We start from the raw sequence: 144,179 nt of genomic DNA, 5'->3' as shown, positions 1-144,179 counted from the left end.
CAGGTCTCAACAGGTAATCGATTATGGTAATCCTAGACTACATCAGGCATTTATCACAATGACCTAGTCTCAATGGGGTTGCCATGATTCCCCACAACCATCCATCACACGCACACACTATCAATTGATCAACCAATCAAACACAATCCAACGGACAATTACATCAATTGTCTATGTCTTAACGAGTATTTTGCTTCATATACCTTGACTTCATCAGGCAATTACATCAATTGTCTAAGTCACATCAGGTCACTTTGATTCACTTACTCAGACTTTATCATGTCCAAGCGACCAACTGACATCAACTGTCACGCTTTGACTTGATTGGGGCAATTAAACCGATTGCACCAGATTGTCCAACCAATTTTGATCAATTGTATAGCATCAATCCAAACCCCACACTACATATGCTATGTATCTCTTGCATGACCTCAGGGTACTCGCTGGCTTGTTGTTTCTTCATATTCACTCCATTTTCTCCCATTCTTTCATCATTAGTTCTAATTCCTTCTATTCTACATCCCCTCCACTTTTCATTCTTTTTCGAGAGATCATCCGATTTTTCAAAAAAAAATTCGGCCCATCTCTCGAGGGGGCATACCACCCATTAAATTTACATTTTATGGGGCATTTCTTCACACCTATTTTTCTTTCTTTGAAACGACGCGATAAACTGCACTGTCTCAAAGAGGGGCAAATGTAGTCACATAAATCTGTCCACTTAATTAAATGAATACTTAGTATTTATTTGATTATTTAACCATCAATCAATAATTAATTAAATTAATATATTTAATTAATTCATCTTAACCCTCTTCTCCTATTAATTAAATAAATTATTCAATTTATTTGATTTAATTCACTTAACCAAATTCAGACCATTAATAAAATAAATAAATCATATTTATTTAATTAAATATTCTCTCACATTTAAATAAATTAATATTTATTTAAATCCCCCAAAATCCCACCTCTCACATTTAAATAAATTAACATTTATTTAAATCACCTTTATCCTCTACCCACTTGTATTTTCCTACAAAAGCAAGTTGAACAATTATTTTAAATAAATAATTTATTTAAATCACCTTTATCCTCTACCCACTTGCATTTTCCTACAAATGCAAGTTGCACAATTATTTTATATAAATAATTTATTTAAAATCACCTTTATCCTCCACCCACTTGTATTTTCCTACAAAAGCAAGTTGCACAACTATTTTAACTAAATTATTTATTTAAAATCCTATTTATCCTCACCCACTTGAAACCTTTAATGGTTTCCCTTAAAGTATTCAAACTTGATGGCTTTAAAGTCTTCAAACTTGATGGCTTCCTTCTATAGTCTTCTTAAGACTTTAATGGTTTTCCTTAAAGTCTTCAAGCCTTTAATGGTTTCCCTCAAAGTCTTCAAGCATTTTAATGTTTTATCTTCATTTTTCTCATTTAAATAAATTAATATTTATTTGAATATTTATCCAAATGCAAATTACACCATTTAATTGAAATAAATGATTTTATTTTAATTGAAAATACCAAAATTTCTCCCACTTGCATTTTCCTACAAAATCCACTTGCATGCCTAAACCCCTTCTAGAATTTTCTAATCACTTCTAAATAACCTAACCCCTTCTCTAAACTTTGTCACATTCCTAAGCAAAAGGGAAGTCACTTCTCAAACCCTCAAAGTCTTTGATAACCATTAAAGGCTTTCAACCTTCAACCACTAAATGGCTCAAAGTCTTTGATAACCATTGAAGGCTTTCAACCTTCAACCACTTAATCCCCAAAGTCTCCAATAACCATTAATGGTTACCTCAAACCCTCCCACATGGTTAAAACATTTGTTTTGACTCAACCTCTACCCAACCCAAAGGTCTCATCAGGCCATTAATGCTTTGACCATGATTATCTCTTAAACATTTGCACAAAGGTTTATCCTTGGATTAACTCTTAATCCAATGGGTAATCTTAATTTGGACTTGACCCTTAGCCTCTAGATAACCATGAGGTCTTCTCAGGCCTTTAATGCCTCCAACCTCTTCTCTCAACCCAATCCTATGTTGACACTTGTCACCATTTTATTGGTGCCAATTGTGCACATGGATCCCCAACTTTCAAACTTGGCCCTTGATTAAACCATTCAATCTTAACCCTTCATTTCCCCATTTCTTCTATAAATAGAACCCTTCTCCTCAAGCAAGAGAGAAGCATTAGAGTATTGTTGTTATACTGGCATTAGCATAGAGCTTTCTCATAGCATCACTATCTACACTTGCATAGCATTTGCTTATCATATTCAACTATCTTGAATCTCCATATGGCATCCATGGCTAGTGCTAAAAGCTGAGAGCTACACTCATTTGGGACTTGGAGAGGAGAGGAACAAGGGAGGAGCAACTATGAGCATCTTGATTAGCTATTTTATTCTATGTTTATATGCTTTCTATTTCATGCTTAATATCTCTCTTGATATGCCTGTTTAGGATAATCTTTTGTTGCTAACACTAACGTTTGTTCTTGTGCTCTTGTGTGTGTTGCCATCAAACAGATTTTCTAATCCTTTTTGCAGAGCATCAGTTACTATGGAAGGAGTTCAGAAGAAAAGACAAAAGAGTGAAGACAAAAACTCTCATCCTCTTGTATATTGGAATAATCCACCTAAAGAAAGAGAACCTAGCTACTATTGATGATGAAATTTCTTCAAAGAATAAGAAATTAAAATGTCACTATTGCAATAAGGTAGGGTACTATCAAAAGGACTAGAGTGAGAAAGTAGTAGATTTTGCAAAGAAAACCTCTCAAACCCACACACAAGTGCATCAAATGAAGGATCTAGAGTCTAAGCTATTTGTATCACCGTTGGCCACCCTTGTTAGTGATCAAAACCTTTGGTATATTGATTCAAGACATTTAATCAATATGTCCTGCAACACCATGCAAAGATTTACTTGTGTAATATGAAAACTCTCTGATGAAAATATGAAAACTCTCTGATGAAAATATGAAAAGCACAAATTGAAGCTATTAGATGAAGAAATATCCTTCAACTTGCACGAGATCTTCCTTGTAGTGGTAGGCAACACATCCAGAGACATAAAATGGTGTTTGACTTATCTCACAGCCAACACTCACTTGCAAGAAAAGGCTTATGAAGAGGTGAACAAAGCATCAAGAGGAGGCGAAGGTCAAGCATTATGTTTAGAGGATTTGGGGAAAGGATTCAATATCTCCTCTTGTTATGATTCACTAAATTGTGAATGAGTAAGGTTATGGGCATCACTATACCCATCAATCCTACTAAGACATAGGGCTCAAATACTAGAGTCCATGTTTAATAAGACTTGTTAGGTGAATTTTTGTAAGGGAATATAGACTAAGGTTAGAGGTAAATGAGCTTTATCTATTTTCTAACGTGTCAAGTCCTTTGGCCAACAATATAAATCAAAATTAAAACTATTTGAAGTCACCAAATCATGAAACTAAAGTGTAACAAGAGACATAAAGCATCAAGTTCCTGCCATTAATTTTGTTAGTTTTGAGTTGAGAATAGTAGGGATGAAGATGAGTGGGAGAGGAAGAGAAATATATTGAGCGATAGTTAGAGAGGTAGAGAAGAGATAAATTCAAATGTCATCCCTCTAAATTTGCCCTTTACAAACTTGAAATTAAACTATTAATAGGCTGGAAGATCTATACTTTTTAAACATAAACAATGGAGAGTGATGCACTGCTAAATGGACAAGGTTAGTCTGAGATAAATAACACACACACAAGAAACCGTTAGTGTTAATCAATCAAAAACTAATCTAAATAGGCATATCAAAAGAGATACTAAAAACATGAAAGCATATTTAACTAAAGAAGCAAATATGATGAGGCATCTCCAAATACCTCCTAACATGCTCTTAGCTTCTTCTCCTTTGTTCCTCTCCTCTCCAAGTTCCAAAATAGTGTAGCTCTTTGTCACAACCCTCCTTTATCACTTTTTTTGATTTAAAATACAAAACTCTATTTATACTCTTTGGATGAATTATTGAATGAATATTGTAAGGGAATAAATTAATAAACCACACACACATGGAAAATGCATATATATTTTAAATTAGTTATTTAATTTCCCTCACCCAATTTAAGGCACATGTTGTAGGAGGAATAAGAAGCTTCTAGAGGCTTCTCCACCTCCTTGCATGTAACTCCTCCCACTAAGCCCAATTAATTTGCATGGAGGCCAAATTGGGAGAGAATCTCCTCTTTTTCCAATTAATAATTAGGTAGTGGGAATTTGAAATTTCTTTTATAAAATAGGTACAAGTTTCAAAAGAAAAGGGAGCTATTCCATAAGAAATTCTGCAATTTCTCCTTTGTAGTCCATTTTTCATTGCAGCCAAGGTTTTGTTGGGAGGATTTCTCTTCAAATTGGAGGATCAAGGAAGACTCTACACCATCTTCAAGCATCCAGGTTCCTCCAAATTAGTTCATGCATCTCATTTTTATGGTGGATTAGATTTGATTAGATTAATTATGAGTATGCAATTCATTTGTGTTTGTTAAAGAATTAGTTTTAGATTTTGTAGAAAATGAGAGTCATGGTTTTAAAATTGTGTTTAAATTCTTGATAGGAAATTGGTTTTAGATTTTGTAAAGAATGAGATTTATTGTTAAATAAGATTCATTGTTTAATTCTGATAAGAAATTAGTTTCAGATTTTTAGAAAATAAAATTCATTGTTTAAAATTTCGATAAGGAATTTGTTTCAGATTTTGTAGAATGAAATTCATTGTTTTAAATAAGAAATTTGTTTCAGGAAATTCATTGTTTTAAATTCTTAGTTTCTGATTTGTAGAAAATAAGATTCATTGTTTAGTTTCAGATTTTTAGAAAATAAAATTCATTGTTTAAAATTTTGATAAGGAATTTGTTTCAGATTTTGTAGAATGAAATTCATTGTTTTAAATAAGAAATTTGTTTCATGAAATTCATTGCCTTAAATTCTTAGTTTCTGATTTGTAGAAAATAAGATTCATTGTTTAAATCTGATAAGAAATTAGTTTCAGAGTAAATGGAAATTAGATTCATTATCTTCAGTTTATTTTGATAAAAATTGGACCTCCCTGTGTGTATAAATAAATGAGTTCCTTTCTCTGTGAATGAATTTTTCCTGTGTAGGAAACAAAAGAAATGAAGAAAAGGAATAAATCCTCTCTATCTGTGAATGTATTTCCCTGTAGAAAACAAAGAAATGAAAAAAAATTCCTCTGGTTACTACTTCATCTATCCCTGAAATTAATCTATAAACACTGTTAATTACTCATTATTAACCTGCTCTGAGTAATCTTCAAATGTCTTTAATAGTTATAATATTCCTGTATAAAGTGATAATGATAATACTGTAACAAATATATATATATATATATATATATATATATATATATATATATATATATATATATATTTATATATATATATAAATGAGTAACCAAAAAAAAACGAGAAAGCTTTTCGAACTCAAACCTTCCCCGAGCCCGTAACGCATGGCGTTTTTGCTGATTGGACGTCGGCAACAGTGCATGGGCGGTTACGTAGTAACCGTCGCGGAGTACGGGGCCGCGGGTTCCCTCACCTCTGCGGTCCTGCGCATGCAGGGCCGCAGGGGTGATGGGACCCGTGGTCCCCACCCCGCAACCCCTTTATTACCATAACAAATGCAAGCCTTTCTCCATTAAGTTTAAAATCGATTTTTTTTCGTATTTCGGAATTTGAAGTTTCAAAATTGTTTTTTTTTTTTTTTTTTAAATAAAAATAATAATCTAAGTTAATTACCATGTAGTTAATTTCTTTTTAAGTTGATAATAATGGCAGTTAATGATGATTTTTTTTTATTTTTTAGTGTAAATTTAGGGATATCGACTTTCAATTGAAAATGGGATTAATGTGTAGCAAGATTGTAATTAAACTATCCTAAATAAACTTTAAAATTTTTAAGACACTCGATTGAGATTAACTTACCTTATTACAAGTACTTAGATTTAATCGTTATTTTGGATTCGTTAAGTCATCTTTCATCATAGATTAATTGCTTCCGTTAATGGTTCATAGCATGCGAATTTTTTTTTAGGATAATTATATCTTCCATGCAATTACTATTATGCAAGTTCATTTGCTATGCAAATTACACTTCAAGTAGTTACTTCAATTATTTACGCTTTCATTTTGTCATTCGTAGTTAGAAAATTAAATAAAGGAAGTTGGAAAACCAAAACTAGCAGCGTTCGGTATATATGGTGCCTCTGGGTCACGCTTACGGGTAATGCCGTCGTGTTGAACTACTGCACTTAGCGCCTAATAAAGCTGCATTAACGACGTCTGTGGCATCGTCCCTATAAATCGTCGGGGAGTAATAAGGGTCATTTGGAAGTTAAAAATCCAAGGGGCGGGTAATCCCTCTTGGATCGATAATTAATAAGATAACTTTTAATTGAATTTCACATCCGTTGAGATAAACCATAGTAAACCCCTCTTAGGGATGGTCTAGTTAAGAGCTCTCGTGAAAATGACTTTATTTATCTATTTATTCACCTCGAAGGGATATTGGTGATTTGTAATTGGGTGACGCTCATGTTAAGTATTAGGATCTAGTTATTTTGTTAGGCCACAAGCAATAGGCCATCTTGAGCCTTCGCTTAAGTGCTACCTTCGTGGGTAGCAACCGCAGAGAAACTGTCTGGGACACTGACCCTAGAAAGGGTTGCGTACCCACAAAAATCAGTTTACATCAAACCATAGATTAGAAGATAGAACTACATACTTTACGCCTTGATCCCACGCCGAAGTGGGTATGTAGGCAGTCTTGGGACGGAGTTGTCCCTCGTACTCAGGCGTTCGTGGGTGGGGTCTAGGCTTGGTTGAGTAAGAATCCTAATTGAAAGATAAGATAATCAAACTTAATTCAATGCATACTCGGAAGGAATCCCGTATGGATTCGCTTGACTTCCCGAGGCTTTAAGCCAAATTCCGAGGCGGAATTCAAGCTTGTGTTATTTTTCTTATTACTCCTAAGGACGACGACCTCGGTGCATTCTTGTTAGAAGAATGTAGTACTTAGTGAGTGGCTCAGGACCCGAATGGTCCCGATGAGTCTAAGTCTCTGGCCAGAGCATCTCCTATCCCGTTTGGATAGATGCCTACCCCGTATGGGTAGATGCCTATCCCGTATTGGATAGATGGAATTTACGTCCCGTATGGACAATTGCCTAACCCGTATGGTTAGAAGCTCATCCCGAATGGATGATTGCCCAATCCTATTTGGATGGATGCCCAGAGTATGCAATTGAATAAAACATAATAAAAGAAAAGAAAAAAAAAAATACTCAATTTTTGTTGGATCAATTTTGGTGGGTTATTACATGTGGTATCAGAGCAAAGGTTCAAATCTAGGCCTTGTGCTCACTTCAATTTATTCAACTAAGGGAATGTTTTACAATAATAGAAACTAAATTTTATTCTTCAGAAAGAAACTAACTACATAATTTAACTTCCAGGTAAAACCTCGAATGGCAAGAGGAAGAGGAAGAGGAAGAGGAAGAGGAAGAGGAAGAGGAAGGGGTAATGGAAGACGTACTAGGAGTCAAAGGGAGGAAAACCATGAGGAAAGCCATGAGGAAAACCATGAAGGAAACCACGAGGAAGATCATGAAGAGGATCGACACAACCTAGGTAATAACGGAGATGGGGTCCAAGCTATAATCGACCTTCTAACCGAACAAAGAGATAAAATCAACTTCCTGGAACAATCACTGCAGGACCTTAGGGAAAGGCAGAATGACTATGAGAATAGAAGTGGTACCGAGAATGGAAACCCTGGTAGCAATCAAGGAAATGTGATGGGTAATGGAAAGGAAAATAACATATTAGAACTCTCCAAGGATTTGAAGAAAATCACCCCTCCTAAGTTCGATGGGAGGCAGATTGGTGAAGGGGCTGAGAATTGGCTAAATGAAATGGAGAAATATTTTGAGCTAAGAGATTTCAGCGAAACAACTAAGGCTTTATGGGGCTCCTATCAACTCACAGGGGAGGCGGCTAGTTGGTGGACCAACACCAAGGAACAAAATGGGTATAACAGGGATACAATCACATGGGATCAATTTGTTCACCATTTTCGAGATAGGTGGCTTCCTCAATTGTTCTTTGATGAGAAAGTGACAGAATTCCATAACCTACGTCAAGGGCCCCTATCCGTTCAACAATATTGGGATAAATTCGCCAAGTTGCTTAAGTATGTGCCTATGTACCAAAGGGATGAAGAAGGCCAAGCAAGGAAGTTCATTTTGGGGCTGAATACCAACATAGGGGCAGAGGTTGACATGCATGGACCCAGAAATATGAATGAAGTACTTGAAAAGTCCCTAAGGCAAGAGAGGAAGATTCAGACACTAGCAGGACGAAACTATAATGGGAATCACTCATTCAAAAGGAAGCAAGAATTCAATGGAAACACTAATTTCAACAAGGGTCAAAGGAATAACTCTTCCGAAAGGAGACCACCGCCTAATCAATATCAGAGGAATGGAAATGATAATAACAGGGGCAATAATAACAGGGGCAATGATAACAGAGGCAACTATAACAGGAATGACCAGCAGAACAGGATAACTTATCCACCCAGGGGAAATGAAACAAGGAATGATCCCCCTAGAAATCAAGGTAGGAGAGGTCCTCCAGGCGGATGCTTTATGTGCGGGGAAAATCATTTTGCTAGAGACTGCCCCAGGATGCAAGGACAAATTAGAGCCAATCAACCCCAACAAGGGCCCCAACAAAGGATTCATGCAGCAGTTAGGAACCAAAGAAGAAGATACCAGAATGTTCCCGTGGAAACTACAGGTACACTATTTGAACAACCAATATCAATTCTAATTGACACTGGATCATCTGAATGTTTCATCTCACCTGAATTAGTGAACAAATATGCATTTAAAGTTAATCAAATGGAGTCATCATGGACGGTTCAATATGGGGATAAGGCAACTAGAGAAGTAACTAAGTGTTTACCAAGGGCAAAGGTACAATTCCCTGAGTTCGAAACAAGGGTAGATCTCTATGTGGCACCCTTAGGATTATATGATGTAATTATGGGAATGAGTTGGTTAGCAGACCATCAAGCTAATGTAGATTGTTATAGCAAAATTGTTGAATGTTTGGATGATGGGGGGAAAAGGGTCAAAATCCAAGGAAAGTTTAAACCCATTAATGTAGAAACTATCTCAGCAATGCAATTAAAGAAGGAAAGGAGAAGAGGAGGACAAATCTTTATGGTCGAATTTGATGAAGGGAAGGAGGAAAATACACCAACATTTGAAAATACCCCTTTCTTAAGAGAGTTTAGGGATGTTTTTCCAGAAGAACTACCCGGTTTACCCCCTAAGAGAAAGTTTGACTTTTCTATCGAAGTACTCCCAGGAGCTGAACCAGTATCAAAGGCACCTTACCGGATGAACACAACCGAATTACAAGAGCTCAAAATGCAATTAGAGGAACTCTTAGCTAAGGGATTAATAAGGCCAAGTGTATCACCATGGGGAGCGCCAGTTTTATTTGTTAAGAAGAAGGATGGAACCTTAAGGCTATGCATCGACTATAGGATGTTGAACAAAGTTACCATAAAGAATAGGTATCCCTTACCTCGCATAGAGGACCTTTTTGACCAAATGAAAGGAGCGGCAGTTTTCTCCAAGATAGATCTTCGGTCAGGGTACCATCAACTCAGAATTAAGGAAGAAGACATTCCAAAGACAGCTTTCAGGACGAGATATGGACACTATGAATTCACAGTAGTTCCTTTTGGAGTAACTAATGCCCCAGCTGCATTCATGAACCTGATGAATGGTGTATTCCATGACTACTTGGATAAGTTTGTTTTGGTATTCTTGGATGACATTTTGATTTATTCTAGAAATGAAGAGGAACATTTAGCGCACCTACAGATTGTTTTGCAAAGATTGAGAGAACATAAGTTATATGGAAAATTGTCCAAATGCGCCTTCTTTGAGGAAAAGATTCACTATCTTGGGCATATAATATCGAAGGAAGGAATAGCAGTCGACCCAGATAAAATAAAGGCGATAGTAGAATGGCCAATCCCTAAGAATGTTTCAGAGGTAAGAAGCTTTATGGGGCTAGCAGGTTACTATAGGAGGTTTGTGGAAGGATTCTCTAAGATAGCAAATCCCATCACCTCGTTGCAAAGGAAGGGCAAAAGGTTTGTATGGACCGAGCAAAGTGATAAGGCATTTCAAATCTTGAAGGGAAAACTAACTTCAGCACCCATTCTAAAGGTACCAGACCCAAATGGACACTTCACAGTTGTAACAGATGCTTCTATTGAAGGGTTAGGAGGAGTACTTGTCCAAGATGAAGGGGTAGTGGCTTATGAATCTAGGAAGCTAAAGACTCATGAAGTCAATTATGCACCCCACGACTTAGAGTTGGCAGCAATTGTGCATGCCCTGCAAAAGTGGAGACATTTCTTACTAGGGAAGCCCTTTGAGCTTAAGTCGGACAACCAAGGGCTAAAATACATCTTTACCCAACCTCACTTAAATGCCAGACAAAGAAGGTGGCTAGAGTTCTTAAGCGAATATGACTTTGAGATCGAATATATTAAGGGGAAAGAAAATAGGGTGGCAGATGCCTTAAGTAGGAGAAGACACTTGATGACTATAGCAACCTTCAAAACCTCTTTCAAAAAGCAAGTAATGGATGAACAAGGACATGACCCATGGTATGAGCAAGTCGAATTAACTATAAGACACAACCCGACCGACCCTAAGGTTGAAGGGTACACATTTCATGAAGATGGGCTACTCAGATACAATAACAGAATCTATGTTCCTAATTCAGGGAATTTAAGGGAAGTAGTTTTATCGGAGGCTCACAATGCCCCTTATTCAGGCCACCCAGGAGTTAACAAACTTTATGCAGATCTAAAGAAGTTATACTTTTGGCAAGGGTTGAAGAACGATATTGTCAAGTATGTAGCCAAATGTTTGGAGTGTCAAAGAGTCAAGGCAGAACATAGGCACCCAGCTGGATTGTTACAATCGCACGATGTACCCCAACATAAGTGGCAAGTTATTAGTATGGATTTTGTACAAGGGCTACCCATGTCACCTTCTAGGCATGATGCAATAATGGTGGTAATTGACAAGCTCACTAAGGTGGCACACTTTATACCAGGAAATCTGACAGATGATGCACCCACCTTGGCTAGACGTTTCATTAAGGAGATAGTTAGGTTGCACGGAGTACCAGAGAAAATCATATCAGACAGAGATGCAAGATTCACTTCCAGGTTTTGGACCACACTTCAATCAGCCCTAGGGACTCAACTAAATTTTAGCACCGCATACCACCCGGAAACCGACGGTCAGACAGAAAGGACAAATCAGATTATGGAAGACCTGCTTCGTATGTACTGCATGGACCAACAGAGAAAATGGGAAGAGTACCTACCTTTGGTAGAGTTTGCCTACAATAATACATATCAAACATCTTTGGGAATGGCACCTTTTGAAGCTTTGTATGGTAGACCATGTCGAACACCTTTGAGTTGGGATAGTCTTGAAGATAGAGTGATTATTGGGCCAGATATGTTGAGAGAAATGGAAAGGAAAACTAAGGAAATTAGGCAAAGGTTGAAGGAAGCCTCGGATAGGCAGAAGAGTTATGCAGATAAAAACAGAACACCAAGGGAGTTTGAAGTAGGAGAGAAAGTCTTCCTAAGGGTTAGGCCACACAAGAGTTCCATAAGATTTGGGAAAAAGACTAAGCTTGCACCTCGTTATGTCGGACCCTTTGAAATATTGGGAAGAATTAATCCAGTTGCTTATCGGTTAGCCTTGCCTCCCCAATTGAGCCGAATCCATGATGTCTTCCATGTATCTCTTCTTAAGAAATATGTACCTGATGAGAAACACATTTTGAATTGGGATGCCTTGCAGGTCCAAGAAATGGGGGGAATAATGATAGAGCCATTCAGAATCTTGGAGAGGCGCCAGTGCCAGTTGCGCAACAGAGAGGTTGATCAGTGCAAAGTGCAATGGGACCAGTACGACGAGAAGAATGCCACCTGGGAGGATACTAAGGAGATGCAGCAGCTATTTCCCTTTTTGTTTTGAACATGAACTATAAACTCTTTTGAATACATTTAATAAGTGCATCGGGACGATGCACCGATTAAGGGGGGGAGGATGTCACAACCCTCCTTTATCACTTTTTTTGATTTAAAATACAAAACTCTATTTATACTCTTTGGATGAATTATTGAATGAATATTGTAAGGGAATAAATTAATAAACCACACACACATGGAAAATGCATATATATTTTAAATTAGTTATTTAATTTCCCTCACCCAATTTAAGGCACATGTTGTAGGAGGAATAAGAAGCTTCTAGAGGCTTCTCCACCTCCTTGCATGTAACTCCTCCCACTAAGCCCAATTAATTTGCATGGAGGCCAAATTGGGAGAGAATCTCCTCTTTTTCCAATTAATAATTAGGTAGTGGGAATTTGAAATTTCTTTTATAAAATAGGTACAAGTTTCAAAAGAAAAGGGAGCTATTCCATAAGAAATTCTGCAATTTCTCCTTTGTAGTCCATTTTTCATTGCAGCCAAGGTTTTGTTGGGAGGATTTCTCTTCAAATTGGAGGATCAAGGAAGACTCTACACCATCTTCAAGCATCCAGGTTCCTCCAAATTAGTTCATGCATCTCATTTTTATGGTGGATTAGATTTGATTAGATTAATTATGAGTATGCAATTCATTTGTGTTTGTTAAAGAATTAGTTTTAGATTTTGTAGAAAATGAGAGTCATGGTTTTAAAATTGTGTTTAAATTCTTGATAGGAAATTGGTTTTAGATTTTGTAAAGAATGAGATTTATTGTTAAATAAGATTCATTGTTTAATTCTGATAAGAAATTAGTTTCAGATTTTTAGAAAATAAAATTCATTGTTTAAAATTTCGATAAGGAATTTGTTTCAGATTTTGTAGAATGAAATTCATTGTTTTAAATAAGAAATTTGTTTCAGGAAATTCATTGTTTTAAATTCTTAGTTTCTGATTTGTAGAAAATAAGATTCATTGTTTAGTTTCAGATTTTTAGAAAATAAAATTCATTGTTTAAAATTTTGATAAGGAATTTGTTTCAGATTTTGTAGAATGAAATTCATTGTTTTAAATAAGAAATTTGTTTCATGAAATTCATTGCCTTAAATTCTTAGTTTCTGATTTGTAGAAAATAAGATTCATTGTTTAAATCTGATAAGAAATTAGTTTCAGAGTAAATGGAAATTAGATTCATTATCTTCAGTTTATTTTGATAAAAATTGGACCTCCCTGTGTGTATAAATAAATGAGTTCCTTTCTCTGTGAATGAATTTTTCCTGTGTAGGAAACAAAAGAAATGAAGAAAAGGAATAAATCCTCTCTATCTGTGAATGTATTTCCCTGTAGAAAACAAAGAAATGAAAAAAAATTCCTCTGGTTACTACTTCATCTATCCCTGAAATTAATCTATAAACACTGTTAATTACTCATTATTAACCTGCTCTGAGTAATCTTCAAATGTCTTTAATAGTTATAATATTCCTGTATAAAGTGATAATGATAATACTGTAACAAATATATATATATATATATATATATATATATATATATATATATATATATTTATATATATATATAAATGAGTAACCAAAAAAAAACGAGAAAGCTTTTCGAACTCAAACCTTCCCCGAGCCCGTAACGCATGGCGTTTTTGCTGATTGGACGTCGGCAACAGTGCATGGGCGGTTACGTAGTAACCGTCGCGGAGTACGGGGCCGCGGGTTCCCTCACCTCTGCGGTCCTGCGCATGCAGGGCCGCAGGGGTGATGGGACCCGTGGTCCCCACCCCGCAACCCCTTTATTACCATAACAAATGCAAGCCTTTCTCCATTAAGTTTAAAATCGATTTTTTTTCGTATTTCGGAATTTGAAGTTTCAAAATTGTTTTTTTTTTTTTTTTTTAAATAAAAATAATAATCTAAGTTAATTACCATGTAGTTAATTTCTTTTTAAGTTGATAATAATGGCAGTTAATGATGATTTTTTTTTATTTTTTAGTGTAAATTTAGGGATATCGACTTTCAATTGAAAATGGGATTAATGTGTAGCAAGATTGTAATTAAACTATCCTAAATAAACTTTAAAATTTTTAAGACACTCGATTGAGATTAACTTACCTTATTACAAGTACTTAGATTTAATCGTTATTTTGGATTCGTTAAGTCATCTTTCATCATAGATTAATTGCTTCCGTTAATGGTTCATAGCATGCGAATTTTTTTTTAGGATAATTATATCTTCCATGCAATTACTATTATGCAAGTTCATTTGCTATGCAAATTACACTTCAAGTAGTTACTTCAATTATTTACGCTTTCATTTTGTCATTCGTAGTTAGAAAATTAAATAAAGGAAGTTGGAAAACCAAAACTAGCAGCGTTCGGTATATATGGTGCCTCTGGGTCACGCTTACGGGTAATGCCGTCGTGTTGAACTACTGCACTTAGCGCCTAATAAAGCTGCATTAACGACGTCTGTGGCATCGTCCCTATAAATCGTCGGGGAGTAATAAGGGTCATTTGGAAGTTAAAAATCCAAGGGGCGGGTAATCCCTCTTGGATCGATAATTAATAAGATAACTTTTAATTGAATTTCACATCCGTTGAGATAAACCATAGTAAACCCCTCTTAGGGATGGTCTAGTTAAGAGCTCTCGTGAAAATGACTTTATTTATCTATTTATTCACCTCGAAGGGATATTGGTGATTTGTAATTGGGTGACGCTCATGTTAAGTATTAGGATCTAGTTATTTTGTTAGGCCACAAGCAATAGGCCATCTTGAGCCTTCGCTTAAGTGCTACCTTCGTGGGTAGCAACCGCAGAGAAACTGTCTGGGACACTGACCCTAGAAAGGGTTGCGTACCCACAAAAATCAGTTTACATCAAACCATAGATTAGAAGATAGAACTACATACTTTACGCCTTGATCCCACGCCGAAGTGGGTATGTAGGCAGTCTTGGGACGGAGTTGTCCCTCGTACTCAGGCGTTCGTGGGTGGGGTCTAGGCTTGGTTGAGTAAGAATCCTAATTGAAAGATAAGATAATCAAACTTAATTCAATGCATACTCGGAAGGAATCCCGTATGGATTCGCTTGACTTCCCGAGGCTTTAAGCCAAATTCCGAGGCGGAATTCAAGCTTGTGTTATTTTTCTTATTACTCCTAAGGACGACGACCTCGGTGCATTCTTGTTAGAAGAATGTAGTACTTAGTGAGTGGCTCAGGACCCGAATGGTCCCGATGAGTCTAAGTCTCTGGCCAGAGCATCTCCTATCCCGTTTGGATAGATGCCTACCCCGTATGGGTAGATGCCTATCCCGTATTGGATAGATGGAATTTACGTCCCGTATGGACAATTGCCTAACCCGTATGGTTAGAAGCTCATCCCGAATGGATGATTGCCCAATCCTATTTGGATGGATGCCCAGAGTATGCAATTGAATAAAACATAATAAAAGAAAAGAAAAAAAAAAATACTCAATTTTTGTTGGATCAATTTTGGTGGGTTATTACATGTGGTATCAGAGCAAAGGTTCAAATCTAGGCCTTGTGCTCACTTCAATTTATTCAACTAAGGGAATGTTTTACAATAATAGAAACTAAATTTTATTCTTCAGAAAGAAACTAACTACATAATTTAACTTCCAGGTAAAACCTCGAATGGCAAGAGGAAGAGGAAGAGGAAGAGGAAGAGGAAGAGGAAGAGGAAGGGGTAATGGAAGACGTACTAGGAGTCAAAGGGAGGAAAACCATGAGGAAAGCCATGAGGAAAACCATGAAGGAAACCACGAGGAAGATCATGAAGAGGATCGACACAACCTAGGTAATAACGGAGATGGGGTCCAAGCTATAATCGACCTTCTAACCGAACAAAGAGATAAAATCAACTTCCTGGAACAATCACTGCAGGACCTTAGGGAAAGGCAGAATGACTATGAGAATAGAAGTGGTACCGAGAATGGAAACCCTGGTAGCAATCAAGGAAATGTGATGGGTAATGGAAAGGAAAATAACATATTAGAACTCTCCAAGGATTTGAAGAAAATCACCCCTCCTAAGTTCGATGGGAGGCAGATTGGTGAAGGGGCTGAGAATTGGCTAAATGAAATGGAGAAATATTTTGAGCTAAGAGATTTCAGCGAAACAACTAAGGCTTTATGGGGCTCCTATCAACTCACAGGGGAGGCGGCTAGTTGGTGGACCAACACCAAGGAACAAAATGGGTATAACAGGGATACAATCACATGGGATCAATTTGTTCACCATTTTCGAGATAGGTGGCTTCCTCAATTGTTCTTTGATGAGAAAGTGACAGAATTCCATAACCTACGTCAAGGGCCCCTATCCGTTCAACAATATTGGGATAAATTCGCCAAGTTGCTTAAGTATGTGCCTATGTACCAAAGGGATGAAGAAGGCCAAGCAAGGAAGTTCATTTTGGGGCTGAATACCAACATAGGGGCAGAGGTTGACATGCATGGACCCAGAAATATGAATGAAGTACTTGAAAAGTCCCTAAGGCAAGAGAGGAAGATTCAGACACTAGCAGGACGAAACTATAATGGGAATCACTCATTCAAAAGGAAGCAAGAATTCAATGGAAACACTAATTTCAACAAGGGTCAAAGGAATAACTCTTCCGAAAGGAGACCACCGCCTAATCAATATCAGAGGAATGGAAATGATAATAACAGGGGCAATAATAACAGGGGCAATGATAACAGAGGCAACTATAACAGGAATGACCAGCAGAACAGGATAACTTATCCACCCAGGGGAAATGAAACAAGGAATGATCCCCCTAGAAATCAAGGTAGGAGAGGTCCTCCAGGCGGATGCTTTATGTGCGGGGAAAATCATTTTGCTAGAGACTGCCCCAGGATGCAAGGACAAATTAGAGCCAATCAACCCCAACAAGGGCCCCAACAAAGGATTCATGCAGCAGTTAGGAACCAAAGAAGAAGATACCAGAATGTTCCCGTGGAAACTACAGGTACACTATTTGAACAACCAATATCAATTCTAATTGACACTGGATCATCTGAATGTTTCATCTCACCTGAATTAGTGAACAAATATGCATTTAAAGTTAATCAAATGGAGTCATCATGGACGGTTCAATATGGGGATAAGGCAACTAGAGAAGTAACTAAGTGTTTACCAAGGGCAAAGGTACAATTCCCTGAGTTCGAAACAAGGGTAGATCTCTATGTGGCACCCTTAGGATTATATGATGTAATTATGGGAATGAGTTGGTTAGCAGACCATCAAGCTAATGTAGATTGTTATAGCAAAATTGTTGAATGTTTGGATGATGGGGGGAAAAGGGTCAAAATCCAAGGAAAGTTTAAACCCATTAATGTAGAAACTATCTCAGCAATGCAATTAAAGAAGGAAAGGAGAAGAGGAGGACAAATCTTTATGGTCGAATTTGATGAAGGGAAGGAGGAAAATACACCAACATTTGAAAATACCCCTTTCTTAAGAGAGTTTAGGGATGTTTTTCCAGAAGAACTACCCGGTTTACCCCCTAAGAGAAAGTTTGACTTTTCTATCGAAGTACTCCCAGGAGCTGAACCAGTATCAAAGGCACCTTACCGGATGAACACAACCGAATTACAAGAGCTCAAAATGCAATTAGAGGAACTCTTAGCTAAGGGATTAATAAGGCCAAGTGTATCACCATGGGGAGCGCCAGTTTTATTTGTTAAGAAGAAGGATGGAACCTTAAGGCTATGCATCGACTATAGGATGTTGAACAAAGTTACCATAAAGAATAGGTATCCCTTACCTCGCATAGAGGACCTTTTTGACCAAATGAAAGGAGCGGCAGTTTTCTCCAAGATAGATCTTCGGTCAGGGTACCATCAACTCAGAATTAAGGAAGAAGACATTCCAAAGACAGCTTTCAGGACGAGATATGGACACTATGAATTCACAGTAGTTCCTTTTGGAGTAACTAATGCCCCAGCTGCATTCATGAACCTGATGAATGGTGTATTCCATGACTACTTGGATAAGTTTGTTTTGGTATTCTTGGATGACATTTTGATTTATTCTAGAAATGAAGAGGAACATTTAGCGCACCTACAGATTGTTTTGCAAAGATTGAGAGAACATAAGTTATATGGAAAATTGTCCAAATGCGCCTTCTTTGAGGAAAAGATTCACTATCTTGGGCATATAATATCGAAGGAAGGAATAGCAGTCGACCCAGATAAAATAAAGGCGATAGTAGAATGGCCAATCCCTAAGAATGTTTCAGAGGTAAGAAGCTTTATGGGGCTAGCAGGTTACTATAGGAGGTTTGTGGAAGGATTCTCTAAGATAGCAAATCCCATCACCTCGTTGCAAAGGAAGGGCAAAAGGTTTGTATGGACCGAGCAAAGTGATAAGGCATTTCAAATCTTGAAGGGAAAACTAACTTCAGCACCCATTCTAAAGGTACCAGACCCAAATGGACACTTCACAGTTGTAACAGATGCTTCTATTGAAGGGTTAGGAGGAGTACTTGTCCAAGATGAAGGGGTAGTGGCTTATGAATCTAGGAAGCTAAAGACTCATGAAGTCAATTATGCACCCCACGACTTAGAGTTGGCAGCAATTGTGCATGCCCTGCAAAAGTGGAGACATTTCTTACTAGGGAAGCCCTTTGAGCTTAAGTCGGACAACCAAGGGCTAAAATACATCTTTACCCAACCTCACTTAAATGCCAGACAAAGAAGGTGGCTAGAGTTCTTAAGCGAATATGACTTTGAGATCGAATATATTAAGGGGAAAGAAAATAGGGTGGCAGATGCCTTAAGTAGGAGAAGACACTTGATGACTATAGCAACCTTCAAAACCTCTTTCAAAAAGCAAGTAATGGATGAACAAGGACATGACCCATGGTATGAGCAAGTCGAATTAACTATAAGACACAACCCGACCGACCCTAAGGTTGAAGGGTACACATTTCATGAAGATGGGCTACTCAGATACAATAACAGAATCTATGTTCCTAATTCAGGGAATTTAAGGGAAGTAGTTTTATCGGAGGCTCACAATGCCCCTTATTCAGGCCACCCAGGAGTTAACAAACTTTATGCAGATCTAAAGAAGTTATACTTTTGGCAAGGGTTGAAGAACGATATTGTCAAGTATGTAGCCAAATGTTTGGAGTGTCAAAGAGTCAAGGCAGAACATAGGCACCCAGCTGGATTGTTACAATCGCACGATGTACCCCAACATAAGTGGCAAGTTATTAGTATGGATTTTGTACAAGGGCTACCCATGTCACCTTCTAGGCATGATGCAATAATGGTGGTAATTGACAAGCTCACTAAGGTGGCACACTTTATACCAGGAAATCTGACAGATGATGCACCCACCTTGGCTAGACGTTTCATTAAGGAGATAGTTAGGTTGCACGGAGTACCAGAGAAAATCATATCAGACAGAGATGCAAGATTCACTTCCAGGTTTTGGACCACACTTCAATCAGCCCTAGGGACTCAACTAAATTTTAGCACCGCATACCACCCGGAAACCGACGGTCAGACAGAAAGGACAAATCAGATTATGGAAGACCTGCTTCGTATGTACTGCATGGACCAACAGAGAAAATGGGAAGAGTACCTACCTTTGGTAGAGTTTGCCTACAATAATACATATCAAACATCTTTGGGAATGGCACCTTTTGAAGCTTTGTATGGTAGACCATGTCGAACACCTTTGAGTTGGGATAGTCTTGAAGATAGAGTGATTATTGGGCCAGATATGTTGAGAGAAATGGAAAGGAAAACTAAGGAAATTAGGCAAAGGTTGAAGGAAGCCTCGGATAGGCAGAAGAGTTATGCAGATAAAAACAGAACACCAAGGGAGTTTGAAGTAGGAGAGAAAGTCTTCCTAAGGGTTAGGCCACACAAGAGTTCCATAAGATTTGGGAAAAAGACTAAGCTTGCACCTCGTTATGTCGGACCCTTTGAAATATTGGGAAGAATTAATCCAGTTGCTTATCGGTTAGCCTTGCCTCCCCAATTGAGCCGAATCCATGATGTCTTCCATGTATCTCTTCTTAAGAAATATGTACCTGATGAGAAACACATTTTGAATTGGGATGCCTTGCAGGTCCAAGAAATGGGGGGAATAATGATAGAGCCATTCAGAATCTTGGAGAGGCGCCAGTGCCAGTTGCGCAACAGAGAGGTTGATCAGTGCAAAGTGCAATGGGACCAGTACGACGAGAAGAATGCCACCTGGGAGGATACTAAGGAGATGCAGCAGCTATTTCCCTTTTTGTTTTGAACATGAACTATAAACTCTTTTGAATACATTTAATAAGTGCATCGGGACGATGCACCGATTAAGGGGGGGAGGATGTCACAACCCTCCTTTATCACTTTTTTTGATTTAAAATACAAAACTCTATTTATACTCTTTGGATGAATTATTGAATGAATATTGTAAGGGAATAAATTAATAAACCACACACACATGGAAAATGCATATATATTTTAAATTAGTTATTTAATTTCCCTCACCCAATTTAAGGCACATGTTGTAGGAGGAATAAGAAGCTTCTAGAGGCTTCTCCACCTCCTTGCATGTAACTCCTCCCACTAAGCCCAATTAATTTGCATGGAGGCCAAATTGGGAGAGAATCTCCTCTTTTTCCAATTAATAATTAGGTAGTGGGAATTTGAAATTTCTTTTATAAAATAGGTACAAGTTTCAAAAGAAAAGGGAGCTATTCCATAAGAAATTCTGCAATTTCTCCTTTGTAGTCCATTTTTCATTGCAGCCAAGGTTTTGTTGGGAGGATTTCTCTTCAAATTGGAGGATCAAGGAAGACTCTACACCATCTTCAAGCATCCAGGTTCCTCCAAATTAGTTCATGCATCTCATTTTTATGGTGGATTAGATTTGATTAGATTAATTATGAGTATGCAATTCATTTGTGTTTGTTAAAGAATTAGTTTTAGATTTTGTAGAAAATGAGAGTCATGGTTTTAAAATTGTGTTTAAATTCTTGATAGGAAATTGGTTTTAGATTTTGTAAAGAATGAGATTTATTGTTAAATAAGATTCATTGTTTAATTCTGATAAGAAATTAGTTTCAGATTTTTAGAAAATAAAATTCATTGTTTAAAATTTCGATAAGGAATTTGTTTCAGATTTTGTAGAATGAAATTCATTGTTTTAAATAAGAAATTTGTTTCAGGAAATTCATTGTTTTAAATTCTTAGTTTCTGATTTGTAGAAAATAAGATTCATTGTTTAGTTTCAGATTTTTAGAAAATAAAATTCATTGTTTAAAATTTTGATAAGGAATTTGTTTCAGATTTTGTAGAATGAAATTCATTGTTTTAAATAAGAAATTTGTTTCATGAAATTCATTGCCTTAAATTCTTAGTTTCTGATTTGTAGAAAATAAGATTCATTGTTTAAATCTGATAAGAAATTAGTTTCAGAGTAAATGGAAATTAGATTCATTATCTTCAGTTTATTTTGATAAAAATTGGACCTCCCTGTGTGTATAAATAAATGAGTTCCTTTCTCTGTGAATGAATTTTTCCTGTGTAGGAAACAAAAGAAATGAAGAAAAGGAATAAATCCTCTCTATCTGTGAATGTATTTCCCTGTAGAAAACAAAGAAATGAAAAAAAATTCCTCTGGTTACTACTTCATCTATCCCTGAAATTAATCTATAAACACTGTTAATTACTCATTATTAACCTGCTCTGAGTAATCTTCAAATGTCTTTAATAGTTATAATATTCCTGTATAAAGTGATAATGATAATACTGTAACAAATATATATATATATATATATATATATATATATATATATATATATATATATATATTTATATATATATATAAATGAGTAACCAAAAAAAAACGAGAAAGCTTTTCGAACTCAAACCTTCCCCGAGCCCGTAACGCATGGCGTTTTTGCTGATTGGACGTCGGCAACAGTGCATGGGCGGTTACGTAGTAACCGTCGCGGAGTACGGGGCCGCGGGTTCCCTCACCTCTGCGGTCCTGCGCATGCAGGGCCGCAGGGGTGATGGGACCCGTGGTCCCCACCCCGCAACCCCTTTATTACCATAACAAATGCAAGCCTTTCTCCATTAAGTTTAAAATCGATTTTTTTTCGTATTTCGGAATTTGAAGTTTCAAAATTGTTTTTTTTTTTTTTTTTTAAATAAAAATAATAATCTAAGTTAATTACCATGTAGTTAATTTCTTTTTAAGTTGATAATAATGGCAGTTAATGATGATTTTTTTTTATTTTTTAGTGTAAATTTAGGGATATCGACTTTCAATTGAAAATGGGATTAATGTGTAGCAAGATTGTAATTAAACTATCCTAAATAAACTTTAAAATTTTTAAGACACTCGATTGAGATTAACTTACCTTATTACAAGTACTTAGATTTAATCGTTATTTTGGATTCGTTAAGTCATCTTTCATCATAGATTAATTGCTTCCGTTAATGGTTCATAGCATGCGAATTTTTTTTTAGGATAATTATATCTTCCATGCAATTACTATTATGCAAGTTCATTTGCTATGCAAATTACACTTCAAGTAGTTACTTCAATTATTTACGCTTTCATTTTGTCATTCGTAGTTAGAAAATTAAATAAAGGAAGTTGGAAAACCAAAACTAGCAGCGTTCGGTATATATGGTGCCTCTGGGTCACGCTTACGGGTAATGCCGTCGTGTTGAACTACTGCACTTAGCGCCTAATAAAGCTGCATTAACGACGTCTGTGGCATCGTCCCTATAAATCGTCGGGGAGTAATAAGGGTCATTTGGAAGTTAAAAATCCAAGGGGCGGGTAATCCCTCTTGGATCGATAATTAATAAGATAACTTTTAATTGAATTTCACATCCGTTGAGATAAACCATAGTAAACCCCTCTTAGGGATGGTCTAGTTAAGAGCTCTCGTGAAAATGACTTTATTTATCTATTTATTCACCTCGAAGGGATATTGGTGATTTGTAATTGGGTGACGCTCATGTTAAGTATTAGGATCTAGTTATTTTGTTAGGCCACAAGCAATAGGCCATCTTGAGCCTTCGCTTAAGTGCTACCTTCGTGGGTAGCAACCGCAGAGAAACTGTCTGGGACACTGACCCTAGAAAGGGTTGCGTACCCACAAAAATCAGTTTACATCAAACCATAGATTAGAAGATAGAACTACATACTTTACGCCTTGATCCCACGCCGAAGTGGGTATGTAGGCAGTCTTGGGACGGAGTTGTCCCTCGTACTCAGGCGTTCGTGGGTGGGGTCTAGGCTTGGTTGAGTAAGAATCCTAATTGAAAGATAAGATAATCAAACTTAATTCAATGCATACTCGGAAGGAATCCCGTATGGATTCGCTTGACTTCCCGAGGCTTTAAGCCAAATTCCGAGGCGGAATTCAAGCTTGTGTTATTTTTCTTATTACTCCTAAGGACGACGACCTCGGTGCATTCTTGTTAGAAGAATGTAGTACTTAGTGAGTGGCTCAGGACCCGAATGGTCCCGATGAGTCTAAGTCTCTGGCCAGAGCATCTCCTATCCCGTTTGGATAGATGCCTACCCCGTATGGGTAGATGCCTATCCCGTATTGGATAGATGGAATTTACGTCCCGTATGGACAATTGCCTAACCCGTATGGTTAGAAGCTCATCCCGAATGGATGATTGCCCAATCCTATTTGGATGGATGCCCAGAGTATGCAATTGAATAAAACATAATAAAAGAAAAGAAAAAAAAAAATACTCAATTTTTGTTGGATCAATTTTGGTGGGTTATTACACTCTTAGCATCTTTTTGCACTATGGATGCTTATGGAGGATTGAGATTTGAGTATTTTGCTTCAAATGGGAAATGAAAAACTAAAATACTAGATGCTATAAAAATGATTGATTTTAACTAAAATAACAAAGATATTAGTTTGCTATGCTAAATGCTCTCTACATGCCTATAGGTTAAATGCATACAAGTTTTCAGGATCTGGATTATGAAAAAATGGGCTCTATTTATAGGGAAAATGGAGCAATGGATGGTTGAGATTGAGCAATCTCAACAAGGGTCAAGATTGAATGATTTCAAATCCATGTGAGGGCTTTCAACCCAATCCCAGGATGACAAGTGTCAATGTGAGATAGGTTGAGAGGAGAGGGAATAAGCATTAAATGCTTGATATGACCTTGGGAGTTAAAGTCAAGGTTAGTTGAACAAATAAACTCTTTATTCAAATAATAAAGCTTTTATCCAATGGATAAACTCTTGTGCAAATGCAAGAAGGATAAATATGGTCAAAGCAATAAATGCTTGGGGGGACAAGTTTGAAATAACCATAAATGGTTATGTAAGAGCCATAAATGGTCATGTAAGAGCCATTAGTGGTTTTGGAAGACTTTGGAGGTTAATTTGTTGAACACACAAAGCATTAAATGTTTTTCAAAAACTTTTGAAGTCTTTGAGAAGTGACTCCATTTTGCTTAGGAATGTGACAATAATTAGGGGATGGATTAGGCTAATTAGGAAGGGGTTAGAAGAATCTAGAAGGGGATTTAGGAATGCAATTGGATTTGGTGGGTGAGGAAAAATAGGATTTTATTAAAATAAAAATTCATTTATTCCAATAAATGTGTGCAAGTTGCATTTGTAGGAAAATGCAAGTGGGGGGATAATGATTTAAATAAATATTTTTATTTAATTTATTTAAAAGAGGAATAGGTGGATTTAATTAAATAAATAGATTTTATTTATTTAATTGATTGTGAATTTGATTTAATGAATTAATTAAAATAAATTGAATAATTTATTTAATTAATAGGAGAATGTTTGGAGATGAATTAATTAAATATTAATTTAATTAATTGATGGCTAGTGGATTTTTAATCAAATAAATAGCGAATATTTATTTAATTAAGCTGGACAGATTTGTGTGACTACAGAGAGTAATAGATAAAGTAATTGTTGATAGAAATAAATAATAATTAAATGAAGCTTGCATTGAAATAACAGGTGGATAAGAATCTTTGAGAATGAAGAAGTAACAAAATGGTTTGCAGAAATTAGTAAGGTATGCATACCTTCAAAATATGAAAAAAAATTAGTGGGGTATAGAGCTATTGACTCTGTTGTAAATGTTAGAGTATTCGGGTATTTACTTGATTAATTAAACAATATCTATTTAATTATTTAAGTTCCCTTTATCTCTTTTACACTTAAGCTAACTTTAGGTGCATAATAATTAATTCTTTTATTAATTATTATGTACAAACCTAGGTTTTCCTTTTTAGGGTTTCTTGACCTATTAGAGGATTATTATTTTCATTGTATTGTAAGGATTATCACATTACATATTTTGTGAATATTGAGCTCTCATCTTTTTGAGCATATTTTCTGTGTATTTGTTTTATCTGTTATTTGTTTCCTTGCTACTCCTTGTAATAGGTTATTCAACTTGCAAAGATCATTTGGGCTCCTGTGGTGTTGTGTTTCTCAACTCTCACATGGTATCAGAGCTTCAGATCTACAGCTATCTATTCTTGTTTTGAGATTTTTTGCCTTGGAAGGAGATCTGGGGTTTTTCAGAAGTTTTTTTATGCACCTAGGGAAAGGTCTTTTTCTTATCACTTTGGGCCTAAACGGACATCACCATCGTGCTCAAAAGGCCCAAAAACCCTTATGGTCATATAAAAATTCACCATTTTTTACTCCTAAGTCTCTAGGTGATTTTGGGACTTGTTCTTCAGATCTGTATATTCGGGGGTTTGTGCAGTTGTTTTTTTTTTCATTTCTCCAGGTAGCTGATTTTTTGGTACATTTTGGTGCCAAAAGAACCTCACACCTGGATTCAGAAGGTTGATTCCATGAATTTTGATATATAATTTGCCTATTTTCAGTGATAGGGGTATCTGGGGCATGATTTTTTATTGGCACATTTTTCGATGCACATAAATCCATACTGATGTACCTACAAATGCATCAGAAAATTTTTGTCAAAAGAAATATATATACCCTTTTATGCCCTAAAAGGGGTTTTTTTATTTTGGTCGCAACTTGGTCATACGAAAACGTTTTTCGACAAATCTTATATCGTTGGAAATCTCTCTCCGAGCTCTATCTAGATATGGAGGTTTGAACTTTTTGTTTTTCTTTTTGATAGTGTGTTTTTCTTTCAAATTCAGAGATTCCTTTTTGCACTCCGAAAGCCATAGAATGAGCATCCGAACTCCGTTTTTCTGAAAACTTTATATCATTGGAAAGCTTGTCCTGTGTACTTTCCAGCCATATGAGTTCTCTTTCCAGATTCTGCTCCAAGAATATTTTCTTCAGTTTTTTTCTTTTTCAGCACTCTGTGGATATCTTGGTTGTTTCAGGTCCTGGGATCTCTTCTCTAAGTAGGATGTCTCTATTTTGGTTCTCCTTTCTATTTCCAGTCTTCTTATCATTGTAGTTTATTTTATGCAAACGCACCGAGATAAAGTGTCATCATGCATTGTTTACTTGGGATCTTGCACATCTTGTGTTTTATTGTGCATGCACTACTTATAAAGTGTCATGGGGGGGTTGATGTTTGTCTTTTGTTTACCATCTACCTTTGTCAAGTGAGTGTTCCTTCCACAACATTAGCCTCATGATATGTGTCAAGTGAGTGTTCCTTCCACGACACTTTGTACTTTCTCTGCGCATTCGATGTTCCTGGTTCTTCGTCGTGTAGTTTTTGTTGGCCGTTCTTTTCAGTGTACCTGCCCCTCTCCCTTTTTTCAGCATTATGGGGAGGTTTGTCTTGTTGGTTCTAATGCTTCCATGGTTTGATAGATCATCTCTTTAGGCTTTGGTTTCTCATGCCATATGTATCTTCGAGTTCAGTTGTTTGCCTTTGTTTGCCTTCTAATTCGAGTAGTGTCATTTGAGGGCACTCATACAGATTACAGTCTTCTCTACCTGGTCATGTTCCATTTCAGTGGAGGTTCTTCAGATCAGCAGTTATTCTTCGACAGTGTTTGCAGGTTCTTCATGCTTCAATGATTCTTCTGATCTTCTCTTGTTCCTATCTTTTTGGAACATTCTTGTTTGGAGGATTTTTCAGTCCTTCTTCTTGCCTTTTCCATCTCTATTTGGAGTAGAGTTTTTTTTCCCACGTGGTTTTCTCTATTTCTTCGGTTCATAGAGATTTGGTTGTATTTGGGTACCTGATCAGGCCTTGTTGTCGGGACCCATCTTTCCTGCTTTCAGTAGCTGTTCTAGGTTTTAGCTTCTCCCTAAGTTTAGTTTAAGGGGGGTGTTAGAGTATTCGAGTATTTACTTAATTAATTAAACAATATTTGTTTAATTATTTAAGTTCTATTTATCTCTTTTGCACTTAAGCAAACTTTAGGTGCATAATAATTAATTCTTTTATTAATTATTATGTACAAACCTAGGTTTTCCTTTTTAGGGTTTCTTGACCTATTAGAGGATTATTCTTTTCATTATATTGTAAGGATTATCACATTACACATTTTGTGAATATTGAGCTCTCAACTTTTTGAGCATATTTTCTGTGTATTTGTTTTATCTGTTATTTGTTTCCTTGCTTCTCCTTGTAATAGGTTATTCAGCTTGCAGAGATCATTTGGGCTCATGTGGTGTTGTGTTTCTCAACTCTCACAGTAAAAGTATTTTATTTGATCTAGATTTAGTGTATGGTTCATTAGTTTGGTGGTTATGTTTTGGATTTGAAGTGGGGACCAAAAGCACTAAGAATAACATATATGTCACTTGATGTGGAAGTTGTGCTTTCTATGGTTCCCATCACATAATATTTTACTTAGATTTTGTTGGATTTCACTGAATGAAATAAGATTTTGCAAGATTTTATTTAGAATTCAATAGTCATTTATCCTTATGAAGGAGACAAAAAGTTCATTGTCATTTTGGATGGATGTATATAATATTGGCTCATATAATTTAAAAAAAAAAAATTGCAATGATTGTTTGCATCATAGGCCAATATAAAAAGACATAAATAGTATTATTTAGAATTGAAAAAAATGGCAAAATTCAAACTATAGAAATGTAGGCAAATATTTTTAAATAGTCTCATATGGTTGGCTAGCTTCAAAAATAGAATGCATCAAATGAATGCATTAGTATTCATAGAATTCTTATTTTAGCGATTTGTTTAGAGTATCAAACTTGAAGCATTAATAAATAGTATATATAAAGCTTAGAATTAGAACAAAGATTTGGCTAAAAATAGTTTGTCCCCTTCAAATTCCATCTCTGAATATCTCTACAAAGAAAGGGTTGTACAAAGAGTTTGCACATTCTGTGAAATTTTCATAGATTAGAAGGAGTGAGGACTTTTTTGCATAGTTGAAGACATTACAGGACCAACAATGTGTTGCAAATATGTGCATAATTTTACATTGTAGTTTTCCAATTCCTTTAAGCTTTCTTCTATCTTTGCTAACTCCTTCTTTAGTTGTTGCACCTCTAATGCAACTTGTGAACATATCTGACATCATTGTTTTCTTTCTTGTGGCAGGCTAGGAGCTTTATGTTTGAAGAAATAGTAGTCATTGCATTGACTTTCAATTGATTTGTTATTATTTAAGTGGTGATTGTTTGACATGCCTTGCACATTTGAAATTTTGCCAACTGTATTTAACTTGGTAGAAAGTATGTCACCTTCATGGCATAGAGCAGTCGATGGAAGACAACGTTGAATATTGTCTACAATATATAACCAAAAGAAATTGTAGTGAATTGAGCTACTGAATACCATTACCCAAAATTGGAGAAATCATGTGGAATTAAGTTTCATATCGGTGATTCACTCTAGGTATACAAATTTTGCATCTACGTCGGATACATTTTTTAGAGTTGTAGATGAGAAATAAGGTGCAATAATAGAATTTTCCAAACATTTAGAAGAAATTTGATCTGCATAATTCTCGCCTTTGCCTTCAATAATGTTAGCAACATTTGGCAGTGATAAGTTTTTTGTGGATGATTTGACCCAACAAGCCAGTAGCTAGATAATCATTCATTGTAGATGTGTTTTCCATTGTTGGGTTAGATGCATTTGATAAAAACAAGTCTAAAGTATCAGTTGACAATATGCAATCACCCTTTACATTCATTTCAATGGCATTGTCAATGTCAATGGTACTGTGCACAATAAGATAGGAGAACAGAATATTGTGAATAGGTTCACTAGTCATTGAGGGAACAACATGGTTTATATTAGAAGGATGATGAACATATGGAATGAAACGTTGACTTGATCAACTATAGCATTTTCCTTATACCTTGAAACTGAATTATTTGGACAAAGATGACATAGGATTTGATAGTTTAAACGGTCTCTCCATATGTTTTTGTGGATCTTGGAACCCCTTTACATAATTCCATTAGGCCATGTTAGAGAGATGTTTGCTGTACCATTAATGTCCATCATTTGCAGTTCATTGTACAATGGCCCATGCAAAGTAGTAGTAGAATAGTACTACATTGCAAGTCAATAATGTAATAAATAGAGGAGTGTCCTTCACTGTCATAAGCATGACAAATATGATGCACATTTCTAAAAAGAGAACACCTGGCTCAAATGGCAGGTCAGTGTGATAGACAGGGACAACCATCCTTTTCTATTTTGGATTATTGTACTTCTATGTGCACATGGTATTTCGATGCCCTATAGAAAATGTATACCACTTCAGTATTTCAAATGAAAATAATCAGTTTGAAATACTTTTTCAATTTGTAAGGACCAAGTGCAAAGGGTAAGAAGAGTAGTGAGATAATTAAATACTTTCTTACATAACAATATCCTTTTGTATATTTAAGTAACAAATAAATTGTGTTGTACAGAATTTGAAAGGATAGCATTTTGTAAATTACATTGACGAAGTTGCAAGGTCATAAGTATCGTGAATATTGCATTTTAGAACTGTTAATAAAAATCTGAACATTAAATTCTATGTGAAGTCATCATATGTGGAAATTAAGATAATTTTAACTGCATAGCAGAGATTGAATGGTTTTTAATACATGCATTGAATGATTAGAATGTAACAAATGTGAACTCTTTTTGTTTAACCCAATATGGAATTTGTAATGGTAGATGCAGGGAACTATGGTGTGCCTGTGATATTTATGTCTTCAGTAATTACCAAAGCTAGTTTCCCTTGCTTTTCACTAGTTTTTTGTTCATAATTAAAATATTGAATATTCTAGTAGTATGTGGACCAGATTTTTGGATGCCTTGTAAAAGTTTTTAATTTTTTTTGTATGTCTATGAAACTAGATTATGTCTATAATGCTAAGTTGATTTTAGAGTGCAAAACTTGTTCCTCATTCCCATAATTTCCAAATTGCCTTAAATACTTGATTTGTTACTGCATGATCTATTTTGCATATTAAAAAAAATTCAATATTGAATATTTATTTACAATGATTATCTCTTTTACCTTTTTTCTATTTGTAGGGATATTTTCTTCATTAATTTTTAAAATATGAAATTTGTAGCTGTAAACAAAAGAAGTCTATTGTACCTGTGATATATAAGTATCAACCAATTATTGAAGCTAGTTTCCCTTGCTTTTGGCCTTTTTTGGTTTTATTAAAAAGTTGGAACACAAGCAATTCATATACTCTATGAGTACTTAATTGATTGTGGTATCAAGTATTTGGTTTTGCACGAGCATACCAAAGACAAAGTTTAATGTAATTAATTCTTTCATTTCATAATTCAGTTGCCAAACAATCATTATTTGTGAGCCATGCTAGTTAATTGTGAAGACTATATCTTCCATTGTTTTATCTATTGATTTAGGGGTTTTTATTGTCAAGTGTTTGATGAGATGCATCATGGTGTTATCCGTTGGTTTAGGGGTTTTTGGCCCAACCTCCCTAAGCTGCATGATTGGATCTCCCATTATTGGGAGCCTCTTATTTCTGGTACTATTCATATTTACCCTATGGCTAAAGGATTTTTTATTGCAAACTTTGAGAATGTTGAGGATAGAAAGAAAAACTTGTGTGATAATTATTTTTGTTTGAAGGACAACTTCCCTTTAATGGTTAAACCCTAGCACTCTGATTTCAATACTTCTTCTAAAATATTTAATAAGATTCCGATTTGGGTTAGGCTTCCTTATCTCCCTCTTCATTTGTCGGTCGATTCTCTTTTTGAGGAAGTTGGTAATGCTCTTGGGGATTTTTTGTTGGTGGATGATGATTCATCTGACGTTATTCACTCTACCTTTGCCCATATTTTGGTTGAGCTAGATGTTTCAAAAGGACTGTCTGCTGAGATCGTTATCAATTCTTCTATGGGCAGTTGGGTTCAATCTTTGGACAATGAAGGGATACCCTTTAGGTGTCAAAGATGTTTCAAAATGGGTCATGCGGCTGAGCGTTGTGGGTTTGAAAAGAAGACTTTGTCGACCTCATGGTGGAATGGTGCTTTAAATCAGCATTACACGGTTAAGAAGGACTCTCAAATGGTAGAGCTGGATACTATTGTTTCTTCGCAGATTGTTCTGGCTTTCGATGGTGTGGTTGTTGAGGTTGGTCTGCAGTCTCATGTCCCTCATGTTGATTCCTCTGCTGGAATTGTGCCTTGAGTGTCTACGTATGGTGATTGTGCTTTGGTTATCAACTCTAGTAGTGTTCATGATGATGCTTTGCCTAGAGGGAGTATCTGCGCCTCTGAGAAGAGGGGTGTTGCTAGTTCTCCTTCTTAGATTTTTGGTGGTTTGGCGTTGGGTTCATCGAATTGGTTCGATGCGACTGCTAAGGTGGAAGAGGGTTGGATAACTGTTAAGGAAAAGAAACCTAAGATGCCTACACCCTCTTTTGACATGACTCTTCGTTCCCAAAAGGGTAGTACTAAAGGAAAATCTTGAGGGTCCCTAGCCGTGGGTGATTGGGTTGGAGTTTTCTTTAGTCATTTCTTTGGTTTTTGGTTGCTTGCTGGTTTTTTGTGCAACTTTTGTTCAAGTTGTGGGTGCTTGTTGGTTAAACCCTCTTTGTGTCCCTTTTTGAGGTTGATTTTGTCTCTACCCCATTGATGTTTTACTGAATATGTTTCTATGGGGCTGTTTATTTGTAGTGATCTATTTTGGCTTAATATCTTTTTAAGTCCAAACTGATCTTTTTTGTAAAGGGTTTCGGTCCCTGCAAAACCTGTTTTTGCCTTAATCCAAAACAATATGGACGATAATAATCGATGAGTTGATTTTCAAGATGTTTGGAGCTCCCATCCACGAGGCGATTTAAAAATTTTGCAACGGTTCTACTGCACCCAGGTGTCCTTCTGCTGAAATTGCTCTTGCAGTGGTCTCCTTTGATGCTGTTGCTTTTTCACCCCTTCCCCCTCGTGTTGAGGCCATTAGCGTTGTTGGTGGTGCTCCCCACACGGCACCTGCTACTGGTTTGTGCGATGCTCCCCGAGGGAACTCTCCTGTTGGGGACTTGCCCTGCGTGGTGGGAATCGTTGGTTCATGTCCACCCCCACCAGTTATTTCGAGGGGTGTTGCTAGTGTTGTCTCTCTAGCTTCTGGTGATGCTTCTAGGGATGCTTATGGTGAAGCTTCTCAGTCGAATACTGCTGATACTATTGGTGCTAAGTCGAAACCTTCCTCTGCTAGCAAGCATAGCTTTGCTCGTGTGGCCAAATTTATTGCCCAACCCTCCAAGGGAGTTCGTCCTCTTACATGTGCCAAATCCTCTTTTGTGGTGGTTTGTGGACAAGATGTAGTGGAAAACATTGGTTTATACCAACATTGTGCTCTTGTGTGCATATTTCCAGGGCTCTGGCCTTCACTACCAAACCTTCATCACTGGGTAAGTGACTTTTGGCGGCCTTTGGTGGCTCACAATATTGAGCTTTTTCCCTGTGCTAAGACTTTTTCATTGCTTCCTCCACATCTTCGGCTGATCGGGATTTGGTTTTGGGCATGTTATGGGCTTGGGGAGTACACTCCCTCTCTGTTAAGCCTTGGACAACCTCTTTTAACCCTCTCACTGAACCGCTTAATGTGCATCCAGTTTGAGTTCGCCTCATAATTCTCCCTTTTCACTTTTGGGAACACTCTTGCTATAAAGCTATTGGAAACTCCATTGGCCAATTCTTGAAGGTTGATGAAGCCACGTCTTCAATGAACCACGCTACTTTTGCCCACATCCTTGTGGACATTTACATCTCCTTGCTTCTCCCAGGAGATGTGGTTCTCATGGTGGGGGATAGGCCTTGGACACAACTATTGGACTTTGAGGGCCTCCCCTTTTGTTTTCGAGGATGCTTCTCTCAGGTCATCTTGCTTCGAACTGCTCTATTTCACGCCACAAAGGTGTTGCTACTTGGTGGAAAAATGCTATTGTTGATCATTTAGCAGTCAATGCTCCCGACTTTGTTTCCCATGGCTCCTCCCATGAGGATGATGTCTCCTCTCAGGAAGAAGTTGTGCCCCTCACGACTACTGATGCTCTTGTTGATCCTCCCTTTGTGGCCTGATTTCGTGAGGTCTCCACTACAACTTCTCATGTTCTACAACCACCATCTACTCCTACTAGACTTGCTTCTATTGTTGTTTTGTCACAACTTGTTGTTCTGCAACAACCTCCTGTTTTTTTGTTGCAGCACTTTGCTGATGCCACTGACTATAACCCTCCAGGATCCCTTCCGTTTGATCTCTCTTTTGATGGTCCTAATGACAACATCATCTGGATAGTGGTTGCTCACAAGCAGAAGGGGAAGTCTTCTCCCCTTCCCCAAACCCCCCTTTGTCAGGGTTCGGGTGTCTCTCCCCCTCCTTGATCGGGGTTTTGGGTGTTCTCTAGTTTGACAAGGCTTTCTTTTGCCTAGCTAACTGTGTTTTGTTTCTTATTGCCTTCGAGAAGTTGTTTATGTTGCCAACATCATGTTTTTTTGGTGTTGCTTGTTTTTTGTTGATAGTTTTTTACTATGTTAAGGGTCAGTGCCCTAGTTAATGCTGAGTTACAAATCAAAAACAATATGGACAATTTATTTTTTAATTATTTAAAAATATATATATATTTAAAATCTATATGAAAAATCTCACAAATCGGTGGTTTACTTCATCTTCAAATTCTTAATGGTTTAGTTACTTTAAGTGTTAGAAAGTAAAGATCTAGTGCAAAATATTGATTTCAATGTCAAGTTTGGCCAAAAAGTGTAACCTAGTATTATGGGATCACCCAATGACCAAAACATTATTTGTTATATGCTTGCAACCATATCGTTTACATGTTGAAGAGTAGGGTCGAAGTCTTGGGAGGACATGTTTATGGTCATTCTGAATATTATTGGCAAATAGAATTGGATAAAGTTCGACAAACTCTACCTAGAGATATAAAATGCACACTCAAAATAAGCTTTGATGCCCTCGACAACGAGTAGAAATAAATTTCCATGGATATTGTGTGTTCCTTTGTAAGCAAGTCTAAGAATGTAGTGACAGAAATATGGGAGGGATGGGGCACAAATGGGATTGGTTAATAGTTTCAAAGATGAACCTTTTTTCCGCAGTAGCACCTCCCTTCTGCAATACGAAAGACCTGAGAAGTGGCGACTTCATGTCATAGGGAACCTAACATTCATATGCTGGAGAGAAAGCATGAAAATTTGAAAATGATTTTGCTAAACTTAAGTGACAAACTAAGCAAGTCTCACCATCATAAGGAAATTGTTCTCAGCTACAAAACTAAATCTTTCTGAAAAGCCCCTCTAAATATTTTAACATGCTTACCATTTGAAACTATTTTAAAAGCATGCCTCTTTTGTATTTATTTCTACGCGAAGTCTAGTTGGAACGTTGATCTTTCTCAGGTCAATTGTTTATGTAGTGATAAAGTTTTGAAGTGAAATAAATTTGAAAATCTTAACTAGAAAATCATTTTACCTGTTTCTATGTACTTCAAAGCTCCACGAACCAAACAATGCTCTTGCAAAAACATGATGATTGACAACATGAAGATAGTAGCAAATAAAATAGATAAAGCCAGAAGAATAGAAATGAAGATTCTAGACTTAGAAACCATAATAAATATTGCCAATGACTGCTCTTAAAATCTTCAAGGTACAATAATACAATGCCATCACATTACTATTATTGTTGTTGTCTCCAAAAGTGCGACGCACCAATGACAGAGGCTTCTGGAAAGATATTTTGCCCTACAAGATCAAATAGTAGATATGGCGGAAGCAAATTGCTATACGTTGTACTCTATCAATAGCTCGCTGCATTCAACATATACACATTTTTCAAAAAATGAAATAAATATGCATTGAATGAAATACTATTTTTCAAGGGAATACACCCCATCAAATAATATTTAATTAAATTTTGCTAGAGTTTATTGAATGGAATAAGATTTGCCAAGATTTTTGTGGAATTCAATGACCACTTATCATTATGAAAGAGAAATTTTTTTGTCATTTTGAATGGTTGTAAATGAAATCGGTTCATAACTAAATAAAAAAAAAATTAAAAACTTTTTTTGCAATGATTGTTTCCAAGAGAAGACCAATAGGAGAGGAGATAAATGGTATTCTGCAAAATAAAAGAAATTGTGCCTTAATTTTAACTATACAAATCCATGCAAATATTTTAAAATGCTGCCATATGATTGGCCAACTTAAAAAATGAAATGCATTAGTAATCCTACCTATCGACATGAACTAATAATATCAACCAGAAATAACCACTATTTAATCATAGAAAATAAAAAGTGAAGGAAAATGTAGTGATTATGTCAAAGGTGGGACAGAAAGACAAAGAGGCCAAAAGATTATATATAATATAATTTTTTCATGTGTAATGAAAGTCTAAAGATACTCAGCTCCAATTTAGGGAACTATGGAAGGCAAAGAGGAAGGAGTGACCTATGACCACAGGAGTGGCCTATAAAGCAATTTTTGTAGGATGAATCTATCCTAAAATCATGTTTTGAGGTTATTCTTCTTAAACAAAAAAATTATATTAGAATCTACATTCCATATAGTCCTAAAATCTACACTCCATGAAAAATTGAAGTCTAAATGAAGCAACTTTTGTAGAAAACATCTACTCCAAGCCCCATGAGATGAATCTACACTCCATATAGCCCTAAAATTGTGCTAGTTATTTAACGTTGTAAGGTTATTCTTGTTAAATAGAAAAAAATATATTAGAATATAAATTTCCCATAATCACAGTTATTACCAATCTAAGTTATTTATTAAAATATTAATTTCCCATAATCATATTTATCGCTGATTTTTTCTTTTTTTCTCTAATTTTTTTCATTAATTTCATATTTTTCTATAGTCAAGTTTTGACGAAATTTGCTTGTCCATTTTATATTTACAAATAAAAATATTACACTTGCATTTTGTTGGAAGTTGTCTTTGTATATATTCTCCATTGGTTCAATAAATAGACATTTTTAACCTCCTCTTAGAAATAATTCTTGTTATATTTGTTGAGAAACAAGGTGAAGAAAGCTTGCAATATTAACTTTCTTATGTGATTACAAATCTGAAAAGATTACCAAATCTCAAATGAACATGTGAGTGCACCATTCAACGTAAATATAAAAACCATACCAAAAGAGACAATGTTTACATGGAGAAACCCTTTCAAGGGAAAACTTCACCAAAGAATGAGGGCAACTATATTATTATTCTTCAAAAGAGAGAATACTACAATAATACACTTCAATACACTTCTCCAAATGATCTTGGAACTACTTGGAAACAATAACCAACTGATGATTGAACAACTATACCTTAGGTCCCTTTTATAGCCAAATGGGAGAAAAAACCACGGTTGTTTTCCCAAAACAAGGGACCAAAGCCACTTGCAAAAACCCATGGCTTGGAGAAAAAGTAGTCAATAGACATAATAAAATAATAAATAACTTTTCAAGTGATTCCTCATGGGCACAAAACCCAAAGCCACTTAGTCTTTACACATTCTGAGTGCTCTAAAGCTTGCGATGATTGTTCAGAGCCTCAAATGGACACCTTTTCTCCTCCCAAATTCGATCTCCTTATGCATGACCCTTCATGTCTCATTGTGGATGTGGAAAGGAGTTTTTTAATCCATTTTGATTTATGTTTATCACGTCTTCATGTTCACCTCTTGAAAATGCAATTACTATTAGCCATAAATTATAATATTTAATATTTTCCTCACATGTCCTAGGGAACACTTTCCAAAGAGCATGGAGACATATGAATGGCTTAGGATTGCAAGGTTAATGTCCCCTTATCCTAACATTCTCCCACTTGACATTATACATTGCAATTATATCCAAGAGATACATAAAATAAAATAAAATCAAGTACAGTGATCAAGGCCCATGGCCTTCCTGCATGAAGAGAACTTTTATGTGGTCACTGACTTCATAAGAAAATCTGAAACATTATCCAAAGTGTCAACTTTTTCTATCAAAACCTTACCATTATCAACCATTTCTCACACAAAGTGATACTGAACATCAACATGCTTAGTACAAGCATGATACACAAGATTCTTGGCCAAACATATAACACTCTGACTGTCATATTTGATCCTCATAGTCTTGCAATCAAAACCAATGCTAATACCAAGTCTCTATAGAAATATCGCCTCTTTAGAGGCATAAGTAGCAACCATATACTATGTTTTAGTGGTGGACAAAGTAGTTATGGGCTGTCTCTTACTCATCCTACTTGGTGCTCCTCCAAACAAAGTAAATACATAGCCATTAGTGGACCTTGCACTGTCCAAGCCACCTATCCAATCTACATCAACAAATCGCTATATGTCCAATAACTTAAGCACATCATCAGTACCATGATAAACCAAACAATAATCAAAAGTACCTCACAACTATTTAAACACCCACTTAACAAATGTTTGATGCTCTTTACCAAGATTAGAAATAAACCGGTTCAAAACTCCCATTACTTGGGCTATACCTAGTCTAGTGCAAACCATTCATACATCAAACTCCCAACGGAACTAGCTTAAGGAACCTTAGACATATCCTCATAATCATCATCAAAATTCAAACACATGCCTAAATTTAGCTTAGTACCATCTAGAAAAGGAATACTAATGGGCTTACAATCATGCATATTAAACCTCTGCAAAATAGTATCAACATACTTACTCTAGCTTAACCAAAGCTTTTTGTGAACTCAACCTCTGCTAATCTCCATCCCAAGAATATACTTTGTAGCCCCCAAGTCTTTCATATTGAATGTGCCATAAATTTGAGCTTTGAGTTCTCTAATCATCACCTTGTTGTTACCCATAAACAACATGTCATCAACATACAAGAAAATAATTAATATTTGATCATCAATAACCTTAATATAAACACAATTATCTTCTTCACTCCTTTTAAAATCCAACTTCAATACAAAAGTATCAAACTTCTAGTACCACATCTTGTGTGACTATTTCAAACCATACAAAGATCTCTTTAACCTACAAACCAATTGTTTGATTGAACAGTTTCGTGGGGGGAGATAGAACAATTTGAGATAGAGATTTGATAGCAGAGGAGATGTGCAGATTTTAATAAAGATGCACAAAGGAATAAAAATCTAAAGGCACATATTAATGTTTGAAGAGGGGATCAGAGGAAAAAGACAAGGATCAACATTGGAAATTGAAGAGGTTATTAGTATGGATGAAAAGTTTGGGCAAATATCAATTCAAAGTTGCAAATTTAAAAAACAAAGAAACACGTGTAGATTGGAGGGAGTCATAAAAATTATATTAAAAAAATAAAATAAAATAATAAATTGCAAAGAACAAGAAGAGAATGCAGGGGATTGCAATGAGATATTGAGTTAAAACAATAAGCAAGACAAAGAAGAAGAAATGAAATAGGCAAAGCAAAAAAGAAATTATAAATTGCAAAGAATAAAAGAATGCATGTGATTGCAATGAGAAATTGAACTAAAACAAGAAGGCAAACAAGAATGAATAGAGAAAAAACTAAACAAATTACAGATGCAAGATAGAGGGGGGCGCGAAAAGGGAAGAATTTTGTGTTAGAGTAAAGTAATTCAAGGAAATATAATAATTAAATTGCCACTAACTTGCATCATGCATCAACAAAGTACAATTGCAAACACAAATTTTTTGGAGAAATAAAAAGTATCGGAAGCTTAAGGTATTTACTTTGTAGTTCATACTTCATCCAATTATGTTCTAATTCTTAATACCTTAAGCTTCCGATACCATTTTTTGAAAAGAAATAAAAAAATGCAAACACAAATTTTATTGAGAAATAAAAAGAATTAGAACATAATTGGATGAAGTATGAACTAAATGGTAAATACCTTAAGCTTCCGATACCATTTTTTGAAAAGAAATAAAAAATTGCAAACACATATTTTATTGAGAAATAAAAAGAATTAGAACATAATTGGATGAAGTATGAACTACAAAGTAAATACCTTAAGCTTCCGATACCATTTTTTGAAAAGAAATAAAAAATTGCAAACACAAATTTTATTGAGAAAAGAATTAGAACATAATTGGATGAAGTATGAACTACAAAGTAAATACCTAAGCTTTCGATACCATTTTTTGAAAAGAAATAAAATGTGCTTCCATTATTCGTATGATATCTTGTATAAATAAAAAAAGAATATAAAATTTTTTTTAAAAATGATAAATTAGTAATATATTAAAAAAAATTAAATTTACTTAATTCCTAAATTCACACCCAAAAATCTTGCTTATAATTAAAATAGAAACTATTCTATATTTTTTATTAAAATATTTTAAAAATTAGAAACAATTATATCCTATCATTTTAATTAATTATGACTAGTACACCTATTTTTAGATAAATATATCATATTTGTTCATTATTCCACTTAAAAAATAATTATATTATTATATTATAGTTAATTTAATTTATTATTATATCATGATACTATAATTAATATTAAATTATTATAAAAATAATACTATATTTTTATACATTTATTAAACTCTTCACCATTGATTATTATTAAATTATATTATCATATCTTTATATTATTATTATAATTTTATGATAGAGATAGACATGATTAAGAGTTAACTGTTTGTCATTGAGAGGAAAGTATATATATATAAGCTTTTATCATTTAAGAGTTACAAACATGTCCCATAAACAACTATAATCTACCATTTCAAAATATTCAAAATAAATTTATATTTTTATAATAAACTTTCTAAAATATTATTTATCAATAATATAAATTATAATATTATATAATATATATTATCTATTATGAATTTTTATCTGATAGCATTTCAATGCATACAATCTAATCATTTTATTAGTTACCATATAGAATCAATCATATAAGTTCTAAAAGTGTTTTAAGTTATCATATAAGATCTAAAAGTGAAAAACACAACCATATAGACTCACATTGTAAGTTATCGTATAAGATCTAAAAGTGAAAAAAAAAACTATATAGACTCACATTGTAAGTTATCATATAAGATCTAAAAGTGAAAAAAACAACCATATAGACTCACATTGTAAGTTATGATATAAGATCTAAAAGTTAAAAAAACAACGATATAGACTGTCAAATTGTTGTCAATTTGTTGGCCTCCTGAACATTATCAAAAGCAAGCATTCATTCATTGTCCTTGCTTTGGCCATGTAAGTAGACTTCATTTAGTGGTGTCCCTAGACCGTGTATTCTGTTGCCTAAACTAAAACCAAACAACTACACTACCCGAAAGTAACGCCATGTAAGAGTTATGTTCTCTTGTAGGGTCAACATAAGACAATTGGCATCTCCTCCACGGATAATTCGTGAAATAAAAGGAAAAAGGAAAAATGAAGGAAAAGGTGCGGTTTTCTATTAAGGCTTTAAATCCGGGGAAAAAAATTAATAAAATAATATTTAATTTCGTCAAGCTAAACTTATCTAGCACGGGGATCCCATGCATTTCCAATGTATAAATTCTTTCAGTTTTCCTATATATTCATGGGAAATTAAATATTGTCACCAGCTGACAAATGGTAACTAGTCATAATCCAGCGTTGATAACAAAGAAACCAAGGGCTCTCTCTATCAGCTAATATAGTGAACGCAACTGAATTGATAGATTGTATACGCTGTAAACAAACGGAAGAAATCTATCCTGAGAGGTTAGTTTCTGCATGCCCAAATTATGCATTCATCACGATTGTTTATGAGGGTTACTTATGGTCTAAGATTTCATAAGTCTTTCTAATTCTTTTTGCAGCTAAGGTGGCTGGAAGGACATCAATCAATTTAAGAGCGTATGGTGGAAGCTCAATCCACACTACACGAAAAATAGAACCTGTAAAGGCCAAAGCTCAGTGCTAGAGTTCCACGATATAATTCCAGGGTGGTTGTTTTAGCTGGTCCGTGCTTTTCAACATTATTCTCTAAATACAAGGCGAGTTACATATAATGCTTATATATTTTTCCTTCGCTTTCTTCACTAAAAACTTACTCCCTACGAGAATTGGAATCACGCCCCCTCCAGGCGTGTATAAGCAATGGCTTGCATGTGTCGAATGAACCAGACATTTTTTTTTCTGATTTTCAGATTTATAAAAAAATGATTGATAAACCATTCATATTGTCTGTCTTACCATATGTTTGGTCTATATTTTTTAATTTTGAAGGTCACTTTTCGAAGGTCACTCTACTGACAGCCACATACAGTGCTTCTGAAAAGGATAATAAAAATCTCTTTTACCTGGCAAAAAACTAAAAAGAACTATATTTTTATTTAAAAACACTCCACTATCGCTATTTTCTCAGAGTGTATGGATGATTTCATTTAGAGAACATGACAATTATGTTAACTATTGTAATTTTACCATCAATTTTGCTTTCTATCTAATACAATCAGGTGAGATCCAACAGTTCTTACCTTGTTAATATTTGACTCACTGACATCAACCTGCAACAGTTCTATCTAACAACAGAACTAAGAAATGATGTAAACTCAAGATAAAACATTGTTTTGTTTACAACAAAAAAATACTCTGGCATATTAATCCACCGTACTACGGAACTTTTGCACTTGGCCTTTTGCTTCTCCTTTAACTGTCTCAAAAGCAAGCATGCATGTACATCATATCTAGCATTTATGTGCTGATTTGAAATCCCACAAAAGAAACAGCTTTTGAGAGTGGACAAAAAATCAAATATTACACCTGACAACTTAAAGCATTCATGAGGTCTCTCTCTGCTAATTTGCTCCTTAAACTAAGCGACCATGCTTGGGTTCCTAGAATGCAGTTACTTCTGTGTGATTTTCTGGTACTGGGAACGAGTTCGTGTTTGTGGGAGAAGTTCAAAGTGAGGCGATGACCTTGTTACAACACCTCTAGATGTATGTTCTTTCATTTCTGAGCCAACTTGCCGCTGTGCTTTCAGGTTCTTGTCAGCACTAGCTCTGCCTCTTTTTGAGTTTTCACCTGCAAAATGAGCACAGTTAATTTTACTAGTAAAATGGTGTCTTAAAAAAGATGATGCCAGTTAAGAGCAGTGGTGTATGTGTAGTGTTCTTTGTTTACCTTCCTCGGCAGAAGACATTTTTCTACTTCGAGACTTTTGTCTCATTTTATCTCCTCCATCAGAGATTTCCGGATAGGTAGGACTTATGTTGGTCTTCGAGCTTTTAACACTTGATGTGGATGGTTTAGAAGCCCTTTTGCTTTGAAATCTCTCTTCAACGGTTCCTACGGAATTCTCAGCTGTACCATTTGTCACTAGTGGTTGTTTGACATGGTTAGAAGTTGTGACCTTTGCCCTTTTTATTTTCTTGGCCTCCAATGATACTTTATCTGATGTGTATATGCCATAACCACTATCCTTTGAGCCTTCTGTAATTGCTCCATTCGTATCTTCTGTACGATCATCAATTAGTAATGATTTAGTCTTTGTTCTTTCAACTGATGCTTCCTTGTATTTTCGTTTGCTACGATTATTGTTATTTTCCTGTGGATCTTTATTGACTTTCTCATAATGTTCAGTACCATTGTTATTTAACACACTAGTACCTTCAGGGTCTTGTTCACTGAGGTCAGATGGTTTTTTATCCTGTCACAGCATAGACAAACAAATGCGATTAGCCATCTGAATAACTGCAGAGGTGGTAAAAAATTATGACTAAGCAGAATCATGCATACTCATGTTTGCATTTTTGCATGAATACAATAAATGACATTGACATAACTCAATAATCTATAACTTCAAAGATTGAAACAAAAAACCATTAAGAATTTCTCATTATATGCATAACTTCTGCAGTGCACTTCCCCTTTTTAATAGCCATCAACAACTACAGATGTCCCTTTATATTTATTATAAACAGGACCTTCTAAGAAATCTTGTGACCAAATAACATACTGCAAAGTGCTGCTATTAACCAAAGCTAAATGATCAGCATGATACTTAATATAGACTTCATTGCATTTTGAAAGCTACAAGACAGGCTCAAGCTAATTTTCATGTCCATTTTTGCCATGACCTTCAAACAGCCCTTAAGGGAACTAGAGACCTTTGTTCAGTCCGTTGGACTGCCCATCAGACATTTTTTTAACATTAATATAGCTTGGTGACTGTGTTGCATAAGTATGCAGATAGCAACAAGTCAGTAGTAAACGCATGGAGTTCTAAATATATTCTTTCATTTTAAATGAGAAAATAAATCATGGTTTAGTTTTCCATGATCAACAAAAATTGGAGGACAGGATGGTTAGCTAACAAAATGGTTTGTGAGAGGCACAAGCATGATGTGGCCATTCCAAAACCGAGAGGTATAAAATTAGCATTACCATTTTTGGCTTTCTGACATTGAATCTAGTTGCAGCAGAAAACCCATTAATCTCTCTTTGACCATCCTCAGATGCTGTTGGTTCATTATTTTCAGTCTCTCTATTGTGCAAACTTCTAGATGTTTCCTCTTTATCTGACACGGGAGCAACATGGAACCTTGGAGAGGAGCGAGTTGGGACAGCACCTAAATGTCTGCTTTTTGATCTTGTAGAATTTACTTCCTTGCTAGCCCCTCTCTGCCTCTTTCTTATGCTTTGTTCAGTTGATGGGACATTTGCATCTGTCATTGCAGAAGACTCCTTTGCAGTGGATGCAATGTCTGATGAAGCTTCTTGCTTTGCTGCTACAGAAGCCGAATATGTTCTTTTTAACCTGGAATGATCTGAGGAAACCACCTGTGAACTCTTTGTGTTTGTGCGACCATCATGATCTTTATTTGCATACAATTTGTTGCTGCTAGATTGTTTTGAGGACTTCCCTCGAGCAATAGATTTAGCAGTCTTGGGAACTCTACTGCCTTTGTTGTGATGCTTTATGTCTAAATAGGTATCAGAAAGATTCAGGGAAACCTTATCAAGTTGATCTCTAAACAGATTCTGGGAAATTGGACCAATAGAATCTCGATCTTTTCCCTCATGAACATTATCTGTCCTCTCTTTATCAAGAGGTAAATCCCAAACTGCCGCAGCCAAGGCTGCACGTGCCGCAAGTGGGCTTAATCGAGGCCTATTTTCTAAGTGTAATAATGTAGCAACATTTAAAGAGACGGACTCTCCCTCAACTTTTTCTGAGCTTACAACTTTTCCCTTCCTCAAAGATTTGCGGGGAGGCACACTTCCATTGCTGTCTTTACCGTACCGAGTGCGTTCAACCAAAGAATTGACATTCTCATGAATCTGTTTGCTATTAACTGTATCAGGAAGAAACAGCAACAAAAACTTAGTCAATATCAGAATTAATAGTATTCTGTTTCACCACTTTTGGGCAATGCATGCTACACACAACCTTTCAATAATTCAAAGTTCAAACGTCATAGGCAATGTAAAATTGACCATTAATGAAAAATGCAATGTTTCCTTTACTTTATTTACTCTAGGATTGGGGAAAACATTTGCTTTGGTTACACAAAAATGAACTGTATATAAGGTCTAGATAATAAAAGCATTTCCCAATCAATCAATTTCCTTGTTCTTACCAATATCACAATTTTAGTTGATGCTTTTTGGTTGGTTATTCAATTAAAATGATTATGTAAACCCTAGCACAAAGTTTTTAAGTTTTTATTGCACTTATGTTTGGCAAATCATTAGTTAAGTGACTTTTATTACCCCTTTTATTTTTGCTTGATCTCTCCTCAGTGGTGGCATTTTCACTTGTTTCTGCCAACTTTGTAATTTCTTCAATTTGTTGCTCAAGCAAAGCATGGATGTCACTTTCAACAACACTGTCATCACGAAAACCTCCAGGTAATTCTGGTGACAAAGAAGACTGCTTTGCAGATTCCACTGCTTCAAAAAAAGCTGCAACAATGGGATGGTCCTCAATGCTTTCTTGAACCAATCGTTTAATTGAGCTTGCTGGAACCGTAACTCTTTCTCCTTTCAATTCACTTTCAAGCCACCTGATCTCAAAAGTGCACCTGCAGAACACTTTATTTGAATGCTTCAACCTTTTTACCTGCCCAAAATCGAAATTACAGTGCATTTTAACTTATGTCTGTTACTGAAGAAAATTAATGACAAAATAGGTTATGTGCAGTTTTGTATATGAATTGCCCTAACACAACCATTAATTTTACCTTTCAAAAAAATATCTGACAGTGAACAGTTTAAACAACTTTCATTGTCGGTAGTTTCTATTAATACAAGAGTTAGAAGATAAAATTGTCCAAATATTGTCATCTAACCCATCTCTACTAGAAGATTGCTTTCTTAAAACAGAAGCACACCTTTTCCACCTCTGCATCAAAGAAGTAATGCCTGCCTGTGCGAGTCTTTTGTAGAGCAAGAACTTCTTCTCCCTCTTTCACCTGTACGCATTCACCATTTGATAAATTTGTGGAGCGCACACGGAGGCAGGCAAAGGCTTCCTCTTTCCGCAGTATAACATTGTTCTCATCATTCTTTAAGTTCATAAAATGCACATTGAGAGATGTAGATGATGGATCTGCAGAACTACAAAAATCAAACAGTACTTCAACTCAGAGATTCATTTGATGCCAAATAACACCCAAAATAAGCTGCAAATCACCAAACTCATTAGATAAAGTCTGTTTCATTAATGTCATTCTGGAAGCCATCCTCTTGTACAATATAATTTTGAAAAATGATTGGCATAAGCCAAAATATGTTAGACAAATGTTTGTCTAGAGTGTCTAAGAAAGTTGGTTCACAGTTTGAGTGAGATTATACATTCTTCAACTTCATAGCAGGCAACAAATACATTTTAAAAATATCCATTAGCTTACCTCAAGAGAGTCTTGTTCATCAATTGAACTCAAGAAGAATATTAAAAATAAAAGATAATATCGTGAATAGGGCTTACCCAATAAAGGGCTACATTATAGAGCTTCAGTAAGATAGTTCCCCCCACGTAATGGATGGCTCAAGTTAAATCTAGACACTGCCTTTAGGGGCACCCCAGTTTGGTTGGGACTGGATGTGTTCTCTGAGATGGTCTTTGTACTTCCTCATTTGAGCCTTTTCCATGCACATTTCTGGTGGGCCCAATATAATGTGACAACAGTTAGGGACATGGTCAAAGTTTTAAAAATGGCCATCAAAGCATCTAATGGTTGAAGATGACTCGGTTGCTTATCGTGAGTATGAAGGGAAGTAATCCCAAACTGGAAGCTTAATAACATCGTTGCTGAGGCTAATGATCTCTCAGCAGGATTTGAAGAAAACTCAATCAGATACTATGTCAGGGAGACCAATAAAAAGTGTATATCTTCCAGCCAATAAAAGCATGGAACAACATCCTCAAGAAGAACCTGCTGAGGCTGATAACCTATCAGCAAGCTTCAAAGAAACCTTGTACAGAGACTATTTTAGGTAGACTAATAAAATTGTAGATATTCTGGCCGTGATATCACCTAACTTCAGTACACATTCCCAACCTTTATCAATTCTTCTTCCATATTCTTCTCATTTTTTTCCCCATGCTTGTCAACTCTGCTTTGTGGGGAGCTACTGTATCTTGTCTTCATCCCAGTCATGAAAAGAGGTGTAGCTGTATCTTTGTCCTCATCTCAGTCATGTAAAGAGGTGTAGAAAGAAACACAAGAAGAAGCCAAGGCGAAGTCATGAAGCAGCCCTACCACACAAGAAGATGAAGCAGCTAACTGAACAGCATTACAATAGAATTCTAGGAAGCATAAGATGACTATGATTATTGAAGACAAGGTAGGGTGCCATTCCTGAGGCAGTATGCGGTCAGAGACAGCAGCCCATCCAAGATAAGGCCCACACCCAAGCAAGTTGCACAGATGGAAGACAAAGGCTCTAAATAAGAACACGGGACACAAGCCAACTATCATATCAAGCATCACCATAGAAATAAGCCAAAAATATTAGAGGATGCCGTATTCGAGCATACCAAATGATGCCATATCAGTGCACAACAAAAATCAAATGGGCAAGAAGGGGAAGGAGTAAAGTTTTGCATAAAAATATCACAAATAATACAATTCTGATGTGACCCAAGACACAACTAACCAAGAGAAATTATTTAAAATGAATGCTCTCTACGAGTCTCTCACATACAGAGTACCCTCCACCTATCACTAAATTGAACTTCTCCTTGTAATGTCCCCTTTTGGGATATTCCTAAATTTTACCCTAAAACCACAATTCCAATGAAAAATAAGAAATGTAATAGATTTAAAAGTATAAACTTACCAATTGAAACGCACTTTATAAGAGAAATCCTGGTCTAGGTCCTGGACACAATATTAGTCACTGGAGATTGACATTAAATCATAAGCCACGATAACGTCTATTTTTACTAAGCATTAGTAGGCATCATAATATAACATAAACATCATTCATATTGAAATCCAATTAAGGCAATTTCCAATGTATACTCCAATAATAATCACATTAGGAAGTCATTCAAAACATTTGCAAACCGCAATCTCAAGGTCGGTTGCCCTTGTATTGCGAGAGCATGGAAGGTGAGTCACCCTTCCATCCCTCAATTCACCTTGGAGGTTGGTCATCCTCCTTGATCAAGCCGGGGAGAACAGAAGGATTTCTGGTCCATTCCACTCCCCAAACCATGAGCATGGAAGGCTGGTCATCTGTTTCATCTCTCTGTGGCATACTTGATAAGAAGCATGAAGATTGGTCGTCCTTCATCTTTCGTGAACCCGAAAGGCTGGCCATCCTTCCTATTTGCAATTCTTTTCTCTAAATTCAAAAATGGATTATTATAGGAATCTACTATTACATATTTATAACAAAGAGAAGCATTTAGATTACTCACAATGATCAATGATTTCTGCAAGTAATACTATGGCATTGACACACACACACACACACACATTCCTATATTTTTACTTTACTCACAGATTTATCGTTTAAGCTAATTGCTGCTGATATATATTTACTTCTGCTTTTAATTATGTTTGCTGCTGATATATATTTATTTCTGCTTTTAATTATGTTCTGATTTCCCAATTCCTTTTCTGCTTGTTGCTTGATGCCACCTCTAACTGAAATGTTGCTTGATGCTTTAAAAATTGTAATTGCTGCCTTTAAACCCTTAATAATTTGCTGAGTTCTCAATCGGCACTCCTCCTAAATATTCTTTTAATTTTGGTCAGCCTTTTTGAATGAAAGATAAGTATTATCCTTGGTCGGCCCTCTTTTGCTAATAATTGCATTTTTAACGTGTTGCCCCACTATATGGGGCACTAGCATAATTTCCTCTGCCTGAGTTTGGTATCTACAGGGCTGCAATTTGTTTTGTGTGAGCATGTCTTTATGGTTGGGGCATGACAGTCCGCCCTTCCTAAGATTGCTTGCCCACAAGCAATTTTAGATTAGGATGATCAAAAATTTGTGCTCCTTCCCAAGTGACTAGGTAAATTCTTCCATTTAACCAAATATTCTGGAATAACCTTATTCCTTAATCTCTTCTCTTGCATATCAAGGACAGCTTCAGATTCCAAAATCAGTTTTTCTTTGTCATCAAGTGACGGCAACTCTGGACATGGTATAACATGTTGTCCTAACACCTTCTTGAGACAAGAAACATGGAAGACATTATGAATCTTACTATTTGTTGGTAACTTCAATTCATAAGCAATTTCACCAATTCTTCGTACAATCTTATATGGGCCATACAAATCTTGGTTTGAGCTTCTCAGCACCACTCCCTTTGATAAAAGATTGTTTATAGTGTTGTAATCTAAAGAAGACTAAGTCCCCAACTTCGAATGTCCTTTCAATTCTTTTTCAATCAATATACATCTTTTGTTGATTTTGCGCATGGTGCAAAATATATTTAAGTATATTCATAATGTCTACACTTTGTTGTACTAAATCTCTAGCCTTTGGCACTCAACTTTCAGTGAAAATTGAATCTCCAAATAAGGGTGCCTAGTACCCATACAAGGCTTCGAAAAGACTCATTCCTATGGACATGTGATGAGTAGTGTTATGACAATACTCTCTGAGGTGCAACCCTTTGATCCATGCATTTTTTTGTCCGGTGACATAGTGTTGACGTGTATTTTATACACAATCATACACAGAATAAAATACCAATAGGTATCTTATCCTCTCTTGAGAAAATAGTCTCTAACTGCTGAAGATCTGCAAAAAGGATCAGTTAGGTGGACTCCAAGGTTCTTTTAGTGGGGTCTCCACGTGTGGACAAGCTTTTTAGTGGTATGATGTGATTTGCTGTTTCCTCCAAGGCGTCTTACGGATTCCAAAGGCTCGAAGATTCTACTAAACTAAAAAGGAACTTTCAAAAAAAAGCAAAAGATAGGGTTTAAGGAAGTCTAATCTAGCCTAACCCTACGAGCGACTTAGCATGAATGAGATTTGGCAAGACTCAACCAACTTCAATTTTGCCATAAGATAACAACTCAATTGAAATTAGTGCGATCTTCTAAGGTAATAATGGTGTTCAATGCATCAAAGACCAAGGACACTACTACGAAGGTACATATCCTAGATACGAAAATGCTTGAAGGTTAAGGACTCAAAATGTTTTCCAGTCGACCACGCAAGGCGTTCCTACAATCAGCAAGAAGCTAGTGGTTTGGATTGCGAATCCTACCAAATATCAAATCTCACACTTAGTCTTTCAAATTAACAAACTATTTTGATTGAGCGTGATTCAAGTACATCCAACAACCATGAAGATAACTTAAGAAATTTGCAACAAAACACCATAACTTCAATATTTTATTGATTTCCAAGTCATCATATACAACAATTGCTTGAATTTCTCTCTTCAAGACTCAATCTTGCTACAAAATAAGAATTGCTTCTAACTCTAATCTCTCTATTTCACTCTTATCTGACTATTCGACTATTAACTATTCACTATTATCAAATGAAATGAAAAATGGGGGTATAAATAGCATCCCCAGTTACAATGAAAGGTCCAGATTGAAAATAAATCAATGGACAAGATTATGACACCTAAACCCTAATTAGGGTTTGTTACAAATGACCTCCTTTTTACTGAACAATATTAAATACATAGCCAAATATTAAATTTGGCACAAAAATCTAGGAGGTATCAACCAATGAGAAATAAGATGTCATGTCATCTGTAACAACCTTTCATCTAGAATCTTATTCCCTTTCCAATTCTCTTTCTTAGCATATGCAATGAATTTTGTCACGATTCCTTCGATTTCTGTGATTGGAATCTCGGGAAGATTCTTGATACTCTCTTCTAAGTGGATGACCTGATCAAATGCATCTAGAAGAGCTGCGTCCCAAGTAGGTTCAAGTTCCTTTGTTCTATCAATCAGGAGCATGGTGGCATACATCTGATCATACTGCTCATCTGTAACATCTGCGTCCTTGCGAAAGATGATCTTGATTCTATCCTCAAATTCTTGTATATCCACATCTGTCTCGACCTCGATCCTTCTGCCAAGAATGGTACGAAGTACCTCAAATACTCTGTCCTGGATCGGATTGATCACCTCCTCAACTTGACCACATCTAACACTGATGTCCTCGAAGAGAACACTCTTTATATGGAGTAAGGTTGACCACTGAAACAAACTGTGAGAATCACCTTCTAAGATCCTCTCCTGCGTTAAAATTCTTCTGGATGTGTGTCTTATTACTTTCAAGACAGGGATGACAACGTCCTTGGTATGGGCAAATGCAGCTACTGTTGCCATCAATCTGTGGATTATCTCAAGAACTTGGATAGCCTGATGAATGATCTTCGACATCCTTGTAACAAACTCTATGGCCGTTGTATGAGATCTATCCATCCAACTACATGTACGCTGGACCAGGTTCCTGAATCTTTCTGCTTCATTGATCGATTGAAGGGGCAATGCCTGCACTGGTGATCTAACTGGATCCTGACGTCCCAAAGGTTCATTGATGTGACTGAAATATGTCCTCCATGCACCGACTTCTCTCTCAAGCTTTCTATTCTTTTCTACTTCTTCTCTAAGCTTGTCCTTCAATGCCTCAAATGTGTCGGTGGCATCATCTAAAGTCTGCTCTGCTGTGGATGGTCCTAACTCAAAAGTCTGTATATCATAATCCTCTGCTAGGATCTCACCCTCATATTTGTCTGTTGCCGGTGTAGCTATCTGCAGTTTTCTAGATCCAGTCTCATCTCGAATTATCTTGGACATCTTTGTAGCCTTCTTCTTCTCTGTTGTCATATGTGAACGCCCAACAAGGCTCTCTAAATCAATTGCACTGTCCTCGTCCTCAATTACGATCACCTTAGTCAATCTTTCCTTCAACCAATCTGGGATATTCGATCTTGTCTCTTGAACTTGAATTTCTTTATGTACTATTTCTTCTTGTCTGGGAGGAGATGTTACTTCATTATCTTCTTCTAAATCATAGTCTTGGAGAGATCCATCTGACGAAACATGCTGTGCCTGTCTTTCCTCCTGTCTGTCATTCTGTACCATCGACTCCATGGACTCTTCCACTCGAACTGTTCTATCTTCTGGTCTGGAAGAAGTACCTGGTGTTTGATCTTTGTTGGCACCTAACTTTTTCTTGGAAGGCTCTTTCTTTTCTGATCTTTCCTTTCTCTTCGAACCTCTCGAATGGAGATTGCCCTCACTGGCACATCGAAGGTTACCTTCACCTGAATTCCTAGGATTAGGATTGCCTTCGCTAACACTGGCTCCACCTTCGGCTGGTTTCTCTTCCAAAGTAAAAGACATAGCTATGCCTTGTTCTCTCAACTTCTGATGCTGAACGTCTACCCATCTGCGAGTACAAGACAAGACTGGTGCCATCAAATCATCTAAATCCACGGCCTCGGGCTCATTCCAATTCAAACTTATTGTTTTGCTTTCTCTATCATATGAAGATTGGATGTGCCTGCCATTGTCTTGAGCTTGGTCGGCCACTCTGTAAATCTTACATTTCCTGATGAAATCCAAAGGCAATCTAGAATGTATCTTTCGTTTCACTTCGAGATCATCTAGGAGATTCATCATAAAATCTTCAATTTGGTGCTCATGTCTAAATCTTCTACCGACCGTCTCCTCTAAATGTCCATGGGGATCAAAACTATTCCTCCAAGCAAAAGATGAAAAAGAATACAAGGCTAACTCCTTCTCTGCGTCATCCATGGCTAAGACATTAGGACATACCTCAACTGAATTACCCAAAATAATAGGTACCTGAACTCCATTCTGATGTCTGTGTCTGAATGCCTTCACATATGCTGCCAACTGCCTTGTTACTTCAAGTAACACAATTCTGTCTGTCGGATATCTTGGCAACATGTATGGAGGTAAAGGACATCCATGCACTCTAATGTAGGTGAACTTGGGAAACTGAATGAACCAAGCACCGTACCTCTTGATGAACTCCTGGGCATCCTGAGATAATCTGTTGTGAATCCCTCCTTGCAACGTCCTTGTGATGTTCATCGTGAAAGTATCATTGACTAACTTGTAGTTCTTTCCTGGCGGATGATGCAAGTAGGTATAGGATTCACAAGCTCTGACCTCGCCGGGTCCTCTTCCAATCACTCCTCTGTGAGGTAGTCCTGCGTACTCAACGCTCCTGATTAAGGCATAGATGACGTATGAACTCATGTGGAAGGACTTAGTAGCCCTGAGTCTTCTCAACTGTACGTCTAAGCAATGACTAATTATTCTAGCCCAATGTATCGTACCCTTCGCTTGAACAATCACCTGGATGAAGTAAAACATCCATTTCTCAAAATAGAAGGCATGAGGTGCTCCTGTAACTCTGTTAAGCATGGTAATCAAATCTCTGTACTCCTCCTGGAAATCAATCCGATGCGGTGTGTTCGATACCTTGCTCAGACGGGGACGACTCTTGAGTAGCCAGTTCTTGTTGATTATGCTTAGGCAAGCATCTGGATCATCATCGTACATTGATCTGGCGCCTTCAATGCTCTTATATATCATGTCCCTGTGCTCTGGAAGATGGAAGGCTTCACTTATGGCTTCCTCTGAGAGGTACGCCAAAGTGTTTCCTTCATTGGACACAATTGTCCTGGACTGTGGATTGTAGTGACGGGCACACTCGATCATCAACTCGTGGCACTGAATAGCTGGAGGAAAACCGGCGGCCTTGATGATGCCACTCTCTATTATTCTCCGGGCGACAGGTGATGGCTTGCCAATGTAAGGGACCTCTCGAAACTTCTTCGTGCTAAAGTTCCCCAAGTTGGTATCTCCAATGTTGCTCCACTTCGACACGATCTTGGTCTCCACTTCTTCGGTCTTCTGATCTTCTTTCATGAGAGCCGAGCGGCTGGTGGATGCTCCCGCCTTTGGGGTCGCCATACCTACACAACATTTCATTATAAGAAATAGATTTTGCAATAAATAGCGTAAATAAGAGAGACAAAATTTTAGGAAACCTCATGATAAGTCCCTAGAGTTATCATTTCCTAAAAAACAACGATTGAGCCAAGAGATTCAAAATTTCAAAATTTCAAAATTTGAAATATGACGATGAATGAATAAAGCAATAACAATTAAATCGCCATACCTCGATAGAGAGCTAACTCTAGAATGCAAAAACAAAATTCGCCTAGGCAAAAATTGAGGTATAAAATAATCTTCAATATGATCTCCTCAAAATTGACTTTGCCACCTTTGGAGTGAACGTGATCTTCAAGTATCGCCTTAGACGTGGTCTTAAATGATCTTCAAATTTGCCCTTGACAAATCGCTCAAACAAATCCTCCAAGTCTTTAGCAAATTCGCCTTAATGTATCCTCAAGTTCGCATTTGGTGTGGTCTTCAAATTCGCACCACCCTTGATAACTAAGCGCCACCCTTGGTTTGAATGAAATTCGCACCACCTTTGGTCTTCAACGCAATTCGCACTCCACACTTAATGATATACTTCGCATCACCTTCGCTTCTCCTCAAGATCGCATGTGAAGGATAAAAATAATGATGTGAAAAATGAACATTTCACTCCCCTTATAAATAGCGCGCTCATCCTTTCACCCCTTAGGCCGACTTGACAAATAAAACCATTTTTTAAATGATTTGCAATAAAATAACAAGGCCGACTTGCTTAATTGGGCGTTTCAAATCGATTTTATATTAATTAAATAATTAATTATTAATGCCTTGCGTTTTTTAAATGAGAATTTCGATTTTTAATAAAGGCAAAAAAAATAATTAATAAAAGATAACGCCATATTAAATGCTAAATAAAAATGGATTTTCAATTTTTTAATCGATTTAGCATTTAAGGAAAATTTGAATTGTTTAATTTGGCGCTAAAACTGGAAAACAAAGGGACGTACCTCATCGCTCTGGTCCCTTGGAGAGGGACAGGAGCGATCCATGATTTTGGTCTTGATTTTGCATTTCTTACGTCCAACTCCTTCATCTTCGCGTTGAAAATCGATCATCATGATGAGCCCTTTGAATTTGATCATCTTGCATGCGTACTTAAAGGCCTCTTGAATGTTCATCGCCCTTGTCCCTTGGAGAGGGACAGGAGCGATCTCCAAATTTCTACGTCCATCTTGCATCTTTTAACTTCGATCTTTATTGTTGGCGAATAACATCTATGCTCATGTCTTTTGCGCTTATTCCATTTGTCTTCATTATGTGTTTGGACGCATTAAAGGGATCATCGCCCTTGTCCCTTGGAGAGGGACAGGAGCGATCCACGTTTTCTCCTTAACCTTGGCAAGTTTAAACTTCAATCTTCGTTGTGATGTCTTCCAAACGATGTCCTTCACCTTACCTAACTTCGCTTAGCTTTGATCTTGAAGGAATGTGAGCGTTTTTTGATAGTATCGCCTTGGTCCTTGTCCAAAGGACAGGAGCGATGTGAGGCTTTTACATTATTTGGCGATGTTTGGACGTTCAACACTCTTGCGAATTATCTTCAAACGATGCCTTGGACCATATGCTATCTTATGACGTCTTGACTTAGCTCAAACTTGAGGCAAAACGAGGAATCCAAAGCAAATCGCCCTGGTCCCTTGGAGAGGGACAGGAGCGATATAGTCTCCATGCTCAAAATGATGATCATTTTACGTCCAAAACCCTTGTATATCATCCTTTTATCATACAATTGACCCTCTAGAACATTGCAACATCTTGTCCTTACGTAAATTTTGCATGAAATGGCCAATGCATCTAACATCGCCCTGGTCCCTTCCTGAGGGACAGGAGCGATCTATGTTATAGGGTGTCAATCTCTTCATTTTAACGTCTTTTGAGTGTTTGCGCATGATGAAGACGCCTTGAAATGTCCCTCGCCACCTTGTCTTGACTTGTGTCGACCTTGAACTTTGGAGGAACGACCTTGAACTTGCGTAGGAAGTATCATCACCATTGTATCGCCCTGGTCCCTTGGAGAGGGACAGGAGCGATCCTTCCCTTGTGGCCACTATCTCACTTTGCCAGGTTCCAAGTTTATATTCAACGGACTCGTCCCTCTTCACTCTATTCGTCCATGCCTTGACATCATCTGTAACTTTGCAAGAAAAGCAATTATATCAAAAATCGCTCTGGTCCCTTCCTGAGGAACAGGAGCGAACTAGGCATTTAACACTGTTATGGACGTCCCAAAAATCTTCAATTTATATTCAACGCATTTATCTCATGTTTTCCCTTGTTTTTGAACGTAAACTTGCCTTGACCTTTGTCTGGATTTTGCATAATGAAGGAAATCGCTCTGGTCCCTGGGAGAGGGACGAGAGCTACAAGGTACCTCGCCCTGGTCCCTTGGAGAGGGACAGGAGCGATTTGGTCAATATAGGTCATTCTCCTTCGTTTTTGCATATCAAATTATATTCATTTGGCAAAGCATCTTCCCTTGGACGTCCTCAAATCATTAAGTTTTCGAAATCTTGCAAGGACAAGGCGAAATTTGAATTGTAGCTCCGGTCCTTCACTGAGGGACAGGAGCAATTTTCCTCCTGGAGGCATTTCTGTGCTCATGAAAATCTTCAATTTATATTCAATGGAAAGATATCGCCGTTCTCCATCACTTCCAACTTGAAATTTGTCTGGACTCTGCAGGGATGATGAGATATTTGAAAATGAGCTCCCGTCCTTCACTGAGGGACAGGAGCGATTTTGCTCCTACAGGCCAAAATAACATGATTTTTCACATTTTAACACTTCACGAGGTGGAAACAAATCAATTCCAATGCCCAGGATCAAAATCAAAAAAAGTCAAAATTTGGTCAAAATATTCAATCAGACAAAAATTCACATTTCACTGTCAACACTTAGACAAATTTAAGCTCTGCATTAACATTCCAATTGAAAATTAGACCATTTTGGCGAATTCATTGCATTCAAAATTTGCATCCTAGAAAAGGAAGCTCAAAAGCACTCAAAAACGACTGGATTTTGGCTTGAAAAGACAGAATTTAAAACCCGAAGGCTTGACCCTAAATCCAGACGACCGACTAACTAACAAAACCCTAAAAACGAAAGCAAAAGCGAGCGAAAGACAAGCAAAAAGAGGGGGTCCCCATTTGCGATGGGGCGATGTGTGAAATGGTCACAACACATAGTTTCTTAGATATCTCTCAAGCCATTTATTGACAATCTCAATTTGTCTATCGGTTTGTGGTAGGTAACTTGTACATGGGGTGAGTTCAGTTCCTGCTAGTTTGAAGAGCTCTTGCCAAAACAAACTAAGGAATTTGCTATCCTTTTGGTTGACAATGTTTTTGGGTAAACCATGTAATTTGAAAATTTCTTTGAAAAAGACATTGGCCACTTGAGGGGCTCTTTAGCTGGTGGTATTGCAAGGAAATGAGCATGGTGCTGCATATAGGGGGTTGGCCCATGTTAAAAAATACAATTATTAGCAAAAGAGGGCTGACCATAATTATCTTTAATTCAAAAGGCTAACCAAAATTAAAAGAATAATTAGTAGGAAGGCCAACTGAGAAAGCAAATAATTTAAAGTTTAGAGGCAGCAATTACAATAAAGCAAAACTTAACGACAAAAAGTTATGACTCTTGAGAAGGAGCCTCTATTCAAAGAGATGTGTCACTTCACTTCAAAATGTGAATATAAAAGGGTTTCAGGTTGATCATCCCCTGCCCTCAAAAGCCTAATAGATAATGAGTTGCCTCTGGATCTCTAATTGGTGATTCTCTGTGAAAGCTTGATCTACAAGTATATTGTAATCTTCTTGATTCCTGAAAAATATATTGTGTAGCTTTTGAAGTTTGGGATTTTTCTAGCGAAAAGGTTTTTCCCACGTATATCAGTGTGTTGTGGTATGAATGATATTTATGTTTATTTTTGTTTAATTTCTATTACTATTGTAAAGATCTAAAAAGTTTTGCATCACCCTCCTCTCAAGATTAGTGTAGGAAGTTGTTCCACTACCTTAGCTTCCTTACAGATCCATCCCCTCCTACATGGCATTCCTTTAAGCAGAACCATTTCAAGATATCTTCAAGTCTTAGCAAGTCTACTCCTAGATTCCTTCAATAGAAAGAGATGAAAGGTTACAAATAATGCAGCCAAGGTTTATAGGAAGCTGAATGAATGTGAAGTTTTAGTAGAGGGAAGGGGGTATTCTTTGCAGCTTGATGATGGTGAAGCAACCTCCTTTTTGGACAAACCTTGGGTATAGTAGAAGAGCAAATTGAAAAGGCCTTATTGGCCCATTCTGCAAAATAATAAAGAGAAATGAGAATGAGAAGCAAAGATTCTTAAGATACTCTAGAAGACATAAGGGCGGGGCCAAAAGCCACAATAGATGAGATTAGGATGCAAGAACCTTTACCGAAAGAGTAGGTGGCTCTAGATTCTTCTTCTTCCATATTAACTGCATTCCAAATCTCATTGAGGAGTTCGATAATAAAGCACTAATGGTTCTGTTCTCAATGACGGAGGTACAAAACATTGTTATGACTATAAAAAAGGATAGAGTGCCTTGTCCAAATAAACTCCCAGTAGGGTTCTTTCAACATTTTTTTGGATATAATGGGTAAGAAGATTATTGACGCTTTGAATAAAATTATAAATCCATTTGAAAAGGTTGGATATTAAAGGATTTCAAAGGGTACTTATTTGGGGCTAATTCCGAGGACCTCATATGCATCTTTTTTTCTGAATACATACCTATAGCTCTCTACAATATAATAAACAAGATTTTCTCCAAAGCAATGGCCGCAAGGATAAAGCTTGTGCAGAGCTTAATATCTCAAGGAAAAGCTGGTTTTGTGAAAGGACAACAAATACCTGACTACATTATTCTATCCCCTGAAATTCTGCACTTGAAGAAAAAGGCTGATGACCCTAGTTGGACATTGCTAAAGCCTATGATAGAGTTAGATAGAAATTCTTGATGAAAATACTCAAGGCTTTTGAATTCAGCTAGAGATGAATAAACTCAGTGATATACTGTGTAACAAAGGTTTGGTTCTCTGTCCTCTATTGCCGTACGTCTTCATCTTGATGGCTGAGGCCCTGGGCAGGAATCTTAAGTCAGTTTGTGGCTCATAACTAATCAAGGAATTCTTTTCTTTGCCACTGGCAAAGCCTATTTTCATATTCAATTTGTGGATGATACATCACTTTTCACATTTCCTCAAAATGAGAGAAGCAAAGCCTTTTTGGGAGCTATTGTTGGAATATGCTAAGTCTCCAAAACCCTTTATAAATGGATTCAAATCCAAAAAATTATTTTTCAATAGCAGTCTTAAGGTGCAGAAAAAAGTGTGAGTTATTGGGTATTTCTTTTTCAAATACTTAGGAATCCCTTTCTTTTATGGCCAGTGTTTGCAGCAAACTTAGGTTTGAAATTATTGAAAATAATCCAAGCTAAATTATCATCCTGGAGTCGTAGATGGTTATAAGCTTAGCTGGCCAGATGCGAAAAATTTGAAGTGACTTTTCAAGCAATTCCTATTTATCTTCTATTTGAATTGGTCATCCCCAAAAATGTGAACCATTCTATTATTGCTATCTGTCATAAACTTTTACCACAAGGCTTCGAAAAGGATCATAAATTCCCGTAAATCAGTTGGGAAAGGATTGTAAATTCCCGTTAATCAATTGGGAAAGGATCATTAATTCCCATTAATTAAATGGGAGAGCATATGCAATCTTAAAAAAAAAATCGCATTGGGTACAAATTACAGCATGAAGGATCTTCTGTAACAGAATATGGCATTGGTTACAAAATTAAACTGGAAACTTGTAATGGAGCCTAAATTGTTCTAGAGTAATATTCTCACATTAAAATATATGGGAAATGTCTCTCCGATTTCCTTTTTCATAAAGATGAAATCTTATCAGGCTTTTCTGTATAGAATTTCATGGTGGCATCCAGGAACATGATTGCAGCCAGATTATCCTGTAACATTGCGAATGGCAAAAAAGCTTGAATTCTGGTTGGATTATTGGCCTGGTAATGGCTTACTGGTTAGTTTACAAGATTTAGATGAGTCGCAAAGAAAACTATCTCAGGAATGGGGCATTAAAGTGAAAGATTATTGGGAGAAATTTCTAGATCAAGGAATTTGGAAGCAAAATGGAACAACTTTGATCTCTGCCATATTCTAGACAACAAAAAACCTTTTAAAAAGAGCATTTCGCATGCATTCATACTCCAGTACTGTTTAGGCTGGACACCCTTTGCTGGACAAGGGGTAAAGAGAGCAATTATAAAGTCAAATCTGGCTATCAATTTATCAAACACAGTCAGGTTTCCTAGTTGTTGGACTAGGATATAGATCTCATATGGTGTGCCTCTGCATCCACATGCCCACTCCCTCCCCCCTCCCCCAAATGTAACACAATTGGATGGCTGGAAGCTAATAATAAGGTTCTCACCTTTAATAACCATATTAAGAAATCAATCCATGTCCCTTCTAGTCCATTATGCCAAAATGCATTTGAAACAGTAGATCACTTGTTGTTGCATTGCAGCTTTCTCAGCAGGAACACAATATATTTTGCTTTCCAAGCTTCAAATGCAGTGGACATTTCTAAAAATGTAAGGCAACATTTTTGTTGCTAACTTAAGGGCATTTCTTGGCTACAAGTTCCATGTAAAACATCTTTATTGTGTATTTTATGGCAGATTTGGCTTGTACAGAATCATAGAGCATTGAGAAATGAGGCACTTTTGAAAGAAATATATTCAATCAGATTGAATGTAAAATTCGAGAGTTTATGAAAGAAAAGATAATTAAGAATGTGCACAAAATGTCCAAATCTGAAATATGAACAGCAAAACAGTGGGATTTTGTAATCAGTCTTCCTGTTAATGCGTTAGTTGCTCCTATAAATGGTATAAAGATGCAAAATGGATAGCTCCACTAGAGGGAAGCTAATTAAATTTTTGTGATGGAGCACAAGGTAATCCCACTCCTGTGAGTATTGATGTGATTCACAAATCTAGGGGTGATTTTCTGTTGGGAGAAACTCGGCACTTAGGGCATAATTCTAATAATGAAGCAGAATGAAAGGCACTTCTTGTAGGATTGAATATTCTATATCCTGAAAAACGTCAGAATATAGTTGTCAAGGGAGATTGCTGGTTTTGGTAAATGTATTGAACAAAGTATCATGCCCTAATTGGAAACTCCAAGCCATCCTAAAGGAAATTTTAATCTAAATTATTTTTTGAGAAGGTCATAGTGGTCCACTGTTATCAGAAGCAAAACAGGGTAGCTAGTTTTTTTGGGGAAGAAAGGAATAAAATTATCTAATTTCTTAATCATAGAAAGTAAGGATATTAACAAATGGCAAGGTCTTGTCAACCTCATAAATGATGATCAGCCACTATGATTGAAAGTAAACAGCACGCCATAGCTTTTGGTAGCAGCTGCGAGTTTACATCCTCAACATTTCAGATCAAACTACATGATCCATCATCCAAAACATCGAGGAAATAAACTCACGTAGCTGTTACCAGAAGCTATGCACAATAACATTATGGACTGCAGAAAGCATATGTCTACAATGTCATTGCGGTGTTGCTTAAAGCTTATTTGGGTTGGATAGTGACAGTCAGGTGATGTTGGTCCTTTGCACATGTTGAGGATGCGGGTGGCCATAAGTTTAATATATCAATATGAAACGGAATGAATTATATGTATCCACTGTTAGGTTTAGGGACTTGTCTGGTTGTGCATTTGTGATTGTGGATTCAGGATTGCATTCTTCCTCAATTCCTCCTCCTTCGGTGCCCATGTGGTTGGTTGATGGAGTTGCTTTCATGGCTGGACAGAGAGGCTCTAGGGAACCACTTTGGCAAGGGCATGTTTCAAATCGCTGTTTAAAGAAGATTTTCAATTGCTCAACCATGGTCAATCTGAAAGTGTTTAAGGCTATTCTGGCAGAGAAAGGTTAGAGGAAACCAGGATGTTGCAGCCACATGTTTCAATTCTGGAGGATTTCAAGACAAAGCTAATGGCAGCTGTACAATCAACTAAGGTGCAGGACAGCATTGTGGAGCTCCTTATTAGGCCATGCCTAGAGGAGGAGGACCCGCAGGAAGGAACAACTTTGGTGAAGGATTAAATGCATACCCTTCAGTTGCATGGTACAAAGCTGGCAAATGAAGGTGATAATAATGTGAAGGTATTGATGTTGAAGTATGAAGTTAAAGCATTGATGAAAGATGTGATTTTGCCAAGCTTTAAGTATGGCCATTAAAAATGTGGTAGTGTCACAATCTAAAGAGGTATTGTAGGTGTCAAGCAGCTACATGATGCCTTTACTTGAGCAATATAAGCTTGTTCACTCGGTCAGGCAAGCAGAGATCATTAATGACATAAAATTTGATAGTTTGGAAGCAAATGCAGCCCCACTGATGGCAATGATGCAACTGGTGGTGTTATTAGTAAATATTCTATACAACAGAGCATATGAACATTGAAAATATGTTCCACAACTACAATGGTTTAGTTTTTGTTAGAATGTCTTCTGCCGGCCATGGGATGGCAGATATGTAATGTAGGTTTATGAACATTGAAAATATTCTATACAACAGAGCTTATGAACATTGAAAATATGTGCCACAACTACAATGGTTTGGTTTTTGTTAGAATGTCTTCTGCCGGCCATGGGATGGCAGATATGTAATGTAGGTTTATGTTTGGCTTAGCTTTTATGTTTATGCATTATGTTGTTAATGGTAGCCTGCATCACCCTTTATAGGGCAGCTTATGCAGGTGCTTCATTTTATATGGTGTAAATTTTACGATTCCCTTGCCGGGATGGGGCCCGTTTAGAGAACCCCAATATCATAAACTTTAAGAACAAAAGTTAAACAAATAAATTTATCTAATTTTCTCTTAACGTATTGTCCCGTCTAGGTAACTTACATAAAGTCTTCAAGTGGCCAATCTAGTGAAATTTCTCCATAGAATAATTCATGGGCACTCACAAAAATAGGGGCAGCTACAAACATCCTTGAGGATCTCACTACATCCAAAGCAATATCCCCAGAAGATGACTTGAGCATCTGGAATGGGTCTTCACCAACACTTTTCCCAAGTTAGCTTAGGCATATTGAATTAGGTCTAAGATACCAGTTCTTGGCATTTTAGGCTAGGTCCGGGTCCTGGTTCTTGCCCGGTCCTAGTCCTCCCTCTGTGGGCCCCACAGAGAACCCATCCACCTGGGCAGGACCCGGGTGGAACCTAGGGAGAACCCAGGCAAACCCAGGAGAACCCAGGCCCGTGGGTTCCCAAAAACGGGGACCATGGGTCATAAAAACACAAAAACCAATAAAATACTTTTTTTAATATTGTTTTATCATGTAAACCCATGCCTCTGATCCTTTCCAATATGCTTCACCGGTCTGCTCTGAATTCTGTTCTTATCCTCTACATAAGGCTGCTCATATATTCTCTTGTTCTATCGCACCAAGCTGTTCTAGACTACAGCAGATCTGCTTTTATTTATGTCCTTATTCTGTTCATCCTTTTGTCTCAATGCTATTCTTATTCATCTCTGTCGTGCTCTAACTTAGGATCCTTTTTTCGTGGTTGAATGATGTTGTATTATATTATTCTCTATAATATCTGATATGTTTATAACTGCTGTAATATATCATTGCAGCAGTCATTGTATATTTCATTTTTGTATGTATTGTATCATTGTAATAATCAATAATGGTAGTGATAGTTTATAAATTATATAATTATATTTTATAATTTTGATGTTTGAACATACATATATACATATATGGCCGAACCCATACCCGTACCCATGAAAAAAAAAAAAATTGCCGAATCTGCGAATCTGTACCTGAATCCGAACCCGAACCGGTAACTTAGAATTAGGTCAAACATCCCAATTCCCCACAGGATGAGATAAGCATCTCAACTAGTATTAGCCAATTAACCTCTTCATGAGATGATTTAGATATTTGAAGTGAAATTGACCATTTAATATCCCCAAAAGGGGACATACATAAACCTCAAACCAAGTCAACAGCATGCTTCTTCATTTATAACACAGGTACGAGCAGTAGTGACAGTCATTTATGGCTTTATTCTATTAACCTTAGTACAGCAATCCACACTAATAGAGGAACTGTATTATTCCTTTACCAAGTCAGATACAACAGACTAACAGCATTTAACTCTCAGTAGGAAACAAGAACAACAGACAACAAAAAATTAACTCTCAGTAGGAAACAAAGTACTACAGACAAAACAGCATTTAACTCAGTAGGAAACAAAGTACAACACTAGAAACAGTCATACTTTATACCCGTCAGCAGATCAAAGATCAGTACCAATCACTCTTTATAAAATCAGCAAATTTTGGTCAAATAGTACCAGATTTTGGACAAACCAGTACCAAGATGGCCCCAACTAAGGTGATCAATTTCAGCTGACTGACTGGTGTCAGAACTACAGTACATTTTTTAATATTCATTTCTTCCCTCTGAGGCACTTGCTTAAGGATAAATTCTCACATGCATTTAATATACTAGTGTGTATTTTTATGAATTAAATAAACATTTAGGGCTTTTGAGCTTATGTGGCACAAGATGGCCCTTTCAACAGCACAACTGTAACAGATGTTGTCATTACTGCTATGTCAGCCAGGCAAGAGAAAATGAGCATGATTATAATTAACATTTCAGTAAATTTCTGACAAATGCAATGATATTGTTAAAATGAGGCTACAATCAATATTAGGTTCTGGCTATGGGGCCAATAGAATGCACTGGCCCCATAGTGTTATTTATAAGTTAGACTTATAAATAACACTATGGGGCCGATGCGTTCTATCAGTGTTATTTATAAGTTAGACTTGTAAATAACACTATGGGGCCGGTGCATTCTATCGGCCCAATAGACAGCACCTCAACATTATAGCCTAAGTTACCATGTCCTAGAGTCAATCTCGTTGCCATACTAAACAGGATGGCCATGGGAACGTGAGCAGTTTTGGGATGTCCAGGGCACAGCCCTGCTGTCCCAGTTACCCTATGGGTATGTTATCTGTACGGTTTCAGAAGAACCCACGGCCAACACAAAAATACGCAAAACTCATTAAATGAATTTTGAATTTTGGGGACTTAAGATCTCCGGGAGAATCCAGCAGATTTGGTTGTCTTTCTTCACAGCGAAACAGGTGCAGTCAATAATTCTTTGTTTCACAAGTCTTGCTGGCTATAACCATGGTAAGCTTTTATTGTGCTGTTCCTGGATTACACTGAGATTTTTTGCATCAACGTTTCGGATCATACTCCATGATCTATCATCAGGATGTAAATTGAGAGCTGATCAAACTCCAATTTTCTCCTTCAGCTCTCAATTTACATCCTGATGATGGATCACGGAGTGATCCAAAACATTGATGCAAAAAATCTGTGTGTGTAATCCACAATAATCCAGCATGGACTCTGTAAATTTAATGTCTCTGATGGTAGCTTTTGTTTCTTTTTCTTTATGTTGACGACCTTTTTAAAATTGTTTAAAACAAAAACTTAATATCTAATATTTCCTTGAATAAAGAATAAATGTTGGAAATAGTTTGTGCTTGTTTAGCGTCATTGGGAAGAAATTGTCTTCTTTTCGTGCTCTGCATTTTCTTATTTTTAACAAAATCAACAAACATTGGTTTCTAGATTTGGTTGTGAAGCTTATGAGGATGAAGAAAAAGCTGTGTTACCCCGAGAGTTTCCAGGACAGGGGGACGGTGGGGCATGTTTCTGAGTCCCCGATTTTTCGAGCCATTTTTTGGGCACAAAGGGGACTATAAAAAATAGGGAAAATTTTAAATATATAGGGAAATTTTAATTATTCATATGATAACATAGATAAAGCATGCATATATACATATTATAGAACCTTAAGATATAAAATCTGAGTATTTTTAGTTTTGTCACTGTTGTTTTAGGAGCAAATTTTAATCTAATTTTAAACACTTTTATTAGTTTATTTGAGGTGTTGATTTTAGACTACCCTTAGCATTGTTGCTTTATCCTGGACAGACAACAGTCATTTATTTGTAGTTTTATGCTTTATTTTAGACGCATGATAGATATATATATTTTAAATTTATGCTTTATTCGGGGTACATAATCATTGTTGAGGGCACCTACGCTGAAACGTGAGGCTACAAGTAACGCCAGTTTGTCGCAACTAAAACTCCGTAAAATTGTGATGGATTCATCAGTGTATTGCCCAAATCTGTGGGTAAGGATTCCATCAGACGATGTAAGTTACTGGTTACAAAGTTTCTCTCAGAAATGACTATCACCTTGTCAATTTAGTGGGCACATGGAGGTTTCGGTAGAGTCTTAAAGGCGTAATTTCCATTTCATACAGCCAAACAGAAAATCGATAAATTAAGTGGTTTTACTTGATAATCGGTAGGTAAACATTTATTGTACTCTGGTTATAGAATAAAGTGTTGAAGGTGTACCAGAAATTCAATAACTTAAATGGATTTACAGTTTTACTTGATAATTGATATAACATTTATGGTACTCTGGTTATTACTACTTCATATAGCCAACCAGAAAATCAATAACTTCAATGGCTTAACTTAATATTGGGTAGATAAACATTTATGGCACTTTGGTTATAGACCATTGTTCCTAATTGATTGGTTTCATAAAGAGCAACTGTTAATGCTCCTAACATTTTTTTGGAAGGACATCATAGTATACTGGCTTTACTCAAAGAACGCTTTAATAATGTCCATAAAGACTGAAAAAGCGAAAAAAAAGTACGCAAGAAAAATGGGAATATGACATAACCACCTGTGTTTGCAATGTATTTTTTATGTCTGCATGTAATGGAACATTGGGCAATTAAGCATGGAGAGAACATGCAATCATAATCAACACGATTACATAATCTGAACAAATGTAATGGTATTGTATTAATATAAGCTAAGTTACTGGTCCTGGTACTGATTCAGGATTGGGTTTGAGGGTTCGGCTTGCGGGTTTGGTAAAAGAAAATTTGGGGTTAGGTTCATTGATACAAGAACATATAAAAAACAGTGTTCCATGGAAACGCCTTTCCCCCCTTAGACCCGCGTTCCAAAGACGGGGACGTTTCTGGGACAAGGAGACGAGGATGTGGCGTCTGCCGCCACCGCCACCGGTGCTCCGCCAAAGACAAGGAAACGTCTCCACATCTCCAAGGATTCTGGCGTACCCTTGGGAAACTCCTCGGGAGACTCCTAGGCGTCTTCAAGACTCCTTGGAAGACTCCTAAGCATTTCCAAGACTCCTTGGGAGACTTGCAAGAGTCTCCCATTCGAACACGTCAAAAAGCAATTGATATTTTTATTTTTTTAAATTTTGGGCAATTTTGGGGGGTTTGGGGGTAACCCTAATTTGACACGGGCCCCACCCCCTTTTCCCCCAATGCAATACAAAACCACTAAAACTACTAATTTCATTCACATTTCTAATTCTGATTTTTTTTACCACCTAGCTGATTCGTATTTAGATTTAGTATTTCAAATTATGCTATTTTATGATTTTACTATTTCCTATAGTTTCATTTGAAATGTAATTCTTATACTGTTATACATCTTTTCACAACTAGTTTTTCAAGTACTATAAGTATATGTATAACTATATCAGCACCACCACCACGCCACCATCCTCCCACCGTCCCCAAACTTAGGCCCTTTCTCCCCCCATCCCTGAAACCCGTCCACAACAGCCATGGAACACTGATAAAAATCAGAAATATATACATATTTGCAGCAGTAATTGAGTTCAAATACACCACCATATTAATAGTCAAATATTAGTCAAACTTGAATGTCATGATTGTTGGTTGAAAATTTTGTACACTTGGGGAAATATACAAAATTGTGGTTTCAACCATAGTGTGTGAGTAAAACTCTCCTAATTAAGGGAAGGCTCCCCCTATCTAACTACAACTTTAAAAATAAAATACGATGGGACAGCAATCTTTCTTTTTCTTTCAAGAAAAACAATATCCTTTTCTCTTCACAGAAAAGTGATAGCGATTTGATATAAAACAGCAGTAACAACTTTTGAAATGAAATGAGAGAAAGGAAATGAAGTTTCTTAAAAGCTCAAAGACTTCCGTCACTTCCTTCAAGACGAGACAGCAATATCAAGCTCAAAGTCTTGATTATATGAAGTCCTATCTACCCTTTTTTATATTAACGCTATCAAGAACAAATTATAACAGCTCAAAGACTAGAATATCTTATTCTTTTCTACTTAAAACAATGGGAAGTAGTATAAGCTCAAAGACTCACAGCTATTTCTCACAAAATCTGCTACTAAACTCTCTTAAGAATAAATGCAAGCACAAAGACTTATAGCTTCTCTCAAAACAATATTTATTCTAATTTATATTAACCTCAAATACTTGCAGCACAAAGACTGCAAATCAAATTCGGTTAAGTTCTTTGAAGAAAAACTTGCAAGAAAGATAATATAGAACACAAACTCAAGTATGTAGCACAAAGACTCAAAGCTTGAGCAATTTCCTTCTATTCCTTTCAATTCTTGAATTCACACATGAAAGCTCAAAGACTTCTTTGTTGTAAATTTGGCAGAGTTTTTGCTTGCTTTCCAAAAGATAAAGATTACAATAGACCCCTCAAGTATTTATAGAAAAGGAGCCTTGAGAAAAAGGTGGGAGGATCCTAACTAACTTGAGAGATTCTCTCAACCACCATGACTTATTCAATAACTAGCTATGACTTATTCCAACTACAGTCCTAATTGAACACAACTTGTAGTTGCTTTACATGTAATTACAAAAGCACAAGTAATGAGTTAACTTGCAATTACAAAGTTTCTTTTTTTTACAAGTAACTTGTCAAAACAAAATTACAAATGCATAACTAAAACTATTCCATGTGTTTAAAGATGCGACTCTAACTGCATCATCCTTTGTCTGCGATGATCTTCATGTCGCTTCAGGATGCTAGAACTTGAAGTATTCTGGATTGGTAAAGACATCTTGAACCGGAATGGGAACTTGCATCCTTGTCTTCTTGCTTGGGGTAGTACTATCTTTTCCGGAGGGAAAGGGTTGCCTTCCTCTTTTCATGTCATGACCATCTTTGTCTTGAAAGCATTTTATGCTCTCAACCATGAATTGTTGTTGTATCTCTTCTTTGTATCATCCTCCATTCTTGAAATCTTCTTGCAAAATAAGGCCCATGTCTTAATCCATTGTTTTGGTAGATCGTGTGTGCAAACCGGACTAACAAGGGAAGAGATAAATTGATGCAAGAATGGGCTCACAAGTGAATTTTGGGTTTTGGAAGCTGTATTACATGTGTGGGGAAAACAAGAGCATTAACTTGCAATTGCGGGGAACAAACATGCAAATTCATATGTGTAATGGGTAACTACAAGTTTGCACTTGTAATTGGACCTTTAAAACTCATTTCCAAGTGTTTTTTAAGTGCATTTTGGACCGATTTCGGGTTCTGGATGGCTGACTGCAGGTAGACTTTAAATGGGGAAAATGAATGAAGGTGTGAACTGAGTGGATGAAATGGTGGGAAAGGTATGTGTTGTGACGTATTCATACATTGCCCCATTGCAAATGGGGACCCCTACTTTTTTCGCTTTGTGGGGTTTTGCTTTCTAGGTTTTAGAGTTTTGTCTGTTAGCCTTTGCTTTTCGAGTGTTGCCAGGGGGGTCACTAGGATGGCAGGCTCTACTTGAGCCGAGGTGAGTCTTTGGGGCCCCAGAATTAGGGTTTCTTTGAAAGTCTTCCTTAGGGCCTGGTTTTGCTCTTGTTGCTAATTGTGTCTTGCTTGGTGAGTGAGTATCATTCTTGAAGGTCCGAGCTAGGTCAAGTTGGTGAGTGATGAAGTCTGGAATGTCATCCTGATCTTCAAATGCTTTGAAATTTGGCTAAGTCTGGAATGTCTTGATCCTGAAATTTGGCTGTCTGGAATGTCCTGATCCTGAAATTTGACTAAGTCTGGAAAACTGAAGAATCCTCCAAAAACTAGATTTTGCAATATAACTCCTGGAGGTCCGAAACCACTCTCAAACATCCTGACAGTATATATGGAATATAACTTAAAGTATAAGAATACTTAAATGTTATATTCCATAAAATGATCCTGACGGAAAGACCAAAACGTCAAATTTCACTCCTAACCCTTCCAAAGGGTCCGAAGCGAATTTCGCTCCTGACCCTTCCAAAGGGTCCAGAGCAAAATTCTCCATAAGACATTCTACTTTGACCAAAACCTAGAACTAACGGATTCCTAGGCTTGAATAAAGGTAAAAACGCTTGTTTGAAGGAGGAAATGTGAAAATGAAGTCAGGATTTGAGCCCAAGGATGATTTTCGCTCCTGACCCTTCCAAAGGGTCCAGAGTGAAATTCATTTTTTCTCCACTTTGCTCTTTGACATAACCAAGTTTGTTGACTTCTGGGGCGTGATGGGAAGGTTTTGATGCACATTTGTCTTTGAGAGGAGATTTGAGGTGACAAAATAATGGAAATTAGCCTAAAGTAGGAATTTTGCTCCTGACCCTTCCAAAGGGTCCAGAGCGAAATTCTTGAAAACCTCATTTTCTCCCTTGTTTAGACCAACATTCTAGTTTTGAGGGGATGGGATGTGAAAATGTGAAGGATTTTGGCCAAGATTAGGAATTTCGCTCCTAACCCTTCCAAAGGGTTCAGAGCAAAATTCTTGAAACCACTCATTTTTCTTTTAGCCAAAGTCAAGACCAAGGTGGAAATGAAAGGAAAGTAGTCTATGTTTGCCTCCCAAGGAAGATTAGAGTTTGAAAAATCAAGAATCAAGGTCAAAACATAATTTTTGCTCCTGACCCTTCCAAAGGGTCCAAAGCGAAAATCCTTAGATCTCTTGTTTTCTTCCTTGTTTTGGCTAGGCGTTGGCATGATGAAGGAGGAATTGGTATGTTCTTGCCCTGAGAGGGAGCGGGATGCTTTAGAAAATCAAGTTTTTGCCTAGGAGATGAATTTCGCTCCTGACCCTTCCAAAGGGTCCAGAGCGAAATTCATTATATACTTCATTTGCTCCCTTGTTTTAGCTTGAAACCTTGCTCCTTAGATGAAGAATGATCTATGTTTGCTCCCAAATGAGATTGAAAGTTTGAAAATTGAACAAACAAGCCCAAATCATGATTTTCGCTCTTGACCCTTCCAAAGGGTCCAGAGCGAAAATCTTCTTAGACCTCATTCCCTTCCTTGTTTGACCAAATTTTGACTTGCAAGGTATCTTGAAAGGAAGAGTGGACATGTTCGGCCTTTGGAAATGTTTGAAAGCATTGAAAAATGAAGGATTTTAGCCAAGAGGGTGAATTTCGCTCCTGACCCTTCCAAAGGGTCTAGAGCGAAATTCTTGGAAACTCATATTTTCTTCTTGGAGATGGTCAAATTCTTGAGTTTTATGGCATGGTTAGAAGGACTTTGATGTGTTCTTGCATTTGAATATTGGATTGAGGTAATGGAGTAGTCAAAACAAGCTCAAAATAGGAATTTCACTCTGGACCTTTCTAATGGAGTAGTCAAAACAAGCTCAAAATAGGAAATTCGCTCCTGACCCTTCTAAAGGGTCCAGAGCGAAATTCCTAAAATCCCTTATTTTCCTAGCAAAGTCAAGTCAAACTTTGGTTTTTGTAGCTTGGATGGGTGAGGAGAAGTGTTTTCTTGCCTTTTAAGGTGGATTCAAGTTGAAATGATGGAGGAATGAGCTTAAAACAAGATTTTCGCTCCTGACCCTTCCAAATGGTCCAAAGCAAAAATCCTAAAACCCATCATTTTCTCCAAAATTTGTGCCAAGCCATGCCTAGACTAAGGTGAGGGATGCCCTTGAGATTGCCCTTGAATTGATTGTTGTCTCCAAAAATGATGATTTTGGGCTAGAGGAAGAAATTTGCTCCTGACCCTTCCAAAGGGTCCAAGGCGAAATTGTGCAAAACCTATCTTTTCCCTCAATTTTATGCCAAATCTAGTGTGGATCAAGATCAAAGAAGGCCTTAGGAATGACTTCAAATTGCCAATAATTATCAAGTTTGAAGGAATTGAGCCAAATGATGAAAATCGCTCCTGACCCTTCCAAAGGGTCCAAGGCGAAATTCACAAAATATCTTTTTTCCTTCAAGTTTGAGCTAAGCCAAGACGATGATCAAGGCAAATTGGACCTAAAGATGGCCAGGCGAGGAGCTAATTGTGAAATAATGTTAAAGAGAGGTCTAAATTGGGCAAAATCGCAAATTTCGCTCCTGATTCTTCCAAAGGGTCCAGGGCGAAATTCTCATAGGGCCTGTCCCTAGGGAGAATATTGAGCAAAATTCATTTTAATATCTTTTGTTGATGATTTAAGGTGTAAAATACTATGTCGAAATGAATTTATTATGTGTCCTTAATCATCTTTTGGGTTTGTTTTGCAGACGAAAGAAGATCAGGGCAGGACAAGGACGACCTTCTCAAGTCCAGCATCATCAAGGACGACCTCTTCCAGTCCAGCATCATCAAGGACGATCTCATCCAATCCAGCATCATCAAGAACGACCTCTTCCAGTCCAGCATTTGAAGGAAAGGTACACCATCCACCCTGCACATCAAAGACAAAGGAGGAAAACAAGGGTCCGTTGAAGAAGCAGATAGTTTCAGAAGAGTTAATTAAAGTCAGCTTCTCAGCATCATCAAATTGAACATCTACCAAGTTACAAGTGTCAGACAAGGTGGCATCCCAGTCATCACTCCTCCAGCTGGATTGGTCCGCCTCAGCGTGTCCAGATTCAATGTACCTGACTCATCAAAAATGACACAAACTTCGATGTACCTTCCCCGATTATCCATTGGTCGAATATTCCAAAGAAGACATGTGTCCAAATAATGCAATTATTTCATTGCCCAGAATTGAGTTTGTTGTAACAAACCCTAATTAGGGTTTTTATTGTAAAATCTTGGCCATTCATCTCAAATTGATCTGAGCCATTGAATGGTATTATGGGCACTATATAAGCCCTCGCTCCTCATTTGTAAATGCTAATAGCTAGGAGGTTAATAGTTAGTTCATAGAGGTTAGAATAGCTAATGATTAATAGCAAATAGAATAGCAATTAGAGTAGAATAGAAAGAGAAGGCAAAGATTGTTGCCAAGATGTTGTTGTAAACGACTTGTAAACTTCATTGAAGAAATGGTGAAATCTATGGGTCGGATTCAACAATTTGCATGATCTCTATACTTCTCATATTTGATTTCATGTTATTAGATGAGTGGAAGAAATGTGTTTGATTGATGGTGAAATTTGTATATCCATACTATAGCAGTTTGTTGATTGCAGACTTGCCTTGTGTAGTCAACTGGAATCATTCAGCTTAAGCTTAACTTCAAATTGTCGCTTCTTCACTGATATGCATCAACCTGATGGTGTCTATGCCTGTAGCGATGATTTGAACATCATAAAGCTTTCCTCCAAAGATTGCACTAACCTTGTGGAGATGGTCTGGGATGTCAAAACAAGACTTAGTTAGAATTTCATCAAAGGTCATTCATTGCTCCTACATTCTTAGTGTTAGAATTAGATCCTACCCTCGCCCTCATCCTTTTTTCCTTTTATTCAAAAATCTAGGCTAGTGAAATCATGTGTTCCAGTAATATTTAAAGCAAATCAGACATTCAGGTCATCGAGTGTAAGTCCCCTTGTGATTCCAGCAAAATCACATCATACCACGAAGAGCTTATCCACGAGTAGAGAACCTACATAACAGAACCTCGAAGTTTCTCTGAGTGATCATTTTTGCGATATCTTCAGCATTCGGAAACTTTACTCAAGAGAGGATAAGGTACCTTTTAGGTATTTTATTCTATGTTTGGTCGTATATAAAAGACACATCAACAGTATGTACGGATGATAGCAATGAATATGGATAAAAATGGAAGGATTTTGAGAATGTCGTCTTCAAGAAAATGGAAAGAACTTTCCACATGTAATCCAGTTCTAAAAACCCAATTTTGAAAGGTGGGTATTTTTCATCTTTGCAACTTGAAATTTCAACAAAAGATGGTCAAATTCTTATAACCATAAGGGAAGAACAATTATTTTCATCCAACTTGTAATTGGGATTTAAAATCCCAAATACAAGTAAAGAGGGAAAATGGGGAAGAACAATGCAATTCACAAATTGCTATCAAAGGGGAAAATCTCTCTCACAAAACCGATTTTTGGGGGCAAAACCAACATATACACAAATTTACAACTAGAAAGGAAAAAGAAAGAAGACAAGAAAACAAGAAAAGAAAAGAAATCATACCTTGCTTCAAACTGAAATGCCTCTTCAAAAAGATGATCAATCTTTGAAAGAACGGAGAAAAACTCTTAAATAGAGATTAACCGTATTCCAAAACCCTAGCTACGTTTTTTGAAAAAATGCCATATGTATCAAAATGCCCATTAAAAGCATGAAGAATCGGTCAAGTAAAGCACCCAACCTCCACGCCTAGGCAAGACAAGCCAAAACAATTTAGGAAAGACAAGATTCGTGGCACTTGAATGAGGCAAATCATGGCATTTTTCAAAAACGTTTTTTCTGTTAAAACACCATAAAACCAACGATAATGTCTTCCAAATGGCATGAAGAGAGTTGGAAAATGCATGAAAATAGCAAGGAATCCAAAACGCCTTCCTCCTTGAATTTCTCCACAAAAATCGTTGGAATTCTTCATCAAAATCCTCCAATATTGCTGGTTGGGTTTTTGGGAAAGAACAAGAAGTTTCATTTTACATGTAATAATGAAAATCGGGTTTTAATTCGCATATTACAAGTTTAAAATGTTGCTTTTCTCTCAACAAGGCAAAATTGGGTTTTAGAAATCCAATTGCAAGTTTAAAATTCCTCTATTTACACTTTATGGAGCAAATCGGGTTTTTGGACACAATAGCAAGTTTTTAAAATATCACTTTATTCCATTTCTAAGCAAAATCGGGTTTGGAGAGAGATATGCAAGTTATAAATAACTTGTAAAGGGAAAATAAAATCCCTTCAACAAGTTTTAATAACTTAACACATGTAATAGGGGAATAAAATCCCCATTACAAGCAAAAGACATTAAAATAGGGGCTTTTCAAAAGAATTGCAAGTGACTTTTAAATATGCAATTTAAAATTAACTTGTAACTTATCCAAAAAATCTCTATTATGACTTAAAAAGCCAAAAAGCATCAATGGGGAAATAAAAAGTAAGTTACAAGTTCTTTTTTCAATAAAGTGCACTTGTAATTAGCCAAAAAATTCCCTATAAAAACCAAAACAAAAGAAATCATTAAAACCAAATTTGAAACGTGGTTCGAAAATGGACTAAGGATTAAGCCAGTCCAAGGATTAGGCGAAATTATGCCTCAGGAAACGTGTCAGAGAGTAAAATTTTCATTTTTTAACAAAAAATTTATATAATGGTCCAACAATGATATGTATTAAAGTTAAAAAGATAATAACATCAAGTATAGAATTAGCCAGTGATTGAAGGATTTCAGCATCCTAGAATTCTGGGGTAAACTTATAGAATCTGACACAAAATAGAATCTTTGTTAAGGAGTCTGCATCAAGCTTGAGCAAGGGCAAGAACTTAGCCTGAATAGAGACGTGCAATCAACTATCTGTAAGTGCATCAATCCTGAAGTTGGATCATAGCACAAATTGATAACCGAAATGGATCCAGAGGTGCATAAAATATAGTCAAAATATCTTGTTACCAAATACAATGAACTCTCTACCGAGTTGGCTAGAACCTAATTAAAGATGAATGGTAATAAACATGATATTCCTTTAGAGTAGACATGTTTGTATCTAGAGCAATAAGAAGCTATAAGTGAGAAGAATTTCCCTGCTCCTTTTAGCCAAGTTCTTATTCATGGTCATTATCATGCATTTAATGGAATATTATTTTATGCAACTATTGTTTCCACTATGCATCATTGGAATATTGTCTTAAAACAAAGGTTTAAACAACCTCAAATTATCAACATTGATGATTTGAGAAGTTTATCATGTAATCCAGCAAATCTAATATGAAAGCATTGTGACCTACATGTTCTATGATTTCAAAAGGATCATATCTCAAATATTTGAGCTTCACTAAAGTCCTTTGAGGCCTCTCTTTACCTAAGTATACACACACTCTCACCGACATAAAACTTACAGTCCACCTTATTTTGCTCGTGGCAACATCTTTCTTGTACTTGGAGGTGTATTTGCCTAACCTTATCAACAAATTGATTAGCCTTTTCCACTTACATATTTCCTTTTTACAACCCTTCCTTTGACTGTCCCAATCAAACATCAAAAGGGCTAGGTGGCAATTAACCAAAACAAAACTCAAACAAAGATATAGCTATTGAAGAGTGAATGGGCTTGTCATAAGACTATTCTATACACCCCAAATGTTCCCAACCCTTGGGATATTGTTTTTTTCTCATATTTAGGCAGCCATATCAATGTTTTTCTCGCTACCTTTGTTTCCATGGACATTTAAACTTGGTATCCATCCTACTCTAAACTGTGCACCAAAACTTGCTTAGAAGCCCTACATCTCTATTTAACATGATACATTCCAAGACTCCAAAATGTATCAAAATGCTTAAATAAAGCTTGAATGCATCATACCTGGATAGTATCTTTTTTGCAAGACATAAGATTGCACAAATTAGAAAATCAACCTACAATGACAAAAACATAATCATTACCATGCTTTGTCCTCAGCAACACACTCACGAAGTCCATGGAGATGCTCTGCCATGGCCTTTTGGGCAGCAACAAAGTTATAATAATTGCTATGCTTTGTCTTCAACAACAGACATATGAAGTCCATTAAGATGCTCTCCCATGGCCTCTTGAGCACCAACAAAGGTTGGTACAGCCCAAGCTTCCTATTGTTGGGCTTGATAGTTGCTAACACTACGCAATGGGCAACTTCTTATTAACTTGGATGTTATGTATCACTAAAGATTTGCATTTTTTTTAGGTCACAACAAAATGTTCAACCACCCATGATGTATCTGCCTCTCTTATGAGCATGATCCTCCTTTCTTTAGGGCCTCAGGCACACAACGTTATTGCGCTTCTCTTATGAGCATAAACCTTCTTTCTTTAGGCACACAAAATTTATCCACTTAATAACTTTGTGTGCATAAAGAGTCCCTTTATAAAAGGTAGAAATCACTTTGTCTCAAAGTCATAATTGTTAATGCATTAGTAGCTTCTGCAAGATAAGACTCTCCTAACTCCCTACTCTGTTATTAGTTTACTCATTCATGCTTTATGTTTATCAAACTATAACATTGATCATAATTATGATATTGATATTGGATAATGATGGATTAGATTGACGACATACTTAACTATGTTAAGCGTCAATCTAAATGCTATCGAGCTATTAACCCGATAGCATATTAATGTCAATTCATATATGAATCGACATTAATATGCTATCGGGGTATTAACCCGATAGCATATAATGCTAACCGTTATTGTTATTGTTTACTTTATATTAATCCATTATTATATGCTTTGATACCAATTCATTATCGGGTATGTTTTATATCTGTAAACAATTAACAAATGGTACCGATTCATGATCGTATATGTTAATAAGCACTGTTATCATTAACAGTGATATCGATTCATGATTGTATATGTTAACAAGCACTGTTATCATTAACAATGATACCGATTCATTATCGGGTATGTTCATAAACACTGTTGCCATTAACAATGATACCGATATATTAATGGGAATGTTTGTAGCACCGATTAGTTATGAATCGGTTGATGTTAGTAAGGGTCACGACCAAGTGACATCTTGGTCGGACATGTCTAAAAGACATGTCCGATCAAGGTGCCACTTGATCGTGGCCATCCTACTACTTATACATCATTCAAATCGAAGGAGATGACATTGAAATCGATACATGTTCATCCTCCTCACCTGCAGCAAAAGAAAGATAACAATATTATTGTCATAGTTATAATATCAAAATTTTAAATACACCATCCTGCATATAACTTGTTCTTTAAATTGGAAATTGCAATAACATTTACATGGTATCAGAGCCAAGTTGATCGAACTTGAGGCTATTCAATTTTGTGAATAATTTAAGAACAAGGTTATATACTACATCACATTTCTTCTAATGGGTAAACGCCATCAGATTTGAAGATCCTATCAGATTTGTTCAAAGCAATCAGACAACTCCTCGTCTAGGTCGGAACTTCTTTGAGCGTGGTGATTTAGATATCCCGATTGCCTATTCTAATGCAATCTGGATATTAAAGAAGATCGACTGTATACTCTCAGGGAATCAATTGCAGTTTGCACATTAAGAGCCAAGTTCTTTGTGGAATCACCAGGGAGCAATTCTTTGTAAATTGTAAATCGAACAAAGCAATAAGGAAGGTTGCAAGTCAAAGTTTGAAGGCGGATATGTGTCTCTAACTATCCATAAAATCACAGGAGTAACCAGTGCACTCTGGATGAACACTTGTTCGCAGTGCCTTGTTATTATCAGACGACAACGACTGTGTGATCAATTGTCGGGCATTTCTACCATGAGACAAGATTATCTTGTCAAGTGCCTTTCTGTACGAGGATGGGTTTGAACATGTCGCATGAAGAGGTCTATCACATTCGTAGAGTAATGAAACATAAGTTGATGGATATTATCGCAGGCTGTTATTTTTTGCAAAGGGGATGACATAGTACACACACCCCATGAACACAGTTACGAATACAGTTGTGCTACAAAGATGATAGAGTATGTAGCTCGGGTTGGATCAGTCTAATTAATAGATAATGCATTGACATAAAGTTCAAGGGAGGCAACAAGGTCTCAATCTGACATAAATCTAATGGATTGTCTGTGTATCGAATCACTTAGCAAGTTTTTGAGATTAGTAGTTTCATCTATTAAATTGGGCATTAAGGTTTATCTTTAATGTTGTTTGGCGCTAGCGCCACAACATTGGAAACAATGCTCATATATTTGCCAGTCAGAGAGTGACATAAGAAGCAACAGTCTTACTATAGACAAAACCAATTCAATGCTCTCTTATAGCATGTACAGATTTGCAGAGAAGGGTCTTCATTTGAATGTATGGTTGGGAAGATTATTGAGGAAGATCGATGCCACATTGATACTGTTGAGTATCCTGTGCATGGCATATGGGCTCAACATCTCACAAGATCTTGGTTATGTCAGATGAACACAGCAACTAAAAGTATGTGTATCAAACAACAATCATCAAATGAGATCTAAATCTTCAAGTGCAAAGAATCAGGAATGAACAATTGCTGGATTGCGAGGAAGACTAATAAACAAAGAGATAAGTAATCCATGTTTGATTAACGATCATGAATTTCATATGTAGATATTAATTCATGCAATTACATTATGTGTGTTATTTGTGAATCAACATTATCAGTAGGTGTCCGCACAGGACAAGCTACATTTGAATATCTTGTTTCAATTTCTTCAACGTACTATGAGAAACTTACCCCTTAACATGCAAGACTTCTTTGGAATCACAACAAAAGCAGTTAAAAGTGATGAAGAGCTTATTGCTCTTTAGGCTATAGAGTTTTGATGTGCTATTTGTGATGAAGAATTCAGGAAGAATATGGTGGGGACTTTAGTGAAGATTCTGAGATTTCTCATTTCCATCTATAAACAAGTATTTTCCTGCAGAAGTGCAACAGTCCATGAGGAAGCAATGTTGACCATATGGGGCTCTTGTTTATGCTACTAGTGGTGAATTTGCTAAGTACATACCAGAGTTCTATAAGTCATGTTTTGCAGGTGATCTTTCGAGATAAAGAAAGGACAAACCAAGAAGCATAAGAGATTTCATTCAAGGGAGAAAGAACTCGATGCTTGCAGTCATAGGACTGAGTTGATGGCGGTAAGTATTCATCGAAGAAAAAGAACCCATACAGTTTGTCCTTGCGATCTTATTCTTCAAAGAGGAGGTCAAATGGTTGATATCAGATTCAGAGGGAGCCACACCATCATGAAGATATGCTTAATTCATCCTTCTGATCTGTGAAAGAGAAGTTTGCGGAGCAAGCCCTTGCTTAATGCATTCTTCTCTGTGAGAGAGAAGTTTGAGGAAGCCCTTGTTAATACACTCTTCTCTGTGAGGGAGAAGTTTGAGGAGAAGACCCATGTTCCACCCTCTAGGAATAGCCATGATGAAGGTCAGCATGTTGGGTACCGTGATGAATCGTGTTCCACCCTCCAGGAGTAGCCATGGTGGATGTCATTTCATAACTATATTATTAACAAGGATTCCTCCCTAGCTAAGAGGGAGTGTTGATGTTGTAGTGGCCACCCTTGTAAAGAGATAGATGGTGCCATTGAGGACCGACTGTGATAGGGTGCCTCCCTCATATATATATAGAAGATGCAAACTCATTCTCTGATCCATTCAATTTATATGAAGAGCAGTTTATATATTAGTTAGAGCAGATCGATCCTATGAAGAAGGCCAATCAGACTTGTTCTTGTGAAATTTGCTTCGAGGAGTGAAGCAACATATATTGGGCCCATATCTTGCATTATTGCTAGACATATTTGATATATAAAGAAGACATTTTTATGCTGGGTGTTTCTCCCTCGAGTAGGAGGGTTTTCCCTTGGAGATCAAACTACAGATATTCTAGCCAAACCTCTTTCAAAGTGAAGGTTGATCACTTTAGAAAAGGTTTAGGTATGATATAAAGGTAATTTGCTTTGTAATCCATATTTGCATGATTAATGTGTAAACTTCTTTGTCATGACAGGTCATTTTTGGATTTTATCCCCTGGGTTCATATCTAAGAGGTGACGATCTCTCAAGATAGTGAACACTTGTATGGGGACATTATAAGGTGACGATCTTATAATGTCCAAACCAGTTATCATGTTGGATCTCTGGTATGTCATGGATGTGCCATGATTGTGTTGTGATATTACATTTGAAATAGAATGCTAGTGCACTTATTCACAACTTGGATATGTTGAAAATTTAATTATTTTCATATGATTATCCTTGAGTATTGTTTGTGTAGGCAATACTGATATCACGTGCTTAGGTGATATCATGTCATTACAATATGACTAACCCCTTGTATCACGTGTTTAGGTGATACTTCATATTTGAATGGTATAATCCTATGTAGAGTAAGATTATGAAACCTCATAAAGAATCCTGACCATCATAAGAAATGAGATGATAGATATGGTAAATTTATCTTCCCTAGCTAAGAGGGAGTGTTGATAATATATATAGTGTCGCTAGTAATCCTACAGGCCGACTAACTAAAACCAAATATGTAAATAGCCTATCGGCCTTACATATTTGGTAAACCGATTATTTACTATCACCATGCTTTATACATTATTCGTTTAATCCTTATATGCATGATTAATAAGCAAAATCGGTATGGGTATAACCGATTGGGCCTTGATTAAATATCTTTGTTGGCATTGTCCAAACGATCTTATAATGTACAAACCAGTTATCATGGTGGATCTCTGGTGGATCATGGATGAAGCCATGATTGTGTTGTGGTAAAACATTCATATGCAGTGTTAGTGCACATACCACAACTTGGATAAGATGAGAATTTAAATCTTTATCATACGATTATCCTTAAGTATTGCGTGTTTAGGCAATACTAATATCACATGCTTAGGTGATATCTTGTCATCAATAGATTGACGTGATGGACATTTGTATCATGTGTCTAGGTGATACTTCATATCATGTGATTAGGTGATATGACATTTCTATAAGGTGTTTGTGCACATATCACAACCTGGATAAGATGAGAATCTAACCATCCTCATATGTTTATCCTTAGTATTGCGTGTTTAGGCAATACTAATATCACGTGTCTAGGTGATATCTTGTTATAATAAAATGATGAATCCTTTATATCACATGGTTGGGCGATACACTATGTCACATACTTAGAGTAATGTTTTATATTTGTATCCCATGTCCTGATGATACTTCATATCATATGTATAAATGATATATATTCTTGGAGACTGACATTATGAAAAGAAATGTGATGCAGGTTACTTTATCTATCTTCCAAAAGCTAAGAGGGAGTGTTAATGCATTAGTAGCTTCTGCAAGATAAGACTCTCCTAACTCCCTACTCTGTTATTAGTTTACTCATTCATGCTTTATGTTTATCAGACTATAACATTGATCATAATTATGATATTGATATTGGATAATGATGGATTAGATTGACGACATACTTAACTATGTTAAGCGTCAATCTAAATGCTTTCAGGCTATTAACCCGATAGCATATAATGCTAACCGTTATTGTTATTGTTTACTTTATATTAATCCATTATTATATGCTTTGATACCGATTCATTATCGGGTATGTTTTATATCTGTAAACAATTAACAAATGGTACCGATTCATGATTGTATATGTTAATAAGCACTATTATCATTAACAGTGATATCGATTCATGATCGTATATGTTAACAAGCACTGTTATCATTAACAATGATACCGATTCATTATCGGGTATGTTCATAAACACTGTTGCCATTAACAATGATACCGATATATTAATGGGAATGTTTGTAGCACCGATTAGTTATGAATCGGTTGATGTTAGTAAGGGTCACGACCAAGTGACATCTTGGTCGGACATGTCTAAAAGACATGTCCGATCAAGGTGCCACTTGATCGTGGCCATCCTACTACTTATACATCATTCAAATCGAAGGAGATGACATTGAAATCGATACATGTTCATCCTCCTCACCTGCAGCAAAAGAAAGATAACAATATTATTGTCATAGTTATAATATCAAAATTTTAAATACACCATCCTGCATATAACTTGTTCTTTAAATTGGAAATTGCAATAACATTTACAATAATACTTACATTTGATTGTTGACTAATAAACCTTGTTGAAATCTTCCCCATGCATGCAATCTTCAGCATAAACCTCTTTACCAAATGGCTCTATCATAGCACAAGTGCTTACTGCAAAAAGCATAAGCAATCTAGAGAGCATATATGCCACTTTGTTGCTAACACCACACTTCTACATGATGAGTCGATAGAATTGTTGTAAGAATCCCATCCACTTATAATGGTGTAACTATCACAACTAGATTTATCCTTGTAAGTATGGCAAAGGTTGTTTATCAATTTGTACAAATCATTTGTTTGCCCATGAAATAGTGCTTCCATTTCTTCACTGTTGAAACTAAGATGCAAAGTTCTTTGTCATGTGTGCTATAGTTTACATCAACCCCTTTGAGCATTTGAAAATGATAACAAATGGGCCTACATCCTTGGAGTAATACATCACCCATGGCATAGTCACTTACACTGATTTCTACTTCAAATGGTAGTTCAAGATTTGGGAGTGCTCAGTCTGGAGCTGGGCTAGGATCAAACCTTAAGATCATCAAAAGCTTCTTGTTGTCTACTTCCCCAATGAAATCTCTTACTACTCTCCATAATTTTTTGAAGTGGAGCAGCCACATAAGGAAATGCATTTTCACAAATTCTCAAAGGTATTGATGATTGATCTACTCCCATTAAACTCCTCGTACAAAAATTCACAATTGCTTCAACTTTAAAGGGGTATATTCTCACCTCTCCAATACCAAAAACATGAGCAAACTACATAAACAATGTCTTTGCAAACTTAACTTTTCACATTCTATAAAAGCTTCTTTTTTGTAAGGATTTCAAATACTTGCTCAAGATGAGAGATATGTTCTTCACAAATTCTACTAAACACCAAGATATCATCTAAGTACACAATGACACATGAATCCATTGCAGACCTCAATAACTCATTCATTAAGCACATGAAGGTGCCAAAGCATTCCAAAATCCAATACAGTAACTTCAACCACTCAAAGAGGCCTTGATTTGTCTTGAAATTCATCTTCCATGCATCTTGCTCTTTGATCCTAACTTCATGATTGTGAAGATATGAAAATGTGAATCAAACAATATGGAAACAATCCAATGCAAGATCCAAAACCACAATCCACACAATCAGGAAATGAAGCCTAAGATCTATGCATATATCAAATGATAAACAATAATACCAACATAAAGACCTTGGGAGATTCCATTGTTACTCGATAAATACTTGAATGCTGATATAGATTTGCTCAGATTTTGTAGCATAACTTTGATCATCAGGATAGCATGAAGGTTTGATAATACTTGAATGGTGATATAGATTTTCCCTCAGATTTTGTAGCATAACTTTGATATCATTATGATAGTATGAAGGTTTGATACTTGAAAATGGGTGATTGATAATGACAATGCTAGCTCTTCATAATGATAATGCTCATGAAAGTGATAATTTGACGATAGTATAAGCACTCAAAAGTGCTAGGGAGAAAATAAGTGAATGAAGGTCTAATTTATATGTCTCATTAGAGATTAAATGACAAGATCAACAGATGATAAAATTTCAGAGAAGGTAGGACCTATAATGCACATGGAATGATCACATGGAAGGATAAAGAATGGTGTAAAATGCATAAAAGAAATAAATAAAATATTGATTTTATTAATCTAAGGTGGGAACATTGAATGAATAATTTGAATTTATTTTATTTTGAAAGGAAGTGTTAGCTAATTAAATAAATTTTTAAAATTATTTAATTATGAAAGGGAAATTAATTAAAGAATACAATTATTTAATTAATATTGGAATAAAAATAGTAAAATTAATTAAATAAAATATTTAATTAATTATGAATAGAAAGACGAAGGAAATAATTAAATTATTAAAAGTTATTTAATTATTAGAGGAAAATCAACTTAAATAATAAAATTATGAAATTATGAAATTAATAAAGGATAGATGATTTAATGAGAAAGTGATGACATGAAAAGATGAAAATACATTAGACAATTTTAGATTTCTACAATGATATCCTTAAGTGCAATTTGGTAAAGAATTTAACATTCTAGAGTTAATCTAGCAAATCATCTATACCAAGCAAGCACCTATTTTCTATAGTAATTTTATTCAAACCCCTATAACCCACACATGCCAAGTCCCACTATAATTAGGCACAATCACTCTCAAATAACTACAAGGGAACGTGTTGAGCCTTAACATCCTTTTGTTCCAAAAGTTTCCTCAACTAGTCTTTGATTTCACTTCCCTCTATCATGCTTCGACAAAATAGCCCAATTTTGAGAAAAGGACAATGAAATAAAAGTTGAATTTCATGCTCAATCACTTGGGAGGTAGTCGTCTAGGCTTCAAGAATAGATTTGAAACTTATTCACTAACTCACCTATTTCTAAATGCTCCTAGTGAGTGTGTTCCCCATAACCTTTGTACTTCAGCACCTTAATGTTCCCCATTTCCTCTCAACAATAAAAGAACAAATTTTCCATTGGCATTAATCAACTACTTGGCTTCAATTGGACATATCATGATGATTTTGGCCATCTTTCCTCAATGACAAAATCATTGCTTTTTTGACAAATATATCTTCCTCCTTGCCTAACCATCCAAGTGAATAAGGCTAAGTATGATCCACAATTTGCAACCCCAACTCCCCTACTAGCTTCTAGGAAATATAATTCACTTGAGATTAATATCAAATATGAATCCACCTTCTTGCCCCTTATCCAGATTTTGATATGAAAAAACTTTGCGTGCTCCTCTTCTTCTTTGGCTATAGAGCTCTCACAAACTACACAAGCATCTTTTTGTACCACGCAAAACATCCTGTCATCTAAATCAGAATCCATACATATATATTTGCCTTCATTTACAAAGGTAGTCTTTGTATCCTTCTTTCTCCATGGAGGTGCTAACTCCTAGTTTTCAAGACCTCCTTCTACGAATGACTATTCTTGTAACTATATTAACAATGAAATTTATTCTTCTCCTTCCCTTTATCCTTATTTTGGAGTGTAGCATTGTCTACCTTTCTTTTTCCCTCCTCCTTGTCATGTCTCCTTGTTCATTTTCTTGAATAAAGAGGACTATTTCTTGTCAAGCTCTAGATAGCATGCTTGAGGAAATGCTTCATCGATATCCTAAGGCTTTGCCATTAGAACAAATGGCTACATGTGCCTCGTTAAACTACCTATGCACTTCATCAACTCTTTATACATGACATCCTTCCCCAATAAAACCACTCATTTTGAAAACTTGCTCATGTATTCATGTACACTTTTGGCCTCGCCTTCGCTAGAAATAGTTCCATTGCATCACACATTTCTTCTTATATTCAATAAGGATAGATTTTGCTCCTTAAGCAACCCTTTTATTTCTTCCCAACAATTTATTGAATGGACTTTCCTACATTTTAAGGACATTATGTCACTCTCATACCATGTCAATGCATGATCAGCTTGTTTGAGACTAGCAAATGAGATTTGTTGGTGGGGAGTGAGTTTACGAAGATTGAAATAAACCACGATTTCAGAGATTCCACTATATCATAGGGTGCCACGTTTGTCTTTACTTCAACCTTTAAAAAAATCCCTCTAGATGACAACCCCTATTGGCTTCCTAGCCTTTTTTGTTCTCTTATTTTCCTCATTGAACCTTGCCATACAAAGTTTCTAAATTAGAGCAAGCATAATGCTCTCCAACATATATTTTTCCAACCAAATTGGTAATTCTAGCGACACCATCCTTAACCACTTGACATCACCATCTTCCTCATCTCTAGCCATTGTTCCCATAGCTCTTGCCCACTCTCTTGTGTCAACTCAAGTTCATGTGGAGAAATATTTCCATTTCCACATCCACTAGACCTAAGTGTAAGCCAGCCCACATTCACAACTCCAATTTTATAACGTCATATAGCTCTAATACCGCTTGATTAACAAACAATAAGTTCATGCCCCAATTGCTTACCAACAATGGATTTCTATTCTCACAATATTGTTACCTTCAAACACTACTATTATCCACCTAATATGCTTCTAAAAATGGTAATAACATATTTAGAAACTTATTAAGACATGGAAAAAGCAAAAATAGAGATCAAACATGCAGGATAATACACGAGACAAGTTTTCCTATAGAGAAACCCAATTCGGGTGAAAAAATCCAAAAAGAGTATGCGAAGGCATCCAAATCACTATCTCAAATATCAAAAGAAGTGTTACATTACCATTAAGGCTCATTGAAGCTTTGACAACAACTTTTAGCTTCTTCACACCTAATTTACCACCTTGAAAGTTTAACACTCCTCTACCACTAGCAAACATTAATTGAACATCATTTTTTTTTATAATACAATTATAGTGTGTGTCCACCCTTCCATGGCACAAAGAAGGTGAAAAGATCGTGAAATGGATTGATTCAAATCTGTTACCCCAAGTTTCCAAGACAGGGATGGCAAGGGACGCAGGCACGCATTTCCGGGATGAAGATTTTTTTGTTAATTATGGAGACAGCCAGGGGAAGGCTATTTAAAAATAGGGAAAACTAATTACAGGGAAATTTAAAATATTTATATGAAACATGGAAAAGAATGCACATATACATTATCGAACCTTAACATACAAGAACTAGCAAAATTCTTATGCCAAATTTGTGTTAAATTGAGAGTCAAAGTCAAATGCTTATAGAATTTGTTGTCAAAATTCACTGTCAATATGCAGAATTTATGGGGACGTCCCCTAGGCATCCCCTGTCCCCGAGACGAGGGCGCCTGAAACAAACTCAGGGGCGTGTCCTCAGGTAACACAGATTCAAATGCAAAAGCTTTTAAAATTTTAATCACTAGTCACATCAAAAAGTTCACTGAAACATGTGTTTACCACTATAGGGTTTGACTATTCATCACAATAACTATTCATCCATCATGGCATTTGGCACATTCACTGACTACCAGATGCGGCTAAAAATCACCAAAATGCATTATCCACATGATACTGACATTCAAAACTTGAACAAAAAGGACACAAAGATGTTCCAAACCATCCTTGCTACCTTCCAATCCACTTTACACACTACCATGCATCATAAACAATCATTTTTGCAAAAGAAAGTCTCCTAGTCATGAGTCTTGAGATGGGTTCTCCAAATGATCCCATTGGTCCAACATGTTTGACCCAAGTTTCATTACCATGTTGGGTAATCTTAGGAGACAATTAATTACCCTTAGAACTCTCCTAATAACCAAAGACAAAGAACTATTAATGGCAAAGAAGAGACTGGCAATGTGATTTTGCCCCTAAAACTTGCCCCATGAGTGAGGATTGATAGAAGATCCTTGACATTGAGAGGAGGTAGAACCACAAACCCTTAGAATGAAAGTCGATGTGTTTGGAAGCTCTAATGGCAGTATTCCACAAGGATGAGCAATGTCTAATTGATCTACCTTCCTTTGAGCATGAATCAACAATACCCAAGGGGCACTTAACTCCTCTAGTATTTAAACAAATTGGAAAAAGGAATTAATCAAAATTTTGGGGCTTGTCCTATGGCTGAAAGTGTTGACCTATCAAAGAAAAAGGGCTAAGCATCTCTAATCAAGGTAGTGGAAGAAAGTGAATAGAGAACCACAAGTGTCTTTGTACAATTAATGATCCTCCCATAGATTGCACAATAGGTATGGCATCAAAAAAATGATCCTCGATCTCTACCTCTAAAGATAAAACAAAGGGACCCTAACCCTTTCACTTTAGAGGTGCTTAAGTGCTAAGTGGGTCCCCTTGTCTTGTAATTATGAACATTGTGTGTCATTCAAGTAAATGACTAGTTGTGAAGTCATCTAGACATGACTTGAAAAGTACAAAAAAAGAATCTCTAATTAAATGCCTATGTGATGTCCCTAATTAGGGGCTAGTCAGTTGTTCTTTCTTGCTAATGTTTTTTCTAATAAATAAATAGATTATTAAATAAAATTATTAAATAACTGAAAGGGCCGACTATGGTGAATATTATTAAATAATAGTTATTAAATAAATATGTCTTGTTCCTAGCTGACTTAAACTAACCGCTCTTGAGTTAGTTTACATTGGAGGCCGACTTGCACAAGATTGGTATTTATAGGGGTTCATGTGAACACTTAGGCATCAAAGTATTTATTTATATCAGCATTAAACGAATGCTAATTTATATTCCAAACACAACCCTGGAAGGAGGCCTACTTTGTTCATGTTTTAAGGGAAAGTGCAGAGGGAGACTTCGATGAAAACCTGTAATGTCCCCTAATTAGTTATACTTTAAATTAACCTAAATTTGCCCAGAGGGAGACTTAGATGAAAACCTGTAATGTCCCCTAATTAGTTATACTTTAAATTAACCTAAATTTGCCCAAATCTAAGATACGTAATTAAATTTAAGGGAGCACCTTTGTATACTGTTTTCCTGCAACACAAAATTAGAGAAGACATGTGAATTTATACTTATAAACGGAAACATATACTACTTTATAAGATTGAGTGATACAATTCTTTAATGTATTAATTACCACAAGTATTATATTTGTTAGATAAAATCAGATTGTAGGTTAGTTGCCATTCTTTATTATCCAATTCTTAGTGTATTAGGGTAGGCTAGCTAGATAGGGTGTCCAAGAGACCCTCCACCCTAGGCCCAAGAGCAGATGCTACATCCCTCTTGTCTCCATGTGGCAGGTGTTGAGCATCCATCACGGAGTGGCGTACCCAGTGAGGTGTCCTATTGCTGTTCCCCCTCATCACAACCACCTCCTCTCTTAAGCCCAAGAGCAGATGCTTCATCCCTCTTGGCTCCATGTGGCAAGCATCCACTATGGAGTGGCCCCTGCCACATGGAGTGGCATACCTAAGAGAGGGTCCCTTATATACAATGAACAATCTTGTTTATGATGTTCCAATGAAATTTCATTTAATGCCCAATTCAGTCCATCACAGATATACAGTTACCATAACGGTTTATACTTAAGATTGTTATCACAAGTTAGTGCATTATATCAGGTTATCATCAGTGCTTTATGTTAATAATATCTTGTTATCATTATTACTCCTTTATTTGCCATTATTTCATTATAATAGTTATGTTGTCCCTTATATTGTCAGCATTACATTGAAATATGGTATTGTTCCAGATTATAAACAGATTTATCCATTCTTAGATGTCATCAGCAGATATATATATATATATTTCCAGATTATAAACAGAATTATCCATTCTTAGATGTCATCAGCAGATATATATATATATATATATATATATATATATATATATATTCCTTAATTACCAGTCCTACTGTATGTAACCATCTTAATATTATTCTGAATCGAATTGCTTCCCCATTATGTCGTATCAATGAAATCTATCTTAATTAGGCTCATATGTAGCAAGTTAGTTTGAATAATATAAATGACTTTAAGATAGGAATGTATCAGCTGTTATGCTGTAATGCTAAACCAGGATGCTCACGTACCTGTTGCTGACCCTATTCGCTGTTAATCCTTGCTGGCAGCCTTCTTATCTTTTTCCGATTCCTTCTCTTTGTGGAGGTTTGAATTACAAGAAAATCGTCTCATTAATGAGACGATACGATTTACTATTCTGTTCTCCTTGTTTGAAGACCGTTAATGGTAATTAATAGGTGGGACATGACACTTCCATAATCTTCTCCGCCCCCCTTGTAATGGCCAATATGCTGCATATATACCCATCGGTTTGGGTGGAGGGTTGTGTTCCTTCACAATGGATATTCTTGTTGCAAAAGCACCAACCCCTCATACAAAGTCTTTAGCCTTAACTAATTACTTTGCTGATTATCGAATCTGATCAAGAGTTAATATCCCAAATTAACGTCATCAATAAACTATTGTTTGTATTATTATATATTGATCACTGCTTTACTCAGGTTAAGATTGCCACCTTCTAAATAACAAGACTGCTGCTCTAATAAGAGGGCTCCTCCTTTTGTTGTTGGTCTGGGTCTGATCGAGCTTACAGAAAATTGTGAAGTCTCAAGAATAAGACTACTATTTTCTCTACGTAAGATTCCTTAATGCATTTAGAGAAGGTGCAAATATGGGTGTTATGCAGGGGACATGACAAAACCTGAGTGTCTTCATCTGGCCAGAGCAATAAGGAATGCTACATGCAACATCAGCAGAAAATTACAATTTTGTCAATGGGAATCTGAAGATTTATTCAAGTTCAAGTAAATCAGATTTGGGAGGGGCTCACGGTGCATAGAACAGTAGCAGATCAAATTCATCTTGAGAAGGTGAATAGTTCATCGAAACCCTTATTCAGGGTGGAAGGACTGCTAAACAACTCCAAGTCAATAATCTCTATGCTTCTAAACTTTATAGTGGTGCTCATGCCTTTAAGTCGGTATTCTCGACTGTGAGAATTCATACTATTTAATATATGTACTAGTTGAACAATCTAAATTAGATAAAAGCATATTATTGGTCTTTATTATCAGAAGCAGTATATAAGTGTTGAATTGGTGGATTAAATGAGATGAATATATTCTGAGACATTAATTTGAAGTTGTTCATTGTATACCGTGTAAATAGTTGATCTAAGAAATTAAATCTGAGTCAGCATGATCTATTATGTTTTAAATTGAGAAGATTACTTTTTTAAATTTCTTTGTTTCGCAAGCTGGTTTATTTCAATGTTATCAAAGCTTGGCATTTTGTCAGCCTGTGGATTGATGAGTGACAGGGATCATAGATACAAGCAAAGGGAAAAGAAGAGAAGGCAATGGGTGATCGGGAAGAGGCAAATCCCCAGGAATTCATTAGGGAGATCAGAGAGATCCATACCAATGTGAGGGATACCATGAGGGATATGGTTCAACTTTTAAGAAGAATGTGCCAGCAACTAAGTGCTGATAGGCCCATTCAAATAGCGTTGAAGGCAGCTTTTCTAATGGAGAAAACGCTTCAATTGGTGGTGGGAAAGCTTCAGTTAATACAATAACCCTTTATAGCTAAATTTTTGGACAAAGAAGTAGTAGTAGGTATTGGGGAAGAAAAACTTGATTTAGAGGAAGACATAACAAGATTTCATGATGCATACCATGCCTTAAGCCCTGCTGTACACCGCAAATTGACCTTCAGGGACTTCTATGAAATTAAGAAAGCAACTAGACATGGGAGGAGAAGGTAAGAGGAGAGGAAAGACATTCAACACCGTTTGGGAAAAATCACTACTCCGACTTTTGATGGTGCTAGTAATTCCTCAGCGAGGGTGTGGTTGCAGAAATTAGATACATATTTCTCATTGAACCCAACGCTTGATGAAGAGGTTATCAAATTTGCCATCTTGCATCTTGAAGGAGTGGCTCACGAATGGTGGTATTATGGCATGGTAACACAAGGGCATGATTCAATCACCACCTTGGAGGACTTCAGCCAAAGGTTGATAGAAAGATTCAATAGGAAGGATCCAAGAACTTATTTTAGAGAGTTAGCACAGCTGAAGCTGGAGGGTAAGGTGGAAGATTATGTAGCAAAATTTCAAAGGCTTGTAGTAATGATTTTCGATGTATCAGTAAAGAGGCTTATAGTCTTCTTCATGGCCGAACCCCTTAAAGGGTTAGTTAGGGCATTCGACACAAGCTTATTACAAGACACCATCAAAAGAGCTTTGAGCTTTTCTATGCAATCAAGGAAATCCTTCCAGAAGAGAACACTACCTCCTAAGCCCAGCCAAATGCCAAATGGAGGTATCTAAGAACAAGTTGCGAAGGAAAAAGCTATGTTTCACATGCAGAGAATAATGGCAACCTGTTCATAAGTGTTTGGGAAAGGGGCAGATACACCACATAGAGGTAATCTCTAATGAGGATACTGACGATGCAGTGTGGGAAGTTGTGGAAGCCAGACATCCAAGTTTGAAGTTGCTCAAGGACAAGCAACATCTATGACAGGTAGATTGTGATGTCCCCAATTAGGGGCTAAGTCAGTTGTTCTTTCTTGCTTATGTTTTTTTTATAAATTAATAAATTAGTAAATAAAATTATTAAATAATTGAAAGGGTCGACTATGGTGAATATTATTAAATAAGAGATATTAAATTGATTTGTCTTGTTCCTGGCCCACTTAAACTAAGTGCCCCTGGGTCGATTTACATTGGAAGCCGACTTGTACAAGATTGGTATTTGTAGGGATTCATGTGAAGGCTTAGGCATCCAAGATTTTATTTATTTCTGCATTAAATGAATGCTAATTTCCATTCCAGACGCAACCCTAGGAGGAGCCCTTTTGCAGGACAAGATTAGTACGAGTTAAAGTAACCACCCCTGGATCGATTTACATTGGAAGCAGACTTGTACAAGACTGGTATTTATAGGGGTTCATGTGAAGGCTTAGACATGAAAGCTTTTATTTATTTCTGCTTTAAACAAATGCTAATTTCCATTCCAAACACAACCCTAGAAGGAGCCCTTTTGCAGGACAAAATCCTTGCTCTTAGTTTGTTCATTCTTTAAGCAAAAGTGCAAAGGGAGACTTAGACAAAAACCTGAATGTCTTCATCTGGCTGGAGCAATAAGGAATGCTAAAGCGATGCCAACATAAAATCACAATTTTGTCATGGGAATCTAAAGATTCATTTGAGTTTGAGTAAATCGGATTTGGGAGAGGTTCAACAGCGCACTGAACAGTAGCAAATCAAATTCATCTTGAGGAGGTGGATAGTTCATATCTATGCTTGCACCTCTAAACACAAGCACTGTAACTCATTCATTGAAACCCTTATTCAAGGCAGAAGGACTACTAGACAGCTCCAGATCAATAATTTCTATGCTTCTAAACTTTATAGTGGTGCCCATGGTTTTGAGTGAGTATTCTTACCTGTAGGAATTCATATTATTCAATATATGTAGTAGGTGAAATATCTGAATTAGATAAGCATATTATTGGTCTCTATCATCAGAAGCAGTGCATAAGTGTTGAACTAGCGGATTATATGAGATGAATATATTCCGAGACATTGTTTTGAAGCTGTTCATTGTTTATAACTTTATTGTGTAAATGGTTGATCTGAGAAAACTAAATCTGAGTGAGCATGATCTATTATGTTGCAGATTGAGGAGATTAATGTTTTAAATTTCTTTGTGTCACAACCCAGTATATTTCATCTTATGAAAGCCTTCAATACTCAACAAATTTTTAAAGTGGCATGTGTTTGTTCACAAAAAATGATGAGCTTGTAAACTTAAAACAAGAGAACGGTGAATTCATTAAGGATTATAACCAAATTACATTAAACGTAGATCATATGCTCAATAAAACAATACATGACAAGATTGCTTTAATAAAAAAAGATGGGACAAGTAAAAACAATAATGCTTTGCAAATAGATTTGGAAAATCCTTAAAAAAAAAAATGTTTTGACTTTTGAGTGTCATGCTCTCGTCTAATTGCATGTTGGATGTACAACAATAACAGTAAGGGCAAATGCTGAACAATGTGATAAAATAGATGTATTTGGAATATAAGCAATTACTAACTTACCATAAAAACTATCAAAAGGAAGCTAATCACAACCTTGATATCCTAGAATTTGAGGTTGTAAGTGTTGAATTGGAGGACATAGAGAGGACGAATGTTTTGTTAGGTGGTCTTTGATACATGGTGTGAAAACATGTAACATCATGGAATGTCCGCTCAACTTGAAAACAAGATCCAACGAGAATCAACAATACTTGTCGGAAGAAAAAACTCCTACAAATGGCAGATACAACTTACAAGCATAATCAATATCAAAGTTTCAATAGCAACAGTAGTATTTGCAAGTTGCAGCTAAGGAACAAGGCCCCAAATCCCCAAAGATAGAAAGTGAATAATAACATCATGCAAAATTTCAGTAAGTGGGGCAACTTTGCCAAGTAATGTCCCAACAAATCTGGTCAGCCTCAACAATTGCGCAGTCTGTGGAATGTGAGTCAGCATCTAAATGGGTGAAAACTACTTAAATCGAATCAGTCAACATGGTTTAGGTTGAGGACAAGAGAGATGAATAGGACTTATTGGTTGTCACACAAGCAACCAAAAAAAATATGAGATAGACAAGCTCACAGACTTGTAAAAGGATGAAAAATGTTATCCAAGTGATCTACTATGTTATAAACCAGTAATAAAATGATAGAGGATATGCAAAAGAAACATCCCTACTGCTTCCATTACATGTGTTCAAGCTTATTAAGTGTAGGCAGGGTTCACACTGTAGAAAAATAAAAGATGGATGAAAGTGCAAATCTAGAGGAGGAAAATCCTTTAAGTACATTATTAAAATTAGCACCCAGCACCATGTTAACAATGCTAATATGCATAAATTGATTGATGAATTGCATATAAAAAAGAAGACAAGGATAATCTGGATGTATTGATATAAGAAACAAAGGCAGCCCCAAAGATTAAGATAAATTTGCAAGTTATGTTGTGTACCTAATAGCAACATAGTATTACACTTTGTTTTTATCATGTAGTCTCATCACCTAGCCATAGTCAATGTTCAAGTAAAATCTTGGCTGTCTGAGGTATATGAACAGTTAAGCTATGAACTAGCCATTGTGTTGATAAAAAAATCATTTTCCATTTAGTATATAACAAAAGGGAAGACTTCTAAAAGATGTCTCTTGTATTTTTATCAAACATATTTGTGAATAAAATAAAGAGAAACACCACTGTGTTAGTGCTTTTGTGTTAAACTCAGATTTGCAGGAGTAATATATCTCAAGCAAGTGCGTGCTTTCCATCTTTGGATATAGTTCGTTGTTCAATATATTCTCACATTTCTTTTCTTGATTTATTTAGGAACACATCAAGTTAGTGCTTTCAAGTGCTCTTAAAGATGGAGAACTGGCAGTAAATATTCTCCCTGCAAAGATTTGAAAGGAGGTGGGAAAAATTGACTTCAACAGCAGCCATTTTTTGCTTGAAAATGATAACCCAAATTCAGACAAATCCTACTGACATTTTACTAAACAGCAAAGTCGCAATAGCCAGTGAACCTCTGAGTGACACTTTTGTGAAAATAAACATGGAGATTGTATTACAACACACTGACACCATATTGGGTTGGAACAACAGAAGGCTATCCATGGTTGGGCACTCATGACCATTGCCATGAAGTTTGGAAAGCACGGTTATGAATAGAAATTGAGATGAGAACTTCAGAAAAGAACAATCAAGTTCAAGAGCTCGATTAGACATCAAAGTGGAGTTCATATTATTTTATTGATATTAATGGAAGCAGATCTTGATATGGAGTTGGAAGAACCCTAAGGCAAATTTTCATCCTTGATGAGTTCTTGGGACCTTTAGAGGAGGTACAATTTTTCAAATAGTAAGTGATTTTGTTGAGAAATCAGCTAGCTATGGGATCCCAAGGTAGGTTATGATATCTTTCTGACATACTGGTTAAATTTCCTTATCATGGCAGCCTTTACTCAAAGAACTCCTGAACTTCCGAATCCTAAAAATGGAGATGATGAATTTCTCTTGGTTGATCATCAAACCGAGACAATTTCCATAGGAGCCAAATGGTACAAGAGGTACAGTGAAATGCTGATGCAGATATTAGTGCAGTAATAAACTCTGAATAAATGTAAAAATGAAAATCAGTCTCATAGACAGAAAGCAGAGCTTAAAGGATATATTACAGAAGTTGAGAGATGACAAAAACCTGCTTTAATCTTCCATGGAGTAACAAGATACATGGGTCAAAATCACATCTAAACAAGAGACAATTACAGGTAAGTACCTTAAGATGGGGGCATCTTTTAACAATCAGCAACATACCCCTAGTCACAAATGAGATAACTGCACCCACAAGCAGAAAATCTAGAAATATCTTTCTGGGGGATAATCTACAAAGCAGGCATTTTACACGCAGGCTGATCAGTATATATCCTCTTTAGTATTTCTCTATATTTTTTAAATTGTTTGTATATCTTGAAGATGAACACCATTGTATATTCATGAAATTGTTAAGATGTTAATTTTCAAGAGTCACTCTGAAGTTTGCAAAGTAGGTTGAAATCTATTAACTCTTGGGTTGTATTTAAGTTTTAAATTATCAATCTATCATCAGCCCTATTGCAGTTCAGCACGTGAAGCTACATATATGGTTAAGTGAAGCTATATGTCTTTTTTGTATATTTTGATGATGAACACCATCATATCTTCATGAAATTGTTAAAAAGTTAATTTTCAAGAGTCACTCTGAAGTTTCCAAAGTCAAGGTTCAAACCTATTAACTCTTGGGTTGTATTTAAGTTTAGAATCATCAATCTATCATCAGTTCTATTGCGGTTCAGAACTTTATATGTGAAGCTATATGGTTATGTGTACATGCCAACTTATCTTTATGTTTATAATTCGTTGCTGAATAATTCTTGTGGCTTTAAGACTACTCTTGAACCTAATGCAAGTGAATAGTGCTACTTAGTAAGTAAAATCCATTAAGGACAATTTTTGTCTCATAAACTCATAATATTAGCCATGACCATTTGTGACGTTAACATACCTTCCATAATTTCGTTAGCTCCTCTTTGTCCATCTAGTTGTGCGTGATCTTCAGTAATGAAGTTTCACTAAATGCCCAAATGTTAGAAACTGAATTTCTGAAGGCTGCCTGTATACTTGGAGGTTCTTGTTACAAAAATTTTATGTAGATCCACTGTTTTGATAACATCAAATATTTACTGTGTACATTGTTATGTGTCATTCAACATGACATGAATCCTGCTTTGTTGGGTAAGATTTTAACCATTGCCTTCAATTAGTTGTTTTGTTTAGATTTTTTGGGTAGATAGGTCACAAAATATCAAAATAGATTGTCTGCATCCGTTGTCTAATATAGGTAGGGGCACATGATTTCTTTTGGAAAGCTAATGCTCAGGTAGATGTCTCATTGTTCCAATCCAATGTTCAGATAGAAAAAAAACATAGCTAGGAGCATACAAATTCTTTCTAAAAAGCTTTAGTTAAGCTTCTTCAGTAGATTTCTTCCTGCAAAACTAAAGTTTAGATGAGTGTTGGCTTTGATTGTGTAAGTTAACCTTGATTTGCTTAGGCATAGTCACCATGTTTGGAAAATTCAACTTGTTTGGAAGATCTAAATACTTAAAAAATACAGAAACTTTTTTTAAATGGTAAAATTAAAAATTTCTATAGAAATTGAAAAGTCTAGGCCAAAAGGACAACTCTAGCAGATTCAAAAAATCCAGATCTAACTGAGTTTGTTTTAAAGAATCTGAATTTGGTAACTAGGGATTTTAGGAACAATGTAAATTCATTTGCCCATTGGGTTCACAGTGCAAGTACTTTAATTTCTTGATTGTGGAGGAAGAGATTTGCCTTATGATCATAATGCTCATCATAATGTAAGATGTGTTTCTGTTTTTGAATGCGTGAGGCTTTTTTAATACTTAACATTCTTGGCATTTTTCATGTGTGTTTTTAAGTGATTATCAATGTCCTTTTTCATATTTTTCCTACACATTTATAACTTATAACCATGGAATATTACAGGTTCATTATTGCATATGGCTTGAAAATGATTATCATATAACTTAATATTTGAGTGGTCCATTGCTTTTAGACCACGGTCAATTCTTGCCTCATTTTATTTGACAGTATTGAGAATTCTCGTTGTTCTGCTTTCTTTATATCTCTTTTTGAAATTTCCTTCAACTGCTACATTGTATAAGTCAGCTAACAACCAGTTTTCTTTTATTGGTTGAGCATATACACGTATAAGTTTAGGGTAACAAAATTAGTTACATCTATATGATCTACCATTGGATGCATTTCTTTTGGGGGAAAATTACTGGAATTTTATGGTCTATAGACATTTCTAGTAGATCTTTAAGGCAATATGCAAGTTATATATTGATTATCACTTAATGTTCTTGATTGAGATTGACTCTCTGCTTTTGGAATCATGTATGATTCTCATTTCATAGACAACTACTTTTATATCCTGTGAACATCTGATTTTGTGTTGAAATTTTGAGATTTGTTCCACAGTGTTGCATTGCCTCTATTATTATGATTATTTGACCATTGCACCTATTATTATGATTATTTGACCATTGCACAAGGATGGAATCTTCGATTAAGAATTTGCTTAAATTTTGGACAATTTCATTTGTATTAGAATCCAACCCACTCTTCAACAGTTCTATCAAAAACATTGCTAGTTCTTGTTGTGAAATATGGATCGAAGAATAGTGACAGCGATTCTGGAAGACTGATTGCCGTCATTATTCTTCGATCCATATTTTACAACATGGTATTAGAGCCAGGTTATTAAGAGAATAAATTAGACAGCCATATTACTCATAAGCATTTATCGGAAGTAAATAACAAATCGACGCAGAGGATATATCCAACTAAGAAAATATTCAAAATGTCAAGTAATATGAGAGTGTGTTGTGACCTTTTCACACATCGCCCCATTGCTAACGGGGACCCCCTCTTTTCCAGCTTCCTGCGCTGTTAGGTTAGGGTTTTGGCTGCTTAGTGGGCAATTTTGCGTTTCCCGTGCCCGAGTCTCGGAGTTTTGATCATGCCTAGTGCCGTCTAGGGTTTTGAAGTGCTAGGATCAAGTTGCAAAAGATGATATTTTTAATGATCCTAAGTTTTGCTGAGTGTTAGACCTATTGAACGTTAACGTGTTTTTAAACACGCGCAACAATGATTTTAAAGTGCCAAGATATTCACAGACCTTTTGGAATTGTTTTCTCACTCCTAAGGTAATATTTAAGTTGGTTTTGCACTTTATTCCAATATTTTCCTAGCGTTTTGCTCATATTTTTTGAAAATTAGTATAAGTCCAGTCAAATTTAAAGTCGCTGAGTGATTTTGAGTGGTTAAAATGTTAAAATCCTAAGGGAAATCCATATTCCAAGGGTTAAAGGGTCAAAATCCATGCTAGAGATGATTTTCCCCTCACATTCCAGACTACCCAACCCATTCCCCCACTCAAAATCCATACTACACATGGGTTTCCCCTGGAATCCATATTGGCCACTAATTTCCCCCACTGTTTATCCACACCTGGAGCGATTTTCCCCTGGAAATGCTAAAATTTGGCTAAGTGTCAAGATTTATCCAGACTACCATCGAAATTCCCCTGGGAGTGCGGACTGGAGTGCAAGGATAATTCCATGCCTGGGTCGATTTTCCACCAGGATTTTTGTGACAACTAAGTTAGGATTTTTGTCCGGATTTTTGTCCAGACTGAGGTCGATTTTCCACCAAGGAGGTATTTTTTCAAGTTAAGTGATTTTTGAGTGTGGATTTTTGTCCAGACACCCATCGAATTTCCCCTAGGGGGTGAGTTTTGCAAAATGAGTGCAATTTTGTCTGGATTTTTGTCCAAACTCATCTCGATTTTCCCCTGGAGGGTGATTTATGTGCATTTTGAATGATTTTGAGCATGGATTTTTATCCAAGCATGGGTCGAATTTCCCCTATGGGGCAAATTTTGACACTTAAGCGATTTTTGAAGGGATTTTTTAATCCCAACCTATAGCGATATTCCCCTGGAGGCTTTATTTTGGATTTAAATTGGAATATTTTAAATTAAAAGCTCCATTTTGATTGCTTTTAAATAATTATTAAATGATTATTTAAAATTTAAAAGCAAATTTAATAACTTGCAATAATTATTAAATGTTTGAATCTTCTAGAAAGCAAGTTAGGGTTTCACCAAGCAAGTATTTATACAAGTGTTTTTTTATCCCACATTGCTTGTGTGGTGAAAGTTGGAGGTGAAAACAAGTATATGAGAGGAACTTCAGCATTATTTTATTATTATTTCTACCAGGTGTCTCCATGAGAGCGATTTTCTCCAAGTTGGGCAAATTTTTTTTAGCAAGGCATTTTGTGAAGCATGGGATTGAGGATTTATTTTCCTCCATTTTTTCCAGCTTGCTGATTTATTCCTCCTTGGCTGCCATTAAAGACCAATTTCAGATTTTCAATTTTGCTAAATTTGGCGATTTTTTCCAAATTTAGCAATTTTTGGTAAAAGTTGGCAAAATCTTGATTGAGGACTTGGGCGATTTTTCCTCCAACATTTTTGTTGTTGTTCAGACCTTCATTGCTGCAGATTGCTGCCATTAACAACAATTTTCAGAATTTTAAAAATTTCGAGTTTTTGCTAAGGCAGGCAAATTTTTGTGTTTGGGGTTTTCAATCCCAACTTGGGCGATTTTTCCAGATTGTTGCCAACCTTCATTGCTGCAGATCTAAGCTATCATTGGCATCAATTTTCAGATTTCCATTTTAGCACTAGACTTGGGATATTTTCGATTTTGCTTGGAGGCCACATTTTGGTGGATTTTTCATGCATGTTTGTTGGCTGTCATCATTTCCAGCCTGTTGATTCGCTTCAGATCTGAGGTTTGCTTCAGATTTTGACCTCCATTAATGGCTGCCATTAATTTTCAGACTTAAATTTTTATTGCCCAGCCAATTCTAACTTAAATATTTAGCATTCGGAGGTGTTTTGTGGAGTTTTTATGCACTTTTTAGACCATTTTAATGCTGTTGCAGGTCTGAAACTCCATTGTTAGGCGGTTGTCCTCAGAAATTTTCATTTCCGTCCACCTAACCAATTTTGGCGAATTTGCTTGGGGCTGTTTCCTAAGCCATTTTTCATCATTTTCAGGGATTTAAACCACTTTGCAAGGTGCTGGTAAGTCTGAAGTGTTCGATTTTCAGACTTGTCCTCAGAAAACTAAATTTTACCAGCCATACTTACATTCCAGAAAATGATTGTTTTCATCAATAAAGCTGATTTTTATTGATTTTATGCACATTTTGAAGACTACAACATGTTTTGAAAGTCTGAATTTTCAGGTTGTCTTCAAAATTTTGACCTCCATTGTTGACTGCTGAAGGTGTCTTCAGACATCCATTGTGTGAAAACACAACCTTCCACACCTTTCCTAAGTCATCATCAATCCGGTATACTCCTTTGCATTCTTTGCTTGCATATTTTCTAAGCGTAAGGAGGTATAAATGAATTTTATGGAAGACTTCCATGCCTTAGTGTTATCACACTTTGAACGTAATTGCTAAAATTTACCAAGTGTGTGGATTATTTTCCTGACTCCATGCTCTAAACTAGCTAAATCTTTAGAAAGTCAGGAATTTTATTACAAGTATTTATTTTTATCCTAGTTATAACTTCCAGCTTCGTACAGGTGCGATGTCAAAATCGGGATACAAGGAAAGGAAAGAGCTGCTGAAGACGTTGGGGACTGTATTTTATCCAGAGTTCAAGATTTCATCCAAATGGAAGGAGATCACTGATACCAACATGCATTTCCTGGACTTCGACCAGATGCAGCATCGAATGTTCGGATCCAGAGATCAGGTTCCTTCTCCAGCATATGTGAATATTATGAAGAGTGGCATTTTCCTGCCGCTGGGTTTCCACAATCCATACAGTGCAGTGAGTTGATCCTAGAATGTGCACGATGTTACGATCCACTCACAAGAATGATCAAGAGTCCCAAGGGTGTTGTCATCGCCTACCTTGCTGAGGATGCCATTGCTGAGGTATTCGGAATTCCACACAGTACAGACATGAAGGATGTGACCAAGGAAGATTATGCAGACAGATACACGAAGAAGATGGGTGTATGAAAGAGTTTAATTAATAAAGAATGGATGATTGAACCTAGGAATCATCATTCCAAGGCTCCCAAGACACTTATGTACGTAGATTTTAAGGAGGAATATAGTGATTTGATATTCCTACTCAATAGAGTGATGGGAATGCCGCAGGGAGCAATATTTCATGGATGGATGTTCTACTTCATCCAGGATTGTCTTAGAGGAACACTAATGAATTGGTCCAAGATCATAAGCGACAATCTAGATTTTCAGTTGAGGAATGTAGTGCGGTCCAAGTCATTCACCATGACTTCCTACCTGGTGTACCTGCTTGCACGATTTGTTTCATACAAAGGATTAATATGCAAAGGTGAAGTCGAGAATGGGCAAGGACAATTTAAGAGTTATGAATGCTACCCCCAGTTGAGTATGCATAGAATTGAAGACTATAAAAGAGTGAATGATGCATTCACTATGTACATCACACGGATGTTGCAGGGCGGAATCCACAGAAGGTTGTCCAAGGAGGCAACAGAGTTAATAGAAAAATATGGATCGTGGTATATACAGTTCCCCACTTTCACATACCTCAGGATTCATGGGTTTCAATCCGAACCCTACAGACTTCCTAGGTATCCGACTGACAGAATGATATTGTTGGAAGTGGTGAGATAGCTTCTAGAGTTCGATGTTATCCAGAGAGAGAAGCACAGGACAGGAATGACATTCCCTATTTCAATTGGGAAGACATCAGAGGTCTGCCAATCCGCCATAGCTGCCAGCACTGCAGGTGAGGAAATTGCATTCTACAGATTTGCCACCTACAAGAAAAGAGAAAGATTTGATCTAGACAAAAAGGTCGGAAGGATCAAAGGAGAGAAATTCACTCATAAGGTTGACATAGAGGATTATTGGGCTAACTTAATGGACAAACAAGCAGTGAAGAGAAGAATGTGGTCCAGAATGTCAGTGGATTTCATGAGGAAGTGTGGACTTTTCCTCATCCCTGATCAGGTATTAGATGATAGAGATCATACACACCCACATTATGAGAATGAAATGAAGAAGGCAATCCTATTGCCAAATTGGTCAGAGTCAGAAGAGACTGACCTGAATGTATTGATGAGAGAAGTCTTGAATTTCTCCCACACATGGGTAGATATGCAGATGAATAAATTAGTTGACATGGGTGTTCCCTTCACTTATGAAAGGATGAAGCCGGAAGAGTTTACTTCCGAGGATGATCAGAGGACTGTCAGTGATGTCAGGATTCATGCAGACGAAGAGAGTCAAGCTCCCAAGAGAAGGAAGAACATGCCTGGAGAAGTCAAGGCTAGAGGGAAGAAGATTGAGGATGTGAAGAAGAAACAGAAGACCATCATTCCTCCACTTATCATTCCTTCACCCCCTCCCAGTGCCTCATCAATCAAAGTGATTGAAGTAACAGAACAGAATAAAGAGACTCAACAGTGTTCCAACACAGTGATACTACCAGAGAATACTCAAGAATTTCATGCCACAGCAACATCTGCACCTCCTGATGAGAATGATGACCAGTCGGGATCCCCTACTGTCCTTTTGGAAGTTAGTTTGGGAAATGAAGTGTATGATTGGACTAAGGATAATCCTGATGATAATGATGAGGTTATCTCGGCACCGAAGGACCTTGATCGAGAAATATGTCTCGATGATGGTATGGAGATGACCGCTATTCCTGAATGGTTGAAGAAGAGTATGGAAAAAAGTAAACAAATGATAGAAGTACAGCCTATTGAGGATATCGATGACTACCTAGCTAGGAGTGCTAAGAAGAAGGAGCCCAAGAGAGCGGAAATTTTGTCGCACATAGCTAGAGATGAGACAGGAATGCAGATTGCGCAAATTGTTGTTCCTAGAGCCAACGTGACAGCGGACACTGCTACTCCCATGGATTTCCAGATCACTTCAGTCACCCTTGGTCGTCCATCCGTAGGGCAGGAATTCCAGGAGATTGGTGACAACCTCCAAGCAATCAATGCAAAGTTAGACACAGCGATTGCGGAGAATGAAAGGTACAAAGAAGAAAATATTAGACTCAGAGAGTATATTGTAGGGACAAGGCGTGATAATCCCACCCTTATTTCCCCTATTGCAGTTGACCATGGAATACATTCACACTGCGAGGTAGCAAGAGGTACACACTCAGAGATGGAAAAGTGGATTGAAAGCACAAGGAAGCAGGCAGATGATTTCCTTACTCAGTTTGTCCAAGCATATGATAAGACAACAACGCTCGCATTCAGAATCCAGTATTTGGAGGGAGTTTGGGAAGAATTCCGGCCTATCCAAGAGAAGACTATTCCACGCCTCCTGGCATTGAAGAAGGTTCCTAATTCCACCTTGGTCAACGAGAACATTGTGCACAGTGGAGACATATATAATTTCCATGGCTGGTATTGTGCACTAGCCTTGAAGAAATCAGCTTATGAGAACGCCCAATCGAGTTGTAAGGAGATGGAAGGATTAATTCAAGACATTCAGATGAAAATCCTTGCCTCGATTGAGGAATTATTGGGTGTTGATGTTAGTGATGCTAGTGGTTTACACTTAGCCGAATTAAGAGACAAGATAAAATTTATGTATTTTTATCAGTTGGACTCTTTGCAGAAGAGTCAGATAGATGACTTGGTCTCTTTGTTGATTCATGTTCATAATTCGCAGAAGCTCATGCCTGAATGGGAGAACACTTTGAATGCTTGCTTGGATTCATTGGATGTGATTGATTTGCAACAGGATACCTTGCCTAGCATTTCCATGGAGGAGTTAGATTCAATATTGGCTAGATTCTTGGAGTATGCTAGGAGAGAGAAAGATGCAAGAAGGAATCTTCTAGAAGATTCCCTATATGATGACTAGGTATCTTTTCATTGGGCCATATGTTGGTGGCACCATTTTTTATGTAACCCTAATTAGGGCAATTCTAAAGTTTTGTTGGCATGATCTCGGCCGTTGATCTTAGATCAATCTGGGCCATCCATTTTGTAAAAGACTATATATGCCCCTTTGTCTCTCATTTGTAAGAGAGAGTTTTTGTAGAATTGTTGGTATATGCTACAGCTATTTGAATCCTAATCATTGTTCAATTGTTGGTGATTTTGCTCGTCAAATGTTGTATTTGCATTCATGGTTCTCAATTCCTCCAAGTTAGATTAGAATTTAGATTAGAATTTATTTTCATGTATGTTAGATTGAATGGAAGATTTGTTGAGTATATTTGTGTGGAATCCTTAATCCATACCACTAGCCTCTTTCCACTAGTAAGTGCGCCTTGTGTGGTCAACTGGAGTTTGAGTAAGCATAACTTCAACTACTATGCGTCCGTTGACAAGCATCAACTTGGATGGTGTCTACGTTTGATGGTAATAGTCTGAAAATCATTAAGTATACCTTAGATGATTGCACTAAGCTTGTGTCAATACCTGATTGTGAGACCTTGCCTAGTTTGATTCCACTAAATCCTTTCACCATTTCCTACATTCCTAGGATTAGAATAGATTTCCAGAACCCTATTCTTTTTCCCCCTTTTTTTAGTAAGAAGTAATTCCAGAGCCTTATTGATAAATCTTAAGTTGTCAGCACACCTATTCCGCATCATTCATGATAATCCAAACATTTGCGTAAGTCCCCAAAGTGAAACACAGCAATTCACATCAACCACTGAACTTACCCACTCGTCAAGACCTGACATGTAGAAACCTTGGAATCATTTTAGTTGATCTCATTCTTAGCATCTGAGGTGATTTTGTTCAAGAGAGGGTAAATTACTTTGGTAATTTATTCTGTATTGTTATGTGCATAAAAAACACATCAACAGAGTGGAAGATAGACTCGAAGGAGCCTCCAACTTCGTTTCCTGGAAGATACGAATCATTGCCATTCTTGAAGAACTAGAATTAGAGTCTTACATAGAAGAAAATCTAGACATGCCAAATGATGAACCAGAGAAATCTACTTGGAAAAGGCGTTATAATAAAGCAAAGAAAATAATTATTGACTCAGTCAAAGATCATATTCTTCCATCTATAGCTAGACTGCCTAAAGCATATGAAGTATTTAAAACCATTAAAAATACATATGAAGTTAACAATGCGAGCAGAATGTTAACCTTGAAACAACAACTTTTAAACATAAATATGAATAAAGATGATACAATATCTACATACTTTTCAAGGATATCTGAAGTAAAAGACCAATTACAAACTATTGGAAATGAGGTAGATGATCAAGAAATCTCTCTCATAGCCCTAAGAGGATTACCAATTTCATGGGAATCCTACATTCAATGTATTAGCAGAACACCCCCCTTACCCAAATTTGAACAACTTAAGAATGAGTGCATTCAAGAGGAATCTCGACTAATCTCAAGAGGATTAGGGCCAAATAAAGAAGGAGAAATCCAAGCACTTAATACAAATACCTTCAACAAAAAGAAAAAGTTCTCCAAACGGAAGAGAGGAAATAAAAACCATCAGAAAAGAGATATGTCTAAAATTCAGTGTTACAAATGCAACAAATATGGGCACACTCACAGAAATTGTCCAGAAAGGAAGAAAACACAAGCTACTCTAGCCGAAGTCAAAGGAGAAAACTCACTTTTCTTCTTAGCCCTATCAAGCGAAATAAATACAAATAAAAACACTTGGATCGTAGACAGTGGAGCATCAAGGCATATAACTGGATTCAGAAATCAGTTTGAAACACTTAACGGGCACCCAAGTGAAGAGGTTACTATTGGAGATAACTCCACATATCCTGTGAAAGGAATTGGGACCTGTACTATCAAACTAAGAAATGGAGTATCTCTACAATTAAAGGATGTTTTGTTTGTACCTGGAATAAAAAGAAATTTAGTCTCAATCTCAGGCCTAGCTGATCAAAGATATCGGGTTACCTTCAATGAAGATAAAGTTCTACTCTGGCCTAAAAATACAAATATCAAAAATGCTATAACAGTAGGTTCAAGAGATGGTAGCCTATACAAACTGTGCAGTGATCAAAAGGAAGCACTAAATCTTGAAGTTTCAAATAATAATGAATTATGGCACAAAAGATTAGGACACCTAAGATATAGTGCTCTATCCAACATAAAGAAGATTACTTCAGGACTGCCCCAACTAAAATCTGAACACGCAGGCATTTGCAAAGGATGTGCCTTGGGAAAGAATGTGAAAGTTTCTTTTCCCTCAAGCGAGCACAAATCAAAAGTTATTTTAGAACTAATTCACTCAAACCTATGCGGTCCCATGTCAACACCATCCCTAACTGGATCCTTATACTACATAATCTTTGTTGATGACTACTCTCAAAAAACATGGATGTATTTTCTAAAGTGCAAAGACTCAAATGAAGTACTATCTAAGTTCAAAGAATTCAAAGCACTAGTAGAAAACCAGTCAAGGAAGAAAATTAAGGTGTTAAGATCCGACAATGGGGGAGAATATACATCTGACAACTTCAAAGACTTTTGTAATTCTGTTGGGATTAAGAGGGAGTATACTGTACCATATAATCCACAACAGAATGGAGTAGAAGAAAGAAAGAACAGAACCATAATTGAAGCAGCAAAAGCCATGATGCATGACCAAAACTTACACACTTCATTCTGGGCAGAAGCTTCAAATACAGTAGTCTACATTCAAAACAGATGTCCGCACTCAGTTCTAGAAAACATAACTCCTAAAGAAGCTTTTACAGGGAACAAACCAGACTTAAGTCATTTAAGGGATATTTGGCAGTCCCATATATATACATGTTCCTAAAGAAAAGAGGACAAAACTAGAACCATCCAGAAAAAGAGGTATCTTCATTGGCTATAGTGAAAATACTAAAGGATATCACATTTACATTCCAGGGAAAAAATCTGTTGAGATAAATAGAGATGTAAAGTTTGAAGAAAACACTACACTCAAAGAACCTGAGGATGATAACATTACTAAAGAAGAAGAAGATCACATAACTGAGATTGAGAGGGAGAATACAATAGAAAATTCCGAACCTTCAAACACTGAGAGGAAGGACATCATAAGAGCTTCTGAACCTCTTGTTGATGAAAATATTGAAACACTCAATAACAAGAAAAGACCTCTATGGGCAAGGAAAATGATTGAAGAGAATAATGTAGAACCAAATGAAATTTCCAAAGAAAATAAGAGAACAAGAACTCTAAAATGTTATGCTGCACTTCTAACCGAACTCACAAATTCTGAACCAACAAATGTCAGAGAAGCCTTATCAAAACAAGCTTGGAAAGATGCCATGGTTGAAGAATATCAATCTATACTAAAGAATGATGTTTGGGATATAGTGCCTAGACCAAAAGACAAATCAGTTGTCTCATCCAAGTGGTTAGTCAAGATCAAATATGCATCTGATGGCAGCATTGAAAAACATAAAGCTCGCTTTGTGGCCAGGGGATTCTCTCAGAAAGCAAGAATTGATTATTAAGAGAAATTTGCCCCAGTTGCCCGATATACATCAGTAAGAACAATCATTGCAATTGCAGCATCCAAAGGATGGAAAATTCACCAAATGGACGTAACGACTGCCTTCCTAAATGGTTCAATTGAAGAAGAAGTATATATAGAACAACCAGAAGGATTCACCATACGTGATAAAAATTGCTATGTTTGTAAACTAAAGAAAGCTCTCTATGGGTTAAAACAAGCACCTAGGGCCTGGTAAGCAAGGATAGACAACTATCTCTCCAAACTAGGGTACTCCAAGAACCTAGCAGATCCCAACATCTACTTCAAGGCTTCAAATGGCAATATGATTATATTGGTCCTTTACGTGGATGATCTTTTGATAACAGGAGAGGATAATCTCATTGAAAAATGTAAGCAAGATCTGGCAGCAGAATTTGATATGAAGGATCTAGGGCATCTACATTATTTTCTGGGATTAGAAGTATGGCAGAAGAAAAACTACATCTTCCTAAATCAAGGAAAGTACACCACAGATATTCTAACTAGATTTGGGATGATGGATTGTAAGCCATTAGCTACACCAATGGAAACTAATTTGCACAAGCTGAAAATTGAGGCAGAAGATTCAAAACCTACAGATCCCACACTCTACAGACAAATCGTCGGTTCACTCATGTATTTGGTAAATACTCGTCCTGATATCTGCTATGCTACAAATGTATTAAGTCACTTCATGTGTGAACCTAAGAAGATACATCTAATGGCTGCTAAACACATTCTAAGATATTTACGAGGCACAATCGAACTTGGCTTAAAGTATGAAAATGTTGAGATTCAACTTGAAGGATATTCTGATTCTGATTGGGCCGGAAGTACCACTGACCATAAAAGTACTACAAGGTGTTGCTTCAGTCTTGGTTCTGCTATGATATCTTGGTTCAGCAGAAAACAGTCAGCAGTTGCACAAAGCTCCACCGAAGCAGAATATATGGCAGCCTCCATGGGAGCTCGTGAAGCGGTATGGCTAAGAAAGTTATTATTTGGATTATTTGGAAAAACTCTGAATTCAACAATAATTCACTGTGATAATTAGAGCTGTATCAAGCTCTCAGTAAATCCAGTTTTTCACAATCGATCCAAACATATTAAGATCCCTTATCACTACATAAGAGATATGGTAGATCGAAACGTCATAAAACTAGTGTACATCAGTACTGAAGAACAAAATGCTGATATCTTCACCAAGCCACTTGCAAGATTGAAGATAGAATACTTCAGAAGTAAACTTGGTATGACTAGATTATAATTGAGATTATTAGGATGAAATTCCTACCATGTGTAATTTGTTCATGAATAAATAAATAAAATGTATATTGCAATATTCTAACTGTGTTCAAGAAGATGACGATCTTCTTATGTTTAAGGTTACTATTTCAAGGTGACGATCTTGACAATAGTTGACCAAGTGTCAAGATTGACTACATTAAGTTGTTGTCCCGGGCTGTGCCGGATATCTTGATCCTAAAGTATGTGATCATCTCATGATTGACTTCTTAAGTGATTGTCCCGGACTGAGCCGGATATCATGATACTGAGTTTATTGTCATGACAAGAATATATTAAATGTTGTCCCGAATTGTGTCGGAAGTCATGACAAAATATGCTCCCAAGAAAATTACTTAGATCCACTCCTGCTAAGAGGGAGTGTTAAGATATAGCCCTCGTGAATCTAACTGATGGTAAATCGGTTATTATCTAGAGAGTGATATATTAACAGAGCATACAATTTGGAAATTAAACATAAACAAACTAATTGTTATGAACAGTTGCCTCCGTAGGGGCATGTCCATACGTGGCAACTGCCACGTATGGACATGCCCCTACGTAGGCAACTGTTGCCACGTATGGACATGTCCCTACGTAGGCAACTGTTGCCACGTATGGACATGTCCCTACGTAGGCAACTGTTGCCACGTATGGACATGTCCCTACGTAGGCAACCTTTCCTCTTGTATTTAAACCGGATTCAATGATGGAGACGATCAATAACTCACGGCAATCAGTCTTCCAAAATCGCTGTCATTATTCTTCGATCCATATTTCACAACAGTTCTTCCAATTTATACATTTATTCTCATTCATCATTCTAAGTGTACCATAGCATTAGTTAAATACTGAATAATAAATAATTAGAAATAATAATTCTGTTAAGGTTTATACAAAGCCTAAGCACTGTGAAAGTTTTTATGTTGTCATAATTGTTTGTTGCTGTTTTCTGTGGGAGTGAACTTCATATCATGTTTTAGGTAAACTTAACACATGTTTTCCACTAAAATTAAAATCAATAGAGTAAGTTAAAAGAATATAGTCGCGGTGTATACAGTAGATAATGACAATAAATAGTTTCTTGCACAAAAGCGTTCAACGATGGAAACAACTACTAGTTGATGGCACAAGTGCGTGCCAAATCTAGATTCAATGCTAAGTGGTATGTGTTTACATGGAGAATCAAAAAGCGTGTTATGTTAATTATGCACAATAAAGCTAAGAGGTGCCATCTTGATTAAATAAATATTAAAAATTACCTATATGCATCAATCTAGATAGTTAAAAATAATTCTTCATCCAGGGGAGGTAGTTGGCATGGTAGGGACAGAGGTAGCAAATGTTATGTAGAATAAAACCATAAGTTTAGTGAAAATAACATTGTACCTCATCACATATGAGGAGCTATACATTGCTACTAAAACTAGAAATAGTAAGAAGACATGCACTGCTGGAATTGTAGTAACACCAAAAATTGGAATAAAAAGAGCAATCTATAAATGGAAATGTCAACTCAATCAGGAAGAATTGATGAATAAGAATGTTGACAAGACATGTATGGTATCCAAGAAGGTACATCAGAAGATGTATTGTAGCTTACACAAGTCTCTTTTTGACTTGTGTTCTTACTTTGCAGGAGCAGTTAAGCACCATACACTTCAGCAGCCTAGAGACATGGGATCATCCAGACTGCGTACATGTGAAACTAAACCAGCACTAGCATCTCTTTAGTCAATACATAAATATGTAGTAACTTGATCATGAGTTGAATGGTTTATTGGCACTGTTGTTTAATAATAGTGCTCAATATCTTCATACCACTGGTGAAAATTACCTACAAGATATAAAATAAACTTTTGGTCGATCCAAACCAAGGTTGTTCTCAAATATGAAAACTGAGCAGCAGAAAAGGTTGAAGCGGGCTAAATATAGAAAGATGCTCCAAATTTGAGAATTAGCATAATGAGGTAATGCCACGAATTTGCTGTTTGTAAGTGTATTATTTACATGCTTTATGCATATGCTAGTTACAGGATACTTGCTCACTTGTTTTCTTAATAATTCTAAATTGTAAGGAATCTTAAATAAAGATCATTTTAATGTAGAGATCTAACATTGGCTTTCTGTAGTGCATAGTCATCAACACAGGAGAGCTCGTCTGAACGAGGCTTAGAGTTGAGGCAGAGTAGTAATAAACTTAAATTATAAAAAAAAGATACTGATTAAAACATTCATGATCAAAATCTTCTTAAGATTCTGGAAAAAATTATGTTACCTGCTTTAAGTCTTGACACTGACAATAGCCGGTTACACGATTTTCCATGATTCTATTTTGCCTTTGGTGATAGTTTATAAGCATAATGAGCAAAAACATCCTTATGGTGTAGTACATGATAAAAATGAAAATCGTGATGAGTTAGACTTCGAACAGATCCATTTGCAAGATACTACTTGAGCCAATTGCAAAAGGCTGCATCATATTAAACAAAATTCTTATTTGATGTCACTTTAAATGTATCTCAGTTGCACCATAAATGCAACATTATTATAAAATGAATCTGCATCTCTTTGAGAGTTTCCGAACAGTTTTGTGTGACTACTGTCTACTTTCTAACCCACACACAACATGTGGATCTAGTTATTCTAATCAAGGGAAATCCTGGTCCAAACAAAACTTTACATTTGCATTCTGAGCCTTCTTTTCTTTAAACTTGTTGTTGTAAATAGCTTATGTTAGCATTTAGCAGAGCGACCACAGCCGCAAAGCAAGATGCCTTAGCTTTGAAGCCTGAAACCATAGCTGCATTCCAGTTTCTATATTGAAATTTTCAAAAACACAATTTGTTTAATTTTTCCAACTTAAGTTATATTTATCGGAAAGTGAACTGCGTAGCACTGACAAACGATTTTATGTTACATTTTTCTCTAGTGGAGAGCAAAATTTACTCTTCTTGATGCACAACTGTATTCTGGTATCTGTGGTTGAGAACTCAAAAGCAGGATTAACTTAAACGTTGTAAGCCATAGCTTAATGTTGCAAGCATAACTACAGATCACAGATATTTTTCTATAGCTGAGGATGTATTACTTATTTTAAACGATAATTAGACTTTGATTATACAGAGATACTACAGAAATCAGTTGGATTGGCTCTCTATTTACCCGGAGCTACCTAAGACTAGGGGAGGTCAAGCTCCTGCTTTATACGCACACTCACGGGGTCTCTAAGTCTAACCTGGATTCTGGATTGAACCCAAGCTATTAGAACGGAACGCGCCACTATTTAAACCATTCGACAGCAGATCATAATCAAAACCTATATCGAGTATATAAGGCAGCAGAAACGTGCAAGAGGGACTGTATCTTTTATTAGACATACGCATGGGCGGTTTAGTGGCAAGTTGTCAATGATTGGACGCCTAAGGTGTTTTTGTTCAATTTCCTTAAGGAACGGGGCTGAGGTTCCCCTCTAGTGGCCTCCCAGCTTGGATCAAACAAAAAAATCTTTTAAATTTTAAAATAGAATAAAATTACCATGCGGTGTCCTTTTGATTTTCTCTATAATCCAGCAAGACTAGTTCTTCCACGACAAATGAAATTTATTTGGTAGCCGATGAGTGAGAATCGGTAAATAACAAAACACCGGCAATTTCTTCTATTCACCCCTTAAATAAATTACAAGAAAACAATTGAAATATCTCACTACCAAAGGCCTATATTCGTTCGTAACAAAAATTACTGCGCACACGTCGAGATCCAAAATAAAGCCCGTCTTCTCATAGCATAACCAGCGAAGAATCAGCAAAAGTCAAAATAGTGTACCAAAAAAAAACTTGAACTAAATATTTTCGCAATGTTTGAGGAAAATTGCAGCAAAAGCTACTATTTTCGGTGAAATTTATACTATCCACGTGCTCGAAAGAGAACGGAATCGCGCACTCACAAAAACGAACGGAAAAATTTAAGTATTTACTTCTCGCTTCTTAATTTTCCCAAAATATGCAAAAATACCGCAATATTTCACTATTACGACGCACGGAGTACTTCCAAGCCACGAAACTCGTGTTACTTTTAAAACCGGATACACTACATTCAACAAAATCTAAGCACAAGCAGGTATTAAGCAAGTCAAGATTTGAGACAGCAAAGTCAAAATATTCAGCATTAGAGAGCTTCTCCGGCATACCTCAACGAAACCTCACAGTCATGCCAGGCATCATCTACCTTCCGCTTGCCTTGAAGCTCGATGCTCTTGGATTTCTCCGCGTTAAGTAGCTTGCTCTTTCCAGCCATGGCGTCCAATCCCACAGCTTTCCTCAACCTCCTCTAAATTTGATCGTCTCGTCGCCAGACATACAGCAACGCGGGGGTTTTTGGCAAATCTTACTAGGGGATCATCCTGCTCATCATAATAATACTAATCATCGTCTTCTTTCTCCTTCCTTTGTACTTGTTTTCCCTCTTTCTCTTTCCCGTAAAGAACAAAAGCACACACACACACACACAAGCAGAGATTGAAAAGACTAGTGGAGAAGATATACTATATTAAAAAAGCGTCCTCAGCTCCATTAGTGTTTAATGACAATCTAATTTGCAATTATAATGTCTTAACGGTGAACTTGATTAGTATCCCGTGTGTACATCTTGCCCATACGTACTATTGAGATACAGCTAAGCTGCGACCGTGGTAACTTTGGGATATAATTTAATAGTTACTGGTTTTACTTTACCCGATGTCTGCAGAGGAAAGTATAGAATTACTGCAGGTAAGATAAAAAATAAATACTTAAAATAATTATTTGGAGGCGCGTGAATCCAAGGAGTGCCTGTCAAAAAGGTCTGATGTGACTGTTGTGAGGGGCAAAGCGTGGGCGTACAGACTATTTAGCGTGTCCACATTCACTTATACTTCCTCCTCACAAAAATGAGTGAATGTGTAGGGATACATGCATATTGCTTAGGCAGTGTCTAAGCTTAATAATGGGGGAATTGGGATATTCTCATTCTTTTCAACTCTTATTTGATGTGGAGAGTGAATACCTAACACAACACTCTAAAGGTGAATCAAAGGTTGGGGGCATTTGAGTATGAATATTCTATCTTTGGTCAGAGATAATATTATATATATTTTTTAATAATAATTATGAATAATATTATATATATTTGTTGGAGATCTTTTTATAGTGTGGAGAGATGGATTTGTGATCTTTTTTTATCTTTTGTGCTCTCTGCAAACAAAGAGAATTGGGACTCGTTTAGTTTGTTTGATTTAATAATAAGATAGTCGACAATGTTGCAAGAGTTTATATGGATTTTCTAAGGGTGAGATAGTCGACAATGGAGATAGTTGACTAGTTGACAATGTTGTGAGGGTTTCGAGGTTCATTAAGTGGAGATAACAAACTGTGCGAGATAGTGGGGTTGAGAAACACTTGGACTTCCTTAACAATGGTTGATGTTGCAGGACCTAGTGCTCAGCTCATGGGAAACAATATGTTTTTCAAAAACAAGTTATTGTAGAGGTGACTAATTGTTGGTTGAAGTGGTGTTTTTCAAAAATGGGTTATTGTAGAGGTGACTGGTTGTTGGTTGAAGTGGGTCCAGATGGGTCCTTTACATTTTCACAATTGTTTTTGTTTTGTCTCTTTCCTTTTTTTCTTTTCTGGCAATGGAATTCAAAATACAACAAATGTGAAAAGTGAAAAAGGAATAGGAAATGGAATTTTGTGTTGAAACAAATTACTTAAGTTAAGTAAAAAATGAATCATCAAAAAAAGTGCAAAATGGATTTGGGTAAATGTAAAGCAATTTCAGGTATTTGAAAGTGGAGGCATGCCCACTTTAAATGGGAACAAACAAGAAGAAAACATTCCCAAAAGAAAAAGAATGTTATTTTTAGTCACATATTTAAATATTTGTTACATAGTAAAAGTTCTAAGGACAACAAAAGTAAAGAAGATTCAACCACTTCTACAACCCTTACTTGGTCTTCAAGTCTCTATGTGCAAGACCTCCTAAATATCGAGGCAAGGTTAGTAGCTTTGGAAGTCAAGGAGCGGGAAAGAGATAATAAAACCCATGAAATAGTAGTAGACAGGGGGGGGGGGGGGTGTGGTGGTTGAATCAATATATTAAAGAATTCCAATTTCTTTCACAGCTTAACAAATATAAAGCTTATTCATTATACATATATATAAGATAGACAAATTAGAACACCAAGACACAGATTTTACATGGAAACCTCAATGGGAAAAACCATGGCAATAAATTCTTATGAAATGTATATCTCTTTTACTAAGTTCGTAGGTACCAACCTACTAGAGGCACCAACCCCTAACTTGATTTGTGAGCACCAACCCACTAGAAGCACCAACTCCCACTACTAAATGTAGGCACCAACCTACAAGATGTGAAGCACCAACTTCACCCAAAAGAGGAACCAACCTCTACACAAATTCTTATTATGTTTGTTTCACCAATTTGCAGCAAATGTTGTCACAAACCTGCAATAAGAGTAACCAATCTTTGCAAATGATATCCTCATTGTCTTCTCCATAATTCTGAGATAATTCTCCTCTTCAAATCTACAAATAAGTTTTGTTTTATTATCACCCAAACGATCTGCACTTGTGCCTTCAACATTTATGTGTATTGTAGTTGTTCTTTAAACACGCATACACAGATTTACTCTCCACTGTCTAAATTATTTTCTCAACAATTAACTCACATACGTCCACATCTCAATCACCAATTATAATCCTTTTTATATACCTTTATCGATAGAGATATATTTAAAAGACATCATCATTCGTTATGGACACACCCCACAATAAGTCACATCTCTTCACAAACTTAATTACTCCTCTTAATGAATCACACCACTTTAGATGCAAAAATTAATCATACTCTTTGAAACAATCAAGTCATACCTCATGTCTTTTGGAATAGTTGTGTTCTAATAAACGAATTACATTATTCACAATGAATCACGCCCTTTACTTTAGTGTTCTCACCTTTTACTCGCACCATCATTTCACTTATTAATTAAAATGGTGAATTTGTACCTTTTCATGTGTTGACTTGGTCAAAAGTTTATGTATAGACAAGTCGTTAAGGATTGTATTAAAAAAAAATTAAGATGTTATCTTCCTTAAATTAATCTGTCACTTTTCCTACATCAGAGTTTTAATATTATATGTTGTTGTTGCTAAGGGAATCAGTCTTGCTTATTAATCGCTTTTCTTAATATAATTTTGTTTAATCTCACTATTGTCATCTAAAACATGTTGATTGTATTTCATTGTTGTCATCTAACTGTCATCTAAACATGTTGTATGTATTATATTGTTGTCATCTAAACATGTTGATAGTTTTACTCAATACATCGGTCATCATTGTTATAAGTTGAATTGTTTATGTTTGACATTAATGGTCATTGTTGCATCAATGATAACTTCCTAACAATCTCCCCCTTTGTCATTGATGGCAACCTATTATTGATCAATGCTTCCCCTTACTCTAATGCTCCCCTTTTCTCCAATTTCTCCCCCTTTAACATCAATAACATCAATGGCAAGGGGTTTTCAAGGTTAAGTGACAAACTCCCCCTAAACTTACACTTTTTGTGAAGCATTTAGTGAGTGGATGAGAGTGAAATTACTCCCAACTTCTCCCTTCGATACTCAAAAGTTTCTTTTGGGAGAAGCTTTGTGAAAATGTATGTTGTTTGCTCCTTAGTTGCTACATACTCCAATCTTACCTGCTACTCAAGTACTTATTCTCTTAGGAAATGATATCTGATTGGTATGTGCTTTGTTATAGAGTGCATAATTGTATTCTTTGATATGTTGATAGAACTTGTGTTATCACAAAATATGGAGATGGGATGCTCATAGTCAAGCTTAATATATTTTAAGGTTTGCTTCGTCCATATCACTTGCATACAACAAGTTGTTGCTCCAATATACTCAACTTCTACTATGGATAGAGAAACTAAAGCTTGTCTCTTATTCAACCAGGATACTAGACTATTGCTAAGAAAAAATGCTCCACCACTTCTGCTCTTTCCATCATCAACATTGCCAGCCCAATTTGCATCCATATATGTTGTGAGAACGAGATATTCTTCTTTTGGATACCATAATCCAAAGTCCATAGTACCTTTTAGATACTTTGATATCTTTTTGATGGCTTGTACATGAGTTTCTTTCAGTGTTGCTTGAAAATATGCCACCAATTCAATTGCTTGCATGATGTTAGGTCTTGTCAATGTCACATATAGTAGACTTCCAATCATGGACCTATATTTGGTCTGATTAGCATCAGAGGATTCATTATCCTTACTTAGTTTGCATCCTATAACCAGGGAAGTACTCACTGGATTACAGTCTTCCATTCTAAATTCTTTTAACATCTCCTTGGTGTACTTGGTTTGTGATATGAATATGCCTTCATTTGATTGCGAAACTTGCAATCTGAGAGACAAGGATAACTCTCTTGTTGTTGTCACATATAGTAGACTTCCAATCATGGACCTTTATTTGGTCTGATTAGCATCGAAGGATTCAATATCCATACTTAGTTTGCATCTTATAACCATGGGAGTACTCACTAGATTATAGTCTTTCATTCTAAATTTCTTTAACACCCCCTTGATGAACTTGGTTTGTGACATGAACATGTCTTCATTTGATTGCGAAATTTGCAATTTGAGAGACAAGGATAACTTTCCAAGCATTGACATTCCAAACTCCTTTTGCATATTTGAAGAAAATTCTTTGCACATATTTTCTTTGCTACCACCAAATATAATTTCATCTACGTACACAACCATAATTAATAGATTATTACCTTCATCTTTGATGTACAAGTTGCTATGTGTCACTCCTCTTTTGAACCCTTGCTCTTGAATATATTTTTCCAAGATTGAGTACCATGTCCTTGGTGCTTATTTTAGTTCATAAAGGGCTTCTTTAATTTGCAAACATAACCCTTCTTTTATGTCAAGACAAATCCTTCGGGTTGTTCAATATATACTTTTTTCCTCCAAGTCTTTATTTCAAAAGGTTGATTTCACATCTATTTGATAGACTTTAAAGTTCTTGAAACTTGCAAATGCTAGGAACATCTTGATAGCTTCCAATCGTGCAACAAATGTGAATGTTTCTTCGAAGTCAATTCCTTTGACTTGTGCATATTCTTTGCACACAAGTCTTGATTTATTCTTGTAACTTCCCCATCTTCATTCAACTTGTTTCGAAAGACCCACTTGGTTCCATTCAAATTTTTGTCTTTAGGTCTTGGGACAAGTTCCCAAGTGTTGTTCTTTTCAATTTTCTCTAACTCCTCTTCCATAGCTTTTATCCAAAACTTGTCTTCACTTGCTTCATTAAAGTTTTGTGGTTCTATCTTAGAAAGAAGGCAAAAGTGTGCATACTCTGTTGGGTTAGCAAGTTCTCTCCTTGTTTGAAAATTTTGTGTCTAAATCTACAATGACCAAGTCTTATGGATCATTCTTTTGGACAAATTTTGACGGAGTCTTGAACAGTTCTTTTATGGAGTTCTGGGATTTTCTTGCTCAGGCTTCACTTGCTCAATTTTCTCCCCGATTCTTCTTCTTTGCTAACATTTTCTATTTGAGGCACAACTTCTGGAATCTCCTTATAAAGCCTTCCTTCGTCAATTTTGGCATTTGCACTCTCAACCATTTTGTGTAGCCTCTTGTTGTAGCATATGTATGCTTTACTTCATCTAGAGTAACCAAAGAATATTCCTTCATCTTTTCGTGTTGTAGCATCTTTCCAAAAGACATTAGCTGCCTTTGATTCATTCAACATGGCTCTAGCCATTCCTTGAACCGTTCTATTTTTTTTTCTTTACAACTCCATTTTGTTGTGGAGTTCTTGTTGTTGAAAATTGTCAAGTCTTATCCCATGTTTTTCACAAAAATATTAAAATTCATTAGAATTGAATTCTCCTCCCCTATCCAATCTAAGACACTTGATTTAAAAATATGATTCATTCTCTACTAATTATTTGAAAGCTTTAAACTTATTAAGAGCTTCAAACTCTTCTTTTAGAAATGCAACCCAAGTCATTTTGGATAAATCATGAATGAATAACATGAAACACCTTTCTCCTTGTTTGCTTTTGTTCTTGTTGGACCACAAAGATCTAATGGTTTTGATGTTGAATATTCCTTTGATTTGAAACTTACTCAAGTTTGCTTTCCTAGTTGGCATTGCTTGCAAATGATATTTGTGGGTTTTGAAATCTTTGGTATGTCTCTCATCACTCCCTTACGACTTATTTTGATCAAATTGTCAAAATTTAAATGGCCTGATCACTTATGCCACGACCAACTCTCATCCTCTTGAACCATATAACAAATTTCACTACCAGCCTCTTTAAGGATGTAAAGGTTGTTTGATGTTCTATAAGCATCTACTATTAGTTTTTCATCTTTTTTTATTTCACATCCTTTAGGAAGAAATGTCACAGTGTGCCTTTGATCACAAAGTTGACTTACACTTAGCAAATTTTGTTCCAGCCCCTTAAGAAAAAGAACATTTTTCAGTTTTTGTTTTACCATGATCCAAACTAAGAGTCCCTTTTCCTTTTATTTTTTTCTTTGAATTATCACCAGATCTAATTGTTCCTTCGTCTATTGGTTCAAGAGAAATGAATTTTCTCTTGTCACCTATCATATGTCTCAAACATCCACTATCAACATACCACCTATCCTTTTTGTTTTTAACATGTAGGGATATTTGCACAAACAAGGATTTATCTTCTTCTTCCTTTTATTGCTTCTTCTTTTTCCAAGTCATTATTGAGTCCTTTCTTTTGATAGGGAAATCTTCTTTTATTTTGTCTTGGAGGTTTAGCAAAGATGGCTCTGCAAAAATGGGTTGTATGACCAAAATTGTTGCACATGTAACACATAATATCATAATCTATTAGAGGGGGAAATGAATTAGTGAAGCTAGGAACATTCCTTGTATGATTGCTACAATTTATTGCTTTGTGATCAAACTTATAACATGAGAAACAATATCCATTAAGAGAATAATAAAGCCTAGGCATATATGGTTGTCTTTGATAAAGAGGCTTTCTCCAATTGTCCTTGTTTTCCTTTAAATGTGGATTGGTTCTTTGTGAAATTGTGCCCTTCTTCTTGACTTCCTCCTTATTGATGTCCTTGGTTGAATTCAAGAGAGTCTGCTATAACTTCTTGGCTTGTCTTCAACTACTTCTCTTGACAAATCCATAGTCTTTGAGCTTGTAGCTTCTGTTGATTGATCTTCCATTAAGCCAAGACCAGTTTTATTGAGTGGAGTTCTTTGTGAATCGATAAACTTGTCTAGTTTCTTGGTGCTTTTATCAAATTATGATATTTTTCCAACTCCTTCTTCAAGGTGACAATTCTAACTCTAGATTGTTGCAATCCACTTCTTTTGCTTTGAGTTGATCCTTCATTAATTCCTCGATACTTTTTTATTCTTCTAGTTGGATTTTCAAATCTTCAATAATCTTGTTTGATGTTTCAAGATTTGAAAAACTTCTTTAAATTTCATATTGTGCTTTGAGATTTTCTTTTTAAGTTTTTCATTCTATTTGTATGCATACTGAGGTTCTTCCTCAAGATCACCTTCCTCTTCTTTATTGCATGCCTCATTTGGATCTTCTTCCTTATTTTATATTCCATTATCATAAAAAGTATTTCTCCTTCATCATTGCTCGAACAATCATCACGCTTTCTTCTAATGAGCTACTTTCTTTCTTTCAATAAAAAATTTTCTTATGGTTTTGGAAGTTTTTCTTTTTGTTATGCTTGTAATTCTTCTTTCCTTTCTTCTTTGCATATGTTTGTTTTTCATCTTCACTACTATCACTATCATTTTTAGTAGATTTGGAAGCATAATGTTCGACTTTGCTACAATTGAAACATTTAAAAGGAAACTTTCCTTTATATTTCTCATTGCCTCTTTTAAACTTTCTCATAAAATAGGTTTTTGCTTCATCTGGTTCACTACTTGAACTCTCACTTGGTGAATATGTTTTGCTTTTTCCCTTTTTTGATGCCTTAAAAGATACCTTTTTGTGATGGTTTATCTTCAATCCTCGTTTTGTAAGCAGTGACAATCCTATGTAACTCATCCTTTTTTAATTGATCTAGATCTTTCATTTCTTTGATTGTTGATACTTTGGAATCAAACCTCAATGGTGAGGATCTTAATATCTTTTGAACAATTAAATCTTCTTCCATATCTTCACCCAGTGCTTTGATAATATTCAAAATCTCACCAACACGAAGTAGATAAGAGGCTATGTTTTCATCTTCTCTCATTTTAAGACTTTCAAATTTTCTTCAGTGAGTTTGTAAATTTACCTTCTTTACTTTATCATCTCCTTCATACATGTTCTTCAATCTATTCCATATTTCCTTTATTGACTTGCAATGCATAACTTTTGTCAATTCAAAATCTTCTAGCCCACATAAGATTGCATGTTTAGCTTTTGCATTGTTTTTAGTTTTCTTCTTACTACCTTGATTCATTGGAGGAGTTGAAGGAGGTGTCTAACCATCCACCACATATTTCCAAACATCAAAACCAAGAGCATTTAAGTAGGCTTTCGTTCTAATTCTCCTAGAGGTGTAGTTTTTTTCATCAAATAGTTGTGCCTTGTTTGAGGAGAAACTATTTCCTTCTACTTCATTCATTTGCGCTCTTATAGATCTTCCTTTAAGCGGTCAGGCCATGATCAAAGGAACCCACTTTGATACCAATTGAAGAGCACTCAAATATACTAAGAGGGGGGGGGGGTGGATAAGAACACCAAGACACAAATTTTACGTGGAAACCTCAGTGGGAAAAGCATGGCAATACATGCTTATGAAATGTATCTCTTTTACAAAGTTTGTAGGCACCAACCCCTAAATTGATTTGTGATCACCAACTTACTGGAAGTACAAACGGCCACTACTGAATGTAGGCACCAAATTGCAATATATGAAGCATTAACTTCAAGAAGACGAAGCACCAACTTCACCCAAAAGAGGCACCAACCTTTGCACAAGTTCTTATTATGTTCATTTCACCAGTTTCTTGCTAATATTGTCACAAATCCACAACAAGAATCTGATCAATCTCTACAAATTATCTCCTCATTGTCTTCTCATTAATTTTGAGACAATTCTCCTCCTTAAATCTATAGATAAGTTTTTTTTGTTTTTTATCTTATCACCCAAACAATCTGCACTTATGCCTTCAACATTTTTTGTGTATTATAATTGTTCTTTAAACACACATACACAGATTTACTCTCCACTTTTTAAACTATTTTCTCGACATTAACTCACACGATTCCACATCTCAATCACCAATTATAATCCTTTTTATATACCTTTACCAAGTGACATATATTTAAAAGATACCATCATTCATTATGGACACACCCCCAAAAAAAGTCACATCTCTTCACAATCTTAATTACTCCTCTTAATGAATCACACCACTTTAGATACAAACATTAATCATACTCTTTTAAATAATCAAATTGTACCTCATGTCTTTTGGAATAGTTTTTCTTTAACGAACAAATTACATTATTCATAATGAATCACACCCTTCGCTTTAGTGTTCTCACCTTTTCATCGCACCATATCATTTCACCTTTTAGTCAAAACAATGAATAACATCGTACCTTTTCATGTGTTGACTTGGTCAAAAGTTTATGTACAGACAAGTTGTTAAGGCTTGTATTGATTTTTTGAAGACATTATCTCCCTTGAATTAATCTACCATATTTCCTACATCAGAGTTTTAATAATATATTCTGAATATAATTTTGTTTAATCTCACTATTGTCATCTAAAACATGTTGATTGCATTTCATTGTTGTCATCTAAACATATTGATTGTGTTTTATTGTTGTCATCTAAACATGTCTGTATTTGTAGTTTTACTCAATACATTAGTCATCGTTCTTATAAGGAGAATTATTTTTGTTTGACATCAATGACAACTTCCTAACACAAACATATAAGGACAAGCATCTTATAAAAAAGATAGTATGCCATATGAGTCGCCTACATATGCATTTTATGATAAACACTTACGATGTTATGCACATTCAAATATGGCAGCAAGTTGGGCTCTACACATACATTCAAAAAAAATAGATAGTTGTTGAATATTAAGTGAATCTACAAGTAGTAATCCTTGAGAAAAGATATGCACTTCCTTATTATGTCGATAAGATACCATACAATATCAATGCAATGATGTTACAAACATCTAGTTGAAAAATTAGACAACATTCTTCAAAATTGCAACTAAACATTCAAGGAGAGATTCAAATAAGGTTGATTCGACTATTAATCAAACAAACTAAAAAGGTTTCAAGTGTTTATTACACATCTGGGATGAACCAAAATCGTTTCAATACCAAAATACCTCTACCTAGAACTGGAAATTGAAACCTTGTGGTGTCCTATGAGTATCATTGTTTTGCAAGCTTTGCAACTACTCTCTCCTCACTCTTTTTTCTTTTCCTCTATCACCCCACCTTTAAAAAGAGGTTTTTCTCTATTTTATTCACCTATTAGACATAGAAGAAATCAAGCACGTGAGAGATCAAGAAACACTAACCTTTGGCATGAGTAATCACATGCAAAAAAGTGGACTCGTAAAAAATGATATGAGTGACCAAGGAATCATAATACAACATCCCTCTAGTTGAATCATGTTTACTATTAAAAAAAAATTGGTTTGAGTGCAAGAAAGGAGGAAATTGCCCAAAAAACCAATGATCTAGAGAATGATTCTGACAAATAATGTGCTTGCAACCATTAATTGAAATATGGGTGTTGTCTTCATCATGGGATTGTTGACAAGAACATTTAAAACCCCCTTCACAACACCCAAGAGTTGAAATCTAGTTTTTTGGAATAGTTGTTGTGTATCAATGATGATCTTGCATAGAAAGCATGCCTTCTTGCATCAATTATCGGAGTTTTCAAGTTTGGAATTCTATCATGCTAGAAAAGAAATCGACAAAAATCTACATCCATGAAGAAATAACACCCATCAAGGGTAGGGCCTCAAGGCTTCACCATAGTACTTGTCAAAAGAAGAAGAACTAAGAATAAAGGAAGCCCAACGATCGAGGGTCGAAAAGAAAGAGTAGGCATTGAGGGTTGAAAATTGGGCCTTCAATAAAACACTATCATGCAATGGGAACAAGAAAACTTTGGTCGTCGAAGGGTGAAAAATAAAGCCTTGCTTTTCCTTATTCAATGAAAGTGCCTTTCACTAAACTTACAATCAATGAAACTAGCAATCTGTGAACTCTTGAGTTTTCTAACCATTAATTTCACTAAAAACCTTTCTACTTGTTTCATTTCCTCCTCACGCCTTAGAAATTTTCATGAAATTGGGCCCTTTTATCAATACTTTCAACGAGTTAGCGAATCAACAAATCGGTGAACCTGCAAATCAGCGAATCGGTGAACCTGCAAACTCAATCATTAGAAAATCAAGAGGTTCACAGATATAGCAAATCTTCAAAAAAATCCTTTCTTCATTTTCTCTCATCGTCAAAACTATTTTTCGATGAAATTCACATTCGACGAACTCATTAGTTTGCAAACCATTGGTTTTGTCGATGCTCAATACTCGAAATAATTATACAAATCTAATTTGGAAACTCAACATGCGTTGATCAAGAGTTTGATGAAAGGCATTAGCAATATAAATAGAATAGGAAAATGTGAACATTGAAATGTTGAAAATTGAAGAAATAGGCAAATTACAAAGTTGACCCTCAAGCATCACAAGTTATAAAAAAACATATGTCGAGTGAAATGGTGAGGAGAAAAAAGAAAAGTCGGTAACACGATCACCAAAATACATAACACTTAGTCAAATTTTGAAAGGAAGACATCGGGCCTCATGGTTTACAAGAAAAGCATGATATACGTAAGGGAATTGAAACACTGAAACCACAATATTTAGCCAAATTTTGAGTTTTGTGATTGGGTTGTTTGGTTAAGGTGATCCATTTAAGATTCTTGGATCACTGATGGATCACAAGGGACACAAAATTCTAACATATATCAATACAGGGTAGACATGGCCTAATACACAACTCATGGAACACAATAAAGGAAATTTTAGACACAAAATTTGAGGTGTCAACATGTTGTACAATGGAAAGCTATCATTTTTTTATTAATGCTTGATTTAATGAGGAATACAAAATTTCAAGGAGAGTTTTGAAAGAGCTATACAAACAAAAGATAAAATATTATGTTGTACAAGTAGATTTTAAGAAAGAAAAAAATTGAATTCATGAGCGCAAGACAAGAAGAGTTAATCTACCTTGGAAAGAATAACCAGAAATGTTTTTAGAAGGAGATTCAACTAAGAAAGATGCAAACTAGAAATTACATTTCAACTATTGTGTGGTTAATATGCAAGACAAACTTATGGGTAGGAATCAAAAGTGGATCCTCCTCCCTTGGTCAATAGCACTAGAAAGCTATTCACCTTACATGAGGATGAGACTGAAATTAAAAAATTGGCAGATCGAGAAGAATAAGACTTGGGAAAACTTCAAGAATAGTTTCAAAAATGAGGGATGAGAACTCTCGCATCGCACGTTATGAGAATTTGTAACATCATTTTGTAGGGTTCTCAATAATTTTGGAAACAATCCTAGTGATACCTCTTTTTAAGAGCGGTGATGTTAACAAACCTTCCAATATTGAGACCATAACTATCAAACCTTTATTTACAATTTTTTGGGTGGTATGGTTTAAAAAAGAATCAACAAATAGGCAAAAGAAAAAAGTAAAATAAGTAAATAGTCAAGTAGGTTTTAGGTCTAAGGACTCTACTATTGATTTTGAAGCACATCATTAAAAAAAATTGGGAGGAAAGGGAAGGTGCTTTTTGTTGTTTTGTTGACTTCAAAAAGGCTTTTGACATAGTCCCCAAGGATACACTATGATGTATAATGGAAGGACCTGGAATTCTCTTGCATTTAAGAGCAATTGATCGTATGCTTTATGAAGAACTTAAAGTAAAACAAAAAATTTGGTAGGTATTTCAAAAAAAATTATGAGTGACATTGGGGTCAAACAAGGGTACCCTTATTCCTACTCTTTTTGATTTATATATTGATAAGCTTGAAAAATGGTTGAATTTCCAAGGAGGAGACAATGTTCATTTTGGAGAGTTTGTGATCAATCTTTTTTTGTATGCAAATGACTTTATTTTGATAACTAAGTCAGCTCATAAGTTGTAAGAGAATTTTTGTTCCCTTGAACATTTTAGTAGTGGAGATGCAAGCTAGTACTAACAAGAAAAAAATCGTGATTTTCTCTAACAACAAAAACAGAACCAACATAAGTTCTCTTGTGGTGCAGGAGCACCTAGAGGCTCAAGAGGATCATAGTCTTTTTTTCTTTTTTGTGTGTTTTCATGTTTTTGTGATGCAATAAGGTCTCAAGGACTACCTTCCAACATCTGGAACCTTTTGGAGTCATTTTGTAAGGCCTTAGTGCCAGTTGATTGCATGTACTCAAATAGGTTGTCTTGGTCAACATGGGTCAATGCTTCCCAAAGTGTGGTATGAGGGTGCCTATCATGTATTTTATGTTCATGTATCTTATTTGGCATGTTTTCAAGGTTCTTAGGGGTCACTTGTGTCATTTTTGTAAGTTGAGCAATTTTGTAAAAAGTTGCTTGACAACTTTTCAACGTTGTCAAGCCACTTAACACACCAAGTGTTGATTGTATGGCTAACCAATTCAAATGGTGGTTATAGTCATTGGTTTTGGAGTATATATAGACCCCTCAAGGGCTAGAGAGGGGTTGGTTGATGACATTGTATGAAGATCTCAAGTTTGGAAGCAATCTGATGAACTTTTCTTTGCAATTTCTTGCAAAATACATTGTTCTTTGATTCATATCTCCCTCGTTTGAATGAATGAGCACACAAGGATGGACTTGTTGGAAAGGCCTATGTGTTATCTTTCATTTGGCACTATTTTGGCTTGATTACATAGAGTTTTGTGCATTTTACAAGTGAATTTATGTAAATTGGTATGAAACCCTGGGTTTTGAGGGTTTTGTCAAGAAGAATGCATATCTAGTCATTCCATCAATGTCTTGACTAAAGACATTGGTATGAAACCCTGGGTTTTGAGGGTTTTGTCAAGAAGAATGCATATCTAGTCATTCCATCAATGTCTTGACTAAAGACTTGGTGGAATGGCAAGTATCAGGATTATCTAGGTTGATTTTAGACCATTTTTGTAGGGAAGGAGTTCAAGTGGTGTTTTGAGCCATTGAAGGCTTAATATCCCTATGTATTAAGCCAATTTGATAAGGTTAAGAAACACATTGAGGGTTTGGGTACCCAAAAAACCAAGGAGGTCACATAACCTATGAAATTTATTCATATTTCACATGTCCTTACCTTTCAAATTGGTTGTGCAGATTGGTGGAGTGTCTAAGAGGTGGCCATGGTGCATTTGGAGACCTAGTAGGGCTCTTGGAGGGCTGAAACGGTCATGTTTTGAACACTTTGATCTAAAATACCCATACTAATTTTGACATATGTGTTGTAAACCCCAAAATGGTATTTGGAAATGGTCTCATTTTGTCCTTTGTGTCTGCAAGTCAAAAGATATGGTGGAAAAGGTCTCTGAGTAGGGCTACAGGAGACTAGGCCTCGTAGAAGGTAAATGGTGTGGGGTGACTTCGTAGGGTTTGTCCAAGGGGTGAGGACGGTTGTACAAGGTCCATATAGGTCAGAGAACATGTTGGAATTCCTTCCCAAATCCCTTCTTGTGTGTTTTATCAAGTTGTCTCATTAGGCCCTTGAGGAGCATAGCCTTGGCTAGAGTCCTTAGTTGAGTGATCATTGATCAAGCTGAAGTTTGGGCTTTAACACATAATCTTGGTTGTTGGAAGACTCATTAGACACTCTACATCATCTTGAAATAGTATCCAAGCACAAATACCTTGGGATTAACTTCAACGACAAGCTTACTGGGTAGGGTTGTAGAAAAAAGAGAGATTTAGGAGGTTGGAAATCTTTATATTCTCTCCAAAATAGATGTAGAGAGATGGAGTCATGGGACTAGAAAACCAAAAAAAAAAAGCGCTTTTAGTGCTTCTAGTGGTGCTCTATGACATGTGTGAATTGTGGGATACCAATACATGAAACTCTACATGGAAACAAATTAAGAGAATTCAAAAACACTTGATCACAAAAAAGTTCAAAATAAAACATTTAATTAAATATGAGATCATGCTAAGTGTAATGGTGGTAAAACTAGGGTTTCACCAATTGGGATAGTAATACGACTAATTTTATGTTAGGGACCACTGCATTAAAAGAGGGATGAATCCAATAGATCTAGCCACAATCCAAATAGAAAAAAGGGCTGAAATTTTGATTGTATTCAATGGTTTTTAGTTTTCCCCCTCTTTATAGTTAAATATTGGATGTGAATTGTGAAATTAGGGCAAAACAAGGGATGATTGAAGAGATACAATGAAAACATACTACTCTAGATGTCTCACAGAGCCACAAACTAAGATCTAGGCAAAATAAGAGATTTAGCACCTGTTCCCAGAAGTTCAACTTGATTTTTCGGGATCGGGTAGTACAAATTCACCTTGGTCCTCCGACTTTTGATTCGTCAAAAGTTGAACCTATTCATCACCATCAACCCTATCAGAATTCCCGAGTACAACTCTTGAGCCTATTCCCTACACAAGAAAAGGTGTTGTGGATGGGGGTTTGCCTTAGATCAAACCTGGATTTAGGAATTAACCTTGAATTGAATAATGTAAATATTGAATTAAATTCTAGGAGATATACTTCAGATTTGAAATTGTTGATGGAAGGATTGATGATGTAATGCTCTTTGACTGTAATCATAAATTTTGAATGTATTGGCATGACATATACATGAACATGAAAATCCTAGTCATAATCACATGCTTTCATGAAAATTGATGTAAATTTGCTCCATAATGCTTGAAGGATGAAATAATTTCTTGAATTTCTAAAAAATGCTTGATGACGAATGCATGAATGCTAGGCTTGGAGTCTTAGTGGATCCTTGGATCTAAAATGACTTAATAGGATGTTGTTGTATAGGTTTCCCTAGGTAAATTATCGATTAGGTCAACCTCTAATGGTCAAGTGTAGCCATGAGGTCCAAATTTCATTGGGGAGGGGGGGTGCCTACCATATTTCAAAGTGGGTCCACTTTAAGGAGGACCAGGGCATTTTAGGGCGCCCAATTCTAGGTTCAAGGCCCTCCATGCCCTAATCCTCAAAACACAAGACCATCCAATTAGAAAATAGGGGAAGACAACTCTAGGATGGGGCCCACTTAGCGGTGCCAATAGGTGACATCAAGGTTGGAGTAAAGAGGACCAAAATTGACCTAGGGGAATGAAAACAAGACATGCTAAAGTAGGAGCACAAACACGAGGCATGAATTGTACCAGTAACAATTTAAAACACTACATTTAGCCCCCACTTTAACGGGAGTATGATCCTATGTAAATACTCACAATAAAGTATAAAGATGAGAGAGAGGAGAAACTAGGAGTGAGATCACAAGGAGATAAGATATCACTAATTTCAAGGAACCAAGCCTCCAACCCTAGGATCTTAACTCACATAATCACATGCAAGGGAACACAAAACAAGATAAATACAAAAAAGCCAAGCATAAACAAACAAAGACTAAAGACACACAACACAAGGGGTTATTACTAAAAAACAAAAAGGATACAAGTCAACTAGTTAAAGAGACCTCAATAATCAAATGTATCGGCCACTAATATTATTCGCAGAATGCTATCACAAGAACACAAGTGGTCACATAAAAAGAGCAAGAGCGTGCATCAAATGTTGAACCATGATTCACAAATAGCAAAGCTATGAGCTCATGGGGAGGAGAAAAGAGAGGACATGGAAGCTATAGGCTCGCAAGCTACGTTATGTTAGGTGATCCATGAGAAGAAGAACAAGAGAGGCCATGGAATCGAGGCTAGCAAGCTATGTTATGCTAGGTGACCCATCAGAACATGAATACTCGTAGGAAAACAAGTTGTGTTATGTTGTGTGATTCATGTAAGGAAGGAGAGTCATAATAGTCTAGCAAAATGTGTTATGCTAGTTCCACTCTCTAAAAAAGGAAGAGTTGAAGGATCTAGCTGTATGCGGGAAAAGTGGGCCGATAGAACTCAATATGTGAAAAATGGAGCTCTATAGAGCCTTTCTCACACACCCACAAGACTTCTTGGTGCAAGCTACGGAGTCATGAAGCATGGCTCAGCTTCCCAAGGATGATTCCATGGTTCTCTATCTTGCACAGTCCCTCAAACCAATGTTTTTGCTCTCAGATCACTGAGCAAAATGGTTTAGGGATGGCAAATGCAAGAGAAGTTAAATGATGAGCATATAAAATATGAAAGCTTGACTGGATTTGAGTATAAGTGTGATACTAAAGACTTGGATATCTTAAAAATGGAGGAATGAGAGCTCTATTTATAGCAAAAATAGGGCAATGGATGGACAAGATTTAATCAAGGGCCAAGTTTGAAAGTTGGGAATCCATGTTTGCAATTGGCACCAATGAAATGGTGACAATTGTCAACATAAGGTTGGTTGAGAGGAGGTGTAAGAAGCATTACATGCTTGAGAAGACCTCATGGTTACCCTAGGGTTTAAGGGTTAAGGTTAGGTTAAGGTTATCCATTGGATAAAGTTTTTACCCAAAGGATAAACCCTTGTGCAAAGGTTTAATGATAACCACGGTCAAAGCAATAAATGCTTGATGAGACCCTTGGGTTAGATGGAGGTTGAGTTTATGGAAATTCTTTAGCCATGTAAGAGGGTTTGAGTTAACCATTAATGGTTATGAAGACTTTGGGGATAACTTTGTAAGAGTCCTTCCAAATTTGGGGGCATTCAACAAGTTGGATAAAGGTTTTAATGCATTTTGAAGACTTTGCTCCAAATTTGAGAAGTGACCTCCTCAAATTTAGGGAAAAGGGATAATGGATGGGTTTGGGTTAATTAATTAGGATTAGAAGAATCTAGAAGAGGTTAGAAAGAGGGTTAGGATGCAAGTGGGAGGTGTAGGATTTTGCAAGTGGGTGAGGGAAAATAGGTTTTAATTGAATTTAATTCAATTTGGTTGCAATTAAATAAATTAGATTTATTTAATTTAGGATAACTATTTTAATTAAATTTGAATTTAATTAAAAAGTGGATAGGGGCTTTAATTGAATAAAATGAATTTATCCTATTAAATGGTATAGTGAATTTAATTGAGTAGTTTACTTAATTAAATAGAGGAATGTGGATTATTTAATTAAATTAGATTTCATTAAATAGATAAATGAACATAAATTCATTTAGGAATATGGTCATTTTTATATGTCTACATTTTGCCCCTCTTTGAAGTGACGTGTGTGCACATGTTATTTCAAAGAAAATGATGTGTCGTTGCGATTTTTTTTTTTTTATCGATGTTGTTTATGATTTTTATGTCATGCCCCAGATTTGATGTGTGATGCCCCAGATTCGATAAATGATGGTGATAATGCCCCCTCGAGAGATGAATCAATATTTTGAGAAATTTGATTTGATTTGATGATTTGTGTTTGCGGAACAAGATTTTGGCTAAGTGAAACTTTGAAATTGATTCATCTCCTGAAAATTGACGTGTTTTAGGGTAGGAGGGAGATCGCGAGCAAATTACGTGCTCATTGCCCTAACCCTAATTTGATTTTTCTCCTATAAAAGGGGAAAAGTGCTTTTGATTTGTTTCATTTGTGCTTGTTGACTTTGGAGAAAGAGACTTTTGGAGAGAAGACAAAATGCTCATTCCTTATGCTAGGCATCGTTTTGAGCGCGTTCGGAGGTATCGAAGACCTGCCGCATACGAACCACCAGTAAGTCAACACTTTTGACCCTTTTTTGATTTTTTATTTGATCTTTTTTGGTTCGTTTTTTATTTTTGAAATTCGGTTTTAACAGTTTAGTGCGTAGAAGGCGTAGTTTAGCGCATGCGATAAATTAGGTAGCACATAGGGTATAAATTTTAAGGTAGCGTCCGAAATTTAATAGGGTAGCGCATAAAATTTTTAGGCTAGCGCAAGATGAACATAGGGTAGCACGTCAGGTCAAAAGGGTAGCGCATAGGTTAGACCTAGCGCATCGGGGTCACAGGGGGTCGCATGGGTAGGGGGATTTAGCGCGTAGGTTAGACCTAATGCATAAGGTCAAATAGGTAGCGCCAACATGGGATAGGTTAGCACATAAGTCGATTTTAGCGCCTAGGATAAGTAGGGTGGTGCATAAAGGAAAAAGAATAGTGCATAGAGCTAGTCTAGCGCATAGGGTAGACATAATAGCGCGTGGAGAAAACAGCATAGCGTATGGGTGCATTTTAGCGCACAACCAAGTTTTTGTAGCGCATGGGCCGGGTTTTGCAAGAGTTAGTAATTTTTTAATGTGAAAAATTACATAGGAAAAGGTCAGTTTGCCTGGGGGATGGATTTTTGTCACTTGCTCGGTTTTTTGATCATGTTTTTGAAAATGTGTCCAATATGAGTGTTGATATAACTTGATTTAAGTTGTGATTTGTTTAAAATTATTGATGTAGATATGAATGTGTTGTTTTGATCAAAGCATGATTTGTTTTTGCACTGTTTACAGTTCAATGTGTGGAGCCTGATTTGTGTTACAAGCTGATATGGGTTGGAAACTTGAGTTGTTTTACAAGCTGATATGGGTGGGAAACTTGATTTGTTTTACAAGTTTATGTGATGTGGAGACTTGAGTTGTTTTACAAGTTTTGATATGGTTTTTGAAAACTTGAGTTGTATTACAAGTTGATATGATATGATGTGGAACTTGATTAGATGAGCAAATTGTTTCATGCTTTTAATATGATTTTGATTTTGATATCGTTGTTTGGATGTGGAAACTGATATTGGACTCATTTTGCGTTTTGACAGGAGCGATTGGGAGTGCTCTAGTCACGGGAGTGGTTTCCCAGACCTTGGGCACTGATACCACAATTGGCACAGGCTGACCTAGATGTGATAGAGAGATGTGGCATATCATCCTTGCTAAAAATGCCTCGGTTCACTGTGAACCGGGGTCTACTGACAGCGCTTGCTGAGAGGTGGCATAGTGATACAAACACCTTTCACTTTGCTACCGATGAGATGATAGTCACTCCAGAGGATTGTTATAGGATCTTACGGATTCTAGTAGCAGGTGCTTTATTGCCTTATGAGCAAACAGAGGAGGGTGGTACTGAGGCGCTGCGGCGCATTTTTCATGATGAGACGGTATGCGGGTATGAGATCCCGTGGCAGGAATTCCTGGATTTAGATTATGCCCCCCTCCCATCAGTACTAGCAGGGTTTATCAGTGGATTCCTTTGTCCTAATCGCAGGTCAAAGGGATTCTCTGTGGGTTGGGGATTGGTTCTGGAGGAGATGGTGACCCAGGGCCGTAGGTTTGCTTGGGGATCAGCCATGTTGGCCCACCTATACAGGGACCTGCACGAGGTGGTGTATCTGGGTTACGGCAATTTGTCAGCTGGCGTGACACTTTTACAGGTATGGTGCTGGGAGCACATTCCAGCAGCAAGACCATTGGTAGACAAAGATAGGCCTGCTGGGTGGGCGTATACTTATGGTTATAGGGGTCTAGTTGTCCAGCGTAAGCTGGGCAAACTAGAGCATTGGAGGAGGGGAGAGTGGGAGAGGTGATGGCAGCGGTGGGAGGGACAGATGAGTGGAGGCGGCCGACACAGAGGAGGAGGACTAATGAGTTACCTCCACTAGCACCTAGGACAGGCAGAGGGATAGGGGGTATCCCTTCACAGGTGCCCCTACGGGTCCGAGTCCCTACGCATGTGGAGGATGCGTAGATTAGGACCCTGCAGTTGATAGTTCAACAGCTACAGGCATAGGTATTAGCGCAACAACATCAGATCACTCAGCTGACGCTAGAGCGAGACATGGAGATACAACGGCGTGGTCGGGCAGAGGAGCTGGCAACTAGTATTTAGAGAGCGGTAGCAGGGGGCCCGATGAGGGATATCATGAGGGAGCTATCCTCGAGAGTGAGGGAGGCAGAGTATTATAGACGCCATTACGAGGATGTCGTGCCCAGGGAGCGCAGTGTACAGAGCTTCACGCAGGCAAGATCGAGTCGATCTCGAGAGACTGGGACACAATCAGAGAGCAGAGGCGTGACGGGGCCTTCGAGACAGGATCCTCCTGGAGATCCAAGAGCTGGGACATCAGCTGCGAGACCATCCCCCTCAGGAGATAGTCATACTTGAGAGATGATGTCTCTATTGTATTTTTAGATCATTGTTTTGCTTGTACTGGGCACATACATGATAGATTTTGTACATTTGGATCATTTTTGAGATTTATAGATGGCACCATTTTCTTTGATTATGTGATGTGTTATATGGATGCATGTTCTATGTGTTCTTTCTTTACTTTATGATGATGCAATGCTTAGATAGATGATATGATGCACGATGTAAATGTATGATGTATGCTTTGATATGCTGTGAGTTGTATCTTGAAAATGAGATGTATGATAATGATAATGATGTGAGATGGATCTTGAAAATGAGATGTATGATAATGATAATGATGTGAAATGTATCTTGAAAATGAGATGTATGATAATGATAATGATGTGAGATGTATCTTGATAATGATAATGATGTGAGATGTATCTTGAAAATGATGTGAGATGTATGATTTGATAATGATGTGAGATGTATCTTGAAAATGAGATGTATGATTTGATAATAATGTGCAAAATGATATGCAACTACTTGTAAAATGATATGCAACTATGTTTTTTTGGAGCATCCTCATTCTGCATTTGCCCTCCTGATATAACCGTATGTTATTTGCTTTCGAGATAAGTATCATCATTGAGCATTGATTTGTTTGGGATATGTTGAAAATTTATACAAGCATAATGGTATAATTGAACCATTAATGACCTAAGAAAAATTTACATGATGTTTGATTTTGCAAGATAGCACAAGCGTCAAGGTATAATTGAACCAGGATGACCGGAGTGCGGATTGCGTATAAACAGACAAGATTAAACCATTTGTATGCGTAAAGTGGCATCATGTCTTCAGTGATACTTGATGTATCACGTCTCGAGACAAGTATTTACATAGTACAAATGATCGCTTCCCATACAGAAGACTAAGAAAATATTGGAGTTTCCCCATGATCTCTAGCTTTGAAGCATTTTAGTGAGAAAATGTAGAGAATCCAATAGTTTAAAAAGTTCAAAATGCAAAAATAGTCAAGACTTAATGCGATAATGCAACATTTAGTACTTTAGAAAATCATCCATCTTTGGTATTTCTGTGTTCTTTGTTTTGTTTTGCGATAAAGTGTAGGTTCGATCATTGGATGTGATGTTTCTGATTTTGGCAAAGAGTCTTGATGTCGTGAATGTGTTGCAAGTTTTGACGATTTATTGCCCCTAGCTGAGTGTGCCTCTTGATGTGGATATGTTCAGTGATTACCAAGCCATGGTGGAATGTGGTAAGAGGATATATGGATAGACCAGGATAGTGACTACGCTAAGTATGTCCTGAATGGATATTTGCTAAGTGTCGGGCGATGGCCGATAGTACTTTACTGCAAGCTTATAGATGTAGATGGAGGAGCTGTTCTTTCACAATAGCGCCCGTTACCAGGTTTTCACCAGTTGCTTTTATTGTACCTTTTTATTTGTTTTTTCTTGATTTTTTAATTTTTTTTCCTTTTTCGTGCATTAGACTACTCAAGTGTAGTATTTCTTCAAATGAATGTTGTTGGTTGGTTCATCGAGCACATCTCCTTCTGAGGTTGTGAGCTGATAGGCACCTGATCCATAGACTGATATGATGACATAGGGACCCAACCAGTTAGGTTCAAACTTCCCTTTCTTTTCTCGATCTTGTTGATTTCTTGGATTTTCTTTAAGGACTAGGTCACCAACCTTGAAGTTGCGAGGGATGACCTTGTGATTGTAACTTTTGCACATGCGTTGCTGATATACTTTGAGATGAGTGTAAGCATGCTGACGTCTTTTATCTAATAGTTCCAGTTCTTGCAGTCGGTTGACCCGATACTCTTCATCTGAGATTAAGCCTTTTAGAGAGACTCCAAGAGACGAAATTTCTACCTCCAGCGATAAAATAGCTTCTGATCCATAGACCAATGAGAAAGGTGTTGCTCCTGTAGGTGTACGGATACTGGTTCTGTATGCCCAAAGTGCTGGATTGAGTTGTATATGTCAATCTTTGCCTGCATCATTTACTATTTTCTTGAGAATTTTCAGTATTGTTTTGTTGGATGCTTCTGCTTGACCATTTCCCTGGGGGTAGTATGGTGTAGAGAACCGATGTTGTATTTTAAATTGTTCACATAGTTCTCGGACATCTTGGTTTTTGAATGGTCGTCCATTATCGGTGATGATGGAACTTGGAATACCATATCTGTAGATCAGATAGTTTAGGATAAAAGACGCAATTTGGTTTCCAGTTACTGTGGTCATTGGGACTGCTTCTATCCACTTGGTAAAGTATTATGTTGTAGTTATAATGAACTTATGTCCATTTGAAGATGAAGGATGAATTTTGCCAACCAAGTCTAGTCCCCACTGACAAAAGGGCTAGGATGTTGTAAATGGCTGCAGTTCCTATGCTGGTGCATGTATCAGATTGCCATGGATCTGGCATTTAGGACACTTCTTGGCAAAGTGGTAAGAATATTTCTCCATTGTAGGCTAGTAGTATACCATCCTTAGAAGCTTTTTGGCAAGAGTAGTCCCACTTGAATGTGTTCCACAAATATATTCGTGAAGCTCGTGTAAAGCAGAATCAGAATCATTCCGATCAAGGCAACGAAGAAGAGTACCATCTAGACCTCGATGGTACAACGTATCAGCAGTAAGGGTATAGCGGGTGGCTTGTCGGATAAAATTACGTTTTTGGTTCTAGGATAAGTCAATGGGTATGATGTTATTCTTTAAATAATCATATATTGGTCCATATAAAGATGAATCCAAACCGGTTAAGGCATAGATGACATGGGATTCAGAGTGGTCATAGGCTAGGGAGAACAGTTGCTCTACCAGGAACTCATAACGACTATGTTGCTCTGGAATTTGTAGTAATGAAGCGATAGTAGCCATGGCATCAATTGCTTTGTTGTTCAACCTTGGTATCTGCTCAAAGGTGATGTGTACAAAATACTGTTTGAAGTCATCCACCATTCGTTTGTAGGGTAGTAGCTTGTCGTCCTTTGTCTGATAGTTGTTGTTGATTTGATTGACGACTAGTTGTGAATCTCCATAGACCATTAACTCTGTGATTTTTCAGTCTACTACCATTTTGATGCCTATAACTAATGCCTCATATTCAGCCACATTATTTGTGCATGGGAACATAAGCCTATATGATCTTGGTATAGTGTGCCCTTCAGGAGTGATGAATAGAATGCCAACACCTGAACCATGTTGAGTGTAGGATCCATCAAAGTATAGAGTCCATTGCATGGTAGAAATAGCAAGAACGTCCCTATCCGGAAATTCAATCTCCATAGTTTGTTTTCCTGGTAGCGGTGCTTCAGCTAGTTGATCTGCAATTGCTTGTCCTTTGATGGCTCTTCGTTCTATGTATTGGATGTCAAATTCACTGAGAATCATGACCCATTTAGCCAATCAGCCAATAAGAGCTTCCTCACTGAGGAGATACTTGAGAGGATCAATTTTTGCTACTAGCCTAATAGTGTGTGCTAGCATATAATGTCAGAACTTTTGAGAGGCGAAGACTACTGTTAGACAAGCCTTCTCAATGAATGTGTAGTTGAGTTTGTAGCCATTCAATGTCCTGTTGATGTAGTAGATGGCTCGTTCCTTTCCTTGTTGATCTTCTTGTGCTAACAGTGCTCCCAGTGATATTTTTGTTGTTGAAATGTATAGAATAAGGGGCTTTCCTGCGACTAGTGGTACTAGAACTGGTGGGTTCATCGGATATTGTTTGATTTGATAAAAAGATTCTGCACACTTGGTCTCCCATCTGAAAGGTGCATTCTTATGGAGCAAATGATTGAATGGTAGACTTTTATCAGCTAGTTGAGCGATGAACCGCCTGATTGATTGAAGTCATCTTTGTAGAGATCTGAGTTGACTGATATTCTTTGGTGGTGGCATTTCCATAATGGCTTGTACCTTTGCTGGGTCCACTTCAATACCTTTAGCTGAGACAATGTAGCCGAGTAACTTTTCTGATGTAACCCCGAAGACACACTTCTTAGGGTTGAGCCGAACTTGGAATTTCTCCAATCGATCAAATATTTTTGTTAGGATGCCGAGATATTCGGCTCTGGTGAATGATTTAGCTAGCAGATCATCCACATGGTCTTCCATGAATGTGTGCATCATGTCATGAAAGATTGTTGTCATTGCTCTTTGATAAGTAGCCCCTGCATTCTTTAAGCCAAAAGGCATAACATTCCAACAGTACATTCCCCAAGGATAGGTGAATGTTGTTTTGTCTTGATCTTCTGGGGCTATTTTGATTTGATTATAGCCTGAGAAACCATCCATTAGTGAGAGCATTGCATGGCCCGTTGTGAGGTCTACAATTATGTTGATGCTGGGTAAAGGAAAGTCATCTTTTGGACAGGCTTTATTGACATCTCTGAAATCAGTGCAGATTCTAATACTGCCGTCTGGTTTTGATACTAGCATTATGTTGGAGATCCATTCTGCATAGTCGATGGGTCAGATGAATTTGACATCTAATAATTTCTTTAGTTCAGCCTTGACCATGCGTGCCACTTGTGGATTCATCTTTCGTATATTTTGTTTGACGGGCTTCACTCCTAGAGAGATGGATAAGTGATGCATGATTAAGTGTGGATCAACTCCGGGCATATCGACATATGACCAAGCAAATTTAATTTGCTTTTCTTTAAAAAAGATGATAAATGTCGATCTTTCCTCTTCTGTTAGAGATTCTGCAAGGTGTATGGTTTTGACTGCTTATGTGGTACCAATGTTGATTGATTGAGTGGGCTCAATCAATATGGGTGATCGCTCATGAAAGTGTTCTGGAAGAGTGTCAAGTCTCCCATCTTTAGGTGCCTTAAAAAGGTTTTCACCCTCAAATGTGTCCTTTATTTTTACTTTTTTGTGATCTAGAGCTGCCATTGACTGGTTTTTAGCATCAGATCTTTTATTTGGTTCATTTTTGCGACTAAGAGACGTGGCACTCCCTGGTTTGCAGACATCATTACTTTGTTCACTGGTAGAGCCTGTTTCCGAGTTAACGGTACATAGGTAATGGATGATAGATTCATTGTCTGGGAAAATGGGTATATCATGTATTTTGGGTTCGTCCCAATCAATGAGGTCAGGAAAGACAAGTGGTAAGGAATCATTCAGTGGATCAAGTTCTGCTACTGTAAGTGTCAAGACAGAGGTTTCATCATGATTGGTTTTGGTAAGGAAGCCAAGGATTTCATCGAGGTCTTCGATTGTATTATCTTCCGTATAGACTTGTTCATAATGTTTTTGTTCGCTTTCCTTGGCATCATAGATATTCAACGGTCCAAATTCAAGAGGTCTATCATTTGCATTACGTTCTTCCTGAGAAAGGGATATGGTACTAGTATTGTTAGTGATATTTGTAGTAGCATTTGAACAGGTACCCCATTCATATTCATTGGAATAAGTTTACAAGGCATCATCCCAGATTCTATCAGTGCTGTAAATAGGTATGTTGTAGGGTGAGAACAGATCTTTGATGATGGATACCAGTTTGATAGTTTTTGTTGATTTGGTGTCAGATCCTGCTTCTACTTTCTGTATTTGTTCATAGATTGTGCCTTCTGGGGGAGGAATAATGGTATCAGGAGATGATATTATCAGTTCTTGAGATATTGGTGTTTGAATGTGAGCTACTGCTACAGATATGGCCTTCTTGTGGCTTAGAAGCTTTTCCTAATGTAGCTTCTGCTCTTGATGTTCATGTGCCTTGCGGATTGTTTCTACTGACTCAAATAGTGCTTCCTGCCAGGATTCTTCTTTGTACTTCTTCTTTGCTTTCCATTGAGGTTTTGGAGTTATGCGTGGTGTCTTTCTTAATAGGAAAGTGAGTTTGCAACCCAATCCTGTTTTGTCTCTACTGGGTTGTGAAGGAAGATCTATGGGTTCAGTGACTCCTTTGCGTTTTCCAATACGTCCTTTACCGTCATATCCCATTTGCTGCATGATTAAGTAGCCCTTTCCATATAAGTGTGTCGGTAGAACTATGTCCAGAGCAGCTGCTCTATTATCTTCTTCCTCATCTTTGTATAACCAGCTAAGAATGTCTTTCTCTTCTGATTCATGTGCTAGAGTGCCTAATTGGATGAAGGTACCATCAAATTTTGTGATGGGCTGAGTTACCTGATGTGTCGACGGAGTGGGCAATCCATGAGATCTGGGTGATGTCGGTAATTTGGCCAAACACATGGGTTCCAAAGACTATTCTCCCATACCTTGGTCTTTGATTTGCATTTTCTGCTTGAACTCTCCAGATAATTATTCGGGCCTTCCCTTCTGTAGATCTAATGTTGAGGATCTCTGCTTTTCCCTATTATGAGGAACCAAACTGTCCTGGGCTGCCCCATTGCATTACAATGTTGAAATGGATTGTGATCAGTAGATGTAGAGACCTCTTGTCCGTTATAAGGAAATTTGACACACTGGTGATACGTAGAAGGCACTGCTTGCATTTCATGTATCCAGGGTTGACCTAACAAAATATTGTAGGTGAGGTCTATATCTAAGACCTGACACATGGTATCTTTTTGCACTGTTCCAACTTGAATGGGTAACATCATGGTTCCTTTAGATGATCTTTCCTCATCATCATAGGCCTTTATTGTAATCTTTTTATGGGGATCAATAGACTCCTCCGAGAAGCCTAATGCATGGATAAGTTTTAAGGTACATATATTAAGTCCAGCTCCTCCATCTATCAAGACTCTTTTTACTCGGTGTTTATAAATGATGACTTCAATATGGAGAGGAGTGTTATGCAGATGACTCAAGGAAGTATTATCATGCTCTGAGAAGGTGAGATTATGAGGCCCTGTCATATGGGTGACCATGGCTTGAAATCTGTCTGCATCCAGATCTTGAGGTACATTTGTTTCCAAGAGCGCTTGTTCTAATATGTTTTTGTGTTTGGGCAACAGTTTCAGCAATTCTAGTATAGATATCTGAGCCAGAGTTTTGCGTAGTTGGCTGACTAAATCATATTGGATCTTTGGTGTAGTGGTTGTCGGTGTTGTATGTCCTTTCAAGACATATTTCTGAGTTCAGGTTGTTACATTGACAGATTCATGATCATGTTAGTCTCGGATGGTGATGACGTTTACCTGATGATCTTTAGCTGATATGTGATTAATGGTGTTATTGTAGATGTGGTTGATACAAGCTCCATGTGTATCGTTTGAGGTTGAAGCTCCATCTTTGTAATTTGGAAGAGGATTTTTAAAGGCTCTGTGGTCACCATTTGTTTTGAGACCATCTACCATTAAGTCACCTCGATCAATCATGTCTTGGACAATGTTTTTCAATCTCATCAAATCGTTCGTCCGATGACCCTTGTTACGATGAAAATCACAATAGTGTGAATCATTCCACCAAGGTGGTTTGATTTGGGGTTCATAGTTACTGATTGCAGGCAAAGAGAGAATCTTGTTTGCTAGAAGCTCTCTGAATGCTGATTCTAGTGATTGCCCTAGTGGTGTGAAGACATGTTTTTGGAAATTGTTAGTGTTGTCGCGCGAATTGTTATTAGGTCCTTGATTCGTGGTTTTGTTTTGAGTATCGTTGGTGTTGCTTGCATTGGATTGACCTTGATTGGTGTTTGGTGTATATGTGTTAGCATTTGGATTAGCACCTTTAGGATTTTTTGTAGCCTGAGGATTTTCAAATAATGCGAGCACTGGCTGCTTAGATTTTGGATCACGTGATTCATTGTTGCCTTCGTTTTTGTTTCGAGTCCAGAATCGAGATTTGTCCAAGTTGTTGTTGTTTTAGTTATTGTAGTTTGATGAATTTGTTCCTTCTTTGAAGAATTTGAGTGTTCCCTTTTTGACACATGCTTCCTCTACTTGAATGCTGTTTTCAATCAATTTGGTGAAAGATGGTATGCATTGGAGTTTGAGCCTGTAACTCATCTCACCATTCAAGTTGTTGATGAATATTTCCATTTTCTCCTTTTTAGGTATATCTCGAGGATATCGTGATACCATACATCGCCAGCATTGAAGGAATATCATGAATGTTTTGTTGTTCTTTTGTTTGGTGTTGCAAACGTCTAGCATGGTTATAGCATGTTGAATGTTATAGGAGTATTGTGTTATGAACTTGTTAACCAATTCATCAAACGATCTGACAGGTGGTGTAATTTTGGATAACCATTCAATTGTTTGCCCTCCCAAGCTTCTTGGGAATAACCTCATCAGATAGGTACCATCATGAG

At 36.5% G+C, this 144,179-nt stretch overlaps 1 protein-coding gene across 2 annotated transcripts; it reads right to left on the bottom strand.

Moving 5' to 3' along the window:
• Positions 1-42,149: 42,149 nt before the first annotated feature.
• Positions 42,150-115,060, bottom strand: LOC131034949 (uncharacterized). Of its 2 annotated transcripts, XM_057966562.2 has the most exons (7): positions 114,720-115,060; positions 45,953-46,178; positions 45,333-45,681; positions 44,004-44,914; positions 43,227-43,266; positions 42,741-43,073; positions 42,150-42,641 (listed from the first exon to the last, which is right to left on the bottom strand). In XM_057966562.2, exons 1-7 carry the CDS (start codon positions 114,824-114,826, stop codon positions 42,463-42,465), a joined length of 2,145 nt encoding a protein of 714 aa, XP_057822545.2. In that variant the 5' UTR covers positions 114,827-115,060; the 3' UTR covers positions 42,150-42,462. The 2 variants fall into 2 exon arrangements, with proteins under 2 accessions (XP_057822545.2, XP_057822543.2); XM_057966560.2 differs by having other exon boundaries at positions 42,741-43,266; positions 114,720-115,057.
• Positions 115,061-144,179: the final 29,119 nt, after the last annotated feature.

Source organism: Cryptomeria japonica, chromosome 8, assembly GCF_030272615.1.
Source record: "Cryptomeria japonica chromosome 8, Sugi_1.0, whole genome shotgun sequence".
NCBI lineage: Eukaryota > Viridiplantae > Streptophyta > Pinopsida > Cupressales > Cupressaceae > Cryptomeria > Cryptomeria japonica.
This window is presented reverse-complemented; position numbering and strand designations above follow the sequence as displayed.

Excerpts from the sequence above, each read along its gene's own strand:
- LOC131034949 (XM_057966560.2), bottom strand. The coding sequence starts at position 114,826 with ATGGCTGGAAAGAGCAAGCTACTTAACGCGGAGAAATCCAAGAGCATC. Across the intron at positions 45,682-45,952 it reads TTGATGCAGAGGTGGAAAAG|GTAAAAAGGTTGAAGCATTC; the intron begins GTGTGCTTCTGT and ends GATTTTGGGCAG. Across the intron at positions 43,267-44,003 it reads ATGTCAGAAAGCCAAAAATG|GATAAAAAACCATCTGACCT; the intron begins GTAATGCTAATT and ends ATGCTGTGACAG.